General features: G+C 48.6%; 7 protein-coding genes and 1 long non-coding RNA gene across 12 annotated transcripts; 6 read left to right on the top strand and 2 right to left on the bottom strand.

The window, feature by feature from the left end:
- Positions 1–13,230: 13,230 nt before the first annotated feature.
- Positions 13,231–13,934, top strand: LOC116183185 (uncharacterized). The gene is made up of 2 exons (XR_004147725.2): positions 13,231–13,585; positions 13,670–13,934. It is a non-coding gene; the product is annotated as an uncharacterized LOC116183185 (long non-coding RNA).
- A 3,812-nt stretch (positions 13,935–17,746) lies between these two features.
- On the top strand, positions 17,747–31,366 carry ARF1 (ARF GTPase 1). Its single transcript, XM_021540053.3, has 5 exons — positions 17,747–17,879; positions 27,242–27,421; positions 28,061–28,171; positions 28,734–28,858; positions 29,772–31,366. Exons 2-5 carry the CDS (start codon positions 27,274–27,276, stop codon positions 29,931–29,933), a joined length of 546 nt encoding a protein of 181 aa, XP_021395728.1. The 5' UTR covers positions 17,747–17,879; positions 27,242–27,273; the 3' UTR covers positions 29,934–31,366.
- Positions 31,367–33,661: 2,295 nt separating this feature from the next.
- Positions 33,662–37,545, bottom strand: C1H1orf35 (chromosome 1 C1orf35 homolog). Of its 2 annotated transcripts, none has more exons than XM_021540050.3 (9): positions 37,498–37,545; positions 35,920–36,053; positions 35,674–35,827; positions 35,550–35,595; positions 35,381–35,463; positions 35,218–35,290; positions 34,806–34,882; positions 34,382–34,540; positions 33,662–34,231 (listed from the first exon to the last, which is right to left on the bottom strand). In XM_021540050.3, exons 2-9 carry the CDS (start codon positions 36,011–36,013, stop codon positions 33,991–33,993), a joined length of 927 nt encoding a protein of 308 aa, XP_021395725.2. In that variant the 5' UTR covers positions 36,014–36,053; positions 37,498–37,545; the 3' UTR covers positions 33,662–33,990. The 2 variants fall into 2 exon arrangements, with proteins under 2 accessions (XP_021395725.2, XP_077646064.1); XM_077789938.1 differs by lacking the exon at positions 37,498–37,545 and adding an exon at positions 37,230–37,482.
- An 82-nt stretch (positions 37,546–37,627) lies between these two features.
- On the bottom strand, positions 37,628–39,996 carry MRPL55 (mitochondrial ribosomal protein L55). 3 transcript variants are annotated; one of them, XM_077789909.1, is made up of 4 exons: positions 39,957–39,996; positions 39,340–39,418; positions 39,058–39,241; positions 37,628–37,835 (listed from the first exon to the last, which is right to left on the bottom strand). In XM_077789909.1, the coding sequence occupies exons 2-4, from the start codon at positions 39,357–39,359 to the stop codon at positions 37,692–37,694; spliced, it is 348 nt and encodes a 115-aa protein (XP_077646035.1). In that variant the 5' UTR covers positions 39,360–39,418; positions 39,957–39,996; the 3' UTR covers positions 37,628–37,691. The 3 variants fall into 3 exon arrangements, with proteins under 3 accessions (XP_077646035.1, XP_077646042.1, XP_077646048.1); XM_077789916.1 differs by lacking the exon at positions 39,957–39,996 and adding an exon at positions 39,874–39,889; XM_077789922.1 differs by lacking the exons at positions 39,340–39,418; positions 39,957–39,996 and adding an exon at positions 39,874–39,908.
- A 3-nt stretch (positions 39,997–39,999) lies between these two features.
- On the top strand, positions 40,000–50,343 carry GUK1 (guanylate kinase 1). The gene is made up of 8 exons (XM_021540049.3): positions 40,000–40,118; positions 45,137–45,250; positions 45,985–46,026; positions 46,746–46,842; positions 47,709–47,847; positions 49,274–49,358; positions 49,663–49,748; positions 50,166–50,343. Exons 1-8 carry the CDS (start codon positions 40,076–40,078, stop codon positions 50,199–50,201), a joined length of 642 nt encoding a protein of 213 aa, XP_021395724.1. The 5' UTR covers positions 40,000–40,075; the 3' UTR covers positions 50,202–50,343.
- Positions 50,344–57,623: 7,280 nt separating this feature from the next.
- Positions 57,624–96,558, top strand: GJC2 (gap junction protein gamma 2). 2 transcript variants are annotated; one of them, XM_031503760.2, is made up of 2 exons: positions 57,624–57,793; positions 90,015–96,558. In XM_031503760.2, exon 2 carries the CDS (start codon positions 90,035–90,037, stop codon positions 91,280–91,282), a length of 1,248 nt encoding a protein of 415 aa, XP_031359620.1. In that variant the 5' UTR covers positions 57,624–57,793; positions 90,015–90,034; the 3' UTR covers positions 91,283–96,558. The 2 variants fall into 2 exon arrangements, with proteins under 2 accessions (XP_031359620.1, XP_077646020.1); XM_077789894.1 differs by lacking the exon at positions 57,624–57,793 and adding an exon at positions 66,078–66,092.
- A 4,730-nt stretch (positions 96,559–101,288) lies between these two features.
- IBA57 (iron-sulfur cluster assembly factor IBA57) lies at positions 101,289–108,055 on the top strand. Its single transcript, XM_021537955.2, has 3 exons — positions 101,289–101,553; positions 103,634–103,965; positions 106,253–108,055. Exons 1-3 carry the CDS (start codon positions 101,303–101,305, stop codon positions 106,642–106,644), a joined length of 975 nt encoding a protein of 324 aa, XP_021393630.2. The 5' UTR covers positions 101,289–101,302; the 3' UTR covers positions 106,645–108,055.
- A 10,169-nt stretch (positions 108,056–118,224) lies between these two features.
- On the top strand, positions 118,225–136,670 carry LOC144245902 (uncharacterized). Its single transcript, XM_077781353.1, has 8 exons — positions 118,225–118,462; positions 122,781–122,903; positions 123,138–123,304; positions 125,022–125,123; positions 125,660–127,409; positions 130,270–130,392; positions 131,661–131,841; positions 134,560–136,670. Exons 3-8 carry the CDS (start codon positions 123,159–123,161, stop codon positions 134,799–134,801), a joined length of 2,544 nt encoding a protein of 847 aa, XP_077637479.1. The 5' UTR covers positions 118,225–118,462; positions 122,781–122,903; positions 123,138–123,158; the 3' UTR covers positions 134,802–136,670.
- Positions 136,671–138,463: the final 1,793 nt, after the last annotated feature.

Raw genomic sequence — 138,463 nt, 5'->3', positions numbered from 1 at the left:
GAGCTGCGAAGCGCTACCTTAACGCCCTTCCACCAGTCATGGACTTAATTCTGGGGAGAATAACTCCCCGCAGTTATTGCCATAAAGCAAGGCAGCGATTCAGAGAGCCCTTTTCACTCGCCGATGCCGGGGGCGACCACCCAGGCTCCGGCGGGGACAAAGCCACCCCGGCGCCCGCTGCGAGGGGCAGAGCCGGGGAGGGACGGTGCTGCTCTGGTCCCCCCGCTCCGGGATGCAGGGATGCAGGTCGGAGCCCCAGAGCATCCCACACGTGTATAAAGCAAAGAGCATCCCTCTGGCTGCCCTGGCAGCTCTGGGACCCTGGCAGGGGTCAGGAACCCCCCTGGACAGAGCCCCCAGAGACACTGGCTGTGATCTCTGCCCATGGAAAAGAGTTTTCAATCTTACAGGATGAATTACCAGCTCTGAGTGTTTGATATCAGTAATAATTGTGTGGCACAGGTGCAAAAGTCAAATTTTAGGATTCTAGATGAGGGGTCCAAAGGGGACAAGATGGAGGAAATTGGGTGTGCCTTGTCCTTTTTCTCCTTCTTCATGCCCTCCATGTCTCACTGTGGTGTTGGCATTTTTCTGTTGGTTCAGGCTGGGGACACACTGTCCAACGTAGGTGACAGATATTGGCACGTTCTTGTAAATGCAGCCCAGGGAGTTTCTGGTATTGAATGTTTGTCACATCCCACTGAGGGCAGAGCCCCACACGCTGCCCTGCAGGACAGAGCTGGGCAGGGCAGCAGAACATGTGAGAGATAAACAGAATAAACAACCTGGAAACCAGCACAGACCAATTATGGCTTCTGCTTTGGCACTGGGGCAGAAAGAGACTTTCTACAATCTCAGAATCATCAATACCTCAGATTCTGGCACACACGGATGAGGCATGTGCAGAAAGGGATGTTGTGCTCACCAGGGGGGCAGAGTGATTCGTTTTTTAGGGGTGCACAGAGGCAGCCACCCCCTCTTTGCCACCTCTTCCCTGCTGCTGTGCTCGTGCATCAGCTGCAGAGGCGTTTGCCAGCTCAGGCATGCAAATCTACACATATAAATCCATAGAAATATATGTTAAGGGTTGGGGAGGGGGAATCAGTCCTTTTTTTACAGCTATTATCTGATTTCTTCTTGCATCATCACCATCTCCCCTTCTCCCATCCTCTTGTCCCCTGGAGCAGGTCATGCTCAGACATCAGCTCCCTGACCCCACAGACAGCAGCTGTCCAGAAACTGAAATTAATTTTGGCAGAAACGAACCTGGAGAAGGGCTGAGGCACATCCCCTGAGCCACATCCACAAGCAATGTCTGCTGACCTCCATCCCTGAGTGATGTCCTCTGAGCCCCATCCCTGAAAACCATCCCTGAGCCACATCCCTGAGCCACATCCCTGAGCCCATCCCTGAGTGACATCCCTGAGCCCCACTCCTGAGCCCCATCCCTGAGCCCATCCCTGACATCCCTGAGCCCCATCCCCGAGCCCATCCCTGAGCCCCATCCCTGAGACACATCCCTGAGCCACATCCCTGAGCCCATCCCTGACATCCCTGAGACACATCCCTGAGCCCATCCCTGAGCCACATCCGCGGCTGTGTTGTTCCCACTCCCCAAGGAAAACTCAGCAGGAACACAGCAGCATTCCCACCTCTTCATGGAAAGAAAATCTTCATTTTCCCCATACTGGGGACCAGAGGCAGCTCTGCCATTGATGTGTGTGGCCTTGGGCACGTCACTCGTCCCTGTCACCCTCCCATCTTTACAGCAGGCATGGTCTGGTGGGTCCAAGCTGGATGGCTGCTCCCACAGGGACTGTGTTCAGGATTTGGGAAAAGCATTTTCCTTAACTGGGCTGAAATCAGCCCAGAGAACAGGAATCCTATGGAGAGGACACACCAATGACATCAGATCCCTCCTTGATTTCAGAAAGTTAGCTAAAAAAAGAATCAGAAAAAGGGAGAAAAACAGGTTCATTAGGAAGAAGAAATTATTAAAAGACTGGCTGAGATTCCCAGAGGAATCTCCACTGCAGAGAAATAAGGATAAAGTGGTCAGGCTCTGTCAGTGTTCCTGTCCACCCCAGCTCCAAACCAGTGCAATATCGAGCACATGGAGGTTTCTGGGACCACTGGAATGAAAATTTACTGTCTGGGGGGAATATCTGTTCAGCAGCCCCCACATCCAACCCCAGCACCGGGAATTCCAGGAGAGCAGGAGCTGCTCAAGCCCTCTGTGGGACCCTGGAGAACCCCCCCACACCCCAGCAGCTGGGGTTTGCTGTTTGGCTGTGGGGTGCAGAGGTTGTGGGATGATGGGTGGGACACTTCCCTCCCGAAATCCCTGCTGGAATCGTGGGGTTGGATTCAGGAGCTGCCAGGACCTGGCTCCGGTGGCTTCTCCAACCCGCTGCTGCCATCTGCTGCGAGAGACCTCCCTGGGAGCCAGAATTGGGGCTGGGAAACCTTTCCCGAGCCAATCTTGCTGCTGTCACAGCTGGACGGGAGCCAGTGCCTCAGTTTACCTGCAGGGAGGCTCTATCCCGATAAAAGCACAGATCCACACGGCTGATTTCAGCATCAACCCCGTTGGGAATGGGCTATCACAGCCAAAGTACTGCATGTTTATTCTTCTTCATGCACTCAAATATCATCCATTCCCCCTCCAGGAGGAAATACAGAGATTTTCCAATGGGATAAATCCTCCCCTGTGAGGTTGTAACTCATGGAAAGCAAAAACAGCAGAAAAAAGGCCATATTTGATGCTGTTTCTCCCTGGAGAAAAGTGGTCAAAACATTCCAATTTGACTTTTTTTTTCCTTAACTGCCCATTTGTTTTACTTTTCCCCCTTTTTTTCCCCCCAATTTTCCATGGTTTCCTACTTGATCTCAAGACACCTGGGACCAGATTGGGCCCTCTGGCATTGCAAAGAGCTGCCAATCATTATTATTTGGCCCCCAAATTTAAATTTTATCCGGAGAATTTTGCTTTTGCTTTCATTTCAGCTGGAAAGGGAATAAAGAAAGAAAGAAAGAAACCAAAAAAAAAAAAAAAAAAAAAAAAAGGAGAAGAAGAAGAAATGAAACCACAAAAATCTTCTCAGAGAAGAGCAAGTCATGCTCTTGTCCTGCTCTAATGCAAAGAGCAGCTGGGGCTGGACCAAAAAAAAAAATTTATGATCTCATTAAAATGAGGGGAGCAGTCAAAATCATCCCAGCACAGCTTGCAGTACCCTGCAAACAGGATTGCACCTCAAAGCTGGATTTGGGATTTTTTTGGGGGTACCAGCAGAAAATTCAGGGTGATGGTTCCTGTTTTCGGAGATGTTCTGGAAATCTCTTTAATCCAGGAGCTCTTGGAGCAGCTGCTGGAGGGATTTCCAGCCAAGGAAACTCGCTGCTGTAGGTTGTTCCTTGGAAAATGAGGGTTTGAGCCCAGGCTCCTCCAGGGAGGTGTGGAACTGGAGTCAGTGTGAGCTGCAGCAGGAGCCAGAGGGATGGAGGAGCTTCCAGGGTGACTCAAACTCTGGAGCTCACAGCTCAGCAGCTGCTCCTGACATGGCCAGAGGGGACTTCCCCTCACCAAAAGTCTGCACCCAAGGAGAAAAGCCTTGCAAGGGCACCAGAGGTTGGGATTGAGCATTTTACCGCTAAAGAAATTCCAGGTGGCACATCCCAAACCCACGTCTTGCTGGATGAAGCCACCAAAGCAGGAGGGGAACACCCCTGCAGCCCAGGGAGGTCACTCTGCCCTGTGCTGGTGAGGGCACATCTAGAGCTGTGCCCAGCTCCGGCCCCTCAGCCTGGGAAGGACCTTGGGATGCATCCAGAGGGGACAACGAGGCTGGAGAGGGGCTGGGAACACAAACCCTGTGAGGAACCCCTGAGGGAGCTGGGGGTGCTCAGCCTGGAGAAAAGGAGACTCAGGGCTGACCTCAGCACTCCCCACAGCTCCTGAAAGGTGGCTGTGCTCAGCTGGGGCTGGGCTCTTTCTCCAGGAACTGACAGAACCAGAGCACACAGCCTCGAGCTGCACCAAGGGAAATTTAGGTTGGATATCAGGAAGAAGTTTTTCACAGCAAGGTGATAAAGTTCTGGAATGGCTGCCTGGGGAGGTGGTGGAGTCCCCATCCCTGGGTGTGTTTAACAGAGCCTGGATGTGGCACTGGGTGCCAGGGATGAGTTGAGGTGCTGGGGCTGGGTTGGGTTAGGGTTAGCAAATAACCATTTTCTGGGAAATTGTATGTGGCAAGCACATTTCTCTCCCTCTCAGGATTTTTCATAGAGGTGCACACAGAGAAATGAAAGAGAAAACTATTTCTGTTTCTGCTCCTCATTTTTACCACGTGGAATGTGTTTAGAGAATTGTTTCCCTGGGGTGATTGCTTGGTTGGATTATGGTGAGGATTGTTTGAGCCTGGTGACCAATCCAACCCACCTGGGGCTGGACTCTCAGAGAGGGTCACAAGTTGTGTGAGAGATAGAGTCAGCGAAAGTAGTATGTAGTTTCAGTATCCTCCTTTTATATAGCATATTAATGTATTTTAGCATAGTTATAATAAAGAAATCATTCAGCCGTCTGAATTGAGTCAGACATTGTCATTTCTTCCCATTGGGTTTGTCTACATTTATAACAATTGTATTTGGGGGGGAAGCCAAAAGCTCATTCAGCTCCTGCTGACACGTCCCTGGCTTTAAGGTGAGATCTGATTAAACTCCCTGGTGGCGCTGGGGCAGCTGTGACAGGAGGTGTGCCAGGCTGAGCAGGGACACGGGATGGGCAGAGGGGTTTGTGCTCCCTGCCAGCTCCTGCAGCTTTCCTCCCTTTCACGAGCTGCACCAAGGGAAACTCAGGTTGGATATCAGGAAAAAGTTTTTCACAGAAAGGTGATAAAGTTCTGAAAGGCTGCCTGTGGAGGAGGTGGAGTCCCCATCCCTGGGTGTGTTTAACAAAGCCTGGATGTGGCACTGGGTGCCAGGGTTGAATTGAGGTGTTGGGGCTGGGTTGGACTCAATGATCTTGAAGGTCTCTTCCAACCTGGTCATTCTGGGAATTCTGTGAAGAAAACTTGTCCCCACTTGAGCTTCACGTCCAGGCAGAAACCAAGGCGCCCATCCCAAAGCCACGTCGCCACCACGCTCGTGCTATGCCCCAAATCAACCTGGAATTTGTGTTTTCCTTTGTAATTACAGGTTTCACAACTCCAGAAATTCATGGCTTCAGGTCCTGGATGCTGGCTGCCAGTGGATTAGGAGAGGTGCTCTCCAATTCAGGGCCTCAAATCTCCATTTCCCCTCCATTTTCCTGTGCCTGCCTATTGTAAATGCAGGTGAACCGAATGGGAAGAAATGCTGATGTCTGACTCAATTCAGAAGGCTGGATGATTTCTTTATTATAAGTATGCTAAAATAGATTAATATGCTATATAAAAAGAGGATACTAAAACTACATACTACTTTCTCTGACTCTATCTCTAACACAACTTGTGAGCCTCTCTGAGAGCCCAGCCCCAGGTGGGTTGGATTGGCCACCAGGCTCAAACAATCCTCACCAGAATCCAACCCAGCAATCACCCCAGGGAAACAATTCTCCAAACACATTCCACATGGGAAAAACAAGGAGCAAAAATAGAATTTGTTTTATCTTTCATTTCTCTCTGTGCACCTCTATGAAAAATCCTGAGAGGGAGAGAAATGTGCTTGCCACACCTGCCTCTCACACACTGATGGGAAGAAGTGGTTGGTCCCCTCCAGCCTCTCCATCCCAGCACCCAACCCCCGTGCTGAGCTCACATCCACCCCTGCAGAATAAAACGGGGAACCAACCTCTATTTTGACAAGTTTATTGTCACATCCGTTTTAATTAGTGCCCATCACGTGCTCCTCAGAGCCTGGCCAGTGGATCAGGGAAAGGTGGAGCTGTTTTGGCAGCTCTGGAATCAGTGATAGCATTTTCTGTTGTGTGCCCAGCTCCCACCAGGATGAGCTCATGATTAAAAACCTGATTCATTATATTGCTTTTGTAGCTGCATCATGGGCACAGGCAAATGTTAATTGCAATCTCTCGAGGATAAATCCCAGCTGTTTCCCTAGAGATGAGTGTGGCACAAGCCCTGAAAATGTCAAGAAAATGAGTGTTTTTCTAAGGAATGGCAGAAACCCAGGGGACAGATTTGAGGTTTTACCCTGAATCCTTGAGGGGGGAGAGAATGTCACCCCAGGGTCTCAACTATGAGGCTGTCCCTCGGCCAGTCCTTGCTGATGGGTCAAGGCCTTCCCCTCTGCCCTGTGGTTTTGGGCAAGGAGATGTCCTGGCAGGTGATTCCTGAGGCAAGAGACCTCTCAAGGTCCTCATTTGTGATGTTTGTAGGTGTCACATGGAGCTATTGGTAAATGTTATGGCCAGCTGCTGTCCTTGAGGGCTTTTTCCTCCTGGGAATTCTGATGGATCTCTGGGAACTTTCAGCACTGGCAGATTCCACCCTCACCTGCAGAAAACTGGGAGGATGATCAGGCTCTACTGCACCATACAAGCTGTTGAGTCCTGGTTATTTCCATTTGCCTTTGACTTCAGCAGATTTACCTTTGGTCAGAGAAAATCCTCCTGATCCAGCCCATGGGAGCAAAATCTGCTGATCTGAGCTCGAAGCAGGTGCTGGAGGCTTCTGAGTGAGCCAGCCACACCCCTGCCAGCCAGGCAGCTCCTCTGCCCCATGCCCAGGGAAAGAAGGGAAAACCTCCCCAGTCCCCAGGGTTTGTGGGGAGGTGCAGGGATTGTAGAACAGAGAGATTTCTGCTCCTGGGGGCAGCTCTGAGACCCCTCAGATCTCACCTGAGAGAGAGACAGTCAGCCCAGGGCCTCTCTCATGCCTCTGTCATTCTCCTCCTTCTCCTGGCACAGAGATCTGTAAAATGAGGATGGAGCTGGCCCAGCCCTGGAAACACTCAGGGTGGTGTTGGACAGGCTCTGAGCAGCCTGATCTGCTTGAAAGTGTCCCTGCTCACTGCAGGGCTGGACCCAAATGTTCTTTAAAGACCCTTCTGACCCAAACTATTCTATTTTCTACAATTCTTAGGGAAAGAACTGTGGCAAGCACATTTCTCTCCCTCTCAGGATTTTTCATAGAGGAGCACACAGAGGAAAGAAAGAGAAAACAATTTCCATTTCTGCTCCTTGTTTTTCCTATGTGGAATGTGTTTGGAGAATTGTTTACCTGGGGTGAGTGCTTGGTTGGATTCTGGTGAGGATTGTTTGAGCCTGGTGGCCAATCCAATCCAATCCAATCCAATCCAATCCAATCCAATCCAATCCAACCCAATCCAATCCAACCCAACCCAACCCAACCCAATCCAGTCCAACCCAATCCAATCCAACCCAATCCAATCCAACCCAACCCAATCCAACCCAACCCAACCCAATCCAATCCAACCCAATCCAATCCAATCCAATCCAACCCAACCAAATCCAAACCAACCCAATCCAATCCAATCCAATCCAACCCAACCAAATCCAACCCAATCCAATCCAATCCAATCCAATCCAATCCAACCCAGCCTACCCGGGGCTGGGCTCTCAGAGAGGGTCACAAGTTGTGTTAGAGTTGGAGAAAGTAGTATATAGTTTTAGTATCCTCCTTTTATATAGTACATTAATGTATTTTAGCATAGTTATAATAAAGAAACCATTCAGCCTTCTGAATTCAGTCAGACATTGTCATTTCTCCCCATTGGGTTCACCTACATTTACAATAAAGAACTTGTCAGGAGAATTGCTCATGGAGACAAATGTGATTAAATGGCTCTGTGCTGCTGTGAGTTACACATTCACCACTTTTTGACCTCCACACCTTTCTCCTGGCCACAAACCCTTCTCCATCTCAGACCAGCCTGGGCTCAAGACATTCTCAAGTTTTGGGGGTGAAACAGAGAAAATTGGCTCATTTTTCAAAAATAGCCCAAAATGATCATTTGTGACTCAGCTGGGTCAACCATCCCTGCAAAAACCCAGGGAAAGGGAGGAAAGGAGGATCTTATCCAGCATTTTCAGAGAGCTGGAGGGTTTTGATCCTGCTCCTGGGGAAGCAGGAGAAGGTCACACCATGGGGGCACCCAAAGTGCAGAGCTGATGTGGGGAACCAAAAGTGCCTTCCCCAGTCAGCAGAGTGAGATGGGCTCTGCTGGGGCAACTCTGGGCACAGCTCTGGTTTGAAATCCCTGGAGAAAAGTGATACTATTGGAGCATTTCTAAAAACTAAAATAAAAATAAAAATACCCAACCAAATAATTACCTGAAGCAGTCATGGTCTCAAAATAAAATGTTTTTTTTTTTTTTTTCCCTAGCTTGCAAATAACACTGATTGCTTCCAAGTTGTTTTGATGAGATGTCTGTGACGGAGAAGTGAAATTTTTAAATTTCATTTAAGTTTGCATAAGTTGACTCATTAGCAGATAATCAATGATTCATTAATTCTGCAAGGAAAACTTCGTGATTTACACCAAGAGGCATGGATTTCTGCAACTTTTGTCTTCAGAAGAAAGCTGAATACATGAATGGAGTAAAACTGAAGGTACAAGTAGCAACATACACAGATTAATCAGCTCCTCCACGGCCCTTCCTCCACTCCAGCAGCCTCCCCAGTCCAACTCCTCCTGCCTTGCAAACTGAATTCCTCCCTCCTGCATCCTCAGCCTTTCACAAAATCTTTGCTGCCTGCACAAAGCCCTTCAAGGTGACATTTTTCCAGCCTGGAAACAGAAGCTGGACCCCAATCACCACCGTCTGGGTTTTTTTTTCCCCTCTCCATCAGGCAGGTGTCCAGTGAGGGGCTGTGACCTGACATTGATGTTATAATTAGGCTGGTTTCCATCTCACAGAACAATTGCCGGCATTCTTGCCGGCGGTCAGAGTTCACCCAGGGCCAGGGATGCTGTGACATTGATTGGCAGCTCCCAGCCCAGCCACCATCTCCTCCTTGTCAGCTCTGGGCTTATCAATTAGTGGCTGCACAGCTTAATGAGGTTTTGATGATGGAGGGCGGGTGGGATTTCATTCCCACCCAGGCAAACACCGTGGCAATAACTTTGCTCCCTCTGGTGTGATGTTTTCTTCCAGAGCAGTGACTTCATCGGGAAATTGGGAGCCTTTCTCTTTTTTTACAAGGAATCCTGGCTGGAAAAGTGTCCTGAGTGACAGGGTGCAACATTAAGAGTGTCTGAGGGGGCAGCTTTGCTGGAGTTTCAGAGCACTCTGCTGATGGAGGGCAAATATTTCAGCTGAGCTTTAAAAACCCAGATTTTCTGTCCGTGCTCATTAAAAGCAGGAGGGTTCGTGCCACAAGAAATCCTGTACAGCAGCGTGGTGACTGGTGATGGTCAGAGAGCTTTCCCTGATGGAGTTCTGTGAAACTGCACTGAGCTCTCCAAATGGCATTACTGCATGCTGCCCCTCTTTATTTCAGTGCTTCCAATTTGCTTTTAATTCTCCCATCTTTTATGTTAATGCTCCCACTTTTGGTTTTAATGCTCCCATTTTTGCTTTTAATGCTTCCACCTTTGGTTTTAATTCTCCCACTTTTGGTTTTAACACTCCCATTTTTGGTTTTAATGCTCCCACTTTTGGTTTAATGCTCCCACATTTCTTTTTAATGCTCTTCCTTTTGGTTTTAATGCTCCCACCTTTGGTTTAACGCTCCCACCTTTGGTTTTAACGCTCCCACCTTTGGTTTTAACGCTCCCACCTTTGGTTTTAATGCTCCCACCTTTGGTTTTAATGCTCCCACCTTTGGTTTTAATGCTCCCACTTTTGGTTTTAGTGCTCCCATTTTTGGTTTAATGCTCCCACTGTTGGTTTTAATGCTCCCACCTTTGGTCTTGACACTCAGAGAGAATAGATATACTATAAATATAAATATATATATATATATATATATATATATATATATATATATAGACTATTAATGAAAAATAAATTTTATTTATTTTTTAAAATATATTTTATATATTTTATAAACATTATTTTAATATAGTATTTATTAAATATTATACTTATATCATATTTATTAATTATTAGTACTTTTGATATTAATCATTAATATTTGCTATTATGAATGTTTATATATTTATTTTAGATATATTACATTAAAATTAGCTATATATTATTTATATACTTTAGATATAAATTTATATATTTGAATTAAAAAATATTTTTCACTAAATAACAAAAACTTTAAGTTTTTAAGTGTAATAATATATATAAAGCAAAATAAAAATTTTAAAACAATGTCAAGTCCTTCTTCTTCAGCTTCTTCATATGTTTAAATAATGCTTTATAATTAAACAAAAAAATCCACATCGCAAACTTTAAATAATTCATTATTGAGCTAAAAATAAAAATAATTTAAACATCAATGGACAATCTCATGGCTCTGCCATGAAGACCTTGAGGAGTGGTTGGTGTCCTTTGAGGATGCCCAAAAACAGGGGACAGAGGTTGTTGTCCCCACCCCACGTGGACTTGAGCCCCATGGATCAGGACACCTGATGGAGTGTTGGAATCTGGTATTGATGATTCTGGGATTGTAGAAAGTCTCTGTCTGTCAGCCCCGCTGCCAAAGCAGAAGCCATAATTGGTCTGTGCTGGTTTCCAGGTTGTTTATTCTGTTTATCTCTCACATGTTCTGCTGCCCTGCCCAGCTCTGTCCTGCAGGGCAGCGTGTGGGGCTCTGCCCTCAGTGGGATGTGACAAACATTAAATACCAGAAACTCCCTGGGCTGCATTTACAAGAACGTGCCAAGATCTGTCACCTACGTTGGACAGTGTGTCCCCAGCCTGAACCAACAGAAAAATGCCAACACCACAGTGAGACATGGAGGGCATGAAGAAGGAGAAAAAGGACAAGGCACACCCAATTTCCTCCAGCTTGTCCCCTTTGGACCCCTCATCTAGAATCCTAAAATTTGACTTTTGCACCCGTGCCACACTTAATTATTACTGATATCAAACACTCAGAGCTGGTAATTCATCCTGTAAGATTGAAAACTCTTTTCCATGGACAGAGATCACAGCCAGTGTCTCTGGGGGCTCTGTCCAGGGGGGTTCCTGGCCCCTGCCAGGGTCCCAGACCTGCCAGGGCAGCCAGAGGGATGCCCTGGACTCCCACAATGGAGCTGCACTGACACGTTTACCTCTGACATTAAAGCACCAAAAACCCAAACCTGGGTTTTTAGTGAGAATTTGGAGGGAGGCACCAACAGTTCACAGCCCCAACCACCAGCCTGGAGCTGCACAACCCCCCCAGCCAGGCTCAAGCACTGACATTATTCCTCACTCCGAAAACACAAGCTTGGAATGTTCAGGACCTGCCAAAATTTGCCTCAGCATCTCCCCACACGGGTGAATTCAGCTCATCATCCCCTTTGAGGGGAGGGCTGGCTGTCCGAAAAGGAGATGGGTGTGGCAAGCACATTTCTCTCCCTCTCAAGATTTTTCACAGAGGTGCACAGAGAGAAATGAAAGAGAAAATTTCTTTTTCTGCTCCTCATTTTTACCATGTGGAATGTGTTTGGAGAATTGTTTCCCTGGGGTGATTGCTTGGTTGGATTCTGGTGAGGATTGTTTGAGCCTGGTGACCAATCCAACCCACCTGGGGCTGGACTCTCAGAGAGGGTCACGAGTTGTGTTAGAGTTAGAGAAAGTAGTATATAGTTTTAGTATCCTCCTTTTATATAGTATTTTAATGTATTTTAATATAGTTATAATAAAGAAATCATTCAGCCTTCTGAATTGAGTCAGACACTGTCATTTCTTCCCATTGGGCTCTCCTGCATTTACAATAGATGTGTGCTCAGGGCTGTGTTTCTACAGCTGCTGCCTTAGTTTGAACAGACAGGTGTCTGCTAAGGAAGGCAGGAGTCTCCCCTGAAATGGAAAAAGTAAACTCCCTCCCTCTGAATTGTTACAATTTTAAAGTTAAGGGGCTCTCAGGCAAAGATATGGGCCCTGGAAGATATTTCCCAGAGAAGCTGTGGCTGCCCCATCCCTGGGAGGGTCCAAGGCCAGGCTGGACAGGGCTTGGAGCAGCCTGGGATGGTGGGAGGTGTCCCTGACCATGGCACAGGTGGAATGAGGAATATTAAAAGTCCCTTCCAACCCAACCCATTCTCTGATTCTTTGACAGGAAAAAAAAATTAACTTTTCCTGCCCAAGCCACCTCACCTGGGTACCAAAAGGCACCACCCAGGCTGCCCAAACAGGGCATCACCCTGATACCTTGTGAGGATTGACCCAGAACAGAGACTGGACAGACCTAAAGAATAAATTAGGGATTTATTCAAGGATCTCCTCCATGGATCCACCTTGGGCAGCACCAGAGCCCAGCCAGGGCTGCACCCAAATGACCCAAAATGGTCCCAAAATGCACAAGCGCTCCCGGGGCTCTCCCTGGGATCAGTTCTGCTCCATTGGCACCTTGGAGTTCATTGTCCCATTCCAGCTCCAGCCCAGGCAGTCCCATCCTGCTTGTTTTTCCCTCTCCAGCCCACGGTGTTTGTGCTCCTGGGCTGAGGTTTGGATCATTTGTCACAGAATCACAGAATAATGAGGTTGGAAGAGACCTCTAAGATCATAAAGTCTAACCTATGCCCTGACACCACAACCAGACCATAGCACCAAGTGCCAAGTCCAGTCTTTTTTTTAAACATATCCAGAGATGGTGATTCCACCACCTCCCTAGGAAGACAATTCCAGTATTTTATTATTCTTCCAGTGAAAAATATTTTCCTAATATCCAACCTAAACCTTTCCAGACGTAGCTTGAGGCTGTGTCCTCCTGTTCTGTCAGTGCTGCCCCATGGAAGAGACCGACCCCAGCTGTTTGAACCTCCCTTCAGGAAGCTGTAGAGAGCAATGAGGTCCTTGGTCCCTTGGCTGGAGCAGGAATTGTTTTGTCTCCCTGCTCTGCGCAGAGAGCTCAGCATCCCCTGATACGAAGCCCAGAATTACACACTAAAGCAGCACAGAATATGAAAAACATGAAAGCCAAAAGCTGAGGCATCACCCCACTGCTGCTGCAGCTTCCTCCCGAGGTGCCAGCAGTCAGCAGTGCTGAGGTTGAACATCTTCACTGCCAGGTTCCCCTGCACGCCACCGAGTCATGACGTGCAGCTGCTTCCAAGAGAAGGAGGGGAAAAAATGAGGCCAAGAGAGGTGAGGCAATTTCCCAACATCCCTGGGAGTCGGTGTTGGGAGCACGGAGCTGATCTGCTCCCTCTGCTCTCCAGCCCTCCGCGCCACAGCCAAGGGGCTCTCAAAGGTGCTCCAGCTGAGTGGATCCTTCTGCCACCTAAATCAGCTCTGAGAGGAGAAACCACAGCAAAATAACAGCTCTGGATCTGAATACTCTTGATTTTTCTGCCTCTCCATGCAGCTGTGTAGAGTTTTTTTGCTTTTCTCCTCTTTCCACCTTCCTTTTCCGTCCAGGATGGTGAAACACGAGCAGCAACATTAGAACTGTCGTCTTTTCAACAGCCCAAGCCCATCTGGAGGTGACCCCAGGACCAGAAATCCCAGGAATCATGGCTATTTTTGGTAGGCAACATAGCAAATTGCTGGAGGGGCGGAGGGTGTTGTAATTTCTCAGCTCCTGTTCGTAATTGCAATTCTCACCTTCAGGTGAGAGACTCAGAGGTGAGAAATCCTCAACCTGACAGCAGCCAGGAGCTCCAGGGCAGCAGAAAACAGAGCGGTGATGGGTCCCAGTGTCCTTCAGCCCCTTCCACTCTTTTGGGGTGGGTGTCCACCCCAAAATTAATTTTCCATCACCACCAGGAGGGATTTAATGGTTGGACATCGCTGCCGCCTGCTCAAGGGTCTCCACCACCTCATTATACCAAATGTTCTCATCAAGAATCTTCTCAATAAAGACAACTTGCCCACACTTGGGAGAAAAGATTATTTTGGGGGGCCCTGAAGCAAGAGCAAACCCAGCCTGTGGTGTTTTTCCCTCGGGGAAGGTGCAGAAGGAAAAGCAGGGCTTGGGAAGCGCTTTGAGACTCCAGGTGATATTTTTATAACCTCAGAAATCGCCTTGCACAAACACCTTTTTTTTTTTTTTTTTTTTTTTTTTTTTTTTTTTTTAATCCAAAAGGGCAGTGAGAACAGGGTGTATTTCAGCTGCAGATTTGTCATCAGAGGCTCCCAGCAGGGAGGAAAAGTCTCCAGCTCCAAAGGGGCCATCCAGGAAAAGCCAGGGAGTTTTCTGGAACCCCGGGAGCACCCAGAAAATGAGCTGAGCTGCCCTGAGAGATCCCTTCCTGTTTTGTCCTTGTCCCACATGAGTTTTTCTTAGGATGGAAGGAAGCAAAGGGGCATTTCTGCTCCCTCAGCTGAAAAAGAAACGGAGGCTTCTTTCTTCTCTCCACGAATGCTGTGAGTCACAGGGCAAAGGGTTCCAGCTGCATCACAGCAATGAATCAGAGGGACGAGACCTCGAGCTCAGCGTCCCCTCAGGTCTCCAGAGGATGAGAATAACGAAATCAGATCTCCCTGGTGATGTGTCATGGGTGATAATAATGAAATAACCTCCTCTGATTCGCCCTGCAGCTGGATTTTCACCCTGGTGGGGTGGTGGGGTTGAGCATCTTCTCCCCTGAGGCAGCTAAAACGAGGAGCTGCTCTGGGTTAAAAATAAAGCCAAAGAAAAAAAAGGAAAAGAAAAGGAGAGGAGGGTTATTTTTAACTCAGAGCAGCCCTGATCTGGTTCACTGCCCGGGCATGGAGACAGAGCTGTGAAACAAGGGCTGCTTGGCTCAGCTGGGGCCAGGAGGGGATTTGGGGATGGGGAGAAATTCAGGTTTTTTCTGCTGAAAAAGCACCTTCCTGTTGTCACAGACACACAGAAACACCCAGCTCAGCTCCTGCCCCAGGGCTCACCCAAAATATCCAGCAAGGACAGAGGCAGATTCTCCCCAGAAGCCTTGAGCAAGTGCAAAGTCTCTTTATTCTCTTTAAATCTCACTTGGTATTTTTGGTTCAACTCAGACTCTTTCAAACCAGGTCCTGGAGGCTGCTGTGTCCCAAACAGGTCACAAAGGCAGGGGACAGGGACATCTGTGATCCCAGTGGGAGCTGTCCATGCCTGGGCAGCAATCTGTCCCCTGGAGCATCCTCCTCTCCCTGAAACCCCCCATGTCAGCCAGCCCAGCTTCCACAGTGCAGGAAAACAGGATTAATTTGAATTTTCAGCGTGTCCTTGCCATCACTTTCTTAGCCCATCAGTGCTGCTGCTGCTGAGTGACCGTCTGGGGAGATTTAATGCAATTTAGGGGCTTTCTTAAGCAAAATAATAATATGAATTTAAACCTGCTCTGCATGGGGGTGGTGCCTCCCTGGAAGAAGCACAGGGATGATCTTCCCTCCTGCCCAGACTCCCTCCTGGCACTTCTCAGCCCTGTTGCTGCCATTTCTTTTGCGTGTGACCCAATTATTTTAGGAAAAGAAGCTTTTGGGCTCACGCCCATCTGCCTGTCTGCCTTCTCTGTGTAATGCTGGGTGATTCCAACAGAGGATGGAGGACTTTGAGGTACTTATCTCCTATGAGCATCGAGGGGAAATCTAGAAATAAGCAGTTTTGGTGGCTTCCTGCTCTGTTTCAAAACTTCTCGTTAACAAAGGAAGTATTTAGTATTTAGCCTGGGACAGCACACGACCTCGATTTATCTCAAAGTTAACCCAAAACAGAAAGGAGATAAGCCTGAATTTTTTTGTGCACAGTTGTTTCTACACCCACCTCTTGAGCTTTGGGACCATGTGCATTATTCTATTTCCACGTGGAGTTAAGATCCTGCTGTGCTGACCTGTTCCCTCTGTGCTGTGTAATAAACGAATTAATACTAGTTTAAATTAGGAAAATTATTTGCTGAGGTAAAAAAAATTTAAAGGAATTTTCCCTCTGTGGGGGAAACTGAGGTACAGAGAAGCTGGAGCTCAGAGAGGATCGTGGGCTGCTTTGGGAATGGGGAATGGTGCAGGAAAAAGGGAATGGTGCAGGGGAAAGGGAATGGTGCAGGGAAAAGGGAATAGTGCAGGGAAAGGGGAAATGGTGCAGGGAAAAGGGAATGGTGAAGGGAAAGGGGAATGATGCAGGGAAAAGGGAATGGTGCAGGGAAGAGGGAATGGTGAAGGGAAAGGGGAATGGTGCAGGGAAAAGGGGGAATGGTGCAGGGAAAAGGGGGAATGGTGCAGGGAAAAGGGAATGGTGCAGGGAAAGGGGGAATGGTGAAGGGAAAGGGGAAATGGTGCAGGGAAAAGGGGAATGGTGCAGGAAAAAGGGAAATGGTACAGGGAAAAGGGAATGGTGCAGGGAAAAGGGAATGATGTAGGGAAAGGGGGAATGGTGTAGGGAAAGGGGGAATGGTGCAAGAAAATGGGAAATGGTACAGGAAAAAGGGAACGGTGCAGAGAAAGGGGGAATGGTACAGGGAAAAGGGAATGGTGCAGGGAAAGGGGGAATAGTGCAGGGAAAGGGGGAATAGTGCAGGGAAAAGGGGTCCAGGAAAGAGGGGGAATGGTGCAGGGAAAAGGGAATGGTGCAGGGAAAAGGGGGAATGGTGCAGGGAAAAAGGCAATGGTGCAGGAAAAAGGGAATGGTGCAGGGAAAGGGGAATGGTGCAGGGAAAAGGGGAATGGTGCAGGGAAAAGGGGAATGGTGCAGGGAAAAGGGAATGGTGCAGGAAAATGGGGAATGGTGCAGGGAAAGGGGGAATGGTGCAGGGAAATGGAAATGATGTAGGGAAAGGGGGAATGGTGCAGGGAAAAGGGGTCCAGGAAAAAGGGGGAATGGTTCAGGGAAAATGGGGAATGGTGCAGGGAAAGGGGGAATGGTGCAGGAAAAAGGAAATGGTGAAGAGAAAGGGGGAATGATTAGAAGTGCAGGGAACAGGTAAGGAATGGTAAAGGGAAGCGGGAACAGAGCAGGGAAAGGGGGAACTATGAAGGGAAGGGGGAACAGTGCAGGGAAGAGGGAAGGAATGGTGTAGAGAAGGTGAAGGAACGCTGCAGGGAAAGGGGAACGGGGAACGGGAAAAGAACCGTGAAGGGAAGCGGGAACGGCGCGGGAGGAGAACGGCGCACGGAAAGGGGAGGGCACAGTGCAGGGAAAGGGGAGCTGAGCGGGAAGGGCAGGCTCGGTCCCCACGAGCCCCGTCCCACCCTGTTATCATCCCGTTATCCCGTCATCCCGTTATCCCATCACCCCGTTACCTCGTTATCCCGTTATCCCATCACCCCGTTATCCCGTTATCCCATCACCCCGTTATCCCATCACCCCGTTATCCCGTTATCCCATCACCCCGTTATCCCGTTATCCCGTTATCCCATCACCCCGTTATCCCATCACCCCGTTATCCCGGTATCCCGTTATCCCATCACCCCGTTATCCCGTTATCCCGTTATCCCATCACCCCGTTATCCCGTTATCCCATCCCATTCCCGGGGGATCCCGGCCCCGCGCTGCGGAGTGGGCGTGGCCAACCCAGGCCCCGCCCCCTCCTGATACCGTCACTCCCACCATGACCACGCCCACTCCCAGGCCACGCCCCCATCCCCACAGAGCCTCGCTCCCGCCGTGGCCACGCCCATTGCGCCTCTACGCCACGCCCCCTCGCGCCGGCCCTGCGGCGCCCCGCCGTGGCCACGCCCCCCCGGCGCAGGCCACGCCCCCCGCTCGCGCCCGGCCTGCCCGTGGCGCCGCGCGCGGGGCGGGCACTGACGTGGCCGCAGCGCGCCGCCATCTTGTGCTCCAGGGCGGATCGCGGCCAGCGGGCTCCGAGCGGGACCCTCCGAGCGCTGCCAGACCCACGGCCCGCGCCTCCCGACCGCGCCGGTGCGTTTGCCGACACCTTCTTCTTCCCTCCTTTCCAGCCTTTTCGTTTCCTTCCCCCCCCCGCCCCCTCTCCGGCTCGCCGCGCCGCGCCCCCGCCCCGCATCCCGCGGCCTTGGCGCTGAGGCAGCGGGGCCGGGCGGTGCTTTCCTGCTCGTTCCTTCCCATTGCTTTTAATTCCTTCTCTCACGCCACCTTATCCCTACTCATTCCTTTTCTCCCACAGACCCAGAGCTCCCCGGGAGCGGCGCTGCTCCACCCGTCCGCCCTTTCCACGTCTTTGTGGGGGGGTCGGGCCTTTGGCTTCCCCGCTCGTGGGTGGGATGGGGAGGGAGAGGCAGGGCTGGCCGAGGGGAATCGCCGCAGCTCGGCAGCAGCTGCACAAGGCCCCGCTCCGCTCCCTCTAGCGATGGCATTAGACGGGATGGGTTTGTCCTCCCTTCCCCAAACTCGCTCATTCCGGCCTCTGCCCCGCCCGCGGACGGCTCCGAGCAAGGAGAGGCATTTCCTCCTCCTCCTCCTCCTCTCCCCCCCAAAACCCTCGTGGGGTGCGGGAATGAGGTTGGGATGGAGCTCGCAGGGCAGAGGTTGTTTCTCCCTAAGCCCTTGGCTGCTGAGTTGGTGTTTTTTCTTGCTGGGCAGAGCTTTATCGTGGAGCAAACAATTCTTTTTTGCCGCCTATCGCCTTGGGTTTGGTGGTGTGGGAGATCAGCTTTCCTTGGCGGAGCAGCTCCCGGTGGGAGGATATTATATTCTGTCTGAAAATACTCCGTGGTGCGAGGCGAACGTGATACTTCGGGGCTGATAAAGCTCGGTGTGATGAAGTGATAGCCCGGCTCTGCCCCAGCACAGCGAGACCGAGACTCTGCCGGGCCATAAAACTGCCCCAAATGTTGTCGTGTTTGACATTGACCTTGTTTGTGGCTTTGCTGCTCTGCTCCTGCCAAAGCAAATTCCACAGGTTGATTAGAGTCGCGACTAGAGGTCTGGTGTTGAAATTGTAGCTTTGTCAATAACTAAAATTCCAAGTATTTATGTAATACTTTGAGCTTTGTCTTGCGAGGCTCGCAGCACCCCTTTGCAGGGTATTCCATTGACCTTATTTTCCAGGCAGAGAAACCGAGGCAAAGTGGATTTTTCCAAGGTCATTCAGCAGTCTTTATTGCTATTTTTGCTGCTGATTTGGAGCGCTTCTAGGGGGGAAAAAAAAGGGAAGTGTGGCTGAAGTGGAGGATTGCTATTTTGCTTTTATTCATGGGGTTTGTAATGGAATTAAATAGGAGCACAGCCTTATGGATAAAGGAGTTCTCCGAAAGGAAAGTTTTTGGGGGTGGTTTGATGCCACTGATTTTTCTCTGCTACAAACATATCCGCAGTGCTGGAGGCCCTGTTGGGCTGCTCTCCCTGTTGGAATAATTGCATTGGGTGAAAGGGTGAGGAAACTCACCTCGATTGAACCTCTGCAGCTCCAACCCCGCAGCTTTGCCAAGTTTGTTGGTGCTTCCTGTGATGGAGCATCAGGAATTGAAATGGCTCAAGCAGAGCCGCCCTCCCCTCAGAACGGCTTTGTGTTTGTCATGTAAATCCTGTTTAAAGTCGAACCCCTCGGTGTAAATGGTCCGAGGAGCTCGGATGGGTCTCTCGGAGCATTTCCTCGGTTGTGAAATAGCTGGAATGTGGAAGGGCCTGGCAGGAGCTGTGCACCGAGTTCCCTGTGAGTGTTAGTCATGCTGACCAAGTGGGGGGAGGACCAGGCGCAGCTTTTCGAGGCAAACCAAGCGTGTGTGGGAGTCGGGGCTGGATTCTGCTCCTGGGAATTCACCAAACTCTGCTGTGCTCCGGCTGCTTCGAGCAGGAACGTTTCTACAGATAATTATCAGCTAAGCAAGCCTTTGGTGACATGAATTGGTGCAAGGAGGAAAAGCTCAAAACCCAGGATTCCAGCTGAAATGGCAGTGGTGATGTTTAAAGAACCACCTTTACACATCCCAGAGGGTTTTATTTCTAAAACAACCTCTTATTTTTAAAGATGGGCTTTCAAGCAAGAATTCTTAGGGATTTCAACAGCCTTCGCAAACATCCAGCTTGCTTTACAGTGGATAAATTTGGTGAATATGAGCTAACTTTATCTGAAAAGGAATAGTTCTGATTCTGTTTTTAGAAATCTCTTGGAAGTTCTGCTCCTGGAATGCTACAGGGCTTGTGTTAGAGCCGACGCTGTCCTCAGCCATTCCCTTTCTTTAGCTGATGAGTAAAGAAGTTCAGAATCAGCTTCCTACTACAGCAGCTGTTTTTTCTGTGTAATTCAGCATTTTTTTCTTTCTGCTTGCGAGTATCCGATTTTATTCCTTATTTTTAACGCATGCAGACGTCGGAGGGGCTGTGGTGGAGCTTCTGCTGATGTTTCAGTTCTGATAAAACCCTCGTGTCTCACACAGCTCTTATTCGCCCACTGCTCCTCTATCTCACAACTCAGGGGTTCTGCCTTGACATTTCCCCTAAACCAAATGCCAGTTTCATTGCTGGATGGTGTTCTCGTGTGAGTTCTTGCCATTTCTACTAGAAGTGTAAATGTTGACTTAGTGCCCAGTTCCCAGGAATGAATAACAGGATATTTGGCTTAAAATTGAAGATTTTGAGCTCAGGAACAATTCAGCCTCAAAAACAAAAAACACCCCAAATGTACACCGCTTATCTGAAGATAAATTCTTTGTAGCCCTCAGTTCTCACACCACTGTACCCAGTGCTGAACTGGTGAGCAGAAAGCCACAGGCCATTCTTGGGGTTCACAACTGCATTATTTGCACCACAATATTTCCTGAGCAGGGAGGGCATGGATGCAGCTCCCTCTGTGCTTTTCACCTGTCAGCCTGTCCTTTTTTCATACCAGATACTTGTTTTTATTTTTCTTTTATTAATGGGGTTTATAATGGAATAAAATAGGAACACAGTCTTATGGATAAAGGGGTTCTCTGAAAGGAAAGATTTTGGGGGTGGTTTGATGCCACTGATTTTTCTCTGCTACAAACATACCCGCAGTGCTGGAGGACCCTGCTGGGCTGCTTTCCCTGTTGGAATAATTGCATTGGGTGAAAGGTGAGGAAACTCACTCACCTGTTTCTCCTCTGGGTTGGTTTGTGGGCTCTCAAGTGTATAAATATTTTAAAAATATTTGGAGGTTCTGTTGTGAAACAGCAGCAGTTTGCTTTCCCTGCTTGAAGGTTAGAATAAGGGAATAATTCTGGTTTGGGGTTTCAATACCAAATCAGGCAACCCACTCTCTTTGACACTGACTCTTTTTATTCTGGCTGTTATTTTAGGAGTGACTTGTTCTCATGTTTGAGAAATAGACCCCAAAGGAAATTTTCCCTCTTTTGTCCTTGTTTTGATCTTGTAAGTGAAACTGTTTGCTGTTTTCTGCCACTCCAAGCCCAGTGCTCTCAAGAGAATGTCCCAGCGTGTGGGAAATGTCCTGTCTGGGTGAGGTGTGTAAATGGGGGGTGTTCAACCTCCTCGAGGTAAACAGATGTGCTGGACAAGAAGATTTCCTCTCACCTGGAGCCTCACCTGTGCTTGGCTTGTCCTCCATGTGCCCTGGACATGCACAGTGCTTTTGGAGCCTTTTTTAGTTGAGCCCTGCAAGCCTTTGGTGGCCAAATCCAGCAGTGATGTACCTTTGACTTGGTTTCAGTGCTGCTGCCTTTTCCCTCAAATAACCAGGTTCTCATCCTTCAGGACACCTTTTCCATGCCAAGCTTGGCAGAAGCAGCCCCAGTGTGAGCTGGAGGGAGTGTTGATCTCCACAGCTAATACTCCTCTGGGTCTAATGATTAAATTGATCAAGGAGTTAGACTAATATTAATGAAGAGCTCTGGGAGGATGTTGTTGCCATGGCCTTTATTACAGTGCTGTTTGTGCAGGATAATGAATCACCTGGTGAACAAAGGACCCGGCCTGCTTGTTGGCTGCTCTCACATGTTACACGTAATCCATGCCTATTGATACTTGATAGGGTCTAAAGGAACTCAAAATAAAATCATCTGAGCCAAATTTCAGTGTTAAGGCCCCAAAGTTAAAGGATTTGAGTTGATAAATTGGCATCTCTCAGGTTAGCAGATGTGGAAGGGCAGTAAACAGTTTCTAAAAATAGTTGAATGTAACTGTGCTGGAATAGATTTGGGCCACCCTGGCTATATATAAAGAGGTGTTTCCAAAATTTGCTGTAACAGAACACTTTAATCTGTAAAGAAATTATTTCAAGTTCAAAAGCACACATCAGTACTGTTTCCTGCTGAGTGGGGGTGTGAAACACTGGGGCTGTAGCTTAATCCTGAATTTTAGCACTGTTCTATTCTTGTTGGATCTCTTCTCACATTCTTCTTTAAATCACACTTTATATTGTTAATAACAAGCTGTTGGGTTAGATTTGCACTTCAGATTATTTGCCAGTTGTTCTTGCATGTTACACCAGCAACAGCTGTTGGAGTTGCATTGTTTTTTTTTAAAAAATGCACTCTCGCCTCTTATTTGCACATTGGTTTGGTGATCTCATGTGTGAATATTCTGCTTCTCTCGATAATTTAATTTAAAACATTCTAGAATGCTGTAAATGAGAAAGAGTGGTCCAGGCCAATTAGTGATAACTGGCTGAATTTCAAATCAATATTTCTGGTAAATAACAAATTGATCCATTTTTGTTCCCCTGTGACTGATAGAACCAGTATGTTAATACCTGGTTAGGAGTTATGGATTTGCGTGTTTTCTAATTGTTTTAGACATGGAGCTAAAGCTTAGGTCAATACCAAGTAGATTTTCCTTTAGATGGAGATGGAATTTTGGTAGTGAATCCATTGCCTTTGTAAGCAGGCCGGTTTTACTTGCCAAGGTGCCCGAGCAAATGGAACAAGGTGCAGGAAGGAGCTTTTTGGTAAAGCTGCAGCTGTTGGGGGTTTTACCTGTGTTTAATATTTTGTCTGATTGTAGCTGTGTAGCTCAGTGTGTCATTGGTGTTTATCAATGGGCGTTTAAACAGGAGAGGAACAGCAAATATCCCAGAGACAGCAAATGCCCTCTGTACCTCTGTCCCAGCCTGCTGGGCTGGGGAGGGACAGAGGCTTGAACTTTCCTTGACAGATCTTATCAGAACCATAAAATCCTAGAATGGTTTGGGTTGGAAAGGACCTTGAAGCTCTGCTGATACCAATCCATGGCTGCTGGGGTTTTTAGATTGCCAAAACGACGGGCCCAGCAAGCTTGATTTTAACACTTGCAAAATTTGGAGCCTTATTTATTCACTGTGGGAGCCTCATGTGGTAAGTGCTGGTCTACAGAAGTGAAATAAATGAATTTCTATACTGCACTATAGTTTGAGTCAATAATGCATATGGCATCCTTGGCCTCTCATTTTGTCTCTGGTATGTTTAAATGAATGGTGTAAACCAAAATTAAATGCAGTTCCTGTCTCAGGGAAATTTAATCTCTATGTGGCCAAAAAGAACTTTTCCAGAGGTGTGAAATGGAGGTTCTGTGGGAATTTCAAGGTGTGTTTTGCTCTCTTTGATGGCCTGCACACCCTTCTGGTCACACACCCATGGGGTTGTTCACCAAGCTCACCCACGGCCTTTGGAGGTCAAGCAGCAGATTGGACTTCTCACGATAAGCAGTCTGAATGAAATGATGTTCAAATGCATTAATGTAGGTTTAAATATTAAATTCTGCAGCCTGATGAAGTGTTTAGTGCTCTTTGGCCTTGAGATATTCCTCAGAGCTCTTACTCTAACCACCGACAATTAATAAAAGCAGATTGTGCTTCTTCCTCATGGGCCATATCACTTTAACAACCACCGGGCTGCTGCTATTGCAGACACTCATTCATTTTTAACTCCTCACTCCGAGCCTCTCTGCAAAAGGCTGTCTGTTCTCCTAATGGCTTATCTGAATGTATCGCTTACTAGAAAACAGGCGGCTGAAAATTCTTTTGTTTCATGAAACGAAACTGCAACTTCCCCATTGAACGTCAGCGCTGCTGTTGGCTAATGGCACAGTGTGTCTTTGGCGAGCCTGCCTGACGGGTTTTTGGTGCTGCTCAGGTGGAGTGCAGTGTGTCAAAGTGCTGTAGGACTGTAGGACAGGGACGGACAGACAGGCACTTGAGTGTTGGGGTGATCTGGGTCTGCTCAGGAGCGCTGAGCTGCCGTTTCCAGAAGCTGGAGTTGTGCTGAGGGAAAATACACACGGAGCTCTGGGAAAATAGTCTCTGCTGTTTATTCACGTCGTTCCCTTTCATACTCAAATCTTCCCACTTAGCCTGATGGATCCCTCTTTTGAAGATGTGCTCAAGCACTACAAGCAGCTCACAAGCTGTAGTCTTTTATGTTTTCAGGAATTTTATCCAACTTGTGCTCCTAAAAGGTGTAGCAATTACTGACAACTTTTGGGTGGAGGGAAGGAGGAAGTTAAACTTAGTAAGGAATACGGGTCAGATATTGGTGAGTTAGGATATGCATTATAAGGGGTGATAATGCCTGAAAGATATTTTTTTTTTTTTTGGTTTAACTTGGTACACTAGGAGATTGAAGGCTTTTCAAGCTGTGCACCTTCTCACGGTGCAAGTAATGGGCTGGGATGGGAATTAACTCCGAGTCCGGGAGTGCAGAGGGAGCAGTCCCGTGATCCCTCAGCTGAGCTGTATTAACCCAGGCAGTTCCTGTGGCAGTGTACAACCCATGGAGTGCAAGTTCCTTCCTGTGGGAAGAGATGAACAGGAACTTCTGCTCAGGGGATGGTCCCAGCCCTGGGGAACACAGGGACCCTGCCCCAGCCCCATCCAACAAAACCCTGATGGGAACCAAAATAGTTTGTGGGAGTTCTGCAGATGGGTTTCTCCTGTTTTTTTCTTCTTTTAGACAGCAAGGATTCAGCTACTTTTTAGTCAACTTGTAAACACACTCTTCTTGCAGGAGTGGGCTGTAAACTATACTGTGCTGCCTGTAAAAATAAATGTGACTTTTTGTAATGCCACCTACCCTGAAGTATCAAGTAAAGTTACAGACTCGGTTTGGATAGGAGGGATGTAGAAGAGAACAAGAGGGGAAATGGAAACCAAGTGCTTAAATGGATCTTAACTTCTTAATCTTCACAAAAAGTAAAAATAGGGAGGATGGGTGGTATAAAAGCAGCTTCAATGGCAAAGGACAGGCTTGACCTGGAAATAGCTGCCAGGAAAACAAGGATCTAACGGGATTCACTGCTGTTAGTGCCGAGTACAAGTAACTTGTTCAGCACTTCTCTGGTGTGTGGAAAGCTGTCATAGATTAAATGATAGGATTTTGCTCTTTTTACTGATTAATGTAATCAGTCCAAGCATTGATAACCCATTGTGCTTTTAAAGGTGTGCAAACCAAAGAAAGGCACTCTTTGAACAGGCTTCTAAGGTATTCTTGCTGTGAAAGTTCTTGCAGCCAGTTTCTGTGAGCTCTGGTAAAAGGTCACAGTTCAGCCCTGGCTGCTGCTTTCCAGATGAAGCAGGAGATAGAGGTGGCATGAGCAGCCAGACAAAGGGGAGCTTTACAGCCTCCCTGCCCTCCAGGCTGCTGGGAGCTGTGCTGTGGGCTGGGATGGGGGATTTCCTGCTGTGGAGAAATGGGGACTGCAGCAAAACTGTTTTCTCTGCTTCCTAATTAACCTTCCTGTTTATATAGCCTTCATAGGTTCCAGTGGGAGTGGAATATCCATGGTCGTGTTGCAGAAATACAAAAGGAAATGGTGGAAACCTCCCCTTTGGTTTTAACCCCCAGGCTGTCCAGTCTGGTTTGTAAAGGAGTTAAGTTTTAAAGCTTCAGTCATACAAAATAAATAAATCTTTGACTGGAGTTGCTTCAGCAAGTTGGTGTGTGGGGATTGATGTCCTTCAGGAGCTGTGGAGTGGACTCTGAACTTCCCTGTGGAGCTGGGAGTGCTTAGACACGTGAATTGGTTAATATTACAGAGTTTAACTTTGGGTTAAAAATGGTATCCAGCAAAGCTTCCTGAAGAAAACAGAGCTGCTGAGCCCTTCCCCAGTGCAGAGTGGGGAAGCCAGGCTTCACACATGGCCAGGACGTCACTGAACAGAGTGGGAAAAGGCTTTTGTGTTGTGCTTGTCAATTAAAATCTTGCTTTAATGCTCTTAAATAGATATTCTGTAAAGATAGACTAGATATTTGTATAGATACTCTATTTCTCGGGAGAGTTTTGCTTCACGTACAGCTTCATCATGAAATACAGAACATTTCCAGAGATGATTCAAACTTGATGTTGTGCTTTAAATTTGGTTTACAGGAAATTAATGCTTTGAATCTATTGGCTGTTTGTACATCTCATCTGAAAGTTGAATTTTCAGTTGGGCTCTATTTTTTCTTAAACCAACACCTGACAGCTTCTATGGCCAGCGTCAGGGAGAGTGTGAATTGTCCCTGTAACTTGTTCATGAAGCTCCCAGGCTGCTTTTCCATGCCGTGTATGAGCACAGCAGTAGTTCTCCTGAGGATTTCAATCCTGCTGTAAGCTGTGCAGGAGTAAGTTTGGACAGGGGGGGAGTTTGTGATGGGATGGGTCAGGTCCCAAGGGCACAGGGAAGTGTCTGAGGCTGGAGTGCAGAGGCAGCTCTGCAGTTCCTAAACAGGAAGCTCCTGCTGACGTTAATCACTTTAATCACCCAGGCAGGAGGTTGGCTGTGAAGGAAGTGCTCATCTCTGAACGTGCTCTTTTAATGTGGCTGTTAATTCTCCGTAGTAAACTTTGATTAAATGTGGGTTTACATCCTACAGAAGGTCTCTCTCCACTGTTAATGAAAGTAACTGCTCTGTGTTTATGTGCTGTTCACAGACCATTTCCTCGGGGATGGAGAGGAAGGAAGCTGTTCTGAGTAGGAGAAAATCCAAGCTGTATTCAGAGCTTCCTTCCCAAAAGAAGGACCAGCTATTGCTGTGCTAAGCAAAAACTTGTTATCTGCAGTTCAACTGGGAAAAGTTTCTTTAATGATGACACTTTTCTGCAGATAAACTATTCCATAACAATGGGGAGCAAAGTACCTGAAGTGGTCAGCTGCATGAATTTTGCAAGCAAAAGTTTGAGGACAGCAATTAATGCAAAAATGTCTAAAATAATATTTAAAGCATTTCAAGCACTTAAAGCTGAGTCATTTCATGAGAACCAAGTTTTGGCACATCTGTTCATCTTTGTGTTGCTTCAGTGGTGGCTGGGGTGTCTATAAATGATTCACATTATCTCTTATTTTGTTTTTTTTTGTTTGTTTTTTTAATGTCATGGTCAGAACACAGCTGTTGGAAACTCATGAGTGATACTCTGATTTTTTTTTCCTCCAGACTTCACTGGCCAGTGAGAACATATCTCAATCATGGGAAATATTTTTGCTAACCTCTTCAAAGGCCTTTTTGGCAAAAAAGAAATGCGTATTCTAATGGTTGGCCTGGATGCTGCAGGAAAGACAACTATTTTGTACAAACTTAAACTTGGTGAAATAGTAACTACTATTCCTACTATAGGTAAGAGTTTTATGTTTCTCTAACTGATGGCTTTGAGATTCGAGTCTCAGCTGATTTAAATTGCTTGTCAGAATAAAAAACACTTGCTAAAGCCGAGGTGTGAAGGTGGCACAGCCAAATATTCTGCCATGGGAGGAGATTGTGACTCTTTTCTCACTCCCCTCCCTCTCATCAGTCACTTGTGGCATGAGCCTTTCTGGGCCATAGAAAAGCAATTTGTCTCCCAGGCTATTGTGACATCATGTCAGTCAGAATGAGTAGCAGAGGGTTCACCTTTTTTTTTTTTCTCTTTTAATTAGAGGGTATTGAAATTTGCAGTTCTTAAAGCCCAGGGGAGGTTGGGAGTTTTTTTGCTTGTTTGGGGGTTTTTTTTGTTTGTTTGTTGGGTTTTTTTTTATGGCCACATAGTTTATTTTTTGTAGCTGCTCAGGTAGCAATTAGATCTGTTCATTTAGTGATGGTGGGAGCAGGACAAGCTGTGTTTGTCTGCTTCGAGAGCTCCAGCACAGGGTTCCGCTGTTTTAAAGTAATTCCAATTTTAAGTGAACTTTTTAAAATAATAACAGTCTGAGTGTGACTTGCTAAATACAACAGTTGTGTTGTGTTTAAGTGAGATTTGTGGCACAATCTCTGTTTTAGGTTTCAATGTGGAAACAGTAGAATACAAGAACATCAGCTTCACAGTGTGGGATGTGGGCGGTCAGGACAAGATCAGACCACTGTGGCGCCACTACTTCCAGAACACACAAGGTGAGTCCACACTCCTGATTCCCAGCTTTCCCAGAGTCCAAGAGAGCTTTTTGACTCTCTTCATTAAGTTAATTCTGCAAGTTTCTTGGAGGGGAGTGGAAATTTTTATTATTGTAAAAGGGTGTGTTTGTGTGCTGCTCTGGCTTTTCTCTTAAGCCACTGCAGGTTCAAAGAGGGATGGGAAGAATTCCAGAAACCAGTCTTCCTTGTCCTTCTGACTCAGAGCGAGTTCAGGAGTTTGTTTTTTCTTCTGTCAGCATTGCAGCTCTGCCCTCACTTCAAAGCAGAGTCTTTACTTAAAGCTCTGCAGCCCCATGAACTGGGAGTTTGTCACTTCTGTCACTGCTGGGCCTTTTTCATGTGCATGTCTTTGAGTCTTGTCACGGCATTTCGGGAGCTGCTGCTCCCTGGAAAATGTCAAGTGGTTCTGTAGAAAGAGTACCCAAGTTCCAAAAACATGCAAACCATCTCCAGTTTTCACCAACTTTCACCAACAGTCAGAACAGACTTTCTCTCAGACATGAGATTTCAAGTTTGTTTATTCTTGTTTGCTTATTTCTAGGTCTGATTTTTGTGGTTGACAGCAATGACAGAGAACGTGTGAACGAGGCCAGAGAAGAGCTTATGAGAATGTTGGCAGAAGATGAGCTCAGAGATGCTGTTTTATTAGTGTTTGCTAACAAACAGGTATGCCCAAGAAAGGTGTCTGTCTGTCAGAACCCTTGAAAACTTTAAATGTCCTTGTGGGTGCCAGAAAATAACCTTAATTTTCATATATTCAGTGTAATGGTAGATAACTCAGAGTAAATGGTCATTTAGGTATGTTGAAGGGAGAAAAGCATAGGTTAAATTTTCATCTAAAAGGAGCAACCTTCTGTACAGTCTTGGCTAAGAGATTTTCAGTTTTAGTGAAAACCAGTTTGATTTTTAAGGTTGACATAGCTCAATTACAGCACCTGCCCAAAGTTCCTCCAGAGAGGAATGCTGGAATGCCAGAACCTCCCTGAATTCCTCATTTAGGGTGGTGTTGGTGGAAGCACTGGAGTTTTAATGTGCTTGTATTGATCTGTGAGTTGGGCTCTCCCAGGCCCCAGAGTTAGCTGAGAGTTCTGCCTTTTATTGCTCGTAGAAGTCTTGGCAGCTTAACCCCAAATGTCAAGGGCCTGAAACGTGACTAGGAAATGTAAAGAGAGGGAATAACATCCTGCTCCACTGACTGCACAGCCTCAGCTGGAAAGGGTGAAGGTGCCATCAGTCATGTCCAGGAGCAGGAAAGGTGGGCTCTAAAGAAGCTGTGCTCAGCAGAGTAGCATTGGGTGATAAAAGTTGATCTTAAATCATACCTGCAGTGACAGAAAGGATACTCCTGAGTGGAAACAGACTTGGAATTGTGAGCAGTATCAGAATATGAATTCCATGATGTTGATTTAGATTGGGTTGTTAAACCTTGGAGGCTTTTGTCAGTGTTGAGGAAATAGCTGGAATATCAAAGTAATCCACTGGGGTTTTCTGAAAGAGAACTTGTGAGAGCTCTTAACTTTGCTGTAATGCCTTTAAAGCTGGTGATGGAGTGGGGAATGACTGTTGTTGCTTCCCTCAGGACCTGCCGAACGCCATGAATGCAGCAGAAATCACAGACAAACTTGGACTGCATTCTCTTCGTCACAGGAACTGGTACATCCAGGCAACCTGTGCCACTAGTGGAGACGGTCTCTATGAAGGACTGGACTGGTTGTCCAATCAGCTCCGAAACCAGAAATGAAACCATAAACCTTCCTCCTCCCTCTTTTTCCACCCCTCCCTCTTATTTCCTCCTATTCGCCCTTCGCTTTACTCTAATGTGGCAAACTGTGCTACTTTGTGGTATTGAGTGCCGGAAGCTGTTTTCATTTCTTTTTGTCACAGTATATATTGCATCATGCTGTAAATGTGGCAAATACAAGCCTGAAAACAGTTAGGTTTCTTATTTAATGTAAATAGTTTTTGTTTCCAATGAGGCAGTTTCTGGTACTCCTATGCAATATTACTCAGCTTTTTTATTGTAAAGAATCGAGTCACTGTTTAGTACCTGGAAGGGAATTCAGTGGGTTAATAACGTAAGGGTTGCCAGTGGTCCTTGTGCAGTAGAGCTGGATTCGATCTTGGTTGGGTTGTGAGATCTGTGAGATCCATTTTGGTGGTTGGTTTTTAACCTGAATTCTGTATTTTTTTAAATAGACAAGGAAAAGTAAAAACACTTAAAACACACAAACGTTTGACATCGCTTCTGCTGCTCCAGCTCTAACGTGGTGACTCTTGATTCTTTTGAAAGGGTGAAGCAATGACTGACACCCAATTAGCTTCATCTGCTTAACGAACAGATCATAAGTAGTAGATCTCTGGCTCTTTCTGTAGCTCGTAGTCTGTGCTCATCTTCGTTCACAACCGTTCAAAGATTTGCTGGGCCTGGTTTAGATGAGCTTTGCAGACTCATGCTAAACATCTGACTTTTGGTTCAGGTGAGATTTCTCGTTTCCATTGAACTTGAATCATTTCCAGAAGTCGACATTTTTAGCCTGTCATATTTGTCAAAAAGTGTTTTATACTTTTCTTGTGCGTAAACCACTCCAGAAGGCAAAACCTTTCCACAGGAAGCACAGCCTGTCCCAGTCCTAAGCTCTATAGGCAGAAAGTACTGTACTTAACGTAAGAATTGCCATGAAAAACACCAAACATCTATGTATAGTGTCTAGGGAAAAAAACAAAAAGCATGAGAGTTTGGAGAGTCATTCCACTCTACAAGTATTCAATCCCATTTTGGAACAATCCCATATCTGTATATGTGTGAAAACCCTTGGCATCCCTCATACTGCAAGGTTCAGATTTGCCATCAGAAAAATAAAAAAAAGACCTCTTTACTTTTCTTTTGTATTTTGATAAACACTGAAGAAGCTGGAGCTGTTAAACTTTAACTAGAGGAACTATCAGAACTGGTTTATTTAGTGTTGTGGAAACCTTTATTGCTTTCAATACACAACTAGTAATCAACTGTTTTGTATACTTGTTTTCAGTTTTCATTTCGACAAACAAGCACTGTAATTAAAGCTATTAGAATAAAATCTCTTAACTATTTCATGTTTTTTATGCCTTGCTGTTCATTCGATCATCTTGGCAGAATCATAATTAAATACTTGTTGAATAAAAAGTTTCATGAAACTTCCACTGGCATTGTGTTGGTTTGTATCATCTTCGTGCAGGGCATCCAGATCCAGGCAGCTTTTTGCCACATCACGATTTGCACAAAAATTTGATGATGTCTTCTGTATTTTCCAAGAAATTTATCATTCCTGGTTGGAACTCTGCAGCTGAAATGGTGGGTGATGCTTGCTGGGTTCTGCTGGAGTCACTTTGTTGCCTCTGGGGCAACACAGCTTGAGCTTCTTGAGTAGCCCCATCACAGCCCCCAACAGGTTGTTCCTCCTGGTGATCCCAGTTATTGACAGGATCTGTGAATTAGCAGTTTTGTGGGGGGAAAAAGTAGGAATTCTGCCTTCCTAAGTGCTTTGTTTTGCATTTTCCCTTTCTGCAGTTCCCTCTGGATCCAGGACAGAGCTCCTCCTCCGGGTGATCCTCCTGCCTTCCCTGTCAGCTGCAGCTTCTCCTCCCCAGGCTCAGGCTGCCTGCCAGCTCCCGGCTGTTTTCCTGGCTGGAGCTGCAGCAGATCCCCCATTACACAGGCTGGAAAGCTGCAGGATGAAAGGTCTGTCCTGCAGGTTAGAGACTAAATTCCCTCTGGGAAAACCTGGGACTCTGGGTGGGTAACAGGGACTGCGGTTGGGGCTGGAGTACAGGGTAAATAGCATTGGGCAAACTGGGATCACAAACCTCCTGCAAGTCAGAAATCCACCTTGGAATTTCAAGCTGTGAATCAGGATATTTGCATCCCTAATAGAGCAGGACAGCTCTTTATTCCTGTTCTGGGAGGGAATTGAACTTGAAGGGCCAGCTGGGTTAGGATGCTGTTCCTCTGCATACAGGATTTGCTGTGGAAATAGGGAATGTGGTGATGTTATCAGAGCTGTGCTCTGCCCTCTGCTCTGGGCAGCACAGGCTTTGCTCTGTCCCAGGCTCTCAGCCTGGAATTTTGGCCACCAGCAGCTGGACTGCTCAAGCCCAGAGCAAAGGATCCTGCCCCATGCCCCAGGAACTCTGCAGCAGCTGGACAGGGATGGTCTGGGGGGAGCAGCCCTGGCACAGGGATGGGGCTGGGCTCCTTGACCCCCTCCCCCTCAGTTTTGACTTCCCGTGTTTCGCAAACTGATTTCCTCAGATCCTGGTTTTGGGTGTGAAACAGGGACGGGGGAGAGCAGGAGAAAGGCCAGGAGAGCTGAACTGAGCTGGGCCAGCAGTGCCCGGCCCTCTGCCATGGTGCTGGGCACACCAACACCCACTCCCTTTGCTGAGGAGCTGGGGGTGCAGAGCATCCTGGCCCTGCCCCGCCCTGCCACAGCATCCACCCCAAAACCTGGGAGGTGAAGATGGCACATGGGAGCCCATGGAGGGAGCAGGACTCTGGGTTTTTTTCTCTGCTTGCTGTGCTGTTTCCACTCTCCCATGACTCCCTTTTCAACCTGTTGCCCAGTTCCCATTAGGCACAGTCCTGTTCTGGGATGTTCCCAGCAGGCTCCAGCCACAGTTTGGATCCCAAAATGCCGTGGAGCTGACCTGGAGCTCGGCCTGGTGAGCAGCAGCAGGGGCAGAGCTCCTGGCCAGGGAGTGCACGGCTCAGGTCACCCCAGCTGGGATCCCTGGGATGGATCAGGAGCTGCAGCTGCTCTGAGCACGAGAACAGCCCTCGTGCCAAGGGGCTGCCAACCCCAAAAATCACGCTGGGGTGGGGAATCACCCGAGGCTCTGCAGCATCTCCCAGTGCTGGGGCTGAGCACGCTGGGACAGAAGGGCTTTGTGATCTCCTGGGCACGGCCCCACTGGGCTTTTGTCCACCAAGACACACAAACCCTCCCTGTCTTCAGTTGCATCATTAATTACACAAACGAGGCCCTTGTGCTTGGCAGCGATGCTCCGGAGCTGCTCGGGACAGCCCCTTTCCATTTGGATCAATATTTCTATTGATTGGTGTAAAATTTCCCCTTTTTATGCCAAGAACATAAATAATGGTGTGCTGAGGGTTTCAGTCCTGGATGGGAATGGAGTTGGCTGCTCCCTGGGGTGGGTGGACGTGGCCAGGGCAAAAGCCTATGGAAGACACCTGGTCCCATCCAATTTCTCCCCCAGAAGGTGAGGAATTACTTAGTTGTCCAAAGCCAGGTTGGGACAGGGCTTGGACAGAGGAAGGTGTCCCTGCCCATGGCAGGGGGACTGGAAGCAGATGAGCTTTAAGCTCCCATCCATGCAGCTGATGAACTTAGGGAATCTTTAAAGAACGAAACTCTTCAGCCACTGCACTGGCAAGCACTCAAGGGCAGGGAAAGAAGACAAAAACACATAATAATAAATAATAATAATAATTTCTTCCAAAGTCTCTATCCATAAACACGAGGTATCCACAGCATTTTCAGCACCACAGCCAGAACCACTCCAGCACCAGCCCTCACCCACAGCATCCTCCATGCTCAATCCTGCCTGGATGGATTTCGGGGAATGAGGAGAAGGGTGCCCAGGCCCTGCTGCCCCTGGGCGGGCAGGGAAGGGGCTGCTGGCACCTTAATGCCCTTTGCCAGACCGCCCCGGCACCCGCGGGGCTGCGGCGTTTTTCATTTAATCGCCTTAAAAAATACAAATCTATGGAAGATGTCCCTGAAACAGCGCCAGGCTCCCTCTCAGTCCTCCGAGTCGGTGTCGTGGCGCTGCCGGGCCCCGCGGGCCGGCGGGGAGCGGGACCTGCTCCTCTTCCTGCCCTTCCTCCGCGGGGACGGGTGGCGGGCGCGGCCGTCCCGGCTCCGGCTGCGCGGGCGGGCGGGGCTGCGGCCGCCGCTGCCCGCCGAGGATCCCGAGTCGCGCCGCCGCCGGCCGCCGTGCCGCGGCGCCGCCGGGTGCTGCTGCGCTGTCCTGCCGCGGTGCCTGCAGAAACGGGAGAAGCGACTGCCACCACCGTGGGCACGCCAGCGAGGTGGTTCGGGGGGTGAAAAAGGGGTTTTGGAAAGCCAGGAGAGGCCAACGGAGCATCCTGACCACGTGGCTCTCCTGAATCCTTCCTCCCAACCCAGCTACCTCTTATCCCGATCCGGGGAAGAATCGGAGGATGATGGGGCAGCATCCTTCTTGGAATGCTTCTCCTTGTCCTTCTTCTTCTCCTTCTTATGTTTCTTCTTTTTCTTGTTCTTTTTCTCCTTCTTCTTCTCCTTTTTGGATTTTTTGCTGCTGTCAGGTCTGCAGGGAAGAGATCAAGCAATGAGAATCCCTGCACTGTGCATCCCTCTGGCTCCAAAAACTCATCCCCATCCCTTTTTCCAGGCACATCCCACCACATCCCTCCTCTGCCAAAGAGAAGCCCACAGAGGCTTTTCAGGCTGATTCATAGAGATGCAAAACAAGCCCAGTGCCAAACAGAGCCATGGAAACATTTTGTAAAATATTTCCTATAAAAGTCAGGGCATTTCTGGTGGTTTCCCACCAAAGTGGGAAAAATCCTCACCGCTCCTCCTCCACCTTCTCCTCCTTTTCCTGCTTCTTGGAGACAGATGTCTCTGGGCTGCTGGAGACTTTCTGGTGCTAGAATTGGAGAGGGGGAAAAATACAGAGTGAATCCATGAGCCCACAGCTTGTAATTATAAGAGAAAGGGTTTTTCTCCCTTTAAAAATTAAGCTTGGAAAAAAAAATTGAAATTACATTTGGGGAAAAATTAGAATACCCTTAAGAGCTTCTTCCAAATTAAAGCCCCACAGATGATCTCTGTGCCAACAGGACAGAGGAAACTCCTGCAGGTTTCTGTGCTACAATACCCAGGTAATATTTTAAATAAAATATTCCAAGTGAGGGGCACTGCTTTTTGCCTTTTTCCAATCTATTTTTGAACCTTCCAAGGACAATGTGACTGGCACCGTACCGTGAAGACCGAGAGCCCCAGCTTGGCCGCCTCCCTGTCCTCCTTGGAGAGCATCACCCGGCCAGCGCTGCCACTGCAGAGACACCACAGATAAAAGCATAAAAACACTGAAATCCAACAAATGGTTCTGAAATTGGTGTGGGACCCTTCCCTCTCTCCTTACCTGGAGCTGCCCAAACCCACCACCCGATCCACGTCCTTCTCGTCCCGCTCGGCACCGTCCCTCTTGCACACCTCAGCCAGGTCCTGTGGGGAGAGGGGACAGTGTCCTGTGTGTGTCCCCAAAATTAGAGCCCAGGGGACACTGGGGGGATGTGTGGTGCCCCTCTTACCTCTTTGCTGAGGCCCATGGGCTGCCTCTTCAAGCTCTTGTAGCCCCTGTAAAACCAAGAACAGGTGATACGTGTGGGGACAGGCACCTGCTGTTTTTTGGGGTTTTGTGGGGTGTGGACTCACAGTGCTGCCATCATGGCCTCCTGCTCAGCCAGGCGGACGGCAGCCAGCTCTTCCTCCCGGGATAACGGGGGGCCCGTGTCCTTCTTGCCCTTGGCATACCAGGTCAGGTCCTTGCCCTTCTGCCACCGCCCCACCGGCGCCATCAGGGAGTTCCCTGTGGGGAACAATGACCCCCCCCCAGTCAGCATCATCGCACCCCAAAACCGTGGCAGAGGGGACAGGGATTGGGGCAGTATCAGCCCTTACCCAGGTAATTCTCACGCTGTTTGTCTGTCTTGACATCCTCCCAGCTGAACTGGTCCTGGCCCCCCCGGACCCCGCCCCGGGAGGAGCCGAACATGGCGCCGCACCCCGCAGCGGATTCGGGGGATCCCGGTGACCTGCAAAGAGATCAGCCCTGCCTTCATCCACTTCAGATCCCCCATGCAGCTCTGGGGGGGCTCCTGAAGGTGCAGGGAAGCAAATTCAGCCCCCCCAGGGGTCAGTGGAGTAAGCAAAGGGGGTTACACAAAGGTGTGGGGTGTTACAGGCTGGAAAGGGGGTTCATAACCTGGAGGTGGGAGGGGGTGCACGGCTTGGGGAGGGTCCCAGCCTGGGGGAGGTTGCTGGGGCTCAGAGCAGCCCCAAGGGGGTCCGTGGCCTTGGGGGGTTCAGAGTTTGGGTGAGGTTCAGAGCCTCCAGCAGGGTTTAGGGCCGGCAGCGGGGCAGTCACAGCCTGGGGGTTTCAGGGTCTGCTTGCAGAGCTCGGGGGCTCAGCCTGCAGGAGGAGAGTTCAGGACTGTAAGTGGGAAGGCTCTGGGTCTGGGAGGAGGCTGCAGGGCTAGTGGAGAAGTTTAATGCCCTCATGGGGATTCTGGGCGTCAAGGGGGAGGGTTCATGGGCTGGATGGGGGGTTCAGGGTCTAGGAAAGGGTCACAGCCTGGATGGGATCAGAGCTGGGAGAGGGGGGTCACAGCCTGGATGGGATGAGAGGTGGAAGAGGGGGTCACAGCCTGCCTGGGTGGGATGAGAGCTGGGAGAGGGGGTGATACCCTGGATGGGATGAGAGGTGGGAGAGGAGGTGATGGCCTGAATGGGATGAGTCCTGGGAGAAGGGGTCACGGCCTGGATGGGATCAGAGCTGGGAGAGGGGGTGATGCCCTGGGTGGGATGAGAGGTGGGCGAGGAGGTGATGGCCTGGATGGGATGAGTGCTGGGAGAGGGGATCAGAGCCTGGATGGGATCAGAGCTGGGAGAGGGTGTGATGCCCTGGGTGGGATGAGAGTTCGGAGAGGGGGCGACGGCCTGGAGGGGATGAGAGGTGGAAGAGAGGGTGATGCTCTGGGTGGGATGAGAGCTGGGAGAAGGGGTCAGAGCCTGGATGGGATCAGAGCCGGGAGAGGGGGTGATGGCCTGGATGGGATGAGAGCTGGGAGAGGGGGCGATGGCCTGGAGGGGATGAGAGCTGGGAGAGGGATCAGAGCCTGGATGGGTCAGAGCTGGGAGAAGGGGCGATGGCCTGCATGAGAGGTTGCACATCCCGAGAAGAGGCTGCAGGGCCCGGGCTGGGACATTACCTGGGGCAGAGTTTCCGGGGCTGGGAAGGGGTTCAGGGCCGGGGGAAGCTGCAGGACCTGGACGCTGCAGGGCCTGAAGTGGGAACTTGCCCGTCCCCGAGGCGTGCGGAGGCAGCTCGGGGCGGCTCCCTGCAGCCCGCGCCTCTCCGGGCTGGGCAGTGCGAGGACCGGGAGTGCCGGACCCGCAGGCTCACACACGGAGCCCCCAAATCCCAAAACTCCCCCAAATCCCGAATCTCCCGAACCGCACCGCGCTCCCCTCACGCACCTCCGGCCGCCGCGCGCGGCCCGCCCCGCCGCTACCACCGCGGGCACGGCCGCGGGGGGGCCGACGGGCCGTACCACCGCGCGGCCCAGCGCGGGGGGAGCCCCGCAGAGCCGCACCGCCCACACACGGCTGTGTTTTCATTTTATTACTGTGTGGTTTTATTTATAGATTGATACAATTCTGGGTTCAGCGCTTCACTTCTTCCAGAACTTCTTGTAGGTGTCCAGGTCGATGCCCTCGAAGGTTTCCTCCTGCTTGGCCTTAGGCTTGCTGGGGAAGTGGCGGCGCAGACGAGCCTTGCGCTCGGCTTCGGGCAGCGTGTTGCTGTCCAGGGGCATCTGGGGACACGGGGGACATGGGGCGAGACCACGGGGACACAGTGTGTGACACCTCTAGGACGTGGCGTGAGATCCCAGGGACACGGCATGGAGCCCTGGGACCGGGCATGACCCCTTGGGACACGGTGTGAGATTCCCTAGGGACATGGTGTGGAGCCCTGGGAGCAGGCATGACCCCTGGGACATGGTGTGAGATTCCCTAGGGACAGTGTGAGATCCCAGGGACACGGTGTGGAGCCCTGGGAGCAGGCATGACCCCTGGGACACGGTGTGAGATTCCCCAGGGACATGGTGTGGAGCCCTGGGACAGGGTATGACCCCAGGAACACAGTGTGAGATCCCAGGGACGGGACATGACCCCTTGGGACACGGCATGGAGCCCTGGGACTGGGTATGACCCCTGGGACACGGTGTGAGATCCCAGGGACAGGGTGTGACCCCCTGGGACACAATGTGAGACTCCAGGGACACAGCCTGGAGCTCTGGGAGCAGGCATGACCCCTTGGGACACAGTGCGAGATCCCAGGGACACGGTGTGAAGCCCTGGGACCAGGCATGACCCCTGGGGCATGGTGTGAGATTCTCTAGGGACACAGTGTGAGATCCCAGGGACACGGCATGGAGCCCTGGGACCGAGCATGACCCGTGGGACACGGTGTGAGATTCCCCAGGGACACAGTGTGAGATCCCAGGGGCACAGCCTGGAGCTCTGGGAGCAGGCATGACCCCTTGGGACACAGTGTGAGATCCCAGGGATAGGACATGACCCCTTGGGACACAGCACGGAGCCCTGGGACTGGGCATGACCCCTGGGACACGGTGTGAGATCCCAGGGACCCGCCATGGACCCCTGGAACACGGTGTGATATTCCCCAGGGACACAGTGTGAGATCCCAGGGACACAGCATGGAGCTCTGGGAGCAGGCATGACCCGTGGGACATGGTGTGAGATCCCAGGGACAGGGCGTGACCCCTTGGGACACGGCATGGAGCCCTGGGACCGGGCATGACCCCTGGGACACGGTGTGAGATTCCCTAGGGACACAGTGTGAGATCCCAGGGGCACAGTGTGAGATCCCAGGGACACGCTGTGACATCCCAGGGACACGCTGTGAGCTGCCAGCACCCCTCCTCGGCTACCGGGACAGGGCGTGATCCCCCTCGGGACACACCGCGAGCCCCCGGGACCCGCCGGCTCGCAGCCCCGCGGCTGTCCCCGTACCATGAGGATCCTCTTGGGCTCGCCGTAGCGCAGGCGGACGGTGGAGCCGTCGGTGCCGACCAGCAGCACGGGGTAGCGGCGGCCGTAGCGCTGCCGCTGCAGGTGTCCGACGGCGGCGCGGTTGGAGTTGCTGCGGGCGCAGGCGGCGAGCGCCGCCCGGGACGCGGCCGGGAGGCGCAGGGCTCTGGCGGGGGAAGGCGGCACGGCGCCGGTGTCACCGCGCGGCTGCCGGGCTGCCGCCCGCGGGCACACCGCCGCTGCCCCCGGGCACTCCGCGCTCACCTCAGCGCCCCGCTCGCCATCTCAGCCCGGCGGGCAGCGCACGGAGCAGCTGGGGACACACGGAGAGGTCCCGGCGTGGCTGCGGGGGGACACCCCCGTGTCGCCATCGCTGCGGAGCTGCCGCATCCCGTCCGCACCACGGAGCGGCATCGCGGCAGCCCCGGGCATGGCACGGCTCCTCCCGCCCTCGCCATGGTTCAGCCCTCTACGGTTCCCCCCATCCCCGCAATGGTTCAGCCCCACGGCGCCCCCCGCCATGCGTCACCCCTCTACGTTTCCCCCCCATTCCCGCAATGGTTTAACCCAACCACCCCTTGCCCAGCCATGGGTCAGTTCCATGATAGCTCCCCCCCGCTCTCCCCGTCATGGTTCAATCCCATCACGCCTCCCTCCCCCCGCACCCACCTTGGTTCAGCCCTCCCGCCTCTCTCCAACCTCCCGCCACCCCACCGTGCTCCCCTCCGCCCCGCCATGGTTCAGCCCACCTTGCCCCCTCCGTTCTCCCACAACTACCCTCACCCTGCTGCCCCGCACCTCCACCCCGCCACTCTCATGGTTCATCCCCATGCACCCCCGCCCGGCCCGCCGCGTGGTCCGTCCCGCCGCCCCGCACTCACGTCCGGCGCGCTCCGCACGGCCCCGCCCCCGCGGTGACGTCAGGCGCGCGGCGGTGGCGGCGGGCGCGCGCGCGCGCGGGGGCTGCCGGGACCGCGCCCCCCCCACCCCAAATCCCCTCATGATCCTCGGGCGGATGCGCGGGGCGGGCATCGCCCGGGCGGGTGAGCAGCCTGAGGGGCACAGCGGGCCCAGACCCTCGCGGGGGCTGCGGACGCAGCGGGTCCCACCGGCCCGCGGAGCTCCGCCACTCACAGGGGTTCTCGGCTGAGTGGCCTCGGGGCGTTCGGCCCCTCACGGTGGGCTTGGAATGAGGAATCCCGCCCGGCTCTGGGGTTCTCAGCCCCTCACGGTGGGCTTGGAATGAGGAATCCCGCCCGGCTCTGGGGTTCCCAGCCCCTCACAAGGGCCCACAAGGGCTGAGGGGGCCGGCCTGCCCGGGGGTTCCTCTGCCGAGGGGTCCCGGGGTGCTCAGCGCCTTTTGTCGGCCCTGGGTTGAAGCCCAGGCTGGCTTTGGGGGGTCCAGCCGGGCCCAGGATGCTCCAGGCTCCCGCACTGAGGGCCCCCAGCCCCTCTTGCAGCCCTGAGCTGGGGGGTCCCAGGCTGCTGGGTGCCTCATGGGGGTCCTCAGGGCACACTGAGGCACCGACCTGGGGGTGCTGATCCCCCCCAGGAGCCCCTGGGTGATCCCCACACCCAGCCCCGGGGAGGCTGAGCTCCCCCCATCTGTCCTGTATTACCTGTGTGGGATGGCTGGGGGGTGGGACAGGTCACAGCCCCCACGGGGCTGTCCCCAGGCTGGTTGTGTGTCCTTCCAGACATCCATAGCGGGGCCCCGTGGCTGAGCTGCTCCAGGGTGGCTCAAGATGTCCCTGGTTTGATAAGGCAGGCTGGGATGTGCCTGTGGGAGCAGGTGAGGTTTGTGAGCATCACAAGGGTGAGGTAAGAGGGTTTTAGGGATAAGCAGCCCTCAGGTATCCTAAAACAAACCCATAAAACCACACCTGTGTGAGCTTCACCTCTCTAGAGGTTTTCCAGGTGGGTAAACTGGTTTCAGCCTACTGGTGAGTTAAACTGGTCTGGTTTACAGGAGGAGGACATGGTCTGGGGATAACAGGTTTGGACCTCCCTGGTTTCTGCAGTGACCTTGAGCGAGTGCTTTGTGTTCTGTCTGCAGCATCACCGCTCCCTGCATGCCAGGAGTGCAGCCAGTGGAGAGGCTAATTAGTGTTTGTAGGTAATGATTTCCAGGAAAAAGGTGGCTGAGCTCCAGCTCTGTACTGCTGTGGGATGCTCTGCTCCTCACAGAACCACAGGATGGGTAAAGCTGGAAGGTTGGAACCTCCCTGCAGATAATTTCCTCTCTGTCACAGCAGGAGCTCTCTCCCTTTTTGGAACCTGTCCCAAATTTTACAAAGGTGGGGGTGGCACCTTTATAACAAACCTGCTAAAAATAGGGGGTGGGATTATAATCCTAATCCAGGAGACCTTTCTCAAGGCTCCAGGGAAACCGTGCTTTAATCTTCTTTTCTTCTTCATAAGGGGGCTTTGCCTTCCCTGTAAAGCCTCTCTGCTAATCAGTTTTAATTTGTTTAACTCTTGTGATGTCTGTCCTTTGCTTCCCTGGTTATGTTGCCACCTACGAGGTAAAATCCAGGGTGAATTTAGCAGCATAAGCAGACCAGGAGCCATTCCTTGCCTTGGGACAACTCCTGTGCCCTCCTTGTCCTTTTGCAGCCCAGAGGGGTTTATATGGCTGTTTGTCCTCAAGCCCAGGAGTGGAAGATAATTAATGTTGTTAATTAGTTGGGCTGTTCTCTTGCTGATCAACTCTGCAGTGGTTTTGGTGGGTTAGGCTGGAAACCCTCTGTGCTGAATATTTGTAGATTGGCTGCTCTGAAAATGCCAAAACCTGACAAAAGGGGGGATAGAAAATTGAGCTTCTGCCTAAAATGCATTTTTGTGACATTCCTGCTGCAGCCAGCCTGGAAATGTGATGCACCAATGCATCCCTGGAACCAAACAGAAGAGAGAAAGAAGCCCCATATCCACCAGATCTGGGGTTTTGGGGCTTTCTTGTTGCTTTACCTGTGGGTTTTGAGGGCTGTGGTGTTTGGCAGGGGTGGGGGAGCAGGGAATGAGGGCAGGAACATCCTGGGATTGCCCTGGCAGTGCCCAAGGCCAGGCTGCACAGGGCTGGGAGCCCTGGGGCAGTGGGAGGTGTCCCTGCCATGGCAGGGGTAGAACAAGATGAGCTGTAAGGTCACTTCTAACCAAACCGTTCCAGAATTCTAAGAAACTCCCAGTTTGCCATCATTCCTCCTGTGAGGGCCCAGCCCCAGGATGGGATTCCATGGGAGTGGAAATGGCTTTTGTTGCCTCTCAGTTTTCCTCTGCAGATCTGCAGCAGGAGAAGGGATTCACAAGGGAGGCAGGAGGAAACACCTGCAAGTCTTCAGGTTTATTTTTAGCTGTTTTGAAAGCAGTGAGATGTGATCACTACCCAGGTGTCTTTTCTCTTAGTTAGGAGTGTTCTGGGGAAAGAAAAGGGAGCGAAGTGAAGTGGGGGGTCCCACTGTGGGAGTGGTTTGGATCTGTGAGCAGGAGAAGGAGTTTTCCTGTTGCCTTGTGGTGGTGGGCCTGAGGTGAAGCTGTGTGGATCTGGCCCAAAGGAAGAGCAATGTTCCTGCAGAAGGAAAGTGCCTGGAAGTGTTCCAGGTTGGATGGAGCTTGAAGCAGCCTGGCCTAGTGGAAATTGTCCTTGCCCATGGGTGTGGAATTAGACAGTCTGGAAGGTCCCTTCCAACACAAACCATTCCAGGATTCTTCACAGACAAAATCCTTGTGACTTGCAGGGACAGGGACAGCTTTGCTGCTTTCCATAATCCCCAGGAGGGGCTGGCACCCCTCAGCCTTTGGGGGTGTTGGCTGCAGCTTTGCCAGCCAGGAGAGCAGGGAGCGGAGGAGGAACCGCGGGGGAGATTAAAGCTCAGCAGGGTTGCTCTCATTGGCCACCTTCAAACTGCAGCTCGTTAATTAAGGCTTTAGGAGCTCACAAATAGCCCAGCTCTGTCCCCAGGAGCCCGCGCTGCTTTCCTTGGCTGGAAGGGAGCACAAGGGAAAGGTAAGGATGTGTTGGAGCCTGCTCCCAGCCTGTTCCTCTGCCCCCTTCCCAGTTTGTCTGGGATGGAACGATTGAAAGTGATTTAAACTTCTGCTGGTGTTTGCTAAGGGCAGATGAAATTTTGAGGGAGATGAGGGGAAAGCTCTTTTCCTTCTGGCTGGGCTCTGGGGCTGGGATTTGTGCATCCAGTACAGTTCCTGTTGGCACAGCTGGATCCTGGAAGGGAACCTGGAATGCCTGGAAATCCATCTGGCACCCTGATGCCACTTGTGGGGTTTTTGGGGTGCTTGTGGAAGCTGCTGTGTGATGGAGCAGCATGGTTTGGGGACAGATACGTTGTGAAACATTTTGGGATGTCTGAAGGGTGGGGAATTTATGTGGAGTGTTTTCCAAGGAATGCTTGGGGCTCACCGGATGAATTTTGTGGGAGAGAACTGTGAGGGACAAAGAGAGGGAAGTGCTTTGAGTAACTGCTCTGCTCCCTTGCTGCAAGCACTGAGTAGTATTTCCCTGCTGCATTCTTTTGTCTTGAACATTTAGGCAAAACCTGTGATTTTTGGAAATTACAGAAGTTTAAAGACCAAGGGAATGGTAGGAAAGTCCCCAAAGGCCTTCCTAGAGTTTGTTCAGCCTTCTGGTTTTCGGATGATGGAGCCTGCTCCGGCCCTGTGGTGATGAGACTGGTCCTCTTACGATTCCATTTCTTGGTTCTCTGAGGCTGCAGCACTCGGAGGGCACTAAGCTAAAAAAAAAAAGGAAAAAAGGAATTTCCTTACGGGTGATTATCGACCGTGGGTGTTCACCGCCCGCGTCGCCGCTGTTGACACCTCCTTTGTGCATTAATATCCCTGGGATGAGCAGAGGGAAAAGTTGTGTAATTCTCCGGCTGCCGTGCAGCCCGAGCAGGAGGGATTTGGGGCTGAGGATGCTCCGGCTCGGCAGGCGGGGTCAGGGAGAGGGAGCCCGGCGGGATTAGCCCGCGGCCGCTCTGGTGAGACAGCGTTTGGCTTAAGGCTGTCGGAAAAGTGATGTGTAAGGTCAGGGCGACATTGCTATGAGCTCATTTAAAATGGAAAGGCCTTATCTGCCTCTTGGCTCGTGGCTCCCCAGGCCACACCCAGCCCGGGAGGCTGAGGAAATTCTTTCCTTGCTTGCTCAAATAACTTTTTAAATAGAAAGAACTTACTGATTTGTTACACTCTCGCCATCACTTCTGGTTTGGAAGCTGCTGGTGGATGAGGGTCCCCAGTGGTACCCCCTGCGCCTTTATATAGCATTTCTTCTTTTTCACATGTGGATAATTAACCTTTCCTCCTCTCCAGAGATACAGGAACACAAAAACATATCTTTTTCTTTCTTTCTGGATGAAGAAACAACTGCAGGAAGTTCTGTGTGGCCCCAGGCTGCATTTTTTCCACCTGTACTAGGAACTGATCTCTGGGATCTCTTTCCTTCTTGCTGTGAAACACCTGCAGGTGGAGTTGGTGCTTCAGGAAATACAAGAATGAACACCTGGGCATGTTCATAGCAGTGATGGCACCTGAGTTCAGATGCTGTTGCAAGGGTTTGGGGGTTGGTGATACAAAGTTTTATCTGCAAACTCTCCTTGAAGCTCCTTTCTCCCTGTGAGAGGGAAGGGGCTGGGACTGTACCTCTGTCCCATGATTCCAAATGCCACAAGACATCTAAAAATAGGATTTTTTTTCCTTTCAGAGAGAGTTTTCCTTAGGGTTGTGGTCCCAGTGAGACCCGGCTGTGAGGGAAAAGAGCTGGCTTGAATCATCCCAGTTTAGTGGCAGTTAAATTCCAGTTTCCTCCTTCTTTGGGTTACATCCTCCTATGAGTTTAACCTCAGTCTCTTGAGAAATGTTTCTGCATTCCCAGTACTTTTCATCAGCTCTAAGCTTGTGCTTTTGCATAATTTCAGATTTTCCTGCGGAAATTTGTACCCAAGGGTAAAGGATTGGTGCTGTTTTGAGGGGCTGAGCACTCCTGGGAATCCACAGCTGCGTTTCCATGGGTGTTTCTAACCAGACACATTTTTCTGTCTCTCCCCAGTCATGCAGGGACCAAGGCCAGTGGTTCTGAGTGGCCCATCAGGTGCAGGGAAAAGCACTTTGTTAAAGAAATTATTCAAAGATTATGAGAACGTCTTCGGCTTCAGCGTCTCCCGTGAGTATCCAGGGATGGGCTGTGGAGGATCTCAGCAGTGCCAGCTCTATAAATAGAGCCTGCTTCTATTTATACCCCAAAGAATGGTTTTTCCTGGCTTGGCTGTGTCCCAGTCTGCCTGTGGGCTCTTGGGAATGTTTAAATACTTCAGGGCACCTCTATTCCTGGTATTGAGTGGTGGGTCTAAGCTTTGTCTGGAGTAGCACCTTTCCAGGTTTAGTGACTCCCCACATCTTTAAACACAACTCAGAGAGGAAACAAGATTCTTCTGAGTGATTCTTGACTGTGAAAGTAACAAAATTCCCCCACATTTCTGCTTCAAAAGCCATTTGATTTTTCCATGGAGCTTCGTAAGGTGTTTTTAGGTCCATTTCCAAAATGTGTTTTAATGTCCCAGCACTTCGCGTGCTGCAAGTAAAATCCGTGCTTTGAGATCTGGATTCACTCCACCATGAAAGAACAAATATTGGATGCTTAAAGAATCTAATGCTCTGGGAAAAAAAATTATCCATTTTATGTGTTCATCATCCTATGCTCCTTATTCAACTGTATCTCTCCTCGCTCCAAACTAAACCTTATTTTCTCCCAAATTGCCTCTTGGTAGAGATTTTTTTCCTAGAAATCCACGTGCCACTTACACCTTGGCATTTCTTTGATCCTGCAACACCTGTGGGTGATGCAGAGAATTTACAAGGCTGTTTTTTCTTTTTTTTTCCCTCCTTTTTTTCCTGCAGATACCACAAGGCAGCCGAGACCTGGAGAAGTGAATGGCAAAGGTGAGCCTGTTGCAGTCGGGTCTCATTGGACTCTCCAAATAATTCAGGTTTTCAAAGCTGAGTTCTCATTCTAGGTACTGTGCTCTAAACTTGGGTGATTTGATTTTCCAAAGTTCCAGGTAGTTCTGAGGAGATATCTCCAATGGCTACCGCTTTGGGAAGTGCAGCTGCTTAATTAGATGGTTTTAGCTGTATTAATACCTTGTACCCAGCTGTTTTCTCATGTATTTGCATATTTAAGAAACAACCAAATGAGGTTTAATCTTATTTTCCAATGGCAGTTTTCCCTCTGAAATGACAGGAAGAAATTTCAGTAGAAGACAGAGCAATATTCCTTTTTAGTTAGTTTGGTTTTGATGTTCCCTTTTATCTCCCTCTCTTTCATCCCATTCTGGTCTTTAATTAGAAATCCTTTCAAATGAAAGGCCTTACCAGTCCTGCTGTAATGTGTCCTACACCTGTAGGCAAGGGGGGAGATGTTCCCACTGCAACAAGAATGGCAAAGGATATGAAAAATGGGGTAGAGCAGCATTTTTGGCCACACAGAAAACTCCAGAACCTTTGAGCAGGTGTTTGGACAAGTGGTGTGGAAGTAGGAAGTGAATCCTTGTCTAAAACACATTTTTAGTGTCTTCATCCTCAGAAAGCCATGGGTGTCATTTTGATTATGAAATTCACAATATTAATTTCTCTCAATTTTCCCATTTCCCCTTCTCCAGATTATCACTTTGTGACCAGAGAGGAAATGCAGAAAGAAATTGATGCTGGTGAATTTATCGAGCACGCAGAGTTCTCCGGGAATATGTATGGGACAAGGTAGGTCAGGTGTCCCTGCCTCTGCCACAGGGGCTGGAATTAGGTAGTCTTGAAGATCCTTTCCAATCCAAACTATTTTGGGATTCTAGAAAATAAATACAGAATCTCTTCAAGCCCCTGAGGATGTGAGAAAATGGAGAGTCTCCCGTGCTTAGCAGACGAGTTGAAGTTCTCACCAATCCTTTCTGTTCTCTAAGTCTCATCAGTGAATTTTAATAAATGATTAGAAAGCTTGGGGCAATTCCCCATATTGGGGAAGAGAAATTGTCTTCACAGCTCATAAAAGCCACCACTGGAAAAATTAAGTGGAGAATTAAGTGCATCTTGTGACCCAGATACAGCATCCATGTCCATCCAGCATCCATCAGGAGAGAGTGTGGAGTCAGTGGATCTCTGGAGAAAGGGAGTTCTCAGTGGTTTTGCTCTTTGGTGAAGGTTATTTCCATGTTTGTCCCAGAATCCCATGATGGTTTGGGCTGTTAGGGACCTTTAAGATCACCAAGTTCCAACCTCCTGCCGTGGTTGCAGGAATCTTCCCTCCAGGTGGTGAAGCTGTGCCAAGGCAGGAATTTATGGACAGTCCCACCTATCCTGTGGGATAGTCACACATGATCCTACCCATCCCTATGGGATGAGAGAGAGGGAGATAAAAGGGAACATCAAAACCTTCCAGCATGGCTTTGCCAGCCTCTGTAGCAGGAGGCAGCAGCTCCCTGCTCCACCCAGAGCAGTGACACTTGGAGAAACTCTTTATCAAGAGCAGAGCAGGCTCTGTCCTCTCCTGGCACAGGCTGGGCACAGGGGAGACCTGTGAGTTTGCTGCACCCTTGGGCGCTCTGACCCTTCCCTGTGTGCTGTGTCCCCAGTAAAGGAGCCGTGCAGGCTGTGCAGGCCCAGAACCAGATCTGTGTCCTCGACGTCGACATCCAGGGCGTGAAGAACATCAAGAAGACGGAGCTGAAGCCCATCTACATCTCGGTGCAGCCGCCGTCCATTGAGATCCTGGTGAGCGCCCGCCTTGCTTTGCCGTTAGCAGTTAGAGGTAATCAGCGCGCGGCTCTGCAGCCACGGCTCCCCTTCCCCGGCCACCTCGGGCTTCCTCAGGGCCTGTGCTAGCTGGGCAGGACATCGCCGAGCTTATCTCTGGGGCAGGCACATTCTTCTCTCTCTCAGGGTTTTGCCTAGAGCAGCACAGAGGAAAGAAAGAGAAAACAATTTCTCATTTCTGCTCCTCGTTTTTCCCACGTGGAATGTGTTTAAAGAATTCTTTACCTGGGGTGATTACTTGATTAGATTCTGGTGAGGATTTTTTGAGCCTGATGGCCAATCCCACCCACCTGTGTCTGGACTCTGGAGAGAGGGTCACAAGTTGTGCTTTAGATATGGTAGTTAAAAAAGGTTTGTAGTTTGAGTATCTCCGTTAAATAATATATTACTCTATTATAGTATAGTTATAATAAAGAAATAATTCAGCCTTCTGAATTGAGTCGGACATCAGCATTTCTTCCCACTTGGTTCACCTGGATTTACAATGATTTCTCCACCCAGCCCAGTTCCCCAGCATCTGAGATAAGTCTTAAATATTTGTTAAAACTAAAGAAAGCTTGGGAAATGAAGTGCAAAGCTCTCTAGGTCTCAGAACAGAACCTGTACAAGCAACAGTTTCTGGATGCAGTGGATTCCCCCTAGAAAAAGGGATTTATTGCTGCCTTCAAGCAGCAATAAATCAGCCCAACAGCTTCTCTACAGCCACTCCAGAAGGGCTCAGCTCTTCAGGGGTAACTCTTCCTGTGTTTTGTTTTTTGAGTCCTTCCTCAGTATTTTCCACGCCTTGGTTATGGACTCCATTGCAGCATGGCCAGTCTTTAAATGCATTAATTGTGCTTCATGCTATGCTGAGATTTGTCCCCACAGTTAAAATTAAACCAGAGAGGCTGGTTCTGTGCAGCACATTAAGTTCTGTGCCCCTCAGGTCTTGCCCCTATGTAAGTGATTGCAGTGGGACTCTTGCAGCAGTGGAATCACTGTCGTGGTTCAGAGAGGGATGAGGACACTTGAGGACAACTCCTGACTCTCCCCTCTTGCTCTCAGTACATCAGGCAGGCTCTGTTTCTCGTTGAGTTTGTGGAGGAGGAAGCCAGCAGCACCAGATGCCAGAGCCCAGCAGAGAGATCTCATTTCCAGCAGTACCTGGAAAAATAAATAAATGAGAGGGAGGTAAAAGAAACCTGGGGCCCTGAACTGTGGGTAGGAGATCTCAAGCCCAGTTTGGCCACTGGGTTGCACTGGGCTGTAAGCAAGGCCCCTTGCCCTTTGCAGGGTGTTCTCACGTGCCCGTGGTCACAGACAGCACTGGCCTGAGGGTGGGGGTGGTTTGTGCCTGCAGCTTGCAGAACACTCATTTCTCTACTGTCTTTGTCCCTGGGTTTAGGAGAAACGACTACGGGACCGAAAGACTGAGACAGAGGAGAGTTTACAGAAGCGTTTGACTGCTGCCCGCGTGGACCTGGAGCTCAGTAAGTCCTTGGAGTGGTGTGTGCAGGGAGAGGGGTTGCCTGGGTGATCTGGGAGCTGGTTTTTGTGGGAACATCTGAATTGTGTTCTCCAGCAGCGCTGGCAGGGCCGGCCACGAGCTGAGTTGGATCACTGCTGCATTTCCCACTGCAGTTCCTTGGGGGCAGCTGGCAGAGCAGTTCATTAGAGCAGCTGATCTAATAATAATACTGAAAAATCACATTAAAATGCCACGGGACTTTGTGCATGAGAGCTGACACAGGGAAAAAAGCTGTCCTCTAACTCTGTCCTCATCTCCTTCCCCAGGTAAAGAGCCTGGGCTGTTTGACCTGGTCATTATTAATGATGATTTAGAAAAGGCCTATTCCGAATTGAAGGAGGTGCTGCTGGAGGTGAGTCCTCGGGGATTTTTTCCACCTTATTCCTGTGCCACACAGGTGAGGGTCTGTTCTCAGGCAGCCACAGAAATGTCACCTCATCCCACACTTGCTCTGCTTTGAGCTGCTGAGGGACAGATTGAATACAAGTGATGATGGATCAGTGGCCTGAGAGTGGGAAATGAATCCAACACAATCCTGAGTTGGCGTAGAAGAAACATTCATCCCTTTGTAGCAGAGAAGGGGATTCCTGTTTCTGGAGCTTCCAAGTCAAACTTTGCCATGCCTCTAAAGGTGAACTCAGGGCTTGGTCCTGTAATGCTGTGGAACTGGTCTGAGTTGTTGGTCGCTCCTGGTCTCCTAAGCTGTGAAACCACAAGTTGTTTCCCAGAGAGTGGCAGACTCTCAGTCTCTTTCCTGATCTCCTTGCAGGAAATCAAGAAGACCGAAGAATCCAGGAAGTCCTGAGCTGGCCCTGCTTGGGCGTTTCAATTTTGCACATCATTCCCGAAGCACGTCACAGCATTTTATTCCAAAAGACATTCCCTTTAGGCTGCTCCTACCCCCAACTTACCCTAGGATGTTTCTATTAAAAGCAAGGAAAAGGAAACCTGGTCATGCTTGTGCTTCTGTTTGCTGCATGCTCAGCACGTGCTCCCCCAGTTTGTACCTCCAGGTTCTTTGGGAGCTGCCAAAGTGCTGAGCCCTTCCGGAAGGGCTGTAGAGAAGCTGTTGGGCTGATGTGCTCGAAGGCAGCAATAAATCCCTTTTCCTAGGGGGAATCCACTGCATCCAGTAACTGTTGCTTGTACAGGTCTCTGTTCTGTGACCTTTGCACTTCATTTCCCAAGTTTTCTTTACTTTAACATTACTGTTTTCATAGCATTTCCAAGCTCTTCGGTCCCTCCAGCAGGACATAGGGAATGTCCTTGGGTTGGTTTCTCACACTGTGAAAACTGTGGGGACCAGCTGGGAGAGCTGGGGGTGCTCACCTGGAGAAGAGAAGGCTCTAGGGAGAGCTCAGAGCCCCTGGCAGGGCCTAAAGGGGCTCCAGGAGAGCTGGAGAGGGACAGGACACAGGGAATGGCTCCCACTGCCAGAGGAATATTGGGAAGGAATTCTGGGCTGGGAGGGTGGGCAGGCCCTGGCACAGGTGCCCAGAGCAGCTGTGGCTGCTCCTGGATCCCTGGCAGTGCCCAAGGCCAGGTTGGGTGGAGCTTGGAGCACCCTGGGACAGTGGAAGGTGTCCCAGCCATGGCAGGGAGTGGAACAGGATGGGCTTTGAGGTTCCTTCCAACCCAAACCCTTGTGTGATTCCATTCCATGGAATGACCCATCTGTCAGAGCTCCTGTCCCACCGGTGGTGACTTCAGCCTCTGTGCCCCCAAACCACACAGCCCACGAGCAGCTGGGCCCTGCAGTGCCGGGCTGGGATATTTTCTCATCCAAACCACATTTTACCAGAGCAGGTTTCTACCTAAACACTCCACCTTTGGGTTTCATCCTCTTCACATCCCATCCCTCCAGTTTGTCCAGATGCTCTGCAGTGCCTCCAAGCCTCCATCCTCCACCTTATGGAGAGAACAAGCAGAAACCACCCTTGGGCCACCCTTTTAGTACCTTGCATTTACAGCCAAGAATTGATGACTGCTTATTTACCTTCCTTTGACTGGTTTGATATATCTTTCCTAGATTTCCTAGAAAATATTGCTTCCCGTTGTTGTGGGTTTCCCACTGTTGGTTCTGGAATTGGCTAAACGAGCAGGAGACTCCTGTGTGAGCTGCTGTGTCCAGGCTCTCCCTGCGCCATCAAGTGATGGGCTCGGATTATTTTTCCTTGTGAACCGTGGGATTTTGTTAGGATTTGAGGGACGCGTTTGCAATGGGAAAAGGTCCCCTCTAGGTGGCAGGAACGGCAGCAGGAACGCGCTGGAGCAGCAGAGCAGGAGGCGCAGGACACGGACTCGCCCGCCTCGGTCCGGGGCTCTGCGGCCGCCGCGTGGCACCTGCGGGGCTGTCACCACATGGAAGTGCCCAGCAGCTCCCTGCGGATCCCTCCTGCCCGCCCGGCCTCGGCTCATCCCTGCGGGACGCGTGAGTGCACCGGGAACGGGCAGCTCTTGGGAAACGGGAAAAACCATTCCTTTGCATGGTTTGTGTCCCCCTTCCCTGGTGAAGGGGAGGGAGAGGGAAGTCCGAAATGTCCCAGCCTGGTGGGTGCCCTGCTGTAGCTGCCGTGTGTGATGGAGCAGATGGAGAACTGGAATGCCAGAGCTAACGCGAGGTGACAGGATGGCCATCGGGATGGCAGTGGGAAGCACAGGGAGCAGCAGGGCATGGTGGAGCCAGGCTGGTCCCCAGGTGAGTGACACAGCTGTGGAGCATCTCCAGGGAATCATTTTGGGTGCCTCTCTCCAGGTTTGGTGTTTTGGAGGGGCCGTGCATTGAATCCCAAAGCTGGGTGGGTGAAGGCACTTGTTGGAGTGAGTTTAATTCCTGCTCCCTCAAAAATGGGATGTTTGTGTTGGTAATTGAGTTTGCAGCCATAAATGCCTTTCGGGATCCATGGGTTTGGTACTGGCTCATTGGGGTGTTCCATTCCCACACCCCTGGGGCAGGCAAGGACCACGCTGAGCATGGCAGGTGTCAAATGCTGGGTTCTCCACAGCTGCAAACATCCCAGTGCTTCATGTGGGGCTGGGATTGAGGGATCAGACTGGGATAGTGAGGATACAGGAGCCTTCCAGCCCAGGGGTTGTTTGGGATTAAAGATGCTCCTCCTGGAGGACCATTTTCCCACCTAGATCTTCCAGGCAGGAAGGTGCTGTTCCTGTCTTGGGGTACACCTGAGTAAAGGAACAGGCCTGCTCCTGGGTTGCTTCCAGAAATGTCAGAAATAGGGATTTTATATAACTAAATATTCACTGTTCTGTCAGACAGAGATAAATTTGGACAGACTTCAGCTTTTTTCAGCTGAGATGCTTTGGGAAACGTGGCAGCACCTACATCCCTGCTGGGGGAGGACGAGGAGGGCAGGAGATAGTAAAAGCTGGGATAAAACCTGCCCTGGGAGCTCTCTTGTCTGTGGCTGATGATATTTTGGAGCTGATGCCAAAAAAATAACAACACCCTGTAGCACTTTTGCTTCAAAGCTGTTGCTTTGCAGTCATTGCATTATTTTTTGCTGAATCCAGGCTGACACACTGCTTTTGGGGCAGGAGCTGATTTTTTTCCCCCCATTTTTCAATTTTCCTGCCCCCCCAAGCTCTTTGGCAATAGAAATACTCCTTCAAGGAGTGAATGTAGGGTCTGAACTCAGAGGTCACCCCTGCTCTGACCCAGCAGCACCCAGCCCCTGCCTGGGAAGGATGTGCAGGGATGCATGAGGGCAGGCATTCCCAAAGCCCAAATCATTCAAGAAAAGCTGGAGCCACACTCCAGGACACCTTGAAGCAGCCAGCATTAGCCCAAAGCCCATTTTCCCCCATCCTGCTGAGCCCAGAGACTTGTCCTTGCCGTGGTTTTCCTCGGCATCTCAGGGCTGTTGGAGGCAGCTCTGATTTCCAGGCTTCCTTCCATTCCACTGCAGAAAGGCACCACGGGGCAGAGCCAGCCTGGCAAATAATTGGGCAGCCGGCGTAGAAAATGAGCAACGAGGGGAAGAAGGAGCAGGAATAACCCTGATTTTCCTGCCTGTCCATCAGCGCCCGGCTCGCTCCGTGTGCCTTTCCCACGGCAGCGCTGCCATTGATGCCCCAGGAATGGAAGTGTGAGGGGATGTGCTCGTGCTGGGGCACAGGGAGGGTGTGCTGAGTGCTGCCAGAAGTTGTCCTGTGAGGAAAAAAACTCCTGGGATCTTCTGGAGAGGCTGTTCAAAGGGGGAGGCTGTTAATTGCCACCTTTTTTTTGGCAAAGACAGCTTTCCTGCTCTGTCCATGAGGGAAACATCTTCTAGGAAATCCTCCAGCAGCCTGCATGGCTTCAAACAGGAGAGCACGGAATTGGGGGTCTCATCCTCATCCCTCCACAGTGGAGCCACCTGCCCATGTTCCCCAATCCACCAGGGTGCAAAAACCTCTGGCAGCTCCCAGCTGCTCCAAAATGGATTAAGAGCAGTGGAATGGTGGTAGCAGAGGGAGATGGGCTTGGGAAGCATTTCCCCTGCCATGTGGATCCTGGGCTTTTTTCAGGAGGTTACAGGTGGGCTGGATGGCGTGATCCATGCTGGGGTATCCTGATGTCCCTTGTGCTCTCCCACAGGACAGGGAGGTGACACCACACTCCAGCTGCTGCGCCTCACGCTGAGACTCCGACCAGCACCACCAACACTGACCACAGGTAGGTCCCATTATCCCACACCAGCCAAACACCCTCCCTGGGATCCACGTGGGACTCGGATGGATCCGTGCCAGCATCCCTTGGCTGTAGCATTGCTCCTCCAGGGCTTCTCTCTGCTGCAAAGGAAGTTGAGTGGGAGGATGGAATTTTCTGCCGAGCATCCCGTGGCTCTGGATGCTCCAGGCTGCTGGTGTAAGAGTTCTGCCATGCCCATCAGCTCCACGAGGCTGACAGCTCAGGGGCTGGGCAGTGTCTGCCTTGCTGGGTGCTGTATTTGGGTCAGCCACATCGACTGGATGTGCAACTGTGTCATCCCTGGAGAGCGCGGGACGCCGATCCATAACCGCGGCCAGCTCCGGCCGGGATGGCACGCACAGCCCACTGTCCTCCCCCTGCTTCCCAGCCCTGCTTCCCAGCCCTGCTTCCCAGCCCTGCTCCTCTGGGAATCCAGGGCTTCCCTCTGGCTGCCCTGGCAGGTCTGGGACCCTGGCAGGGGTCAGGAACCCCCTGGACAGAGCTCCCAGAGACACTGTCTGTGATATCTGCCCATGGAAAAGAGTTTTCAGTCTTACAGGATGAATTACCAACTCTGAGTGTTTGATATCAGTAATAATTAAGTGTGACACGGATGCAATAGTAAAATTTTAGGATTCTAGATGAGGGGTCCAAAGGGGACAAGATGGAGGAAATTGGGTGTGCCTTGTCCTTTTTCTCCTTCTTCATGCCCTCCATGTCTCACTGTGGTGTTGGCATTTTTCTGTTGGTTCAGGCTGGGGACACACTGTCCAACGTAGGTGACAGATATTGGCACGTTATTGTAAATCCAGCCCAGGGAGTTTCTGGTATTTAATGTTTGTCACATCCCACTGAGGGCAGAGCCCCACACACTGCCCTGCAGGACAGAGCTGGGCAGGGCAGCAGAACATGTCAGAGATAAACAGAATAAACAACCTTGGAACAAGCACAGACCAATTATGGCTTCTGCTTTGGCAGCGGGGCTGACAGACAGAGACTTTCTACAATCCCAGAATCATCAATACCACAGATTCTGACATGCTCCCAGCCTCCAAAACTCAGGAATCCACTACAGGCTCAGCTTTTTCCAGCAGCTGTGACTCCTCTTGTCCCGGACATGACTCCAGCCCTGTAAATAACCAGAAGCCATCTGCAATTCCCATTGTGCCGTGGCAACTGGTACAGCCACTGCAACAACCGGATGCTTGTGGAATCAGGGATGCATCCCCCCTCCTGTCAACTGACTCCTCTCTGTCCAGCCACAAAAAAGAGGGAAAACAGGATGTTTTTCTGGGTTTTACTTTCCCCATCTCTGGAGATGCAAGGAGGGGATAAAAAGAAGGGAGGCAGAAAAGGCAAAATTCCAGTATCCAGGTAGAGCTGGGCAAATATAAATTTATGTTCACTTTTTCCACATAGAGGGGTTTATTTTATTGAAGCCATGTGGGAATAAGACCCCTGGGAGCTGTGTCCAATGGGCACAGGGAAGGTGCCCAAGCATCAGCCCAGTATTAATTTGCAGATATTCCCTGAAGGAACAGGGGTTGCTGCTCCTGTTTGTATCAACTCTTGATGGAAAACAAAGTGTCTGTGTGGTGGGCATTGAACTTTAGGGATGGCCTGGCTCCCTAATGTGGGGTCAGCATGGAGGTGATGGAAAAATCTTAAAAAGCCAAGAGCAATGCTCCAGTCACTACCAATGTGCTGACCTGGATCTGCTGGGTATAGGATGAGAAAATAGAGATTTATTTTTTTTCTTAGCTGGAAGTGCAGGATACCTGAGCTTCATCCCTTGCTTTGAACGTGTTTGAAATCCTGTGATGCCTCCTGGATGTGGGAGCATGGACTGGAGGGACAAAAAGCACCCCAGTTTGGGTGGAGAGGGGAAACTGGGGGCACAGCCCAGAGCAGAGAGATGATCTCTCCCTGGTGGGGTGCGTGCCTGTCAGGCTGTCCCCTGAGCAGGGAGGGTGATCCCACACCTGCCTGCACTCCCTGCCAGCATCCCCAGGAGCTGCAGCCTGGCTCCATTTCATTTCTAGGTTTCATTTGCCTTTTCATATATATATATATTTTAATACATAGTATTTTATTCACCCTGTGTCTTCCCAAGCACAGATGCTGCAGCTCCTTGGGGTCATCCCACTGCAGCTTCACCCCACAGCGTTGCTGTGGTGGGATCTTCACTGGTGTTTTTTTTGTCTAAAACCCTGCCTGATCCCCTTTGTCCTGTAGGGAAGACATTTCACTGGTGTCCTTGCAGCAGCTCCTGGTGTTTCCAAAGGCAGGCAGGACCTTCCCTTGGGAATTCTCACCACTGTGGCTGCCACGGATGTGCTGCCTCTCTGGGCCTTGGATGCCTCTGAGAATATTTTGGCTCTGTTTTCTCACCACTTTCCCATTTAAGAGTTTTATTTCTCAGTGAAGTCTCCCTGCTGAGCCTCCCCTTGTGCCCTGACCATGCTCCCTGCATTTCCCAGAGCAGCTGTGGCTGTCCCTGGATCCCTGGCAGTGCCCAAGGCCAGGTTGGACGGGGCTTGGAGCAGCTGGGACAGTGGGAGGTGTCCCTGCCATGGCAGGGGTGGCACTGGGTGAGCTTTAAGGTCACTTCCAATCCAAACCATCTGGGATTCTAAGATTCCTCCAGCTCCTCGGTGTGCTCTTCCCCTGGAAGCAGCATCCAGATGGAAACTCCTGCAAGAATCCCAACAAAACCCCCAGGGAGCATCCTTCTGTTTGATCTCTGTGAACTCCTCTTCTCACCCCAATCCTCCCAGTTCTGATTTATTTCCCACCAGATCCCATTTCCTTCCTCTCCTGGAGTCACCTCACCCCATTGCTGCTGTCAAGGCAAAACTGGGATTCAAATCAAAGCCTCCTGCCCTTCTCCAGTGGGTGGCACGAAGCCTTTCAGCTCTCTTGAGGGAAATGAATTTGTAGAAATGTTTAAAAGTTTGATAGAAGGTTTATATAGGATATATTGGTATGCAAATTTTGAGATAAGAAATTAGATTTAGATTTAGAAATACCATAGAATAAGTATAGTATTTAGAAATACTATAGAATAAGATAGATATTGTTGACAGAGAATTAGAAACAAGTTTTAAAGGATGGTTTTATAAATACAACTAGGTATTTTAGAGAACTAGAACTATAAAAGATCCATTATAGTAGAACTTGTGAGAAGTAATTTCAGATGATTAAAGTATTTACAGTGTAGTGTGATGAGTTGAGGTACTTGTAATTAGTTTCTGATTATAACAGTGTAAATTATAACATCTATATTATTATCTTAGTCTTCACATAAAATTAAACTTTTTTAAAGCACTTCTCAGTTACTCTAAGAATAAAATAAAACTTTTTTAAACACTTCTTAACTACTCTGAGTCAAAAAAAACCCCAACAAAAACAACAACAAAAATAAAACCTTAATGCAACACTCCGAGGGGCAGGAGCTTCTCCGGGTGCCAGGAGCCGTGGCTGGGAGGGGACAATGGTGGCATTGAGGGGGACAGTGGCACGCTGCCGTATTGTGCCTGGCAGAGAGCTGCCCGGGCTGATCCCCGTGCTTTGTTCTGCAGGGCTGCGCTGCTGCACTGCTGCTGCTGCACTGCTGCTGCTGCACTGCTGCTGCTGCACTGCTGCTCTCCCTGGTTATGTGCTGAGCGTCCGCAGCTCCGCGGGCTCCTTCTTCCTGCCTGGGACAGGTACGGCCGGGGCTTCTCCTGGGAAAGGTTCTGGGGAAGGTTCTCCTGGGGAAGGTTCTCCTGGGAAAGGTACAGCTCTGGGAAAGGTTCTCCTGGGACAGGTACAGCTCTGAGAAAGGTTCTCCTGGGAAAGGTACAGCTTGGGGTTCTCCTGGGAAAGGTTCTCCTGGGAAAGGTACAGCTCTGGGCTTCTCCTGGGAAAGGTTTTCCTGGGAAAGGTACAGCTCTGGGGTTCTCCTGGGACAGGTTCTCCTGGGACAGGTACAGCTCTGGGGTTCTCCTGGGACAGGTTCTCCTGGGACAGGTACAGCTCTGGGCTTCTCCTGGGACAGGTACAGCTCTGGGCTTCTCCTGGGACAGGTTCTCCTGGGACAGGTACAGCTCTGGGCTTCTCCTGGGAAAGGTTCTCCTGGGAAAGGTACAGCTCTGGGAAAGGTTCTCCTGGGACAGGTACAGCTCTGGGGTTCTCCTGGGACAGGTACAGCTCTGGGGTTCTCCTGGGAAAGGTACAGCTCTGGGAAAGGTTCTCCTGGGACAGGTACAGCTCTGGGGTTCTCCTGGGACAGGTACAGCTCTGGGGTTCTCCTGGGAAAGGTTCTCCTGGGAAAGGTACAGCTCTGGGAAAGGTTCTCCTGGGACAGGTACAGCTCTGGGCTTCTCCTGGGACAGGTTCTCCTGGGAAAGGTTCTCCTGGGACAGGTACAGCTCTGGGCTTCTCCTGGGAAAGGTACGGCTCTGGGGTTCTCCTGGGAAAGGTTCTCCTGGGACAGGTACAGCTCTGGGGTTCTCCTGGGAAAGGTTCTCCTGGGACAGGTACAGTTTGGGGTTCTCCTGGGAAAGGTACGGCTTGGGGTTCTGCACCGGAATTTGGGATTGTGGCAGAGTGTAATTTGTTATTCTGATATAGCAGAATAATTTGTTATTATAGCATAGTGTAATTGGTTATTCTGATATAGCATAATAATTTGTTATTATTATATAACAACATAATTATTATAGCATAACATAACAATTTAATATTCTAGCATAACAGAATTTGTTATTATGATATAGCATAATAATTTGTTGTTATAGCATTATAACATAACTTAATAATTTGTTATTATAGCATTATAACATAACATAACTTGTTATTATAGCATAACATAATTTTTATTTTTATATATCATAATAATTTTTATTATAGCATAACATAACATTTTTATTATTATATAATTTTAGTATAGCATAATTTTATTATGAAATATCATTATTGTGCTATAATCAAAATTATATATTTTTTACGTATTTTGTTATTATGATATAGCAAAATAATTTGTTATTATGATATAACAATTTATTATTATAGCATAACAATTTTTTATAGCATAACATAATTTGTTATTATAACATAATTTGTTATTATAACATAATTTGTTGTTATGGCATTATAACATAACAATTTGTTATTATATCATTATAATATAACATGTTATTGTAGCATTATAATATTACTTGTTCTTATAGCACAACATAATAACTTGTTATTATAGCATAATAACATATAGCATAATAATTTGCTATTATAGCATAACATAATAATTTATTATTATAGCACAACATAATAATTTGTTATTATGATATAGCATAATATAATAATTTGTTATTATAACATAACATAATTTGTTATTATGATATAACAACATAATAATTAGTTATTTTGACATAACAGTAATTTATTAGGTCATTAGTTGTAATGAAACTAGTACTGATTTTTTTTTAGCTAATACTCTAATTAGTTTAATTGTTTTAATGTTATGTTTGAGGTAAGTGGAGCTGGAAATAAATGTAAGTGGGTTTTTATGGTTTTAAGATTTGAAGTTATTATAGTTTTGTTTTAATGATGGGTAAATTCTTTTAGTGTTTTATTTTTTAAAATGTTTTTATAGTTTTTTGAATGTTTTTATGGTTTTTCATCGTCACCTCCTAGCCAGGAAGGGGCTCTCTGACGGGGAGGGATTGTGGATTTGGGAGCAAAAAGATCCCAAAAGTTCCTCACACCAGGAGGCCGTGTCACTGTTCATTGATCCTTGTAATATATCATGTATTTATTACATTTTATACATTACATATATAAAGGCAGCTTTGAGAGCCATGAAAATTTTAATTTCTTCCTAAGCCTGCAAAATGTTTTGCGTTAAATATTTGCATAAAGACACAGAGAACCAACTCCACTTGGGCTCTGGAGAATCCCTTAAAATTTGAATCCAGGATTTTGCTTGGACCTCTTTCATACAAGGCTTTGCTCAGAGTCTGATATAGAGATTTTTTTTTTTTAGGAGCATATTTGTAGGTTGTTTTTGAGTTGTGTGATCACAAAAAGGATTTCCCTACGCGTTTTCTTGCCCAGAATTCCTTGAAATCCTCAGATTTGGGCTGAACTTGGGGCTCGTGACTGTGTCAAGGGCAGCAGCAGCTGCAGGAACAAGAGCTGTGGTGCTGCCTCTCCTTCTCCCTCCTCCTCCTCCATCCCTGAGGCATCCCAGGAGCTAATTTCCTCTGGAAAATTCCTTCTGGGATCACAGAACCCCTGCACACTCAGCCAGGCTGTTCCCAGCTTGTTCCTCCCCTAAAGCAGCTGGAGAGCAGAATCACACTTGAGAAATTAAATTAGATGATCCAGACTTGGCTGCCCCATCCCAGCTGTTCAGAGGAGCAAGGACATCTCTTAAAATTTCCTTCAAACCAGGAAAAACAAGTTATTTTGAGGAGTTGCACATGGTGGGAGCTGCTCAAGACATGCTGAGGGTTGTGTATGTTTAAGACATGAAGAGCCACCAGATTTTAAAGGTTTAGGGTCTTCTTCATGCCAAATTTGCTCAGTTTTGGGGTTTTCTTTAATTACAGTGAGTAAAACCTCACTGATTTGGACTCCTGGAAGCCAAATCTCTCCTCACAACATGGGGCCTTTAAGGAAAACATCAATTTTTGTGAGGTCAGCCATAAAATCACGCGAGTTGGCAATGGGAGGGAGCGGATGGCGACGTGCCAAAGGTTGTGGCCTCTGCGTGGGGCAATTATTTAATCCCTGTTTGTGGGTTTGTTTTGGGGCAACGTCCCCCCCTCTGCAGCAGAGATGTGCACAGGGAGGGGAAAATCTCTCTGGCTGAGAGCAAGAGGAGGAGAATGTCCTTCTGTCCCCTTCCAGCTGTTTTCTCTTCCAGCTGTTCTCCACAGAGCAGGGAGATGCTTCCAGCTGTTCGCCCTGCCCTGCGAAGCGGGGTTGGGAAAACAGGGATGAAGAAAGGCTGGGATAGGAGCCTCTGGTCAACAAAAAACATTAAAATATTAAATTTCAGCAACAGGCACTGCTTTAGGCATGCAAATTGGTGGGGGGGATGAAGTTTTTTGGTGGTGCTGCAGCTGTAAGGACAGGGAGAGTTTGTAGCCAACTTTCCACCAGGTTTGGAGCAGAAAGGAAAAGAAATCCCAAACAGGGAGGAAACATTCTTATCCCGCTGCAGCACCTCCGCTTCCCGCCTCCCTCTCCTGCTCCAAGGAGCTCTTTTTGCTATTTTTAGCCCTAAACTCTTTGACTATTTGAATGATCTGATTTTTTTTTTTTTTCCATGAGCACCGCTCTTGGCTCTGTTAAGACTGAGCGCGAGTTATTCATCTCGCTCTCTTTTTTATGGCGTTGTTCACGCCAGCTGAGAAGGCAAATCCAAACTAAAGGGAAGCTGAAGGAATCCTTGCTGTCCCAGGGAGCGCTGGGGTTGCAGATCCACAGGAGTTTTCCCTTCTCCACGTCAGAGCTGTGGCGGGGTGGGAAGGGAGGAGGAGAGCGGCGCTGGGAGCGGCACCGGACAGGGATCCACGGACCCACAGCTGGCCAGGATGGGACAATTTTGGGAAGGACAGAGCCCAGAGCTTCTCCGTATGTTACTTTTGTGTTTGTTTTGTTGTGTTCTCCCTCCTCCTCCTCCTCCTCGTGTTGATGTTTTGCCGGTGGGTTTTATTTAGCTTGGCACGTCGCAGATCCCCTCCCTGTGCTGTACCACCCCCCCTGCTCCCACCCTGCTCTTCATTTTCTGCCCTTTCCCGATTATTAGGGTGGGAAATGCGTTTGCTGAGCCTGAATGTTCATCTGGTGCCTTTCCTGCCGGGGTGAGAGCCACAACATCCCTATTTGGCAGCAATTTGTGCACACTTTGCTGGCATGAATCATCCCCCGGCACCAAGGGCAGTGCAAGTCCACCTCCAGGGAGGTTGGGATTAAACCAGCAGTGGTTTAGCTTTTTCTCATGGAAAAAGGATGAAATTCTTCCCTGTGAGGGTGCTGGGGCCCTGGCACAGAGTGCCCAAGCAGCTGTGGCTGTCTCTGGATCCCTGGAAGTGCCCAAGGCCAGGCTGGACAGGGCTTGGAGCAGCCTGGGACGGTGGAAGCTGTCCTTGCCCATGGCAGGGGTGGAATGAGGTGATCCTTAAGGTCTCTTCCACCCCAAACCATTCTGGGATTCTGTGAAACTCCTCTGTGCTCTGTGACCTCCTGGCCAGTCCCTTTCCAAACCTCCTCTTATCTCAGATCACCCGAGCTGGGGGGAGGAACCCCAGATTCTGATTTTCCTGCTGATCCCGTGTTACATTCCTGAGGTTTCTGCAAATTTTGGGATCTGTGTCCTCCTGGCTTTGGGATCATCAGCGCAGATCCCCCAGCTCCTGCATCCTGAGCTGGGCTTTGAGGCCAGGCACAGCTGGAGAGCAGCAGCCATGGGGGCTCATCCCAGCAGCAGATGTGAATTTGCAGCTGGGGTCTCTAATCCATGTTAAATTTATGTTCTCTGTAAGGTGATTTTGGCTTGTTTTTAAAATAAAATCCAAGGCTGTGAGCACCCTTTTCATCTTCACATCCCAAACACCTTGCAAAGGCTGTGTTCCCCCCTGTGCAGCTGGGGAAACTGAGGCAGGGGAGCTCGTGGCTCACAGCATCACCACCTGTGGGAGCTGAACCTGCTCCTTGGTGGCCTCATCTTCTTGGCCAACCTTCCTTGAGAGAAAATTCTTTGGCTACCAAACACCCAGGATGCTCCTCTGGGGTGGGGTCTCCAACTTGGATCCCTCCTCCCCACCTCAAGCTCCTGACATGAACCTCATGTGGAGATGCTGTTGGAGTTCCACAGCTTTTAATTGTCCCATCTTTCAAAATCCTAAAGAGCTTCCCCGTGGCTGATGGACGACCCTGAGTTATGTCCCTTCTACCTCCAGATCTGTGCAGATTTAGTTGCCACCAGTGTTTGTCCAAAGGATTTCCTGGAGAGGGGGGCTGCAAGGAGCTCCTGACCCTCCTTGTTCATGAGGTGACCTCCCTCCATCTCCTCCCTCCATCTCCTCCCTCCATCTCCTCCATCCCAAAAAGCCCTTCCCATCTATCCCAAGCACAGGAGCTCAGCTGAATGAATTTATTTGAGCTCTGCTTGTTGGCAGAGCTGTGTCCTCTCCTGGTGGGAGGTGAGCGAACATTCCATTACCCCCAAAGGGAAGCAGAGTCCCTGAAATCCTGGGAGGCCACAGGCACCTTCACCTTTCCCCCAGATTTCCTTGGAATGCCACAGGAGGGCAACCTGCCCTGGGCCTGAGCTTCCTTAGAAAGTCAGAGGGAGGAAATCCCAACCTAACCCAGTTCCAGAACGGAAAAAGGAAAAAGGGCCGTGAGGCAGATGGGGAATCTGCACTTCGTGCTCCTCCTGCAAGCTGGGAGAGCCATTTCCCAGACAATCCTTGGGGCTTGTCCAAGACCAAAATACCAGGAAGGTTTTTTGTGTGTGTGTGTGTCACAAGGAAACCCTTCCTTCCCCAGCAATACGGTGTGCACCATATTCCTGAATGATCCCAGTGCTGGGGAGGTCTCTCTTCTCCTGTAATTTATGGTCTGGTTGGAGTTCTTCCACCCAGTGTCCATCCCAAGGGTCAGTTTAAGGCTGCACAGCTCCCTTTGACCCGCTCTGTCCCTTGGAGATTGTGGTGACCAACCATGAAAATCCACGTGGTTTCTGCTCCTCTTTGCCAGGAGAAGGGAAAATAAAGGAGTTTTTGTCGGATTTCTGCACATTGCAACCTGGGGCTGTAGCAGGAGAAAACAGGGACGATGGATAGAAAAGGAGGAGCCCTAAGCTATAAATTAATTAAGGCACATGAGCAAAGTTTAGTTCCCTGCCTCTCCCATTTTTTGGTGCTGTGGCTTGTGCTGTGTTTCCCTGGCTGCATCCCCAGAAGGTGAGGAGCCCTTGTCCCACTCTGAGCTGTCCCTGAGGAATGAAGTGACTTTGTGAGGACAAGCCAAGCCCTGGAGCAGGTCAGAATTGCTCCTCTAGGAGCTGCACGCTCTCTTTCTTGTGCAGTTTGACTTTTTGCTTCTTCTCCATCCCCTGGGGAGGATGCCAGCTTTTCCTGGCTCCCGGTGGGTGTGGAGGTGTGGGAGATGCTGAGCAAGGGGGGGATCTGAGGGTGACTTGTGCAATCACACATCAGCAGAGGCTGAAGATCCCTTGGGAGGTGCAGATGCCACCAGCTCCCCATGCCAGGCTGTTTATCAGGGAGGTTTTCTTTCCTATCCACCTGAAATTCTTCTGGCTACATCTTGTCCTTCCGTGGCGTGTTTTTGGGATGTCTGTGAGCAGCACAGCTTCCCCCCAGCCCCTCCCCACACTCGCTCCCATCACCCTGACCATGAATGACACTCCACATCCTCATCTCTGGCAGGTGCCACCAGCGGCTGGGTCCCGTCAGTGGCACAGGGGGTGACAGGGTGGCACCGGCTGCTCCACACACAGCAGCCAGGACAGTGGTGAGGTGACAGGACCCTGTTTTCTGAGCACCCAGAGTCCCCATTTCCCCAGAGATCAGGTCTGTTTCTGCACAGCAAGGATCGAGGGAGCTCAGCTCAGGCTGTGTTCCTGCTTTGTGCTGTTATCTCGACCCTTTTTCACACCCTTTTAAACCGGCGCGGAGCTGTGCAAGTGGGATTGGTGTGAAACACAGGGCAGGGGGCAGCGAGCCCCCGATGGGCTGAAAATGGGCCAAATCACGGGGAAACAGCCCCGAAATGGGGCTCGGCATCACTTCCAGCCCAGTCCTGAGCACCTTTGGGTGCTTCCATCCCTTCTCTGCGCCACCCTCCGGGTCGAGGCAGGGCTGATCCCTACCACGACCCCAAATCCTGTTCCCTACCGCAGGGAACACCCGCCGCGCATCCGGAAGCCTCTGCTTGGGAAACCTGAATCCGCTTGAAACATGAACCCGAGCCAAATTCTTCCAGGCGCGTTTTTATCTTTTTTTTTTTTTTCTTTTTTTCCTGCCGGTGACAATGGCTTTGCTCAGGGCTCTGCCCAGCCCTTTCCTCCGCTGTGCCAGACAGAAATAACCGGCTTGGCTAAGGAATGAATGCCCCCGTTTCCTTCCCGGCCGTGTCTCCGCTCGCAGCCCCGCGGAGGAGCCGCTCTCCGGAGCCGTGTGCGGGCACGGCCGATGTCTCTGTGAGCCGCTGCTCTGTGCAGCTCTGCCCGGTGCCCCGGGGCTCTCCGCAGCCCCGGCAGCGGCGCTTTGCTCGCTTTGCTCCTTCCCCGCCTGCCCCGGCAGCGCCCCGGGGAGATGCGAGCCAGCGCCGGCTCTGCGCCTCCCACCCAAATCACAGCAAGCCGATAATAAAAAGCCGCGCTGGAGAAGGGAGAGGGGGGAAAGATGATGCCCCGGGCATCGCAAAGCAATCCCTCGTGTAGACACAGCCTCGCTTGATAGCGCGGCCGCTCCTGGGAGATCCCCCAGGAAAGGGGAGACCACCAGGTCCAGCAGCCTGTGCTGAGCTCGGAGCCCTCGGGCTGTGTCAGGGACCCCCGGGCTGCTTTGGGTGGGTGTTTAGGCTCATCCCAGATGCCACAAGCCCTTAGTTCTGCCGTGCCCCGGGCAGGGCTGGCGGCCCCCGGGATGCTCCGGCTGCCGGAGGATGCGGCGCTCGGGAGGAGCCGCTCGCCGCTCCCGCAGCCGCTTCTCCCGGGGCATCCAGAGCAAGGCCGCCTCTCTCGGGGCTTTGCTGCATGCTTGGTTTGGCTTGATGGGAGGTGGTGCAGAATCCCCGGACAAAGCGTTTTCCGTGCTGCGGGGCCGCAGGGACGCGGGTGAGATCAGCCGGAGCTTCAGCGCCCGCTTGGATGGAGCCGGGGGTTTGCAGAGGATGCAGGCGGCGTGTGCGGGGGAGAGCGGGGCTGCTGGAGCCTGAGACATCCCTGCCCTGGCCATGGAGACCTGCCCGGCATCCCGGTGTGAGGTGAGGAGCTCCAGCCGGGGAGCAAAGCCCTGCCGGGAATCCCCATGGACCGCGTGCCGCCGGGATTTTGGGAGAAGGGAGGACTGCTGTCCCCTCTCCTTCGGCCCAGCCTGGGAGATGAGCCGGGGCTGGTGTTTCTGTGGGTGGGAACCACGGCAGAAGGAGCAGAGCTGGGGTCAAACCCTGCCTGCGGGCCCTGCTCGGCTCTTGGGGCTGCTGGAGGGTTTGGCCGAGGCTGCTTCTGCCTGGAGGTCGGGGAAAACTCCGGTGGCAAATGCAGGGTTTGATCTCCTGTGCCCATCCTCAAGGTCAGCGTGAGTGTGGGGGCTCCTGAAGCTGCTGTGTGGGATAACCCAGCTCCTGGTGGTTACAGCACAGAGGAATACCCTGGAGAACAGGAAGGGCCAGCTCAGAGGTTCAGCTTTCTGCAAGAAATTCCGTGTCTAAGGGTAAACACACGCGAGGTTTTGTGCGCTGGCCAGGACGCGTGTGGGTGTGGAGCTCCTTTATTTATTCCTCTGTGTGGAGCTGTAGAGAATGTTGGGCTCCAGGACAGCTTTGATGAATGGAGACGAGAGATCTCTGAAGGCTGCTCTTGGAATATCAGGTTTATTAGGGATGTGGAAGGTCTTGCTTGGAGCTGCCAGATGCAGCACATGGCAAGGCCTGAGGGGATGGGGAGGGGAGAGACAAGGGGTAGAGAGGATGCTCCAGGAGAGGGTGGAAGATCCAAGAGAGCGGGGATCCCAAGAGAGGGGAGTTCCAAGAGAAGGGAAGATCCAAGAGAGGGGAAGATCTAAGAGAGGAGAAGATCCAAGAGAGGGGAAGATCCAAGAGGGCATCTGGCCTCTTGGAGACCCCTTATCAGGGGGCTTCAAGGTGGGCTGGAACAAGACTTGGGCCAATGGGGTCACAGACACCTGATGCTTCAGGGGAGGGTTACAGGTGTGGGATGAACTGTACATTTTGGGGGTTGAGATGGAACAGTCCATTTGACTTTTGGACCTCTCTGTAGGTAAGGGTGTTGTCCAGCCAGTAAGGGGGATTGTTTTCATCCTGGCTGTACTATCGTGAATCTTTTGCCAGGCAGTCATATTTATCCATCCTTTCCAACACAGAGCTCTCCCGGAGATCCCAAGGTGGGAGGATGAGGATGAGGATGAGGATGAGGATGAAGCTCAGCTGCTTTCTCTCAATCCTTCTCCCTGCTCATCTCCCTCCCTCCTGGATCTCGTGGCTGCAGAGCCTCCTGGCACTTTTTTTAGCCATTCCAGAGGATCTGGATAGCTCCAGCGAGGGCGAGCTCTGATTTATAGGGAGTGTTTTTATGGTGTTTGTGTTGGCAGGCTGCAGTTTATGTACGGTTTGAAACGTTCTCTGAAGCCCTTTTATCGTTGAAAAACAACAGAGCGCTGATGAAAAGTCCTGTGCTAATTGCAGAGGGTTTGATTCAGGGCTGCAAAATGCCTGGCTCCTGCTTGGCTCCCAGGGGCTGCTGCTGCCTGCAGCTCCCCTGGGGAAGGAGAGAGGATTTCAGCCGTCAGCAGGGTGGGATCCATCCAGGTTGGGCCGTTTGGCCAGCGAAGGTCACATCTGGCACGGAGAGGGACAGATCGTGGTGCCTCGGGCTCCTGTCCCTGCTCACAGCCTGGCAGAACGAGGTGATCAGCAGATGCAAGAGGCTTCAGTTTGGGAAAAAAAGCAGTTGTGGTATTTTTTTATGACTCAGATGTGGGGCAACACCTTGTGCTGGTGTGGAAACGCAGCTCAGTTCCATCCCAGCACTCCTCTCCCCATGTCTTTGTAGGATCTCAGTGTCCCAGCTGAGGTTTTAGTGAAATCAGTGTCTTGGTGAGATCCCAGCATCACCTGTGGGATTTGGAGTGATTGAACCTCACCAGCCCCTCACAAGAAGCAACCTCCTGCTCTTAATTTTCCACTGGACTATCCCTCTCCCATTAGTCCTGCAGAATAATTCTGAGAGCAGGGAACTTTTTCAGGTGCCAGCAATTGGTGATCTTGGAGCATAGGGAAGGAATTTACCCACCTGCCATATGAAACCTACTTTAAAATCAGCTCCTGATCCCTCCAGTCATGTCCCCCTTCCCTTCTCCAGCATCACAGGTGCTAAGGAGACGTGGGGGACCCATGGGGTGTGAGCAGCACCTTGGTGTGGGATGGGGAACTCTTAAGGGCAGTTTAAAATGTAAAACAGCAGGAAAGAGTTGCAGGGGGATGCCACATCTTGGGCTCTCTTGGTTTCCTGAGAGCAGGTGGTGAAATCTAGAGGAGTGGAGAGAAGAGCTGGAAACGAATTTGAGTCCCAGACCAGCCCCTGGATGTCAGGCAGGTCACAGAATCCCAGAATGGGTTGGAAGGTCCATGGGCAGGGACACCTTCCCCTGTCCCAGGCTGCTCCAAGCCCCATCCAACCTGGCCCTGGACACTTCCAGGGATCCAGGGGCAGCCACAGCTCCTCTGGGCACCCTCTGCTCAGCTCCAAGGAGGGCTGACCACCCAAGTTTAGAAATAAAACCCCACCCAAGTGCCTTAAAACCGGTCTTGGAGGATGCCACAGAGATTTTATCCTTTTGAGGAGACCATGGCACATGGTCCTGCCTCCGCATCAGCCCACAGTTGCTCCATACCCCTGCAACCCTTATCCCAGAAACATCTACTGGGACTCCCTGCCAGGCAAAAGGGCACTTTACTGCAGGCCAGCTGTTTAGGAAAAGTCCTGACTGGCATTAGGCACGCCAGCAGATGTGTCCTGCTGGGTGGATCCTAATAAGAAGGGAGGGAAGGACAGGCACGGCATTACAAGCACATCTACGTGCCTCTAGTCTAGTCACACATACAAGAAAAATTTAAGGAATTTGGTTCAAAGTGTTTGAGTGAGGCAAAGAACCGTCTATTTTAAGAGATTTCTGATATCTCTCACCCTGCACTGAACCACACAGAGTCTAAAAGAGGAGGGAAAAAAAAAAAAAACAAAACTACAAAACCAACAAAACCCCTCACTTCTGCTACTGGCAGTAAAATTTTGGCTGACACATGTGAGCCTCTATTAACCCGTGGCCCTGTGAACGTGCTGCTCAGGGACAAACCTTACAGTAGGAGAGACCATCCTGCTGTTATTCCTTGTAAATGGGAAGCTTCCAAAAAACCAGCCAAAACAAATATTTGGAGGAAAGGCAGGGGCTGCCTGGAGGGAGCACTCGGGCAGGAATGCTCCTGCCACTGGGCAGGAGGTGACATCATCCAGATTCCTTCGCTGAGGAATGCAGGATTTGGTCTTCCCTGCCAGTAATTGCTTTTCAAAAACAGATCTGCCCAGGGAAGCAGATTTCACCCAGCCCCTTCCATTGCACGGCAGAGAGGCTGAATGTTCCCAAATCCCCTTCTTGTCCCCAGTTTAACGGGGACATTGTGTGGACAGGCAGGGTAAAACTGGTCATCTCCTAAACCACAAGTGAAAGCACCCAAAATTCCAAAGGTGGGAGCTGGACAGAAATCTGGGCAGGGAGAGCTGGTGGGACAGCAATGACTTCTTGGGGCTGGCCAGGATGGGGCAGGGGATGGGCTGGGGGTGTGTGTGGACTTCTGTTCTGGGCAGACTTTGCTGAGAGCTGCAGGAGGAGCCCATGGTCACCTCCGTGGTGACCCCATTTCTCAGTCCTGTGAAGCCCAGTGACCACATCAGCTGTTTTTGAATGTAGAACTTCAGTGGTGATTGGAGAGTGTTGGTCTTTGTAGATCCCTTCCAATTTGGGTGTTCTGTGCTGGAATAGGCTCATGTGGCTTGATCCAGGGCAGGGATTGTCCCCCTGTGCTGGCACTGCTGGGACACCTTGAATTGTGTGTCCATGTTTGGGTTCCTCACGACAGGAAGGACATTGAGGGGATGGAGCACCAGGAGAGGCTGAGGGAGCTCAGCCTGGAGAAAAGGAGGCTCAAGGGGGACCTTGGGGCTCTGCACAGCTCCTGACAGGAGGGGACAGCCGGGGGGTCGGACTCTGCTCCAGGGAACAGGGACAGGAGGAGAGGGAACAGCCTCAAGTGGCACCAGGTGAGGTGTAGGTTGAAAATTTCTTCCCTGAAAAGCTGGTCAGGCATTGGAAGGGGCTGCCAAGGGCAGTGGTGGAGTCACCATCCCTGGAAGTGTTCACACACACGTTGATGTGGCACCTGGGGCTGTGGTTTCAGGTGAACACAGCAGTGCTGGGTTGATGGTTAGACTTGATGATCTTAGAGCTCATTTCCAACCTTAATATCCCTTAATGATTTAGTCTGGTAGGGCTAATCCAGCCAGGCCATCCCTCCATGAATCTTTAGGCTTCTCCTTTGGCTTGAACACCCCACATCCCACCTCCAGTCCCTTGAGCTTGCAGCCCTCCACCCCAGGCTCCACAAACACCTCTGGAAATGGATGTCATCAGCCCTTCAGCAGCAGCAGAGGGGTCAGTTCCTGTGGGATGGAGGCTGCTGCCGTCATTTCAATAGGTGGAACTAGGTGTAGTTCAGCTGCCCCCGTTACCAGTCCAGCGGGGTGATTTAGTGCCTGGAAAGGCCTGAAATATTTTGCTCCCAGTGGCTGACAGAGGATGGCTGGCAGGAAACGAGTGCGCCGCGCTCCAAGGCAGGGCAGGTCTTGCTGGTTCTCTAATTTTCCACCAGGTTTTGGAAATTCTTGGCAATGAAATGGAGAGCAGAAGAGAAGGGCCTCGGCCAAAGGAGAAATCCCACTTGGTCAGCGGGATTTTTGGGAAGGGTGGAGTGAGGAGATCTGAATGGGCAGCAGCAGGACAAGGGCTGGATCTGCTCTGCTGAGGTTGCTGGGATGTGGGGTCGGGTGTGCCAGGAGAAGGCCTGCTCACTTTTGGGGCCAGCAGCCCCCCAAAAAAAGTGGGGCTGGACACAAAGAGGGGTCTGGGGTCATGGCAGGGCGATGATAATGGGATTTTGTCATGGCAGAAGAGGCACATCCATGCAGGAGGTAATGATGCAGCTGGTTGGGATCAGGTCCCACATGGGACAGGGTGACAATGCCATGGGACAAACCTTCTGTGGGACATCCTGGGCTTGGTTTGGGTGTTGTCCCCCACCAGGCAAATCCCTTCCCTCGTCATATCTCAGCCACCCTCCACCCCAGGGCTGTGTTTGGTTTGCAGGACTCTCACAGCTCAAGAGAAGACAAAAACAATATTTCCCTTGTTCTCTTTGGGAGAGGAGAAAATCACAGAATCCGATGGCATGGGCTGGAAGGGACATTAAAGATCCTCTGGTTCCCAGAAGGAGAACGCAGGCACCCGCCCGTTTGCCTCACACATGCTGAGCAAGCTCTCCACCACTGGGGCTAACCCCCTGTGGGATTCCATAGGGGTGGAATAGGGAATAAAAGGTGTGAAATAGGGATCTCCTGCTCATTTCTGCCTGGAGTCACCCTAGAGGCAGCACAGAGCCGGCCAAGCAGCACTGCCACGAGCTCCAGAGGAGTCAAGGCAGGCTCCAAGGCTTTGAGGTCAGTAAGGACCAAAAAGCAGCCAGGAAAAAAGACAGTGGATGCAGATCTGCTTTTAAATGACACAAGGAAGCTCAGAGGCTCCATGTTCATCACAGGTGCCTCCAGTCAGGTGTGGGACTGCTCCTCTGGCTCCAGGCCCCCCAGCCGGACACAATTTGGGGGTTTGGTTCATGTTAAGTTGCTTCCTCAAGGTTCCCAGAAACACAGAGGGTGATGTGGTTTCTCAATTATTTCTGTCTGGAGGCTGAAGGAAGGATGACTTGTAGAGGAAGGGAGGGAAAGAACCAGAGATGGAAAGACTGAATTTTCAAGAAAAGCCTCCCACCACTTCATCTTCTTTCCTCAGCTTCTGGTAATGGCCAGGGTGAGTGATTGCAGCTTTTCACTCCAGAAAATTCTCAGGGGGTTTCCTGGGATATTGAAATGTGGTGGGCTGGGTGCCCAGCCAGTGACCACCACAGCAAAGAGGATGGACCCCAGCTGAGCAGCAACGAACTGAGACATGTCCCAGAAGCTGCCTGGAGGTCAGAGACTCTGGCTTGGCATTTTTAAGGTCTGTTTATCACTGAGTGAAGGAGGATCTAGTTGTTTTGCTTTTTTTTTTTTTTTTTTTCATAAATACCCTCTTTCCACAGCATTTTCCGTGCTCATTTGCCTCTTTAAACTTAGCAGAGGAGGCTGAACCAGCCCTGGGCTGGCAGAAAGTGTGGAAGAAATGTGAGCACCAGCCTGGGAGCCTGGGAAGGGGCGTGCTGCATGTCTTGGAGGGATTTTAGTATTATTGTGAATTAAACCATGACTGCAACACCCTCTGTGTCCCATCCCCAGCCTCATCCTGGAACTTCAGGCATGCCTGCCTGGGAGCCAGACAAATTAACCAGGAGTACCTGCCCTGGCAGCGGGAGCTCCCCTCTTCCCAGGTTTGCTGTCAGCAGGGCAGGGCTCACCTGAATTGTTTTTTCTTTAGCAAAACCTGCACCCACAGGCCTGGTGCTCCCTTGGGAAGGTCTCTGCATTCAGGACCAACCTGAAAACAAAGACAGATCCCTCATCTCATCGTGGATCAGCCCTGAGCACTGCGGCGTTGCTGGCTCAGGCCCACAGCCACGAGCTGCAGTGTCCCCTGTGTAACAGGCATGGAAGGGCTGTCCTCCTCCTCTTCCTCCTCCATATTCCTGCCTTCCCCTTCCTCCCCAGCATGCTCATTCATGAAAAATCCCAGTTGGACGGACGTGCGGAGAGGAATTGATGTTGGCGCGTTTTTTCCCGCGCGTCGGCCAAGGGAGGTCATAGGCCTGGAGGGATTTAATCTTTGTTTTCGCAGCTGGATTCTCTATTATCCTTTCTTCTCTCCAGCTTTTTATTGCTGCTCAGTCCCTGGAGCAACCTGTTGGGAAGCAGTGTGCTCGTGTGGAGCACAGGCTGCTGTGGCTGCCCAAGGGGCAGCCAGGGATGCTGTCCCCCCCAGGACTGGTGACCTGGACAGGACAAGGAGCAATGGCCATAAACAAAAACACAACGAGTTCCAGCTCAACACGAGGAAAAACTTCTTCCCATGGGGGATGGCAGAGCTCTGGAACAGCTTCCTAGGGAGGGTGTGGAGTCTTCCTGCCTGGGGACACCCCAACCCCACCTGGATGAGTTCCTATGTCACCTGCTCCAGGTGTCCCTGCCTTGTCAGAGGGGTTGGACTGGGTGATCTCCAGAGGTCCCTTCCCACCGCACCACTTGTAGGGCTCTGTGATTCCACGAGCTCCACAGCCCCACGTGCTCACCGAGGATTGAGGCAGGAAGGGATTACGTGCTCCTGCAGGGGGACCACGCAATGGATCTGTCTGGGGACGGAGGGAGGTGCCATCCTGTCGGTGCTGTGATCCCCAACGCGGGAAGAATGGTGATGTGCAGGACTTGGTGGTATCAGAAGGTTAATTAATGACTTTATTAAACGATATTATACTATATTACACTAACTAACAAGAACAATCACTAACTAGAAAACCTGTGACTCTCTGCCGAGAGTCCCGACACAGCTGAGACCTAATTGGTCAATCAATCCAAAACACCATCACCAGTGCCCAGCTGAGAAATCACCTTGGGTAACCAATCTCCATAACACATTCCACATGTGCACAGCAAGGAGCAGCAGCAGCAGCGAGGTAAGAATTGGTTTGATTCTCTTTTCTCTGCTTCTCTCAGGAGCAATCCTGAGAAAGCCAAGTCTCTCTCTGTTCAGAGGACATGTGAATACTATCACCATCCCATAATAGTCCCCTGAGGACACTTGGCTGCAGCCCAGATCTCCTGGCTCCTTTTATCCTGGCACACAGGCCACACCAAGCTGGTCCCACCATCTTGGTCCATCCCTTGGTAGGACAGGGCAGGGAGCAAGGCTGGGAACATCTGCCTTGCCTGGAGCATCATGGTATCACATCAAACCCTTGGGATCATGGTCCCAGACTGGGGACACCATGACTTTGGGGAATGCTCCAGGGTTTGGTGAAGGTGGGCAATGGATTGGTGGTGTGGTGTAGGGTTTGGGAGTGTTGGGTTGTTTTTCATGGTGCTGGTGTAGGTTTGGTGGTGTAGGGTTTGGTGGTGCTGGTGTAGGTTTGGTGGTGTGGTGTGGGTTTAGAGGTAGTAGGGTAGAATTTGTGGTGCTGGTACAGGGTTGGTGGTGCTGGTATAGGTTTAGTGGGGCCAGCATCATTCTGGCTGCTGCTGGGGGTCACCTCTCCAAGCCACCTCTCCCCCAGGCACCATCTGTGTTTCAGAGCAGTGATCTGTACATATTTATTTAAATGCCCAATTGAAATACATAAGCGCTGTCACCAATGATAATGAGACCTGGTGTAACATCTCCTGCTACGTCAGGGGTGAGGAGTGACCATAATTACCCACTCTGAGCACAAACCTACAAAGCTCTGTGCTGGATTGTGCTGACAGCTCATTTCCATCCTCTTTTGGATGTTCATTTGTTCAGTTTTTAAAATAAATGCAATGAAAGAATGCATCTTTGTGCAAATGATAAACCTGGTTTTAAAACTGTGTTGAGACAGATGTGACAAAATTGGAACAAATTAAAACCACCATCTTATTTCCTTACTGATTCTTGTTGGAGTTGGGCTTTTGAGATGATGGAATTTCCCATCTGAAAACCAAAAATGTTTGAGCACCACAAGCGAGAGCAAGATGTGAAGCAGCAATTTTAGTTCTTATGTTTTTCCTCTTGGATTAACTTCACAGAACTTTTTTCTGTGGTGGGATGCAGGACTCATCCTCACCTTTGGTGGCTGTGGGTGGTGCCCACTTTGAAAGGGATTTGTGATGGAAAGTGTGGCAAAGGCGCTGCTAAAAAGGAATACTGGGATTTGGAAAACATTCTTTCCCCTTTTGCGTAGACTAAAAATCCACGGAACTGTAATTTGGTGGCAGTTATGAACAAAAAGGGATCTGGGGGCTCGGTCAGTGAGTGACAGAGTCCTGAGGGGACAGAGGGACCCTGATCCCCTCCAGCCCTGCAGGCTTTGGGGATGACCAGACGCGGTGTCCCTTCTTGGCACGGGCACCCGGGGCTGTCCAGATGTCAGGCAGGACCTCTGACCTCTGCGGCGTCAGCGGGTGGGGACCACCTATGTAAACATGTCCAGGAAGGTTCCTGTCCCTGTTTCTGTCCCTCTTCCACCCCGTGCTCACCTTCGGGTCCGACCCTGCTCGGATCGGCGCCGGCAGCGCTCGCCGATGCTCCAGCCCGGAGCTCTGGGAGGTACCGTGCTGCTCGCCCAGCCCTGGGCTCTCCTCTGGGCACTGCTCTCTCATCCTCCTCTTTGCATGCAAATCTGGCTGTGTAATTGAGTCTGTGCCTAATTACCTAAGGGCTTACTAAATATTTGCTGGTGGTGTCGGTGTAATGAATTATCTCGCTGAGCAGAGTAGGGACCTGCCCCGGTGGTGCTGGGAACCCGGCCAGGAGGGTAGGAAAGCACTTGTGGAAATAATATTTCCTATTTTTCCTTATTTTCTGTTGTGTCTGTTATCTAAGAACAGCTTGGCAAGATCGCATCCAACCCATTTGCTGCCTTATTTTTCGTGCTGAAGTCTCTGTCTCCCCTTTTAACTCTGTTTAGGTCTAATTAGGAATGAGGAAATGGGCCACAAAGTCACATCTAATTGTCTTGGACTATTGCTTTGGCATTTTCCTTCTTGTCTTCATAGAATCCCAGAATTGTTTGGGTGGGAAGAGACCTTAAAGATCACCTCATTCCAACCCCCTGCCAGGGACACCTTCCACTCCCCCAGGCTGCTCCAAGCCCCATCCAGCTTTTTCTGGAACAGCTCCAGGGATGGATGGGGTGGGCACAGCCTCTCTGGGCATCTTCTTGTTGTCTTCAATGTAATTTTAAAGTTGAGGTTGAATTTCTTTACCATAAAGATTTCATTACCATAAAGAAAATCTGGTGTTCAGGGCTGAGTTTTGGTGATTTGGGGTGGCAAGTGTGCAGCAGATTTATGTGGGGAGGGCACAGGGATGGGTTTATATGGTGGAGAGAAGGGTTTGACAGCTGTTCCCAGCCCTTGTCCCTGTTTGCACAACACTTGGATCAAGGAGCAGCCTCACTGTTATGCTCTGTCTGACCTGACAAGTCAGAGGCTTCTCCAAAGCCAAAAGATTGGGAAATAGATGAAATAGATATCCCAGCAATGAGTGCTGGAATCTGCAGCAAGGTTTGGTTTTTCAGATATGATGGTTTGGGTTAAATTTTGTCTTATGTCACAAATTCCTGCTGCCTGAGCTTCACCTCAGCTGCTGCAAGCAGAACCCTTGAGGTGGGTGATGGGTTTGGGAGAGCAGAGGAGGGTCACCAGGGTGACCAGAGGGATGGAGAACCTCTCCTGTGGGGAAAGGCTGGCAGAACTGGGATTGTTCAGCCTGGAGAAGAGAAGGCTTCAAGGTGACCTTTCCTGTGGCTAAAGGGGCCACAAGAGAGCTGGAGGGGAATTTTAGGCAAGGATGGAGGGACAGGACAAGGGGGAATGGCTTTAAATTGATAGAAGGTAGCTTTAGATGAGATATGAGGAATAAATTCTTCCTAGTGAGGGTGGGCAGGCCCTGGCACAGGGTGCCCAGAGCAGCTGTGGCAGCCCCTGGATCCCTGGAAGTGTCCAAGGCCAGGTTGGATGGAGCTTGGAGCAGCCTGGGATGGTGGAAGGTGTCCCTGACATGGCAGGGAGTTGGAACAAGATGGGCTTTAGGACCCCTTCCATCCCAAACCATTCTGGGATTCTGGGATTCCATTCCTGGCAGAGCAGGCTGCAGCACCCTGAGGAGATGACACCCCAAAAGAGGACATTGAAGCTGCTCCCAAGCACAGCAGCTGTTCCAAATGACCCCCAGGAGGTCTTTAACCACCTCAGAGTCATTAAAGTTGTTTAGAGCAGCAAGAGATGAGCTCTGCCCCATGGATGGGCAGCACAGGACAGTCCTCAGTGGTCCCAGGGTCTGGCCAGGGCAGCATGAGGGAACAGCCTGAGAACCAGGCAGAGCATGGACCTGATGCAAACACCCGAGCTGGCTCCTGGGGGTCCTGTTCCTGGACAAATTTATGGCCCTGTTGGAATCGAGAGGTTTCTTTTGGTTGGCAAATTACAGATATTTTTGCATTGTAAAAAATTAGAATAATAGAATTGTTTCAGATCCTCACCAGTCAACCCAGCATCATCATAACCACTCCTAAGCCACATCCCCAGGTGCCACATCCACACAGTTTGGAACACTTCCAGTGATAGTGATCTTACCACTGCCCTGGGCAGAATGTTCTAGTATTTTACAACTCTTTCTGTGAAGAATTTTTCCCTAATACCCAATCTAAACCTCGCCTGGTGCAACTTGAGGCCATTTATTCTTGTCCTGTCACTTGTTATCTGAGAAAAGATAAAAACATTAAATAATTTTGGACCATTTCTCATGGCTGCCCTGGCTGGGTGTGACCAGGTCGTGCCGTCTGCTGCAGTGGCTGTCCCTGTGTCTGACATGGATGAGGTGTGTGGTGACAGAAGTGACACCATCGTTTTTTCCACTGGAACATCTGGGAAAAAAAAAAAAAAAGAGTAAAATTCTCAGTGTCAGCAGCCTGACTGGGACATTGCAAAGCATTTTCCACACACAAAGCCACCCCAAACCTGTGAGTATTGCAGGTGTTTGCAAGAGGAGATTGGTGAGGAAAGCTGGAGGAGGTGTTGAGCGTGTTCTGCTTTCAGAGAACCACAGAATCGTGGAAGGGTTTGGGTTGGAGGGGACCTCAAAGCCCATCCTGCTCCAAATCCTGCCGTGGCTGGGACACCTTCCACTGTCCCAGGCTGCTCCCAGCCCTGTCCAACCTGGCCTTGGGCACTGCCAGGGATCCAGGGACAGCCACAGCTGCTCTGGGCACCCTGTGCCAGGGCCTGCCCACCCTCCCAGCCAGGAATTCCTTCCCAAAATCCCACCTATCTATCCCCTCTGGCAGTGGGAGCCATTCCCTGTGTCCTGTCCCTCCATCCCTTGTCCCCAGTCCCTCTGCAGCTCTCTTGGAGCCCCTTTAGGTCCTGGAAGGGCTCTGAGCTCTCCCTGGAGCTTCTCCAGGTGGACATTCCCAGCTCTCCCAGCCTGGCTCCAGCCCTGGAGCAGCTCTGTCACCTCCATGCCTTTCTTTGGGTGGCTCCCAAGGACAGAACTGTTCCACCTCCACTTTGGGGGTTGCTGTCTTTATGCTCAAGCTGTCCTGAAGGTCTTGCTGCTCCCATCCCCTTCCCTCTTCCCACACTGACATTGGGAATGTGGTTTTTGTGCTTCTGAAAAATAGGGGAAAATGTTCCTTTCACCCACCTGGCAGCAGTCAAGGACCCCGCCCAGCAGCTCAGAAGCCGTGGCTGAGCTTCCAACCTCTCCTGACCCCTTTTCCTGGGGTTCTTCCAAGCTCCCTCCTAACAATCCCTCTCTGCCCATCCACAGGTGTCAGGAACAACACCGCCAAACCCACACCTTGCTGGAGCAGCCAAAAATGTGTCCCTTTCCCTTTTTTTTTTTCCAGCCTTCCCTAACCTTTCCCATACACCCTGACCTTTTTCCTCTGCCCCCACCTGCATTAAAGCACTGCTGTGGATGGAGGAATATCCACATGGACATCAGAGGGAGGAGGAGATGAGCTGTGAACTTTTACACAGCCCGGGGATGGATTTCCTCTGATTTTAATTGAATTGTTTAAATTTTTTTTTTTTTTTTCACTCTTTTGTAGAAGTCAGGAAGGTCTAGAGCAAGACAAGCCTGGCTTGGCTTCACAGGGCTGGCAACGCCGAGTGGAAATTTTATTGCTTCCTGTTATGAGAGCTCAGGGAGGCAGGATGGGATTTCAGGAGAAACACTGGCAGCTCCAACTCCAGGGATGACCCTGATGGGTGGGGCTGGAGATGGCCTTTCATCCCCTCCAGCCACTTCAGGAAAGGGAAGCAAATAGAGGAGGGAATAATGGCTCGATTTGAGCTCTGGCTATCGAGGCAGGTGTTTTCTTTGGAGCGGGAATAAAACGCTATAAAGGGCTTTGCTGAGCCATGTCCCAGGGCTCCACCTGAGTCCCTTCTTGTCACCTCTCAGCACATCCCTGTGTCACCTCACCACCTCAGACACCTCAGCAGAAAGGTTCCCCTCAGAAAAATTAATGTTTTTTTTTTTCTCAACACTCAAATTTATCTCAAGAACGTGTCCATCACAGTGAAATTTTCAGCTGGGAAGGGCTGGAATAAATCGCTTCTGCTCTCCAGCCTGGGTTTAAACATTTCCTCTGGGCTTTTGTACTTTAGAATTTAAATCTTATTGTTATTTAAGCATATCAGATAAGTTTTTAGGCCATTTTCAAAGTGAAGTGCTTTTACCTTTCTGCAGTCATCAGCCAGCAATATCTGAAGGAAACTTTCCCTGTTTTTCAGCAGAAATGTTATTTATTCTGCTAACAGCTTTGGCTTCTAGCTCCAGGCACAAACCAATGCAAACTTCACAGAAATTCCATTTCTGACCTATCTTTGTGCTAACTGAGGCATAACTGTGGTCCAAATGTCAAGGCAGCTCAGAGCCAGAGTTTACATTTTCAGAGTGCATGAAGGAAAACATCCCTCACCTCGCTTTCAAACAGTCTTACATTATTCAGCCCAAATCCCCACAGGCCTTGGAAAAATGTGTAAGACCAGATTTTCCCTGTTTCATCCTTGCAAAGGGCCAGAGACCAACCACATAATTCTTTTTCAGATCAAAACCTTTCTGGGTTCCTCCAACAAGCAGAGCTGGGTGCAGGATAAAAATCAACCTGATGATGAATAAGTAGAGATTTTATCTTTCTGCCTTTCAAATGACACAATATGCAGTGGGGTTGGCATCACCACTGCCCTGAAAAGTCTGAGCAGAGTTTTGTGATGAAGCAGATTTTAGCAACAGACCCTGGCACAGCTTTTTCTGCTGCTTGTAAATTGTTTTTTTTCAGAGAGTTAAGGTTCTGGCTGAGTTCTTAGGATGTGAGCCCTGATTAGCCCCACATCTTGGAGAGCACCCAAAGCTCTGAGTGAAGGAGGGAAGAAGTTTGCACAGCTGGGATGGTTTTGGTGTTCAGTCAGGGAGTTTGGTGGGACTGAAAGGAAGCCTGGATGCCCTGGGATGGCATGGTTAAATCGAGCAGGACCAGAGCCATTCCCACCTGGTCACCCCTACCTCTGCTCCCCAGATCCTGAGCATCTCCCTGGGACAGCCACGCTTGTCCCTGATCCCCTCACCATGGGATTGTTGGCTGGGTTTCTGGTTCATGAGGAAATGGGCTCTTTCTGTCCCCAGGCCTGGCCCCTCCACCCATTCACCCACGTTCTGTCCCAGTGTGGTGCTTCCATCCGTGCTGGGAGCTGCTGGCCTGTCCCAAAGCACTCAAGAGATGTGGCCCAGCCCCAGCCCAGCCATGTCACTGAGGCAATGGCACGGCTTGAGTCCTTGGGGACACAGTTTGGGTCCTGGAGACTCAGCTTGGATCTTTGGGGACACAACTTGTGTTCCTGGGGACACAACTTGGGTCCTTGGGGACATGGTTTGGGTCCTTGGGGACAGTTCTTGGGGACATAGCTTGTATTCCTGGGGACATGGTTTGTGTCCTTGAGGACACAGCTTGGGTCCTTGGGGACACAACTTGGGTTCCTGGGGACACAACTTGGATCTCTGGGGACACATCTTGGATCTCTGGGGACACAGCTTGGGTTCTTGGGGACATAACTTGTGTTCCTGGGGACACAGTTTGGGCTCTTGGGGACCCAGTTTGGGCCCTTGGGGACACAGTTTGCATCCTTGGGCTCTTGGGGGCACAACTTGGGTCCTTGAGGACACAGCTTGAGTACTTGGGGTTCCTGGGGACACAGTTTGGGTCCTGGGGACACAATTTGGGTCCTTGGGGACTCAACTTGGGTTCCTGGGAACACAGTTTGGGTCCTGGGGTTGCTGAAGGCTCTGGAGACTCCAGTCATGAAGAAGAGGCTCCAATGGGAGCTGGTGGCCTCTTTCCCACCAGGAACGCAAATGGAGATGTCCCAGCGGGACACACACTTGGACCTCTGGTCCAAGGAACCTGGTGGAGTGGAAGGTGTCCCCACCCATGGCAAGGGGGTGGAACTGGGGGATCTTTAGGGTCCCTTCCAAGCCAAACCATTCTGGGATTCTCCACAGTGCTCTGCTCACCTCATCCTATCAGCCAGGCACGTGCCACTAGAAATGTCAAATTCGCAGCACTGGTTGAACCAAACCGGCTGAAAATGAGCCCAAATCCTCTTCAACCCCACGGGTCCCCCCACACCTGTGTGCTCCTGGGACAGCAGCTCTGAAAGCAGAAGAGGGGATGGAGGAAAGGAGGACACATTGAGGAAGGGGTGTCAACCCCTAAAACCCATCTTGAAGGGGATAAAACCTCAGCGTGCCTCCCTTGTGACTCTGTCACTCACTGACCGAGCCCCCAGACCCCTTTTTGTTCATAACTGCCACCAAATTACTGCCAAATAAGAATTATAACACAGTTCCGTGGATTTTTAGTCTACGCAAAAGGGGAAAGAATGTTTTCCAAATCCCAGTATTCCTTTTTAGCAGCGCCTTTGCCACGCTTTCCATCACAAATCCCTTTCAAAGTGGGCACCACCCACAGCCACCAAAGGTGAGGATGAGTCCTGCATCCCACCTCCAAAAGTCAGGGGAAAAATGCTTAGTGAAGTTAATCCAAGAGGAAAAACATAAGAACTAAAATTGCTGCTTCACATCTTGCTCTCGCTTGTGGTGCTCAAACATTTTTGGTTTTCAGATGGGAAATTCCATCAACTCAAAAACCCAGCTTCAACAAGAATCAGTAAGGAAAAAAGATGGTGGTTTTTTAATTTGTTCCAATTTTGTCACATCTGTCTCAACACAGTGGGCCCTGTTTTAAAACCAGGTTTATCATTTGCACAAAGATGCATTCTTTCATTGCATTTAGTTTAAAAACTGAACAAGTGAACATCCAAAAGAGGATGGAAATGAGCTGTCAGCACAATCCAGCACAGAGCTTTGTAGGTTTGTGCTCAGAGTGGGTAATTATGGTCACTCCTCACCCCTGACGTAGCAGGAGATGTTACACCAGGTCTCATTATCATTGGTGACAGCGCTTATGTATTTCAATTGGGCATTTAAATAAATATGTACAGATCACTGCTCTGAAACACAGATGGTGCCTGGGGGAGAGGTGGCTTGGAGAGGTGACCCCCAGCAGCAGCCAGAATTAAACAAAGCTGCATCACAACCTTCCCCCTCTGTTTCTGTAGCACCTTCCATGCAGCCACTGGGTGTCAGATCGCTGGCTAGCAATTCCCCGGTGTGGCTAGTGAGGGCTGCAGAGTGGCCACCTGGGTCTCTGCTGAGATTCAGAGGTGCTGCTGTGTGCAGCGGCGTGGGCAGCGCTCGCTCTGAGGTGCTACGAGGATCCGAGGTAAAGGGATAAAGGACAGGACACTTGTGTGAAGTCCAAGGAGGTTTTACTCCAGGAACCAGTCAAGGACAAGTGTCAAAAAATGGGGTTTTGCTACAACTTATAAAGGGTGTGGGTGTGAAGGTGTGTCAACACGGGACAACCAATGGAGACAGATTACAGTATGATCACCTCATGGGTCACAACCAGATTTATTGAAAAAAATATGGAGATTGATCTAGTACCGATATCCAACTGTGACAGACAAAAACTCTCTAACAGTTTAAAGTTAGAAAGAGTGTGTTTATTGTGTGTGGGATCGCTCCCAAATACACACCGCGCCTTCCAGTTGATTATAGAGTCTTTTTATCCATATAAGTATTGAATAACAAAAATACAAATACATATTCATCATTTTGGTACATCCCATTCCCCGCTTCATATGCTAATCACTCCAAAAGCTATTAAGAATGCGTAGTTTGTCCCTTGAAATGGGTCGGTGTCCCCTTCGTGGGGAGGGATCCCAAAATGAGGAAGTCAGTGAAGTCTTCCTCGTCCTGACCTTTCTACCTTTTGATGCAAATATGACAAATGAACTCTTGGTAGAACTCCCATTTTTTGTCTTCAGTTGGTTTCAGAACAGAGGAGGCCCATTATTGTCTTATGTTCCTAAAAGCTCTTTGTCAGTTTGTGTATTCTTCATTATAAACCCAGCTAACTAAACATTGTGCTGACAAGCAATCAATTATTAGTTAACTACTAACTCCTTACTTCATCAAGGCCTACTCTTTTATTATTATTATTTTAATTAACTCTAGCAAGGCTTATTTCTAACTAAAATCTTAGCTCCTCTAAAATCTCTATAAATTCCTTAAAGTTTACATTTCAAACCTATGGGGAGAAGACAGGGGAGGGGAGAAGCCTCGGGGAATAACCAACTCTAAGAACATGGGTGACTGACAGGGAACCTTCCAGAACCAATTGGGGGTGGCTGCAATGACAGCCAGGGAGGTGGGCAGCACAACCTGCATTGACACAGCTATTTAAGGGTAAGAGGGGAGGAACAGGGAGATTGGCACTTTGAGGGACAGCTGAGTGGTGGGAAAATTTAGGAGTGAACAACCTGGGAAAAAGCATTGTGAGGGGAAGGAATGGGGGGTACAAGGAACATACCAGCTGAGACTTCCTAACAATAAACTCCTAACTCATATAATAACACATTGTAAAATCCTATAGAAACGCACAGAACCACATTTCTCCTCTCTTTTATTCCCATCTCTCCTAGCCAGGCATTGACCTGAGGACACGGGATGCTGCAGGGGTGGGTTTTTCCCTGTACACCCATTTATGGCTCTGCCTCCTGCCCTGGTGATGGTTTGGTGATGGGGATCCCTCAGTCCCTGCCAGTGTGGTGGCTGGAGCTGCTGCCTGTCAGGCTGCAGCAGGAGCAGATGTTGCCTGCCCTGCCTGAAGCACAGATGCCCCAAAAATCTTTCCCCAGACGTGAGAGCTGTGTGTATAAATAACCCTCACGGTTAGAAAGCAAAGAGCCTGGAAAATCTGCCTGACCCACGGGGCTGGGACCACGCTGAGCTGCCTTTTATCTCTGAGCTGAGCCTGGGAGTTGTTCTCAGCTGGTTATTTTTAAATAACCAACAGCACTTCCCTGCAGCTCTGTCCTGCAGCAGCAGCAGCAGGTGGGACTTCCACCACAGGTTTTGGGTGGGAAGGAGCTCTTGGTGGCCATCCCTCATCTCTGGTGGATGTCCCAGCATGTGGCTTTCAGGAGCAGGTGTGACATGAGCTGCAGAGACCCTGCTTTTGGGGGGATGCACCCAAAGCACATTCAGTGCCCCATGGAGTGACCACGAGGTGAGCCACTGCTGTCTCCAGAGCTGAAGGACCTTGAGGGGAAGGGGGTCACTGCCCCAGCGTGCTGGAGGCCAATCCCTACCCCAGGAACAAGCAGGGATAATGTGGCCTCAGCCTCCTGCGTGTTCTCACTCTCTCAGAGGGAGATCTCCAGCCCTGGGGGGTTTGGAGATCTCCAACTCTGGTGCTCATCTCTGGGACCTCCCTGTGTCCTTTGGGAGAGTTAAGCTGTCGGTGTGCCACGTGCTGAAGTTGAAACATGAAGCCAGGGTTGTGGTAATTCAACTTTTTTAGAGGTTTGTTCCCCAAAAATGCCTCCCAGACCCTGGATTTCCTGGTGTGGCATATTCCCACCGAGGTGTGTTCATCCCTACACCTCACTCAGCTGATCGGGCTTTTCCTGCCTATCTTAGGTGACTAATTCCAAACAGGGAATAAACTTATCAGTAATGATAAGTGAGTAATTAGTTTATAACGTAAAACCTCGAGGAATGGAACTGCAATAAAATGCTTTTGCTCCCTGCAAGAGCATCCAGACAACGAGTTCCAATGAGCAGGAATTGCCCTTCCAGGTCCATTCAGGCTTTTTGAGAAGCCAGAGCTCTGAGTATCCTGCTTTGTCAGTACCAGGGATAAAAGTTCCTGATAAACCATTGCTGATAAACCCCCTTTAATCCCTTGTTTTCTGCCCTGAGATCTGATCCTTGGCTGGACTTTCTGCCCTGACTTTCCATTTCCACCAGCAGACCCCCCGAGCCCTGGTGCTGCTGCAATGGCAAAGCTCCTCAGGGATGGAGCAGGTGATCCTGGCACCATCAGGCTGGAGGTTTTTTCCCTTGAAAGCCACTTGCCTCAAGCTTCTTGTGCGTCCCCATCCCAGCTATTCCTTCCTGCAGCTGCAATGAAGCCAGAAAATCTCTCTGTTGGTGCTCAAAACCCCTTTCCCATCCTTCAGCTGCTCTCTGCTACCTCCACCAGCTTGGAGAGAGGGGAACCACCTCCTTCAGGGACAGCTTTTCCTGGGAGTGCAGCAAAGCAGGAGTTTCAGGGCAGTTTTTCCCACTAGCAAGCTTTCCCTATTTTTTTTTTTTTTTTTTTTTTTTGCAATTATTTTTTCACCCCCAACAGCCAAGGAGCTTTTGCCAGAATGTGTTTTCCACATGTTCCCTGTTAGTCATGCTCTCAGCCTTTACAAATCTCTTCCCAGCGCCACAAGCTGATGCTATTAATTTACTCCCGACCGACACAAAGGGCTCGGCAGCAAAAAAAAAAAAAAAAAAAATTCCAGGCAGCGTTCCTAAAACCAGACCCGGCGGCTTGTTTGCATTTAAAAACCAATGCTTTCCTTCGCGTGGCGTGTGTGTGGAGCACCTTCCCAGCTTCTCCCGAGGGGCTGGAGGGTCGGGGACCGGCCCCGGGGGTCGGGCAGGGGCTGCGGGCAAAGGCGGGGTCTGAGCGCTTGAAGTGCCGCGCCGGAGCTGCGCATCCCGAGCGCCGGAGCGCGGCTGCCCCGGGCTGCTGCGCCTTTATCCAGGGCAAAACGGAGGGATCGGAGGCACTGGAATGTCGGTGGAGCAGGGAAAGCCACGGCGAGAAGCATCATGTCTCTGTAAGTCGATTTTTTGCCCCCCTCCTCTCGTTTTTCCTTCAGGCAGCGGAGCGAGAAGCGTGCAGAAAGGAAGGGCATCCCAGCTAGCGCTGATTTATATTTTTCATACTTTGGCGTGTTTTAGACTCGGTTTTTAAAGTTTTTCCAGTTCCTACAGCTGTGCCTGCGACTGTGTGGAGGGGGTCAGTGTATTTTGGGAAGTCACTGTGGCGAGAATGTGGAGCCAACAATCTCATTCTGATTACTTTAGGGGTTGTTCTGATTACTTTAGGAGTTGGTGGTGCTTTGAGCAATCCAATCCCTCCTTTGTAGCTGTTTTGAAGTGTAGCTTGTAGCCTGTATGTGTTTTATACTCTGTGTGTCACCTCTGGAGGTGGCATGGGATGAGGGATGACTGAGTGGATGATTTCAAAGCCCCAGGGATGGGGAGTCCTTTCTCAGGGAGGTGATTGAGCTGCATGAATCTGCACCTCACCTCATCCCTCTACCTGCTGCAGATCCACACAGATGTGTTTTGTTTTTTTTGTTTGTTTGTTTGTTTTGTTTTTGTTTTTGTTTTTTGTTTTTTTTTTTTACTCAGACTGTATAACTTTCACACTGCACCAAGGAATTGGGTCTGTAGCAGGTGGAAAGATGCAAAAATCTGTGTTCTGTGCTTTGATGGTTGGGATTATGAGGAGAGGAGACACAGCCTTTTCCTAGACAGAGTCTTGCGTTGTGAACAAGTCTTTCCTTGGAATCTTGTTTTACTTATAACTGATTCCAAAACATCATGGTGCACAAAACCCCCACCCAAGCAATTAAAAGCATTGAAATCCCACAGTTTGGTCTTTGTAGAAGTTTAACCAAACTGGTTTGCAGGGAGGGGTTTTTACCTCATTTCCTTCAGTTCCTGTTCTCGGATACAATGCCAGGAGGGCAGGTGGACACAGGGGTGCAGCACCAAGGTGTGACCCCACTCATCGGGGGCCCAGGGGTGCAGGAACAGCTCGGGGTTCCTGCAGATGTTCTTGCAGATCCAGATGTGCACAGAGCAGGGGCAGGGGCAGGACCCACGGCTCAGGGTGGTGGCTGGCAGCCAGGGGTGGTCTTCTCAAAGCAACAACCTGTCACTTTTCTTTTCTGTTATTTTACAATTTCCTTCATTTTTCTTGACACGGGAGATCTGGGAGCACTTCATTGGGTTCTCCTCCTAGAGGAGACAGGGGGTGCTTTGCTAACATCCCTGACAAATACCATTCAAAACTTGAATATTTACTCCAAAAGCTGTCAAAACCTTGGTCAGACCCTCCCTGCCCTAGCACACAGTTCCTGGGAGGTGCATTGGAGCTTTGGGAATTGTGTCCATGAGTAACACTTGCAAAATGGTGAATGATCCTCGGTGTAGGCTTCAGAAACCCTTTAGGGGAGCACTGAAATTTGAATGAACTGCTCCACAGGACATTCAAAGTGCATTTTTAAGAACAATTCGGGACTTGCAGCTCATTCGGGGTGCAGGTGGGAGCTGGTGGGGGGGTTGGACACCTGCATGGGGCCAGCCAAGGTGGGGCTGCATCCAAGCCTGCCTCATGCAGACCCGGATGCTCCACAGACAGATGCACCATGCCCCACACCCAGCAGGGTCTTCCCTTCCCAGCCCCCCATCAGTGGAGCTTGGCCGAGTGCCTGGATTAATTCTGCAAATCATTTAACACCTCAATTTGCCCATATCTGAATGTGAACACGACAGAGGGAGGGTTAAACACCCCTTAGGGTGTACCCACTGTCAGGAAGCAAAAAAAGGCACTCAAAGAGGGAACCTCCCCATCTCACCCCTGAGTAAACCAAATTTCCTCAATAAATAAAGAATATCTCAGTGGGCATCACTTCCCATCTCCTGCAGTGGCTGAATTGTCCCACCTGCACAGTTGTACTGACCAAGTTATCACTTTTGGGCCAGGAGAGGAGGATTTTGGTCCCAGCAGCTTTCGGGGTTGAGGGCAGAGAGGAGAATTTCCCCACTTCTCCTTCTGGTTTATGACCCAGCTGTTTCTCCCCTCCCTGCCTCAGTTTCCCCCGCCCCAGGACAAGAATAGCACCATCTGCAGCGCGCTCCCACAGGCTCGGCCCGGCGTGTGAAGACTTGGGGGTTTGTGTTCACAGGGGATTTGTTTGATCTGGAAATAGCAGGGTTAGAAAATTCCATCTGCCTGCTCTCGAGAGCCCTGGACGGGGCCAGCGCGATGGTGAGCGCTGAGCAAAGCAGGGCTGAGCAAAGCAGCTCTGAGAAAACCAGCACTGAGCAAACCAGCTCTGAGCAAACCAGCACTGAGCAAACCAGCACTGAGCAAACCAGCTCTGCTCTTGGCTCCTGGCCTGGGAAGCAGCAGGAGCAGAATCACATTCCAGAAGGGCTGGATGTGGAGAACAGAGCGGGGCACGTTTCTCTTCCTGCTCCCCTGTGGGGCCGTGCTCGTGGCCGCTCCCACCATGGAAACCCCACAGCAAAATTTTGTGTCTCCAGTGGTGCAATGCCAGGTTAGGGCCAGGCTTTTGTCTCATGGCATCACCAAGCCACGTTGGATGGACCCTGGAGCAACCTGGTCTAGTGGAAGGTGTCCCTGCCCATGGAACAAGATGATCTTTAAGGTCCCTTCCAATCCCCCAAAATTATAGGATTTTGAGATTTTATGATCATTTTCCCCCCTGGATCTTCACCTCCACTCAGCCATGCTCACCCAGCATGGAGAGTTGTGGTTGATGCCCACACTTCTTGCACGTAGAAAAACAGCCTCTCCTCTCCTCTCCTCTCCTCTCCTCTCCTCTCCTCTCCTCTCCTCTCCTCTCCTCTCCTCTCCTCTCCTCTCCTCTCCTCTCCTCTCCTCTCCTCTCCTCTCCTCTCCTCTCCTCTCCTCTCCTCTCCTCTCCTCTCCTCTCCTCTCCTCTCCTCTCCTCTCCTCTCCTCTCCTCTCCTCTCCTCTCCTCTCCTCTCCTCTCCTCTCCTCTCCTCTCCTCTCCTCTCCTCTCCTCTCCTCTCCTCTCCTCTCCTCTCCTCTCCTCTCTCTCCCCCTTTTTTTTGGTTTGTTTTTTGGGTGCAGGTGCTTTCCCTGCTGCTCTCATCTCTCAGTATCCGTGCCAGTCAAACAGTGAAATTGCCTCCTTGTCTTTAGTGCTGCCTCAGGTCACCCGAGGAACTCGGGCTGAGGCCCCACTGCAAGTTAAGCTAAACACAAAATGCTTATTACAAATTCTTCCTCCCCAGCTGTCCAGGTCTCCTAAGAAATCCATGGTTTTCTCTTGAAAGATTCTCAAGGTTTATTTTTGAAACAGTCTGTATTTGATTAAAGTTTTGTTTTGTTTTGCTTTGTTTCAAGAGGAACTTAAAAGGGCCATCAGCCTGTAAACATAAATATTCCCATTCTTTCACTGATTCTTTGCATTTTTCTGTGTTTGCTAATGAAAGATGTTTCAGCAGGGCAAGTCTCTGTGATGTGGGAGCATCCTTCACTGCTCCAACCCTGACCACTCTTTAAGAGGAGAAATTTTCCCTAATATCCAATCTAAACCTCCCCTGGTGCTAACTGAGGCCATTCCCTCTGCTCCTGTCCCTGTTCCCTGGAGCAGAGCCCGACCCCCCGGCTGTCCCCTCCTGTCAGGAGCTGTGCAGAGCCACAAGGTCCCCCCTGATCCCCCTTTTCTCCAGGCTCAGCCCCTTCCCAGCTCCCTCAGCCTCTCCTGGTGCTCCAGCCCCTTCCTCAGCTCCGCTCCCATCTCTGGACCTGCTCCAGCCTCTCGATGTCTTTCTTGCCATGAGGAGCCCAGAACTGACACGAGGATTTAGATGTGGCCTCACCATGCCCAGCACACGGGACAGTCACTGCTCTGGTCCTCCTGCTGGCACAAGATGTGACCTCACTCACAGCCCTGTTTTTTATTTCCCCCTCTCCCTGCAGGTTATAACTGAGTAGCCCTTATGACCAACATGAGCTGGAGCTTCCTCACCCGCCTGCTAGAAGAGATTCACAATCACTCCACCTTCGTGGGGAAGGTCTGGCTCACCGTGCTCATCGTCTTCCGCATCGTCCTGACGGCGGTGGGGGGCGAGTCCATCTACTCCGATGAGCAGAGCAAGTTCACCTGCAACACCAAGCAGCCGGGCTGCGACAACGTCTGCTACGATGCCTTCGCGCCGCTGTCGCACGTCCGGTTCTGGGTCTTCCAGATCATCGTCATCTCCACGCCCTCCGTCATGTACCTGGGCTACGCCATCCACAGGATCGCCCGCTCGGCCGAGGAGGAGAAGAAGTTCAAGGGGTTCAAGAAGAAGAAGCAGTTTGCCCTGAACTGGCAGGCCGTGCGCAACATGGAGGACGCCATGGAGGCCGACGAGGAGGAGCCCATGATCTCCGACGACGCGGCCGAGCACGAGAAGGCCAAGGCCAAGCCCAAGTGCAAGGAGCAGCAGAAGCACGACGGGAGGAGGCGCATCCAGCAGGAGGGACTGATGAAAATCTACGTCTTCCAGCTCCTCACCCGGGCTTCCTTTGAGGTTTGCTTTTTGATAGGGCAGTATTTGCTCTACGGTTTCGAGGTGGAAGCTTATTACGTCTGCAACAGGGTCCCTTGTCCCCACACCGTGGACTGCTTTGTGTCCCGGCCCACGGAGAAGACCATCTTCCTCCTGGTGATGTACGTGGTGAGCTGCCTGTGCCTGCTGCTGAACATGTGCGAGATGTTCCACCTGGGATTCGGCACCATCCGCGACGCCATCCGCAACCGGAAAATCAACAGCTTCCGGCAGCCCCCCTACAACTACGCCTACCCCAAGAACATCTCCTGCCCTCCCGAGTACAACCTGGTCGTCAAATCCGAGAAGTCCACCAAGATTCCCAACAGCCTGATGGCCCACGAGCAGAACTTGGCCAACGTGGCTCAGGAGCAGCAGTGCACCAGCCCCGACGAGAACCTGCCGGCGGATCTGTCCACGCTGCACAAGCACCTGCGGGTGGCCCAGGAGCAGCTGGACATCGCCTTCCAGAGCTACAGCAGCACCCAGGCCAACACGCAGCCCTCCCGGACCAGCAGCCCCGCCTCGGGGGGCACCGTGGTGGAGCAGAACAGGGCCAACACCGCCCAGGAGAAACAAGGTGCTAAACCCAAAGCCTCCCTGGAGAAAGGCAGCTCCAGCAGCAAAGATGGGAAGACGTCTGTGTGGATATAACTCTGTCAGGAAGGCGAGAGGGTGGCGTGAGCGGGGTTTTTATTTCGGTTTGTTTCTGGTTTTCGGTGTTATCTCGCGTTTGTTTCGCAGGGCACGGGTTTTGTGTGGAAGTCAAGAGAGCAACAGGAGTTTCGGAACAATTTAGTGCTGTCTTCCACTGTGCTAACAAGAGACATTTTTTCCGTTTCTGACGTGTTCTCCAGCTGGGAAGCTCCCAGTGAGTAACAGCAAACCCCCCAGACCTCCCAGCCCCTGGGTCAGTGCCGGAGCTCCCAGCAGAGACTGGACAATGAGCTGTGCTGGGAAGAGGAGCTGCTGGTGGCTCAGGAGGGAAGTGAGGCTGACAGGGATCAGCACCCTCCTGCTTGGCAAGGCTTGAGTGCTGCAGGCCAGGCAGTGTTTAATTACTAAACACCCTTAATCAAGTTAATTTCTGATCCTTTGGTGAGAAAACTGCTGACATATTGCAGGGACCTTGGAGGCAGGCTCACAGCTGATGGCAGATGCCAATGAAGGCCTCGTTGGATGCTGTGAGCCAGAGCTGGCACCCAAATCAGGTCTGGGGCAGGAACACAGCGACTGCCTCACACAGGGAGACCTAAAACTGGTTTCATCTTTTCTTCCTCTGCATCAAAGCAAAAAGCAAATCTGCTCCAAACCCTCTGGAGCAGGAGCGAGCAGTGACATTGCATCCTACTGGTGCCTGTGTAGCACTTGCTACAGATGTGATGGGATTTATTGCAGTTGCAGAGTTTTAAACAAACTGCTGCTTCACATCATCAGAAAGTGCCTTTATGCAACCAGGAAAACAAAAGTGTAAAGGGTTGAGGCTCCTTTACTTGCTGAATTTTAGAAGATTGGTGTCGGCAAATTGTTTTTCTGTTTAATTGAGGAAAAGCGCTGTTGGCAAATTTGTTTTTCTGATTAATCAAACCCTTATAAATAGTGGCAGGTGGCAGATCTATGCATAGTGTGTCTCTGGTGTGTGTGTGTCCATGTGTGTGTGAACATAGACATAGAGAGCTAGGTGTAAATGTAATATCAACCCTCTGCTCCTTCTACAGCCTTCCACCTCCCCTGAGAAGACCCAGCTGCTCCAGGGCTGGGGCTGATCTCATCCTGGGGCTTTTAACCTCCAGCCCCACCTGGGGAACTGGGAGGGTTTCCACAATTGCTGGGGGGGCTTTGCAGGAGGTCTGGCTTCAGTGGGGACAGGACCAGGATAACAGCAGGAAGTTTTTCCTGAGTTTATGAGGAAATTTTTTTCAGCTGGGCTTGACTTTAGGGTGGTTTTCATGCACTTACAGTATTTTGGATACATGTTAAAACCAAGCTGCTGAGTTCCAAAGCTCATACTATTCTTTGTCAGAGGGTGGTTTTCATCAAGATAGGCAGATAGGTTTTTCATCCAGATAGGCAGAGTCTTCAAGATCAAACCAATTGCAAAAGAAGTAAATTCTTCCTGAGCACTGCACTGTCCCTATGCCAAGCTGTTCCCTCAGGCTATGCCAGGATTTCTTATCCATGGGATAAGACTTCTCGCTGGACATCACTCCCATGTCCTTGAGATCAGTCCCTAACAGCCCTGAGGATGCCTGTTCCCCAAGTGTCCAGCCCTTTGGCCATTTTTGGAAACAGGCAGAGAATTTGGATATGCCCTTCATCTCCTGGGAACTTTGGCCAAGCTGTGTGATGCATTAGAGAGCAGTCCTGGAAGCAAAAAAAAAAAAAAAAAGCAGAATTAAAGGGAAAGCAGAGAAACATCCTATGAGGTATCCAGCAGCAAATATTCAGCTTTGTGCCTTTGTGTAGCTGTCTGGGGAGTGCTTCCAGGCCTGCTCCTGGTCCTGCTGAAGGCATTGGTAAAATGCCTGGAATGCTGTTTGCTCTTGCAGCTTGAGACCTTTCCCCCACAAAGGGGTAACTGGATCCAGGAGGATCAGCACAGCAGCAGTCAGCAGTGCCATCCATCCATCATCCATCCATCCATCCATCCATCCATCCATCCATCCATCCATCCATCATCCATCCATCCATCTATCCCTCATCCATCCATCCATCCATCCATCATCCATCCATCCATCATCCATCCATCCATCCATCCATCCATCCATCCATCCATCATCCATCCATCCATCCATCATCCATCATCCATCCATCCATCCATCATCCATCCATCCATCCATCATCCATCCATCCATCCATCATCCATCCATCCATCATCCATCCATCCATCATCCATCCATCCATCCATCCATCCATCCATCCATCATCCATCCATCCATCCATCCATCCATCCATCCATCCATCATCCATCCATCCATCCATCCATCCATCATCCATCCATCCATCCATCATCCATCCATCATCCATCATCCATCATCCACCCATCATCCATCCATCCATCCATCATCCATCATCCATCCATCCATCTATCCCTCAGCCATCCATCCATCCATCCATCCATCCATCCATCCATCCATCCATCATCCATCCATCCATCCATCCATCCATCAATCCATCATTCATCCATCCATCATCCATCCATCCATCATCAATCCATCATCCATCCATCCATCCCCTTCTTCTGGGAGTTTTGTAGGAAAGGCTCAGAAGGGTCACACCACGGTGGTGGGGAGACAAACATATCCAACTGCTCTGTTTGTCCTTGTCCCTTGTGTGGGAATGTGCTCTCTGCTGGCTGGGGATGTGCTGGGCACAGCAGGAGAGGCTGGATGCTGAAACCTGGGAAAAAAAAACCTGGTTTCAGGGCTGCTGAAACCTGGAAAAAATGCCTGCAGGGCCACAGCCCAGGCTGCTGGGGAGGAGAGAGAGGTGATCCTGGGTACAAATTTCTTCCCTGGTTGCTGCAGCTGTGCAGAGCGCATCCTCTACATCAGTGGGACTTCTTTATTCCCAGCCCTGTGTCCCATGGGAAACTGTGTGTATTTAAAGTCATGATCCCAAGGGAGGGATGGAAATTCTGAGGATAACTATGGCTGGATGCTGCCTGGGTTCTTCTGATTCCTTTTCCATGAGCAACAATACCCAAGCCCCAGATAAACTTGTGCTTCCCACAGGATGCTGGAAGGCACCGCCCCGTGCGGCAGTTGGGATTTTGGGTTCCTCCTGCCCCTACCAGCGACACCTCCCTCAGCACCACTCATGGCCTGAGCCCTTCCTGGTGACTCAGATCTGCCCCTCAGCTCCTGCTGACCTGCAGATCCCCACTGTGAGTCACCACACCAGGGACAGGAATGTGACTCCCTTGCTCTTGCTCCAGGAAAAAAACTTGGCTAACGCCTCGCTGTGGGAACAGCAGATTTTAAGCTAAAACCCCCCAAACCTGGTCACGGAGAGCTGATGAATTCCTTAAACACAGTCCATACAGCAGGGCTGTGCCAGCAATGCCCCAGCAGTGCCCACAGGAGAAGATTCCAGCTTCAGAGCAGCAGGGTGGGAAAAGACCATGGATCTTCTTGCCAATTTGCCACCATTAAATGACTCCCTAAAGGGTGACATGAACCCCCTCTCTGCAACCCCACGGAGACATGGAGAAGTCTCATGCCTTTAACCTCTGCATATTTTGGCTCTTTGGAGACTGTTTTCCCCCTCAAATCTGCTTTAAGCCGAACACCTCCAATCCCACCAACCTTTCTGCAAGGGCTGCTTTTCTAGTGTGGTTTTCCCGGGTGTCTTTGGACCCACAGAGGCCACCTCACATCTTCCCAGCAGTGTGGCAGTGCTGCTCCTCATGTCACCTTCACTCCCTTCTCCTCTTCCTGTACTCTGCTCCCCCCCAAAACCCCACTGCTCCCCTCTCCAGATGTGTGGTTGTACAGTCAGAATCTTCCTGCCGTCCTTCAAAACCCCTTTTTATTGTCACACAGTGAGCCAGGGGGGCTCTGAGTGACCCTTGGGTCCTGCAGAGGGTTTGGAGCCTGTCCCCAGCTGGTGTCACCCTCACATCTCATACGCCCACGCTGTTTTCCGCAGGGTGAGTCAATAACTGCAATATTGATGGGTACCAGAGCCAGGGCAGACTCTTGGAGGATCAATAACCCCTCGTCAGGCAGGGACACGGGGTGACCACTCCCAGCCCTGCTCACCCCTCAGGCCTGGTGTACTTCCCTGCATAGCATCCCTTCCCAGTGGGAGCTGATCCTGCTTTCCCACGTTTTCCAAGAGTTTTGTCAGGGAATCAAGAACAGGGGTGTATTCCCAGCTGGTGTCAGGGGTGCCTGGGAGGGATGCAAAGTTGCCTGTGAGGTCCCAGCCAACCTGGAGTACACTGCTGATCCTCTGAGCCTGGAGAGGAGGGATCCCAGTTCTCCCAGATCCCATCTGGGCTACACACAGCCCTAGGAACAGAAAAGATTATTACTATTATTATGATTATTGCTATATATACTGATTTGCTCGCTTCCCCCCTTCCTCCTCCACTCTGTGACCTCTTTAGGATGTTGGGTTTCTCCACTGAGTCACTGACACAAAGGTGACCAAATGCAATGATGACTCTGCAGGAATGACTCCTTTCCGGGCAGGAGCAACAGTCCCTTCTTTTATCCTGTCAGTGGGGACAGGAAAAGGATACAGCAGCAAAATATTCACAGCCACAAGCAAAATCCCCACCACAATTGTTCCTAGCTCAACCAGCAGCTCGAGGAAATTCATTTAGAGGGCGAAGCATCAGCCACGGAAGAAATGCCAATGGTATAATTAATGCTTTGCTTTTATTTTTGTCTTTTCTCCAGATAGCAGTTTTGTCCACACACAAGACAGGTTTAGCTTTGTGGCTGAACTAATCATAAACGTTGACTCTCTCTCTTTAAACTTGGTCAGATAAAGTGCCCACACTTATATTTCTCTTCTTACCATTCAGGGCCTGGAATATCCCACAAAAGACAGATTACCTTCATGCTTGCATTGCATTCCACTGGGAAATACTTGAACTAAACTCAAGGCCATAACCAGTTTGTGCTGTTACAAAGTGGCTGGGATTGGTGGGGTGTTTTTTGGGGGTTTTTTGGGGTTTTGGTTTTTTTCTTTTGGCTGTTTTTTTTTTTTAATGTACTAACTGTATTTGTACTAGAAATTTTTTGGAGTATGAGGTCGAATCTGTAAGTATTTTCCAGTGTAAATGTTACATCTGGGCTGTAGTTAGAATATGAAACACTGGTCAAAAGTGAAAGGGACATCAGTCCAACTCAATGTGGCTATTCCACACCATTACTAATAATACAGAATAAAACTTACATTTTGTTACAGTACATAAAGCGTGTGGTGCTTGCTTGAGAAGGGCTCTGAGTGATGGGAAGAAGTCCTTCTCCATCTGTGATTTGCTTGGTTTAGCCACGTAGGAGCTCTGTTTTCCCTGATATGGCTACAAATCATCACAAAATAGTTTAGCCTTAAGGAGCGTTTGACCTTGGCGTTGTTTGGGTTGCGTTGTCTCCCTGATGAATCACTGCAGATCCCTCAGGCATGGAGCTCAAACTGCTGAGGGAAGCCTGGGCTTTCAGAAGCAAGAAAACTTTGGGGAAATCTGGGAGAAATTGATGATTCAGGCTGAGGAAATGAGGGGAAAGCACTTTGTGAGAGAGCCTGGCTTTCCAAGCACCTCAGTGCGTGCTGCTCCCATTAAATCACAGACACTGTTTACTCACAGCCCCTCTCCAAATGTCCTCAGGGAAAAAAATCTGGACTCAAACATGCATTTTTTTTCTGTTTCTCTGGAAGTTGAGCTAAGTTGACAACTTTGGCAGGACACAGGCCGTGGTCCCACCAAGAGACAGGGAAGAGCCAAGGCTGGGTTGGATGTGGCTGGAGGCAGCCTGGGCTGGCGGGAGATGTTCCTGTTCTGGGGGTTGATCCTGACTCATAGAAGGAAGAAAGGCAAAAGCAGCCCCCATCCAGCAGTATTTTGGGAACAGGCAGAATAATTACAACCCCTCCCATTCTTTGGAAAGCCAGGCTGAAATTGCCGGTGACTCCAGTTCTCTCTGGGATCACAACACCCATGGCTGCAGAAAATTCCAGCCACAGCATCCCACTGGCTCCCAATCCCTCCTCCCAGGCTGCTGGAATGCAAGCCCCTCAGGGCACAGGCCCAGAGGGAAATCCAGGCACAGGGATTGAACTGAAACCCCTGGAGAAACTGAGATTTATGAAGCCACAAAGTGAAATAGAAATATAGATTTAGAATATAGATTTTAGCTTTTAGTAGAAACTTATACTAAGTGCCTTGATCTAAAAAGCTGCAGCAGAGAGCAGAGGCCTTTTTGCTCGTAGGCACAATTCTGGTATTTCCATAAAGTTACCTTGGCCCAAACAAAATGTAAGCTTAGCTCTTACTTACTCAAAATCCCACTCAATTATTACTATTTCACTACTACTACTATACCAAAAATAACAATATATCCTCTTCAAAAGATCTTGAAAGAATATAAAATAAAGGCTTTAGTACAACCCAAACACAACCTATTCCTTTTTCCTCTCACCTAGAGTAAAACACCCATCACAAAGCCACACCAGGGAAATGCAGGAACAGCTGTCCCTCCCTCTCAGTCCCTCCAGCAGGAATCACAGAGCCCTTAAGGTTGGAAAAGCCCTCTGAGTGCATGAGTCCAGCACCACAACCAGCAAACCCTGTCCCCAGCTGCCACATCCACACAGTTTTTAGACATTTCCAGGCATGGTGATCCCACCACTTCCCTGGGCAGCCTGTTCAATGCCTGGCCACTCTTGCAGTGAGGAAATTTTCCCTAATATCCAATGTAAACCTCATCAGTGCAACTGATATCCAATTTTCCCTAATACCCAATGTAAACCTCAGTGCAACTTCAGGCTGTTTCCCCTGTATTTAGGAGAAATATAGGAGAAAATCCTGCTGCCCACCCTCCTTTCAGAACAGCCTTTTGGATGCACAAACTCACTCCCTCCAAGCTCAGCTTCCACTTTGCTCTATTCCTGCATCCTGCCTGTTGTACTTGCAATTCTCCCTGTCATCACTGACTTTGCATTGTCCAGGCCTGCCACAATCCCTGTTTTCCTCTCCAAGGCTGTGGGATATTGTCCCAGAAGTGCTGCTATGGTTTACCACAGCCTCGTGTCCCAGCTGCCTGTGGCTGACCTCTCAGAATATTTAATGCACAGGGAGGAATAATTGCAGCTCACGTGGGTTTGTGGATGAGGAGTTGTGCTTAAAACCCCGAGAAAAAGAGTTTATTATGGCAGCATTACCCTGCAGGCTGGCTGCAGAGGTTATCCCTGGTGAGGATGAGTTATTGACAATTAAATGTCAAGGATGAGCCCTCACAAGTGAGAGCCTCAGGCTGTCCAGGGTTCTGTGCAGTGGGAGAGCAGAGAGTGGAAAGTTGATGGAGCAGGAGGCTGCTGGCAGCTTGTGCAACCACCCAGGGGATGCTGAGGGACAGGGAGGGAATCTTTGTCCTTTGTCACCACCTTCTGAGCTGTGGGAAGGGAGCCTGAGACACCCTGACACATCCCACTGGGTGAGAGGTGCACACCGAGGAGGGAATTCGTGTCCTGTCACCCTGTGCCACCAGCTCTCCTTCCAAAAACACCCCTAGGTGGGGTTTGATCCATCAGGGGCAATATCAGAATCTCAGAATGGTTTGGGTTGAAAAAGAACTTAAAGCACATCTTGTTCCAACCCTCTGCCGCAAGCAGAGACACCTCACTGGAATTCCCCATGTTCCACTAGAAATTAAAGTATGGAAGCTCTGGAAAGTGTGTTGTCCCCTCCACCAGGCTTCAGGACCCCCATTTTTAGTGAACAGACACACACTGAGGGCTGGCACAAACCAGTGACACCATGGATTGTCTCAAACCACTCCCTGAGCTGATTTAATGCACTAAAGTGGCAGAGTTGGAGTTTCTGACACTGAAATATTTCTATATGACTTCACTGGCTGCATAACTCCATGAGAAAAGCAAAGCCAGAGGGGAGGGAATAAAAGCAGTAGGAAGTGGTAAAACAAATAAAGATTTGAACTGGCTGATTGTTTTCCATTTTCACTTTATTCCCTGTGCTGCCCTTTCAATTAGCTCTGTGGGGTTTGATACAAGACACCTGTGGTGGTTGGGAATGCAGGGAGATGGCAAAGGGCTGCTTGTGGGATGGCCACTGACAATTTCCACAGCTTGGTGGGTGATGCAGGGCTGTGGAACAGGTAAAAAACCCACAAAGCTGGATCCAGATGTGCCTGCAGGGTGCCTGCTGGACTCTGGAGTTCCAGCCCAGCTGCGCTTCCAGATTTGTGACTTTCCCCCCTTCTCCTTCAAAAAGCAAACCCAGCTCCTGCTCTGGGCGCATCCCCACTTCCAGGGAGAGAAAAGAACCACCCTGGGCATCATCTCTCTGCTCCTCCAGCTGCCCCAGAGCCGGGTGGGTTTCCCCAGCCCCGTTTTGGACACGCAGCTGGTGCCAGCGGGTGGTCAGAGCACATCCGTGTGCCAAGGTCACCTCCAGTCACCTCTGCCCACATCTTTATTTCTGCAGCTGCAGGGCCAGCCCCCAATTCCAGTGGGGTGAACACCCCCCGTGTCTCAGCGCTGCCGGGAGGGGTTTGTGTGATAAGGTTATCACTGCGGGGCACAAGGGGAGAGCTGCATTAACTCCCAGCCCTGCCCAGGGCCAGCTGCATCAACTCCAGCTCCTTGGAGATGAGCCTCCCTCCCAAAAACCCCTCGGGGTTTTGGGATCGGTGGGTTTGGGCTGGTGCTGGAGGTTTTAGCGGGGTGATTCGGGGCCAGGCGAGTGCTCCTGCCCGGGGAGCTGCTGGTGCTGGAGAAGGGGGATCGCGGGCTGACTGTGGGGTGAATTCCAGCCGCAGCCACACCCGGGGCTGTCCGGGCACTCCAGGAACCACTTCCCCCAGCGCCAGGGAACATTCCAGGGGGAGGGAAACAGCGCTTAACCCTTTAACACAGGGATCCTCCATCCCTGAAAATATTCCAGGTCAGTTTGGGCTCCGGCTCTGAGCAGCCTGATGGATTGAACACGCCCCTGCTCCTTGAAGGGTGTTGGATTTAATGACCTTTAAAACCAAATCCATGATTCCATGGCTTTATTTTAGCAGGAATTCCCACTGCCAAACGTTACCATTTACTGGTACCACTGACCGCTTCTCCAAGGCTGTTAAAAGAGGATGGAGGGCAGCTGTGGAAACAAAACAGTGGAAAACGAGGAACCTTTGGAGTCTCTTTTCCACCCTGACAGCCAAAATGCACCTGGAGGGGGAGGATGGCTCTGTGCCCTCGCTGTTTGCAGCCCCCAGTGGGCTTTAGGGGCAGGAATGGAGGTGCTGCAGTGCCATGCTCTAATTGCTGTGGCCGGACTCGATGGCCCCGCTCCTTTCCAGCCTGGCGGATTCTCCAATTAAATGGGGCGAGCTGGGTTGGGCAGCCCCCACAAGCAAACCGCGGGGAGACGTGGGAGCGCTGCGGGCTGTCCCCTCGCTCGCTCCATGGCCGGGTTCCCAAACTCCCCAAATCCCCAAACACCAAATCCATTTGGGAATTTGGGGGTTCCCGAATTCCCGCTCCGGGATCGCGGGGAGCGCCCAGCGCCCCTCAGCGCCGGGGGCGTGGCCGCGAGGGCGGGGGCGTGGCCAGGGCAGCACCACAGACCAATGGGAGGCGTGGTCTAGCCAAAAGGGGCGTGGCAACGACAGCCCCACAGGCCAATGAAGGGGCGTGGTCTAGCCAAAGGGGGCGTGGTCACGACAGCACCACAGACCAATGGGAGGCGTGGTCTAGCCAAAGGGGGCGTGGCCACGACAGCAACACAGGCCAATGGAGGGGCGTGGTCTAGCCAAAGGGGGCGTGGTCACGACAGCAACACATGCTAATGGAGAAGCGTGGTCTAGCTAAAAGGGGGCGTGGCCTGCCTAAGGGGGCGGTCCCGCCTTGTCGCCCTCCCGGCGGACACACACAAGATGGCGGCGGCAGCGGCGGGCGGCGGCGGCGCCGGGTGGATTCTTTGAGGGCGCCGCCATGTTGGTGAGGGCGATAACGGCGCCCGGGCTGCGGCGGTGGTGCCGGGGCCGGCGGAGTGCGGCCGCCGCCTGTTTCCCGCTGGGCCGGGCGCTGCTGGGCGTGCGGGGCGCCGAGGCCGGCGCGTTCCTGCAGGGGCTGCTCACCAATGACGTCACGCGGCTGCTGGCGGAGGGCGACGCCCCCCGCGCGCTCTACGCGCACGCGCTGAACGCGCAGGGCCGCTGCCTGTATGACGTCATCCTGTACAGGTGAGACCAAGCGGCGCCGCCGGAGGGGGGGATGGAGGGAGCTGGGACAGACCATTGCGGGTGGCCGGGGGGGGTGGCTCCTGTCACCGCCGTGTGACATTTCCGGCTTAAATTTCTTAATTATATGTGCAAAAATAAAATAAAAAGCGATTCCTCCGTGTGTGTGTGTGTGCTGCAATCTGGGGATTGTTAGGAATGGGATGCTTGACTCAGCCAATGTATCAAGCAGCAATTCCATTTATGAATTAATATGGTATTTATTATTAATTATTAATTAATAACGTATGAGCACAGACAGCGCTGGGTAAAGTGGTGGGGGTTTTCTTCTCTGACTGCACGCTGGTTGTTGGGCTTGCTGGTATTTGTTGATCATATTAATGCATATTCATAATCTTTTTCTAGTTTCTAGGTGAGCTTTTGACAGTTTCTATTCCTACCTTTAACATCACAATTCTATACTTTAGGACCGTAAATCCATGATGGTGATGTCTGGTTCCTTACCAATTTCTATATTGTGTACATCCCAGGATGTGTGTGCAGGTGCTGGGTCCAGCCTCTATTTTCTGGGATTTTTAATCTATGGTAGTGGTGTCCAGCTTTGCTTTTCAAAATTATTTATCAACAATCTTGATATCCATTTTCCTTATTTTCTTAGGACCATTAATCTATGGTAGTGATGTCCAGCTTCCCCTTTCAAAGTCACTAATCAGCAATCTTCATGTCCACCTTCCTTCTCCAGGAGCTTGAGATAGGGTCACTTCCCTTTCTGTTTAAATCCTTTATAAAATCTAAAGCTACAGTTTAAAATCCTTAGTGCTAAGCAACATTCTAATTCAAATACTCTTATTACAAAACAGATTAAGACTTATAATTGTTATTTGCAAACAAAAGATTGGTTCAAAAGCCTTCTTCCATGCTTGGTTGTTTATTAGAACTCATCTTTATAGCTGTCCCATGGGGGTGTTCTACACATTTCATAACCACAGCTGCATAGGTTGCCTTTATTTATTTACCTGCCACGAAGCACAGCTTTGGATTTCACAAAATCAGCAGCAGAGAAGCATGGTGGCCTCAATGTCTCCACATGTGGATGTTGGCTCTGCCAGGCTGGCAGAGCTGGGGGTGTCTACCTGGACAGGAGGAGGCTGCAGGGGGAGCTCAGAGCCCCTGCCAGCAGCATGGATGGGGCACTGGGAAGGAATTTTTCCCTGGGAGGTGCTGGCACAGGTTCCCAGAGCAGCTGTGGCTGCCCCTGGCAGTGCCCAAGGCCAGGCTGGACAGGGCTTGGAGTAGCCTGGGATGGTGGAAGGTGTCCTTGCCATAGCAGGGGTGGCACTGGATGGGCTTTAAGGTCCCTCCCAACCCAAATCCCTCCTGGGGACAGCTGAACAAAGCTTCTCCCCAGCTGAAATCCCCTTCACTGTTGGTCAGGATAGAGAATTCCACATGGAATTCCAGCTGTTTCTGCCCCCGGGAGAAGTGAGGGTGGTTTTTGCTAGGGAAGCCACAGCAGGTGGCTGAAGCACTTCAGGTGTTTCACTGTGGGGATGTGGGTGCTGACACTGCTGAGGCAGGATGGGAATGAAGAGACTCTGTTCAGAAGGCTGCTGAGAGTAAAACTCGGATTTTATTCAAAATCCATCGCTCTTTATACAGAGCTTTGTGCAGACAAACTCCATTGGTCCTGGAGTGAAAACAACCACACCATTAGTGCAGAGTGCTTGATGCACAGTGATAGAACCTAACTATAAACAATGTGAACGACACGGAGATAAACCTCTTATTTACATTATTTTCCAATAGGTTCCCAGGCTTCTGCCTGGTTAGAAACTCTCTGTTTCTCTCTGTGACTGAATCTGAGACTGACAGCTGCTGCTCCCTCTGTGCCATCCAGAAATCTGCACAGAAATTTCTGGATTTCTGTGCAAATCCAGAAATCCCTGTGTGGATTTCTAGATTTGCACCAGCATCCAAATAAAAATCCACCTTTGGCTCCTGCTGCTGTGGGTGTTTGTTTTCCTGACCTTGAGGGTGTGATTTTTGTGATTTTTTTTTTGTTGTTGTTTGTTTGGTTTTTCAGGCTCCACAGGAGCACAGCAGAGGAGCCTCACATCCTGCTGGAGTGTGACAGCAGCGTTCTGGACTCCATCCAGAAACACCTGAAACTCTACAAGATCCGCAGGAAAGTCACCATCACCCCCTGCCCCGACCTCTCCCTGTGGGCTGTCCTACCTGGGGATGCCAGCTCCCTCCCAAAATGTGCAGACCAGGCTCTGCTCCTCACCCCTGACCCCAGGACAGAAGTCATGGGCTGGAGACTGATTGCAAAGAAAGGAGCAAATCTGTCAGAGATTATCCCTGGGAGCCAAGTTGGAGACATCCAGGATTACCACAGGCACAGGTATAAACAAGGTAAAGCCAAGCCCTGTTGTGCACTATGGGTTTTGGGAGTCCACATATTGATTTAAGGCAGTAATAAGTTATAATTATCATTATCAAGTCTTAATGCATTCAATTTGTTAAGTAATACATGTATTAATTGCTATTTTGAGTGTTAAAGTGTGCTGGTGGTTATAATTCTGTCTGGTAGCAATGTTTGGGTATCATTTTCTGTTACTCAGATTATGGGGATTGGTCAGGAATTCTAAAAGAAAGCCAAGATTATTCATTTTCTTAGAGAGGAGCATCTATGGTTTGAGTAATTTGGATTGTTTTGGGATGACACACAGCCCAGGGGTTTGGTTGTTGCTGAAGAAGGAAAAGGAAACACCCAGACTTGGCTTTCTAAAAATTTTGTGGCTGGATTTGCTGAGTTAACTCTGAGGCCAAGGAGTCTGGACAGGGATCTCAGTCCTGGGACCCCCAGTGCCTTTGATTTTAGTGTCTCCACGGTGATAAAAGATTAAATTAATTAGGAAGGATGGGAAGGAGGGAAGGATGATGGTCATGTGCTGAAACTGAGATCCCTTTGGGTTGGAAAATCAATCTGAGAATAAGCCAAACAATTCAGAGCACAGATCTAATGAGGAGCAGCGTTTACCTTGATGCCTCAGGTTTCAGCTTTTATATTTTCAGATTCTGTGCTGCTTTGGTGTGTGGGTCTGGGCTTCATATATCAGGGCATGGTGAGCTCTCTGCACAGAGCAGGGAGACAAAACAATTCCTGCTCCAGCTGGGCACCAAGGACAAATGATCCAAACCTCAGCCCAGGAGCACAAACAGCGTGGGCTGGAGAGAGAAAAACAAGCAGGATGGGACTGCCTGGGCTGGAGCTGGAATGGGACAATGAACTCCAGGGTGCCAATGGAGCAGAACTGATAAAAATGAGAGACCCCGGGAGCGCTCGTGCATTTTGTTGTGGCAGCAGCTCCCTGGCCACAGAGAGCAGGCACAGACTTTCCCAGGAATGTTCCTGGGGAAGGCTGTGAGAAGATTAGAGGGAAGAATGAGAAACAATTCTTATCTCCACTTCAACCTGCTGTTGTGCACACGTGGAGTGTGCCATGGAGATTTGTGATTCCTTAATTGGACACTGGATGGTGTTTGGGTCGATTGGTCAAAGCTGTATCGGGCTGCCTGCAAGGGTTGCTGAGTTTCTTAATGAAACTCGGCATAATATAGTATAATATATAGTGTAGTAGTATGAAACTCAGCATAATATAGCATAATATATAGTGTAGTAGTATGAAACTCAGCATAATATAGTATAATATATAGTGTAGTAGTATGAAACTCAGCATAATATAGTATAATATATAGTGTAGTAGTATGAAACTCAGCATAATATAGCATAATATATAGTATAGTAGTATGAAACTCAGCGTAATACAGTATAATATATAGTAGAGTAGTATAATATAGTATAGGATGATATGATAAAGCAGTTGATCAGCCTTCTGCAATCACAGAGTCAATGCTAATTATTACCCAGCTGGGGCCTGCAGCAACATTTTGGGACCATTTTGGTCCATCTTGGGTGCAGCCCTGGCTGGGCTTTGGTGCTGCCCAAGGTGGATCCATGGAAGCCAAGCAGAACGACACCGCAGTTTGAGAGCCACAGTTTTACCTTTTCCCAAGGCACCGTTCGTCTTATTAAGTAAAGAAGAGGGAGGTGTTGCTACCGTGCTGGTGCAGTGGTGTGGAGGAAGGGTTTTAGAAAGGCCTTGGGAATGGGAAACTGAGGAAAAGATACATTTCTGTATGCCCCATTGTTTCGGGAAAGTCCTGCTTCAGCATTTTTCTGTAACCCCCTTCTCCCCACCCCTGAGCAGTTCCCACTGGAGTTGACCCCTGGGGTGGTTCTGATGTGCCCGGGCTGGACACTGTCTCTATTGTTTAGACCTTATATCTTAATTTTGCTGTATAAAACTGCATCTGGGCAGTAACCCAGGGTCTTTTGTCCCTGCAACCATTCAGGCAATACAATCTCTCTGGACTCTCTTTGTCTCTTTATCCCGAATCTTTGCGGTGTCCGAGGCAATGCCGGTGCTCAGACCGTGCCAACAGCGGAACCACAGCAAATCCCGGTCCCCGGAGGGGACAGCTAGCCAGAGGGGTCCTGGGGGGCCGGGGAGGGATGGGGGACAGCCGTAAGTGACCCCCAAAAGCCACACCCTGCTTTATTCTTTAGCTCAGTCCAGCCTCTGCTCTAGGCCAACCTTCCCAAGGCGCCAACCTGCTGGCTTTGTTCTCCCCCTAGGAATTCCCGAAGGGGTGAAGGATCTCCCCCCTGGCGTCGCCCTCCCTCTGGAATCCAACCTGGCCTTCATGAACGGCATCAGCTTCACCAAGGGCTGCTACATCGGGCAGGAGCTGACGGCCAGGACGCACCACATGGGCGTGATCCGCAAGCGCCTGCTGCCCGTCAGCTTCCCGGAGCCGCTCCCCGCCGCCGGCCTTCCCGAGGGCGCCGAGATCCTCACCGCGGCGGGGAAACGCGCCGGCACCTTCCGCGCCGGAGGAGGAGAGCTGGGCATCGCCCTGCTGAGGCTGGCCCACCTGGGAGAGCCGCTCTGCATCCCCCTGGGAGCGCACAGGGTGAGGCTCCGCGCCGCCACGCCGCAGTGGTGGCCCCAGGCTGCTGCCAAGTAGAGGAGGGAGCGCCTCAGGGAGAGGTTGGGAATGCTGTTCATGGCAGGATGAACAGCGGGAGCCCAAAGCTGTGGTAGATCGCTGGGTTGGATCTGCCGTGGAGAGAGAAATCCAGGGAATCGCAGCTTTTCCACTTTCTTAGGGGTGCTGTGAGCTGTTGGGTTGGACCCTGTTTAGGGGGTGCCCTGTGTTGTTGGATGGATGCTGGATGGATCTCCAGGCTGACACTCACTCTCTCACACTGTGCTCTCCCAAGCGATGGCATCAGGAATTTTCTTGTTCCGTGCACTGATTTTTTCAGTTCAGAATAACCATTCTGTGGTATAACAATTCTGTTGTTCTTTTTTTTTTTTTTTTTTGTTGTTTTGTTTTTGTTTTTTTTTTTGAGTGGAGGTCATGCTGCTCTTATCGGAATGTATTCTCAGGCTGAAGTTTTTTGCTGCAAATTGCTCCTTGCATTGAGCTTCTTAAACTTGCTGATGGGGCTGGCGTTTCTTGCCACCACTGGAATTGTGTTCAGGAAGAGGAACACCTTGTACTTCATGTCAGACTTTGATTTTAGCTCAGATTGTCAGATTTTAACTCATCCCAACTGGGAAAGAAAGGTCTCAAACCTCCTGTCCTGTCTCCTGCTTTGGTGCCAGTGGAGGGAGCAGAGTTCCTCTGACTCCCTTCCCTCAAACCATTTTTTTGGGAGAGGAAAAGGACATTTTCAATGCCACACGTGCTGGCTTGGCCTGGCCTTGCTGAGGGAGGATTTTCACCATGTCCTGGCTCTGCACCTCCACGTTTCCTGTGTTCCTCACACCCTGTCCCTGCTGCCACCTGCAGTTTTGGATGGAGGTTTTCTCCATGGAAAACCTGGGGTTTTCTCCATCCACCACCCCCAGCGTTTTCAGAGCAGCCCAATGCCTTGGCATTTCTTTGCTTCATTTTTTTTGTTTTTCTGGCTGCCAACACTCCTCTGCTTCCCCAATTTTTCTTCTTGCTGCAACACATTCCTCTCTTATTCCAAAGCCAGCCAGCTCCGTGCCTCCTGACCCTGTCAACCTGCAGTGATTTATAGGAACCTTTTTTATTTTTGTATTGTAATCAATCAATTTTACAATGAGAGAGCTGCCCAGGTGAGATCCCATTTTGTCCAAAACAAAAAAAAAAAAGCACCTTTGCATGAATATTTGTAACAAAACCCGTCCAAAATCACATTCTGCCTCCGTTTCAGTGTTACAGTGAAAAGGAATTTGTCTGTAAAAAAAAAAAAATGCTTATATTGATTAAAACTCTATGGTTGCTGTAAAATGATTCTGTGGAATACCTCATTAATTATTACCTCTGATTTAAATGTGACTTACCTGAATGAGAAGATGCCTTTTTTTTTGCTTGGTGTGAAGAATAAAGAAAAATAAATGCATTTTCGGGTTGCTTGCTGACAAGAACCACGCCTTATACTGTTGGTCAGGTGTGGGATTGGTATCAGAGGCTTTCTGCTGGGAAAATAAATTAAATTGGAGACTTCAGAGGCCACAAAGACGAGGCTGTGCTGCCCAGCTCGGCCTGAAGCAGCTTTTCCTCTGCCACCCATTGTGCAGAGGCTGCTCAGAATGGTTTTATTGTCCTGGGGCCTGAACAAACACTGAATAAACTCCTGTTTGGGGAAGCCCTGCATCTTTTCTGCCTTGGACACACATTTCTTTTGTCTTCTACAGTGTTTGAAAGGCTTTTGTTGCTGCCAGCAGCTGCAGGTGACACAGGGTTAGACACGAGAAGGTGCTGGGGTGAAGAGTTGTTTGATGGATTCTGGAAAATAAAGAAAAAATGAGGTAGAAATGGAGGGAAGCAGCCCCAATCCATGTTATCCCTAATTTTTTTTATTCTCCCTCACAGCCTTCTCCACCATTAATGATTTGAGCCAGGTGAATTTGGGGCTGGAGGGTGCAAAATGCAAAATCAAGAGTTGCAAAAAAGCAACTCTTGATTTTGGCTCTCTGAAAGCCGTGGAATTATTAAGGCTGGAAAAGACCTCTTGGATCATCAACTCCAACCATTAACAGCACCTCCAAATCCAGGAGGGAATTTTGAGGAGCACCAACACGGTGCCCAAAGCTCAGATCCCAGCCTCAACCCAAACAGCTGGAAAATGTGGGGCCCTTCCTGCTCCCCCTTTTGTGTTTCCCTCAGGTTCCCCTTCCTCTGCCTCAGTGATGCTTTTGGAGGGAAAAGTGTGGAATGAACACTTGGAATAATCTGAAATCCCAGTGGGGTAAGAGGAGTCACTGGCAGAGATTGCAGAGGGGAATAGATTGCTTTCAGGAAAAAGAAGTTTTCCTCTTTTTTTTCTGCCTTTAATTTAATGTTAAAAAATTTCTAGGAACAGTTCTTGTCTTTCTTTCTCTTTTTTCCAGTCTCAAGATTAGTAATTCCTGACTGATGATGGACTCCACTTCCCAGCAACCCGACTAAATTGCATTTTAACTGTTTTTGTGTCATTTTCTTCAGAAAGATGAAGATGGATCCGTTTGCCATTTCCATTCTCTCTGGACACATTTATTTGTTGAAATTACATTTTTTTTTCTTTTGGTAGGGCTAAAAATAGAGTGATGCGGGGGGATGATCAGGATTTATAATCAGAGGCAAAGAATTGTGGGAAAACCACAACTTTATTATGGAAAAAAAAAAGTTTAGAAAGTGATAAAATGCATTTCTCACCGAGAAATTTGAAAAAGAGAAAAAGGCAAATCAGCTTAGCATGGAAGGAAGCCTTTACTTAAAATAAACTTCATTTTTAATTCTTTTCAGTGCTACTTTCAGTGCAACAGAAGTGCCACGAGCACCAAAACCACATTAATTCCAGTGAATTATTTGAGATGCCAAACCCCCAGAGACTCAAGAGGTGTACAAGCCTTTTACTGTGACAAACCAAGTAATTGTGTATTTATATGCATTAAAGCAATTAAAATTTCCTTACTCGGTTGTGCTTCCTGATCACAGCTTAAATGGTTTTGAAATATTAAAATATAGAGTTTATTACTCTATAAGTATAGTATATATACACACTGTATATATACTAATATAGATATATGATTTTACTATATGTGTATATATTGATATTAATATATTTGAAAGTATATAAATATAGTATATATGCACGAGTATATACTAATATAAATAGCAATGAATATATACTTATATTAAAAAGATATAAATATAGTATATATAAATAATATAGTAGTATAATATATATAGTAACATATAGTATATATAAATGAATATATAAACTTACATATGTATTTTATATCTACTTTTATAATTATTATTTTTTATATATATACACTCACACATATATAGTTTAAATATATATACATATATATATATACTTTTATAATTATATAACCTTTTATATATGTACTTTTACACATATATATTTTGAATATATATACACACATACTTTAATATATACTTTTATAGTTTTATATTTTATAGATATGTATTTTTACACACATACATACACATACTTTTATATATACATTTGTAGTTATATAACTTCATATAAACACTTTTTATAGTAATTTTATATATCTACTTTGTGTACTTTTACACATATATATACTTTAAATTTACATAAATATATATACATGTACTTTTATATATATTTATACTTATATACTTTTATATATGTGCTTTCACATACACACATATATACATATATTTATATATATACTTTTTAATATACATACAGATATAGTTTAAATATAGATACATATATACACACACTTTGATAATACACGTTTATAATTATATAATTTTATATAGATGCACTTTTGCACATATATATACTTTATACATACATACTTATATATATTTATACTTAGATACATTTATACATGTACTTTCACATACACATATATATTTACATCTATATTTACATATACTTTTATTGATATAGATGTTAATAGATATGTACTTATACAGTTTAAATATATATACATGTATACACACATATTTTGATATATACTTAGATACCTTTATAGATATACTTTCACACACATAGACATATATATTTCTCTCTATATATTTATATTTATATATTTTTATACTTTTACACATACATATAAAATACTTCTCTCTATATATTCATATTTATATACTTTTATAGATATACTTTCACACACATACACATATATACTTCTCTATATTTATAGTTATATATTTTTATATATACTTTTACACATACATATAAAATACTTCTCTCTATATATTCATATTTATATACTTTTATAGATATACTTTCACACATGCATATACATACTTCTCTCTATATATTTATATACTTTATTATATATAAAGTGTATCTATACTTTATATAAGTTTATTTTTATATATTTATTTATATACAAACATATTTTTATATATAATATATAAATATATATTTGTATATATTTATGTATAATATTTATGTGTTATATATTTTATATATTTATATATATAATGTATATATATTATATACATACTTATATTATTAATACTTATATTATTAATACTATATACATTTTAATATATTTATGTATTTATATATACTTTATACATACACTATATATAAATATATGTAATTAATGATTATTATAATATCATAATATTTTTACTTATAATATATATAGTTACTTTATTATTATATACTGTAATATACTTATACATAGATATGCTTTTGCTTTTTAACAGCTATATATTGATGTATTTCTCTGGATCACCTGAGCACAGTTAACTGCTGGGGAGGAGAAGGCGCTGTCGCAGCTGGGCAGCGTTTCCTGCCGGAGCGGCGGGGCTGAGCCATCAAACCCCGGCGGGCGGGGAGCTCCCGAGCCCCGGGCACGGGAACTGCAATTCCCAGAGTCCTCCCGCATCCCGGCCCGCCGTGACATCGGCGCTGCACGGCCGGGCCCGCCGGGGCTGCGAGCTCGGCTCCGGCCCTTCCCGCATCCCGCATCCCGCATCCCGCATCCCGCGCCCCGGCACCGCCGGGGGCCGCAGGTGACTCCGGGGACCTCCCCGAGCCCGCCGCTTTCCCGAGGCTTCCCCGCGGCTTTTCCCTTTGTCCGCGGCTCCGGGGGTGGCGGGGACGCTCGGCCACAGCCTGGCAACGGAGCGCGTGTGGCAACCGCGCTGCCAGCGGCTGCAGACTCTCCTTCCCCTCGGCCCGGCTGCTGCGGACACTCCTTCCCTTCCGAGCCTCGGTTCGCTGCTCCCGCCGCTCCTTCCCTTCCGAGCCTCGGTCCGGCTGCTCCGTTCACTCCTTCCCTTCCGAGCCTCGGTTCGCTGCTCCCGCCGCTCCTTCCCTTCCGAGCCTCGGTCCGGCTGCTCCGTTCACTCCTTCCCTTCCGAGCCTCGGTTCGCTGCTCCCGCCGCTCCTTCCCCTCTGCCCGGCTCCGTCCGGCTGCTCCCGCCGCTCCTTCCCCTCTGCCCGGCTCGGTCCGGCTGCTCCCGCCGCTCCTTCCCTTCTCCCGGGCTCGGTCCGGCTGATCCAGCCTCTCCTTCCCTTCTGCCCGGCTCGGTCCGGCTGCTCCCGCCGCTTCTTCCCTTCTGCCCGGCTCGGTCCGGCTCCTCCAGCCTCTCCTTCCCTTCTGCCCGGCTCGGTCCGGCTGCTCCATTCGCTTCTTCCCTTCTGAGCCTCGGTCCGGCTGCTCCCGCCGCTCCTTCCCCTCTGGCTGCTGCCCGGCTCGGTCCGGCTGCTCCAGTCTCTCCTTCCCTTCTGCCCGGCTCGGTCCGGCTGCTCCAGTCTCTCCTTCCCTTCTGCCCTGCTGGGTCCGGCTGCTCCCGCCGCTTCTTCCCTTCTGCCCTGCTGGGTCCGGCTGCTCCATTCGCTCCTTCCCTTCTGCCCTGCTGGGTCCGGCTGCTCCATTCGCTCCTTGCCCGCTGCAGGGAGAGCAGCCGGGGAAGGGCAGGTGGGAAGCGACCGCCGCGCGGGCTGCTCTCGGAGCGAGTTGGCTCCGGATGCGGGATGGGATTTCTGCGCCTCCGGGAGGGATGCTCGGGGTTGTCCGGACGGGACAAGAAGCTTGGGGTGCCCTGAGGAGTAATTTGGGGTGTCGAGAGGGATGCTCAGGCTGCCCAGGGGGATGACTAACTCAGGAAGGGATAGCTTGGAGTGCCTGGAAGGATGCTCGGGCTGCCCGAAGGATAACTGGGGTGTCTGCAGGGGGATAACAAACTCGGGGTGTCCAGAGGGTGATTCAGGGTGTGCGGGGGGGATAACAAACTCGGGGTGACCAGGGAGATGCTTGAGCTGCCCTGAGGATAACTCGGGGTGTCCAGGGGGAATAACAAACTGTGGGTGTCCAGGGGGGATAACAAACTCGGGGTGTTCAGGGGGAACAACAAACTCGGGGTGTCCAGAGGATAATTCAGAGTGTCTGGGTGGGATAATAAACTCAGGCTGCCAAGAGGATAACTTGGGGTGTCCAGGGGGAATAACAAACTCAGGGTGTCCAGAGGGTGGTTTGGGGTGTCCAGGGGGGATTACAAACTCGGGGTGTCCAGAGGACAATTCAGGGTGTCCAGGTGGGATAAGAAACTCGGGGTGTCCAGAGGATAATTCAGGGTGTCTGCAGGGGGATAACAAACTCGGGGTGTCCAGGGAGATGCTCAAGCTGCCCTGGGGATAACTTGGGGTGTCCAGAGGGTGATTCAGGGTGACCAGGGGGGATAACAAACTCGGGGTGTCCAGGGGGAATAACAGACTCAGGGTGTCCAGGTGGGATAAGAAACTCGGGGTGTCCAGAGGATACTTCAGGGTGTCTGAGTGGGATTACAAACTCGGGGTGTCTGGGGGGATGCTCGAGCTGCCCTGAGGATAACTCGGGGTGTCTGGGGGGATGCTGGTGGTTTGAACATCTGTAAAACCAGCCAGGACAGTGATTTCTGTGCTGGAACGTTGGCTGAGGTTGTTGCAGTTTAAAGCAAAGTGTGGTGAGTTCCTTTCCTGATAGTGTCCACTGATTTTTCATTGCTTTCAGGTGGTTCTTTGATACCCGTGCCTGGCAGAACCCAGATTTCTCCAAGTATCTCGTGGTGCTGAGCAGCAGAGTTTCCTAGAAGGAGACTTTAAAAGTCTTTCTCAAAGTGAATAGGAAACTTGGGAATGCTTGCTGTCATCTCTCCCCTGAGAAGTGTAGCAACTTCACAACCAGGTAAATAAAACATTAAAACCTCATCTATTTCTCTTTAGAAACAGTTTAGGTGTTTGAAGGGACATGTTGAATGTGCTTTGTTCCAATCTGTAATCCTGAGGACACCTAATTATTATTTTAATTTCACAAAGTGCAGAGGAAATCAAATGAGAAAAGTGGATTTATATCAAATTTGAATAGTCTGATGAAATTAAGACACAAACTTTTATATAATATTATTGTGTCCTGATCCTTGTGCAGCTGACTAAAAAAGTTCTATTTGTCTGTCCACATGTTACATCAGTTTGTAACTTCAATAAGAGCTGAATAAGTCCTCATTCAGCCATGGATGTTTTCAGTATTTTTGTGTGTTTTAAGATTAATTTGGAAAGAGTTTGATTTAGGGGAGTTTATTCTTTATTGGATAGGTCAGACTGAATTGAGAGAAATATTTTGCAACTCCAGATGAAATTTTATATTCCTGAACAAAAAGGTTTTTACTAGTGCTAACAATCCTGTTTTACAGCACAGGGCATTATCTACAAACCAGGCACTTTTAGTGCCTTTGGATTAATTGACTTTAAAGTGAGTGGAAGTCCAGTAAAATCTTGTTAACTGTTTGTTTAATATTCCCTTGTGTTTCCTGCGACTGCCAGGAGATAATGGAGTGTGACACGTGATAGGAATTGTAAGTGAAGGTGAATTAATCTCTTATATTTTCATGGAGCCTGCATAAAAAATAAAACATGAAACTTCAGAGTAAGGGTTTCAGTCATTTTTGCACATAAAATACTGAGAAATAGTGGGGCTGGAGTGTTTACAGTACTTGTGGCTCTGGACAACAATTATGAATGTGTAGAGCTATAAAATCTGTCATTAAAAACAATATTAGTAACTTATTGAAATAGTTTAAATGAATGGCTGAGCAGGGCTTTGTTTCTAAACTATCTGCTGGCAAATTATATATTTTTTTTGAAATAAAGCAAGAATTTCAGTCAGTGGAGAGGTTATGAATGAGAAGCTTCAATATAAATATTGCAGAAATGTTCTGTGTGTTTGGGTGGGGGTTTTGGTCAGGAAGACGTACCTGACAAAGGTTTCACTGCCTTGTTTCAAGGATAGAATTGAGGAGCTTGTTGGAACATCTTGTCCCAAAAGCTTTCAGAGTACTTGTGGCTTTGGAAAACTGGAGTGTGTAGGGCTTTAAAATCTGTCATTAAAAACAATATTAGTAACTTTTTGAGGAGCTTGTTGGAACCTCTCATCCCCAAAAACTTTCTGCCATGTGGCTTTCTAAAGCAGATAGGCCTAAATATAAATTAAAAAAATAAAAATGGGTGTGCTAAAGAGAAATGTGGTTCTTCAAACTTGACACCTGATTCTGGAACTTGTAATGTGGGAGGAAGTTTTCAGGCCTTCCCCATTACCCCCTGAAATCTGAAATACCCGGGTCATGTTTGAAACCCCCTTTTTATTCACCACTAGTGCATGAAGCAGCTGTTGGTGGCAGCCACAGAGGGTGAGCACAGAAAATCCATTTTTCTGAAGGAAGCTGGAGCACAGGAGCAGCACTCAGAGCTGGTTTTTAGCACCCGTGTAAATTTTAAGCTTCACTTGGGCTCTTGTGTGAGCTGTGAATTCCAAATGCAGCACCTGCAACAGTTTGGGGGGGTTTCCCAGGTTTTCAGGTGGTTCCTGTTTAGAGAGATCAAGGATTTGTGGTTTGGGCTTCAGGATGTGCAATCCACTTGTAAAGCTGCAAATAGAAGGGTTTGATTAGAAAGGTAATGATTAGCCAGATAAATAATGTGTATAGTGAGGGGTGCCTTAACAGAAAAACAGCTGATAAAGAGGTTGAAGTGGTGAGATCACATTTCTGGTAGCAAAATCCAGGTTGGACAACAGATCAGCCAAATCAGATCAGCATGGGGAGCATCAAGCACAGTGGGATGTGGAGTCTTTGCTTCTGTTTCGGTTAGGATTAAATGTGTGAGATGGAATTTCTTATTGGGACTCAGGTGTTTATCAGTTCTCATCTCTGAGTTCTGCAGCCCTTCACTCCAACAAACTAAAAATGGAGCCCCATCTCTCTCTGCAAGGCCTTTTAAGGATCAACTGTCCAATTAAGAAATGACACCTGAATTATTTTTACTTTTAAACCAATAACCAACCACCTGTGCCTGCAATGGGGAATTTTTTATCCAATTACATAAAACCCAAACCCATGGAGAAGAAGGGGAAGAAGGAGCAGCCTCTACCCTGAAACTCCATCTTGCTTTATATATATTACTATATTCTAAAGCCTCAAACTCTGAGTTTCCCAGCCTGTGATATCACACACTTCTATTCAAACTCCACACCCACAATCCCAGTTCTCTCATTCCATTTTGGAAGCTTCTCCACAGCCTCAGGGCAGTGCAGTGTTCTCCTGGGGGTCAGTGCCTGGCAGCACAGAAAGTCCAAAATTCTCAGTATTCAGGGTTCCAACAGTCTGACACCGTCCTCCTTCCTTTGGGACAGGAGCAGCTGCTTTGTCAGGTTTGGAGAATTTATCATAATGTGACTGCTGCACAATTTATCCTGATTTATCTTAATCACGAAAGCTGCACTGAGCTTCCCTCAGTCAAAGCTTTGTGGCAGTGAAAACAAAGCCTTAGGTTTGTGCAGGGCATTGATTCTCTCACCTGGGACATTGGTGTGTCCTGGCACGTGTCACACGTGTGGCCACAGCTGGGCACTCCCTTGTGCTGTCACGGGTCAAAGTGGGTGTGCAGAGAGCACAGGGAAGGGTTTTGGAATCAGAACATTCCACCTGGAGTGCTCGTGGGTACATGGAATTGTTGGAAAAGTCCTCTCAGATCGTCGAGTGCAGCCCTGTCCCCACGTGCCACGTTCAGACTCCTTCTGAGCACTGGTGATTCCACCAGTGATGATGATGATGGTGGATTCCTCCCGTTCCCTGCCATCCTGCTCCAGTGCCTGACTCTGCAGTTTACTCTGCAGTAATGCTTTTTTGGAAAATCAAAATTCTCCCTTGTGGAGAATTTTGGAAGGAATTTGAGACAGGACCTCTGAATTGTTTTTGATATGCAATTTATTTTCTTCCACACAGACAGGAAGAGTGAGCTCAGCTCACATCGTTACAGCATGGCTCAGAAGGTCACAAGACCCTTAGTTACAAGACCTTTTAAGGAGTTATTGACCAATAAAACACTGCCAATAGGATACTTATGTTTTTGATTTAATCTTTAAATATTTCATCTTATGACCCATGCTACAGTATGAATTTTCTTAGCCAATCCTGTTATAATACACAAACTTTCAGTATTGTGTTATAAACTCCTTGTGTAACTACTTTCATTTTTTTCTATATCTTAAACTTTAAAACTCTAGACTTTACTTAGCTTAATGTCTCTCTGCTTTAAACTCTAAATCCACATTCTCACTTCTAGCTCTTAGGTTTGGAAGCCTTTTCCAAAGTCTCAGATCAAATCCTGGGTTTAATTCTAAGCTTTGGCTTACAGCCCCAAAGTTCTGAGAGTTCCTTGCATTTCATGCATTCACACATTTAAATTAAAAACATAAATATCCTTGTTAGCAGTGTTTCATTAGTCAATGACTCCTTTAAAAGTTTGGTAACTAAGAGTCTTGTAACCTTCTAAACAATTCAGTAAACAACCAAACTCACCCTTTCTATCTGTGTAAAAGATAAGAAAAATCAAACCACAACATCAAAAAAAATTCAAATGTCCTGTCTCAAATTCTGTGGGAATTGGAAAAACAGAAACTTCTACAGACACTGAAGGATTTGATTTGTAGCTTTGGAAGAAGCTTGATGTAAAAATACAATACTAAAATATTAAGCAGAAAAATAATACAAAAACAATACAAAATATTAAGCAGAAAAATAATAAATTTATGTTTCTGTAGTTGTAAAAATATGCCTCAAGTGAGAAACTATTAATAACATAATAGAAGTGTTTATAATGTAGTAATGTGGTTGTACAGACTAAATTAAGAGTTTAGGAGTTATAACAGAAGTGTATTTGTGCGTGTGAGACAGAAACCCATGGGATGAAAATATCCACAGTGCAGCAGAATAAGTAAAGGTGATAGGTTAGAAAAGCAAAATAAACCCTGTGGCAACTGTCCATTGGTTTATAAAGTTCTGTATTGTCTTGTAACAAAGAACTGGTGGCTACTTTGAGCTGTGCCTGACTGCTTGCTCCTCTAAAATCTCACAGCCTGAGACTGATGTTTAACTGAGCAATAAATTGTTCTTAGCCCAAAAATAGTCCCATCCCTTCATTAAAAGCAACAACAATGGTACAATTCCTTCCAAAATTCCCTACAAGTGAATTATCACACTTTCCCATCTCCTTACCCTTCCCTGGCAGGATGGACTTCCCCATCTGGCCTTGGGATAGGAGTGGCTGGACTAGGGGAGCTAGAAATGAGTTTTGTGTATAAAGACAGCTTTGACAGGCCTGGTAACTGCTTTTTTTTGGGTTTTTCTAATTGCTTCTGAGCAGGAGAAGTTGGTCCTTGGGAGCTGTGATTCCTGCCTGCACGCAATGCTGCAGGCTCCAGAGGAGAGACCCTGGGTGCTGATGACAAGGACGTGGTCCAAGTGCCACCCCGGGCATTGCCAGCCACAGGTGAGTCCAAAACCGAGTTATTGCAGGGCAGCAGAAATAAAAACTTGGGTGAGGCGTTTGTTTTGTGGTGAACAACCACGTTGCATAAAAACCTCAGCACCTGGAGGGAATGTTCCATCCCAGGTGGAGCAGCTGTCCCTGGTTGTGTCAGAGTCATCCTCTGGTCCTGGAAATCCAGCAGATCTTTTTGTCTTTGTGAGACTCATCACAAAGTCCTGGAGAACAACTGTTGAAAGTTACCGTGGACCCAAAAAAAAACCAAACCACCACCCAAAAATCTTAGTTGGTATGAAATGAGTATTGAGGTGCTTGTGTTAAAACAAAATAAACAAATGGCCTGTGAGCCTGTCAATATTCTTAATTGTAATTGGGCAACAAAACCCATATATTGAGCAAAAACCTCATAGATTTATTCATTTTTAGTAGTTTTTTTTTAGCTAGTAGGTTTCTTTAGCTAGCAGGTTTTATAGCTAGCAGGTTTTTTAGCTAGCAGGGCTTTTATTTATTAGTATTTTTTCAAATAATTTTAAAAGTATTTTTTGTTCTATTTATTTATTCCCACACCCCCCTTTAAATTGATTTTATTTACCTTTATTCCCCCCCACACACTTTATTCCCCCAGGTGCTTTTTTTAAGGTAATTTTGACCCAGCTAAGAGGGGTCTGGCAGACTTAGGTCCTTTTCCTCAGAGAAAAAAAAAAAGCTTCTTGATTCTTTGGCTGCTGAAAAGGAACGTTTCCTTTTGTTGCTGAGGCAAATCTTTTTGATTATGTGAGTTCAGGATTTAGGGGGAAGTCTTCAGTAATCTGCCATTTTTATGGTTTTCTCCCTGTTATTAAGAGGTCTGAATAACTGACCTATTTATTCACCTGAATTTATTTTTTTTCATATCTTTGTTGCCTGTTTACTTCTGCTGGTTCATTTCCTGGGAAACTGAAAAAAGAAATTTAGAGATTTCTATTTTGTTTGTTTTTTTGTTTTTACTTCATTTTTTTGCCCAGTGGTTTCAGAGAATCCCTGGCAGTGCACCCTGAATGAGTCAGGCAGCCCCAGTGTGCTACAGATTAAGATATCCATAGGTGGGAATTACTAAAAATCTTTAAAAAGCCCCAAAACAGTGCTTTTTGGTGCTTGCTTTATCCTGCCAAGAAACAAAACAAGAAATGGGAGCAGAATACCCTCAGTGTGGCTGTGATAATGCTGCAGTGCTGCTGTTTGTTGCTGTTATCAGGAATGTTCTTGCAGTGCCCTGGAGCAGGGAGATCCTGCAGCTCTAGGATAACTGGCTCTAAAAAGACTTTGGGCTAATTTTAATGCTTTTTTGGAAAATCAACAGCTCTGCCAGGTGAGACTTGCTGTCAGTGAAAGCATTTTCTTCTGATGGTACAATGAAGCAATGTTTAGCTGTCATTATGTTATTTTTCAGCTTATAAAATATCTTCTCTGAGGATTCTTAAGCTGATATGAGCCAGAAGCTCTTGTCACCTCTAAAGAGGAAGAAATCCTTCCTAAAGGGTGGTGAGACCCTGGCACAGCTTCCCAGAGCAGCTGTGGCTGCCCCTGGATCCCTGGAAGTGCCCAAGGCCAGACTGGATGGGGCTTGGAGCAGCCTGGTCTGGTGGAAGGTGCAGTTCCATTCCCAACCCAAATCATTCTGTCTCAGTCCCCCAGATGTTCATAACCCTGGCATAATTTAGGATTCTCCATGAAAATTCTTAAAACTCCTTCCAGGCTGCCCAAGGGGCTTCCCATGCTCTGCCAGCAGCTCCTGGCATCACGGAATGGCAGCCTCCAGTCTTGAACTGCTTCCAGGGCTTTGCTGGACAACTCTGGGACCAAAACCCTTCCAGTGATGAGGAGCAACACAGGAGTGTCTGTTGATTCTTTTGCTTCTTTTTTGCTAGGGCTGGGATTAAATGTGTGAGATGGAATTTCTTGTTGGGACTCAGATGTTTATCAGTTCTTATCCATGTCACAGTCCCACAAACCCTGAGTTCTGCAGCCCCTCACTCTGACAAACTAAACATGGAGCCCATCTCTCTCTGCAAGGCCTTTTATGGATCAACTGATTAATTAAGAAATGACACCTGAATTATTTTTACTTTTAACCCAATAACCAACCACCCATGCCTGCAATGGGGACTTTTTTATCCAATTACACAAAACCACCCAAACCCATGGAGAAGGAGGAGAAGAAGAAGAAGGAGAAGAAGGAGCAGCCTCCACCCCAAAACTTCCATCTTGCTTTATATCTATTCCTGCATTCTAAACCCTCAAACTCTGAGTTTCCCAGCCTGTGATATCACACACTTCTATTCAAACTCCACACCCACAATCCCAGTTCTGTCATTCCATTTTGGAAGCTTCTCCACAGCCTCAGGTCAGTGCAGTGTTCTCCTGGGGTCAGGGCCTGGCAGCACAGAAAGCCCAAAATTCTCAGTATTCAGGGTTCCAGCAGTTAATGTCTTTCCCTGCATAATGAAGGATTAATCTCAGCCTTCCATGCTGTCCTGACTGGTGATTTGCCTTTTAATGTTCATTATTTCAAGCCTTCCTTACCATCTTTCCATCAAAAGACATTTATTCCACCAAAGGGAATTTTAAAAGCATTTTGTGTTTTGCTAACTGTACTTTAAGTGGGAGCAGGGAGCAAAGACTTTTTAGGGCTCTTTGTTTAATTTAATTTAATTTAATTACTTTCTAAAGGATTCTTCCAAGGGCTAGAGAAAAGTGAATCACACAATCCCAGAATGGTTTGGGTTGGAAGGGACCTTAAAGCTCATCTCATTCCACCCCCTGCCATGGCAGGGACACCTCCCACTGTCCCAGGCTGCTCCAGCCTGGCCTTGGACACTTCCAGGGATGTGCAGCCACAGCTTCTCTTGGGGTCTGTGCCTGCCACCCTGACAGGGAACAACTTCCTCTCAATGTCTGATCTAAATCTCTCCTTTCTTCCTGTCACAGATACCACAACAATATCACTGTCTAATTGCTTTGATGCTGTTTCATTCCATATATATTTATACCTGAAATATTAACATTTTCCTGATGAAGTTGTGCTCATGTATTTCCCCTCAAAATAAACTTTGGAAGAGAATTTAAGTACAAAGAACTGCTTGAGACTTTTGGGAATAGTGAATGGTTTTGGTAAATAGTTTTTTTTTGTCTGTTCCTTCACTGTTGGAATGAAAACAAATATTAATCCAGAAGGCCTGTCTGGACTTTAGATGTAATTTTTTATTGTTGTTTTTGAAGGTAATTTATTAAGACCAGTGGCTTTCACAGGGTTTGCAGGGGAATAAAATAAAGCCCTTACTGAAGACTGTGGCAGTTATAATTTGATTTTTTTAAAGGCAGCATTTAATTAATTGATTTTTAACTTTGATATTCCGAGTGATTCCATCCTTTTTTTTTTTTTTTTTCCTGCAACTTGTTAGTGGTTCCTCTGTAAACCCCAGAGAGAATTTGTGTGTTTCTGGGTGGAAGGACAGGCTCCAGTGTTCTGGAAGCACCGAGCCTTATCTAGGGTACATTAAGTCCCTCTTCTCCTGGGCTTTAGACACATTGTCCTGCACAACTCACATCAGCAGTGATGAATGGCTCTGAAAATAAAACATCAATCCATTTGCTGCAGACCCTATTTTTAATCTGTGCACAAGTATTTTATCCTCTGGCCAAGGAGCAGGAATTTCTCTTTGCCTGCTGCTTCCTGGTGGCCCAGGCAGGACAGGAGCTGGGCATTGCTGTGGGCTTGATGCTAAATTCTTGATATGTGTGATATGGAATTCTTGACAGTGCTGATGTGGAATTTTACAGGATATTTGCGTGGCCTCCACGGGGTCTTGGTGCCTCTGATTCTGTTATTTCATAGGGATTGGTTTAGATGTGCAAAATCAGTTTATAGCAGGTGATAAACTCTCAGTTTATTTATTTAAAAACATTTACTGCAGGGTTCTGCCATGCTCTTGGTAGGAACACACACGACTAGAGAATATTTCTACAACCTTTTCAGAAAATACCCAGGAATGGAGATCTAAGCCTGTGACAGCTTTCAGTAGGCCAAGGATTAATAGTAAATTAAGATCAGAGAATTCCAGGTTGGAAGAGGCCTCAAATATCATCTGCTCCAGTCTTTCTTGGCATAAATAACCTTGGAACAAATATAAATTATTTGTAATATTCCTTTCTGCAGCAGTATTGGGTTACTTTTCTTTACGCACCTTTTGCTCTGTGGAGTTTCCAGGTGCCCTTCCCTCCTTCCCTGGAATATTTTGGTGGATTTTGGGGTGTAACAGGGATGGTGGCTCTTGTTTTCCAGAGGGGATGTGTTTGCCTGGGACAGGTGCATTCCCAGTCTCGCAGAGCAGGAGGTTCTGAGCTGTGACCGTGCCACTCCAGCACCTAAAATGTGAAACCTGTGGAGAATTCCTATTACTGTGCAGTAAGTCAACTCTGATATTTGCATATTTATTTTTAGAAGACAGATTTGGGTTGATTTAAGGCAATGGAGGGAGCATGATTTAGACTTGATCCTTTTGTCGTGGCTACGTTACACGCTGCTGAAAAATTCATTTAGCTCAGGAAACAAAAGCAAAGCTTTGCTTTGCTGCCTTTTCTGCTCACTAGATGAACATCTAATATTAAAAACCTTTTTTTTTTTCTCTGTTCCATGCAGGTGAATAGCAGGAAGCAAACCATGGACACTCAGTTGTTCTCCCCATTCCTGGGAGCAGTCCCCAGTCCCCCCACGCTCCTGGAGCCGTCCCAGCTGTGCAGGGACTGGCCAGGATGTGCTGAGGATTTTGGATCCCAAACTGCCTTCCAGGAGTGCCCAAAACAAAGGTATCAGCACCCCTGCTGTGGCCTTGGGGCTTCTGGCTCACTGGGTTTTTTGTATTACAGAAAAAATTCTGGATTTTTTTTTTTTTTGGGAGAGTTTCAGGCTTTTCAGGTTTTCTTTGCTCACTGTGGTTGTGAAGAAAATGTGTGTGGGGTTTTTCTTTTTTCCATCCTAAAGCCAAGTGATGATGACAGAATATTGCCTTTTTTTTTGGAGGGAATTGGGTGATAGAGACTGACACAGCAGCTTTTGAGGAGAAAATGCTCTTTTACTGAATTTTTTGTATAATTTGATTAATATGACAAAATCTGAGGTGGGGTGAAAAGTGGAGTCCACTGGCTCTCAAAGTGCTAAAAAGGTAGCAGTTAAATAAGATCATGGATTGTAAAAAAGACTTAATGTTTTTGCTGGTTTCAGTGGGAAGTGTCAGAGTGATGTTTGGTTTTGAATAAAAGATCACACAGCTTTGGTGTCAGCTGTAAGAGTTAATTTTAAGCAAGAGGTGGCAATTTACTAATTAAAATATACATTATTTTCTTAAAGCAGCCTTTGGATTCTTGCAAGTGGCTTTAAAAAGCCAAAAAGTTATGGAATTAGGGTTAATCCATGTCTACACCCATTCTGAGCCTGTGGATATTCAAAATTCCTCCCTAAAAAAAAAAAAAAAAAAAAAACCAAGAAAAAAAAACCTGCTATTTGACCAAGACACAGACAATATCTGATTATCAAATATCAGTTCTGCATTCACAAAACATTTTCAAGAGTCTTTGCACTTCTGTGCATCCCAAATTAAATCCATGTCCCTTTGAGAGGAAACTGAGCAGTCACAGGGTAAATCAGGGACTGAGTTAGAAATGAAACTGGGGTGAGGTCTGAAAAGCCAGCAGGGTGTGATTTTCATTGATTTCACAGTGGCAAGAGATTAAAAAGGTGAATTTGATAAGAGTTTGTCCCACATTTTATGGTCTCTGTTAATCAGCAAAGTCATTGAGCGATTTTGTGGCAGCCAAGGTGGTTTGGGTGAGGTGGGACCAGAAATCTCAGAGATGCTGAAAGGAATCGAGGTGGGGAGGGAATTTTACTGGAGCAAAACCTGAGGATAGAGGGAAGGAGAACTGTATAATTAACTTGTGAGGAAGAGCAGCAGTCATTACAAACAACTCCATAAAAATCTAATTGTGCACCTGAAGTAAAAAGTTGGGTTTGTTTACAAATTGTTGAAAACCTTGGGTGTTCACCAGAAATATTGATTAAAATTTTGACCTGTCCAAAAGGGGATTAAAAAGCAGTTCAATTTAAGTATATATAACTTCCATATATGTTATTTTTTTTTGAGATTAACATAACAAGTTTTGAATTATTTGGCAGTAGGGAAATTAGAGTGCTCCATCCTGTGAGAATATTGATCCTAGTTACGCTCTAACAAGACAGTCAAGTGTTGCCCATTAAATAGTTTTGTTTCTTGGAAAGAGAGGAAAATTTTTGCTGCTTAAAAAATCTCTGGTGAAACAAGAAGGAAGATAATTCTGCTTCATTTGGGCTCTAGAATTCACAAATGCAGGAAGGGATTTCTGTAGAGGGATGCTGAGGATACATTAAATTCAGAACAACTAAAAAATGCGGCTAAAATAAAGGTTTGATCTTCTTTTTGTCTCTTTTCTTTAGGAAAAAGACTTATTTAAAACTTTTACTCTGTTTTGGTTTTTTTATTTTCTTCAGGGCACCAATAAATCTTTCTTACACTGGCAATGGCCCTGATGTGTTTGGGTTGGTGTCGAGCATTTTAGAGGAGCCAACCAAGCCAGAAGCAGCTACAGATTGGTAAGTTTGTTCTGAGGGTTCTTCTAATTTCTGTGCTGGCTTTTATGCCCATTGTCACACAGATATGATACACATTTTTAATTATTTCGAAGTTGAGTAATGGCAGCCTTTTAAATCCCCTTAAAATGTGGAAGTGTCTTTACTTCATTTGTTACTAAAAAAAAAAAAACAATACTGAATTGTTAAAAATGGAAATTTTAAAAAATTTTCCATCAGCTTTACAGCATTTGAGGAGGGAAAAAAAAAAGATAATAATTTTAACCAGTAGGGAGTTGACTGAATACAGTGGAATCTGAGATATTTAACAAATCCAAATAAACTCTGCATTTCTGAAGGTGCAGAATAAAGAGTGTGGGCGATGAGATTTCACAGAGCTCTTGCTCAGTGGCAGTGGGAATATTCCTCCTGTTTTTGAGGAGAGCTGTGCATGGTTGGTCAATAATGTAACTCTGGGGAATTACCATGATGCTTGTGAATTATTTTAAAGTAAGAAAGGTTTTAGATGCTGACAGGAGGTTGGTTTCGCTCTGTTACAGGAATTCTCCAGCAAGATTCTTTCCCCCTGTGTGGGCACCTGATCTGGGCAGCACCGGGGAGTTCCCAGGGCTGCCATCTCAGCACTGTGTCCAAAACAAGGATTTTCCCAACCTGCTGGGCTCCAGCTGCCATCAGGAACCCCTGCAGGAGCCTCCCGAGCTGGAGATGCTGCACAGAGGCTTGGGAGACCTGCAGCTCCTCGAGTCGTGGCTCTCTCCCTGTGCTCACCCCAGCAATGCCCCAAGGAACTCTGAAAATTCCCCTTTGCAAGCCACAGCTCCCCAGGAAGGCTTTTCCTTCCCAAATGGGGGCTGGAACCAGCATTTGTGCACTTACGACCATGGGAGGTTAAATGGAGGCCACGAAAAATGTGGGTCCAATTTTCAGCCTTTTTCTCCTCAGAGCAGGATGAAAGAGAGCCCCAGCGTTGAGAAGGAGTTTTGGAGAAGAGGAAAAGCTGTGAAAAATTATGCTCGAGGACAAACTCAGTATTTCCCTGATCTTTCCAATCAGCCTGGTGATAACTCTTGGGATAAGGTACCCCAGGACAGCCACGTGTTCTCTAAGAGATATGAGAACTTCCCAGCTGCCCACAAACTGCAGTCACCTGTCCAGCCATCCCTTCATTTTTCCAATCCACCCCCTAAGGAAAATACTTTTTCTGGAGGAGCAGGCAGAAAACCCCAGGAAAGCCATGTGCAGAATGGCCATTGTGGCTTTACTTTAGGGGATGCTTTTAATAATAATAATAATGATGAGTGTAAAGTGAATATGGCACCTAAGGGAAGCTCTCCTCAAGCAGCTGAATGTGATTTATCTGTGCAAAATGGAAATTACTCTTCGTACCAGGGGTGTGCATGGCTGGATGGGAGCAATCTGGCAGCTGCATCTGAAATTCCATGTGGAAAACAAATGGCAACGAGCCCCCAGTCCTCATCAGGGGTTTCCAGCATGTCTGGGGGCTCTCCCACCCACCAGCCTTTCACACAGCCCCCCTACTACTCCCAGCTCCTCCCTGCCCTCCCTGCCAGGAAAGATGGGAGGCTCCAAACATCAAATGAAGTTTCCAGTCACTTGGGGGTTCCTCATTTCATCTCGGAGAGCCAGAAGCAGATGAGAAGATCCCAGGAGGATGCTGGGGTGACAAAGGAGGGGCAGCGCCACAAATTCCCTGCTCGTTTTTCACCCGACTGGCTCGTGCAGCAGAAAGCTGCAGGAGAAGACCCCGCTGAGAAATGCCAGAGGTTCCCAAAAAGGCAGAGCCAGGAGAGTGGCAGTAAAGAAAACAGAAGAGGCAGAAGGAATTGGAGCCCTCGTTTGGGATCCAGGGCCCCGAGCCGCCAGCCCTTCGACGTGTTCCCGACACAGCGCGAGCAGAACAGTGGCAGCTCCTCAGATCTCATCACTCCTCTTCCTTCTTTCCCCTTCATGCCTGATTTTAAGCAAAATCCCAGCTTCCCTCCATTCAATCACCATCTGTTTTCATCAGCAAATCCTTTCCATTTCCCTCCGCCGCCGTTTCCACGCCCGGACCTTGCTGATCGTTTTCACTGTGACGACTTCAAGCCCTTGGGTCCTTTCATGAGTGATCTCCTCCCTGGAGAAATCCCTGCGCCCTGCTTTGCCTTTCCAGCCCCATTTAACAAGTGCAGACCCCCCAGGAGCCGCAGTGGCCCCTCCAGCGAGCTCAGCATCCGGCTGGAGGAGTGCTACGAGCAGTGGGGAGCCTTGGAGAACGAGAGGGAGAAGGTAAAGCACAGCTGGTGATGATTCCTGATAAAGACTTGGCTGGTTTTAAGAGAGAAAGTTTTTATGGTGTTTCTTCTTTGGTTTGTTGGGGTATTTTTAGTATTTCTTTTTGTTGCTTTGGGATGTTTTTTTGGGTTGGGTTGGGTTTTTCTAGTCACAGCTTTCTCCTCTTCTGTTTTTTTTTTTCTTGTAATAAATCTCTGGCTGTAGTAAAAAAGAAAATGAAGTAACTAATCCTGGGCACCCTCTGTGTGTTTGTAGAGAAGACCTACAATATTTTTCATGCTCCCAAAGAAAATTTCAGTTTTTGCTCTTCTCACTGCAGTTACTTTCCTGCTTCAGACTCGCTCCCAGAATTGTTGGCATTATCACACTGATAATGAGGGTATTGCACTTGGGAATGAAAGCTCTGTGCTCTAAAGAAGCAGGAAGAGCTTTCCCAAGAGGAGTCAAATCCCTGAATAGGTCTCAGAAAATAAATTGCCCATAATTCCTGGTTCTAATTATGCACTGGGTACTTGGTGACTTCCACATGGGAGAAGCCTCCTGGTCTCTGGATAAAGGTGTGTGAGCAAAGTAGACCTGGAAAACACCTTTTTCTTCCCATCATCAGCTGTGGGGCCTTGCTAATGGACCTTTGGAATTGTGAATGGAGGTGCCTGTGTTGTTCTCTCATGGATGCCTTTAAACAAGATTTCTCTCTGCCTGCCTGGCCTTCCAGGAATGCTCTGGAAGTGAGAAAGGGATGATTCTTGCTCCAGTGTTTGTTTCCTCTTCTCAGGCAGGATTAGGGACACTTAACTCATTTGCAAAGACCTAGTCATAGTTTTTGTCTCCTACTTTTTATTTCATCATGAAAGGAGGGTTGTTTGTCCTCATTAACTAACGGGTCTTAATTGTCCCCTTGCTCTGGTCCATTCCAAGTGTTCCAGTTTTATCCCAGTGAGCTGCTCTGCGTTTCTCAGGGTGTTTTATGGTTACAGAATAGAAACTGCTCTCAGTCCTCCAAGCCATAGCCTGGCTCCCATTCCTGCAGCCAAACCACATTCCTCAGGAGGGGATGGCTGCAAGGAGAGAGGAACTCCCCCTGGGATTTGATTTAATTCTCTTTACCTTGTCTAATCACTCAGCCCTCTCAGCTCTCTGAAGCCTGCTTTGGGGTCACAGCTTACCTGTCTCCTTTCATAAACCCCACTTTTCCAGGGATCTCACGTTTAAAGCATTTCCACAAATTAGGATTTGTCTGCAGTATTAAATGTGCACATAGTTTAGTTAATTGCTTATTAACTGCAATTAATTACCTAGTGTCTTTATATGAATCCATGACATTTTCTCCATCCATTTTTATTTTCTGGATGACTTTCAGGCTCCTCGGATGATGAGCAGAGGTGGAGTCAGCTCTTGTAATCCATGTTAGGCCAGGGCAGGGACTTAATAATGTGGAAGTAAAGCAAAAAGAGAAGGACTTCACCGCATGCTTTCAATACAAATGTGCGCAGTGTGAATGTGGACTTAGCCTTGCCTTGAACTGCAGTGCAGCTCCTGACCCCTCTCTCCTACATCCATGGTACCCTGGAGGAGGAATGAGAGAAAGAATCTACTGCTAGCTGTGTCTTTTCTACTCAAGTGTAAGAATTTCCTACCCAGAAATAGGTTTGTGGTGTTGAGTCACTGTCTGTGTTAGACCCTGGCTAAGCCACTCTTTCTCAGTGGAAGTTTGGCTGTTGTGTTAAAGATGAACTTGAGATGTGATTTATGCTGCTGCTATCACCTGGTTCTTTTTTTAAATAATCATAATGTGTGACACTGGAGAGAAGCAGTGAGAGGTCTTGAACTCTGAGAGAGAGCTGAATTAGAGAAATATTCCTGCAAGGAAGCTGAGAGCTGAATTAGAGAAATATTCCTGCAAGGAAGCTGGAGAGGGACATTTGACAAGGGCATGTGGTGGTAGGTCAAGGGGAATGACTTCAAACCAAAAGAGGGCAGGGTTAGGTTAGATTTGGGAAGAAATTTTTACTGTGAGGGTGGTGGGACCCTGGCACGGGATGCCCTGAGAAGCTGTGGCTGCCCCTGGATCCCTGGAAGTGTCCAGGGCCAGGTTGGATGGGGCTTGGAGCACCCTGGAAGTTGCAGGTCCTTTCCCAACCAAAATCATAGTGTTGCAAATCCATGTCCAGGCAGTTTGAGCAGAGGTTTAGCTTTTTCCTCACAGAAAAAGGAAGCATTTGTTCCCTGTGAGGGTGGGCAGGCCCTGGCACAGGGTGCCCAGAGCAGCTGGGGCTGCCCCTGGATCCCTGGCAGTGTCCAAAGCCAGGCTGGACACTGGGGCTTGGAGCAACCTGGGTTGGTGGAAGGTGTTCATGGCAGGGGATGGAATAAAATGAGCTTTGAGGTCCCTTCCTGTCGCTGTCGAGGCAGGACGGGAATGAAGAGACTCTGACTCAGAAGGTTGTGAGAGTAAAACTCCAATTTTATTCAAAATACACCGCTCTTGTATACAGAGCTTCATGAGGACTAAATCCATTGGTCCTGAAGTGAAAACAACTCACAGCATTGGTGTACAGTGATAGAATTTAACTATAAACAATGTGAACAACAAGAGAGATAAAGAATTATTTACATTCTTCTCCAGCTCTTTCCCAGGGTTCTGCCTGGCTAGAAACTCTCCGTTTCTCTCTTTGACTGAATCTGAGACCCACACCTTCCAACCCAAACCATTCTGGGATCCGGCGGTACTGGGGAATGTTTTTCTGCCAACGCTCACTCCCGACCCACCTGAAAATTCCCAACAGCGCCAGAACCGGCTTGCTGGGGCCGCACTGATTTCAGCCACCTCCCTGACGAGCTGTTTTCCCCACAGGCTGAGGCTGACCTCGCCGGGCGCTTCCCGGGGCAGCGCGTCTCCAGCCCCGCGCCGCGGCTCCCCGCGAGCCCGGCCTGCGTGGATCGCCTGATCGCCGACCAGCGCCGGCAGCGCGCCCGGGTACGCCGCGGGGCTGCAGCTCTGCACTCCTCCGGGGTTTGTCTGGCTGTTCCTCGCTCCTCAGCGGGGTTTGCTGCTTTCTCGTGGTTCTCGTGGGTAGCTGGAACTCGAGAGGTGAACTTTGGGGTGGGTTTTTGTCGCCACAGGACACGTGAAAGCGCGACGCGCTTTGCTATTGCAAAGGTGAAAAAGAGGAAGTTTATTTTCTGACTCCAGCATTTATACTTTTCCAAAGGTGACAGTGGATTGGAGAGTGGATGTGCCACCTCTCCAATGACATTGGACAAACTACCAGTCCATCAAATTTCTCCCTCTCTATGGAGGAATGCAAAACAATAGGTTGTCTCCACCTCTATGGAGGAATGCAAAAGAATATGTTGTTTACAGAAAGTTGTGTGAGAAAGTTCTCTAACAGAACGTAAACTCAAAAGGCTTTAGAAAATCCTAAGAATCAGAGCAACAGATTTTTTTTTTTTTGGATGGAGTGGTATGGTATCATTTTAAATTGATGATAATGAGAGGTTAGCTTCTTGGAATTATTGGTAGAGAGGGAAGTCTAGGTTGGAGGGGTGTCATGTTTTTGATTGCTTTATTGATTTTCCTTAGGTTATGAAGTAATCTTTAGGAGGTAGAAGTCTTTTTGTGGATGATGAATACAAGGCTATTTGTGGATGCGATGTGATTTTTTTTATAATTGTTCTTTTACTACATGTTCAAGGGTACTTAGGTTTTTCTTTGATAAAGGTTATTGATTATTTTAAATAGGGTTATTAATTTTTTGTGGTAGCTTTAGAATGGTGACTTTGGACATGGTCTCTATTAAAGATCTGCTTCATCATCTGAATCACCATCTCTGGACATGTTTAAAAAAAGACTGGACTTGGCACTCGGTGCTGTGGTCTAGTTGTGTTAGGGCATGGGTTGGACTTGATGATCTTAGAGGTCTCTTCCAACCTCACTATTCTGTGATTCTAGTTTTTCTCCCCACTGGAACAGTACATCTTTTCTTTTATATGTTGAGAAGTTTCTGTATAATGAAGGGATGTGCTGTTGCTATTTGATCTTTGTGAGGGCATTTACTAAATTTGGGGGAGAGGGAGGATTGTGGGAAGTAGCAAAGGTAAGAAGACTTTCAGAAAGCTGTGAGGCCCCAGAAACAGAAAGAGCAGAGAACTCAGAGCTCCCTGCAGCTGCAAAGTGTACGAGTAGAAACGTTGCAGTGGTACAGCAAGCAAGGACATGAAGCAATAACTTGAATTTTCTGCCAGGTGCTCGCACTGATACGAAGCATGGAGAGGCTCTGTGGTGCTCCCCTGCACAGGAACATCTCCAGGGCCTTGGAGCTCCACCTGGAAGCCATCCAGGTGGCCCAGGCACGGCGGAACGATGCGATTGGGAATGCTGCCAACCCCCAGAGCCACGGGGGGCCACGCTACAGCAACGAGAAAGGTAATGCTGCCCCTTCCTGCAGCCCTCAGAGCTTTTTTGGGAGTTTAATTGTGAGTGTGTTCCTCTTAAAAATGTAAATTTGCAATACGCAGCAATTGCTGTCGCTTCAGCGAAAGGAAGTTTGAAAATAGACTCTTGTTGCTTTTTAAGACTTTAAATTGGGTTTGTTTGGTTTATGTATTTTGTTTTGCTGTTATTATTTTAAAAAATTGCTGTTTTTTCCTCTTGACTAGGAGGCAACTGTAAGAGCTCCTCAGTGACATTATATAACCATAAGTGGTTGTCCTAAAAGCAAAAATACACTCATTTTTAAAATGCACTCATTATTTCCTGATATGGCTAAACTTTTTTTTCTCTTCAGCTTATAAAATAATAAAAAAATTGCCAGTGTTGTGCAAAACAATTGTTTGCCTTACCTAACTCACAAACCCACCAGGAATGACATTCCACGTTCCCCAGATTCTGTTGAAGTAAAGCCAGAATAACCTGGAGCAGCAGTAAATGTGGCAATTTATGGTTTGGGGTTAAAGATCATATTTTTTTTTCTTCAGAAACTATCTGTGTCTCAGAACAAAAGAGGAATTCACTCCTTAGTGCTGAAGTGGACAGTGAAGTTCCTTTGGCTGTGGAATAGCTCTTCTTGTGAGGGAAAGATAAGCAAAATATTTTGCTTTTGCAATTCAGGTGTCAAAAATTAAAATATAAAATTAATCTAAAATGTCATGCCCTTAAAACAATAGATCTATCTGCAAATTGGCTTTTAAAATAACTTGCAAATCTTTGATGTGACTTTAACTCCAAGTGTGAGTCAGGAGCAGTTGGCTAGGCAGGAGAAGTAGGACACAGATTTTAAGTGGATGATTATGGTTAGATTTAATGCCAATACACCATCCAAATATTGCCAATACAGCATCTAAATATTGCCAATACTGTAAATAACAGCTCTGTCATCTGTTACAATGAGTTATGGCTTCAGCAGGTCCTGGTCCCTCCTGCTGAGTCTCAGGTTTTGGTGAGACCCCCTCCCCTCCTGAATTCCCAGAGGAGTGTAGGAGCAGCTTGGTCCACTTAGTCCCAGATTTCATCAACATTTCTGTCTGCAAAGTTGCAGTTTTGGTTGGAAATGGGCAGGTTTGCAATCCCTGGCCTTGCAGGATTTGTAGTTGCAAACGAATCCCCTGTGGAGCTGCTTTAAGATTTCATTTGTGTATTTGACCAGATCTTTGTGCCTTTACTCACCCATCCAAAAATAAATGTTCCCTTCTTCCTGCAAAATCAAAAAACTGCCTGCAGCCTCAGCAGACCAGTTTGCCCAGTATCCACCAGCATTTTGAGCCTTTTGCAGCATTTTGGATCCTTTTTCCACTGACAATTCATGTGAGAGGTTGCAGCTGTCGTTACTGGTGCAGCTCAGCTGCTCCTTGAGCACAGCTTGCTCGGAGCTGTGAGTTGAACAAATTTATCCAATTAAATTTTTTTTTTAATAATGTATTGGAGTTCTGGCTGCTGAGAATTTCAGATTTTCTGTGCTGCCAGGCACTGACCCCCAGGAGAACACTGCATTGACCTGAGGCCGTGGAGAAGCTTCCAAAATGGAATGGCAGAACTGGGATTGTGGGTGTGGAGTTTGAATAGAAGTGTGTGATATCACAGGCTGGGAAACTCAGACTTTGAGGGTTTAGAATACAGAATGGATATAAAGCAAGATAGAGGTTTAGGGTGGAGGCTGCTCCTTCTTCTTCACCTTCTTCTCCTTGGGTTTGGGTGATGTTTTGTAATTGGATATAAAAGTCTGCATTGCGGACTTTGAGAGATCACTTATTGGGTTAAAAGTGAAAATAATTGAGGTGTCATTTCTTAATTAGACAGTTTAGCCTTTAAAAGACCTTGTAACCAGAGCTAGTTAGCCATTTTGTGCCTTGTTAATGAAGGACTGCAGAACTCACTGCTGTGAGACTGTAACATTGATAAGAAATAATGAACATCTAATTCTAAATGCAAACTATGGTCCTGAGTGCCTTCAATCCCAACCCTGACAGAGGCAGAAAGAGAAATCAAAACCTGTCAGTAACGTTTCCAGGCTTGTGCAGTTATGTATAATAGATAAATTTTGCGCCATTTCTAATATGATACATGTGATATTGAATATTTGTTAGAGTAGACACGTTTGTATTAGGAGTCCCCCCCACCCTCGCAGGCAAAACCTGGTGCATATTAAAAACTGATTTACAGGTAAAAGGATGTGGCTGGCCAGGGATGGGACATGGGGGACCCCAGGCACTGATCATCGCGTGAACGACCCGAGATGGATCTCATGGAAATCCTCGGGCAGATCCATGTGAATGCAGGTTCCCATAAATTTCATCGAGGGATTCAACAACTCCGGACACTGAATTGTTCTCCCTCATCACAAACAAAGAAAATCTTATTAACATATAGACTCTGAATAGAAGAATTGCTGAAATCTTGGCCTCAGATGGATTTTTCCCTATAAAAACTGCTTGTGCCAGGATGGAGGTGTGTGGGCACAGAGGAAAACTTCTGCTGAGGCTGACTGTGTTGCACACCCAGCGCCGACCCCGGGCTCGGCTCTGTTCTTTCCTTGTGGCTGGCTAGATAGAATTTAATTGCAAATAAATATTTTATCTTTTCATCTTAAATTTGGCCGGAGAAGTATTCATTTGTCACGCAGTGATGTGTTTTTTGCTGTTGTTGCAGGTGTGCTGGCCCTGGCAGCTGCCCTGCGAGCCCTGGCTGGTGCCACGCGCCGGGCGCGCACCGCGCTCTGGTGCGCGCTGCAGCTGGCTCTGCCAAAATCCCCGCCTGCCGCACCCCAAAATCAGCACCTCCTCCTGCAACGGCTTTGCTCCTCAAGCACAAGCAGCCAGGGGAAAAGCAGCGTGGAGCAGGAAAGCAGAGGAAGTGACAAAGCTGAGGAAGCGAGGAAGATTTTGGAATAATCGCCGATAATAAAACGGAAAGCCGAGGATGGGGAGGGAAGGGCTCAGGTCCTGCCCAGCACTGCGAGAGGTGGATTTCATGGGATGGCAGGAAGAGGTTAATTAAAAAAAAAGGGTTAATTAAGGTGCCTGGTCAGCGCTGCAGTTGTGGCACTGTGATTCTGGTGTGGTGGGACTCGGCTTGTGGTGATGTTGCTGCAGTTTCAGCGTTGCTGCTGAGAATTTTAATGTCCAGAGGAGCTGAACAAGGGCTGAGCTTCCCTCCTGTGCTTACCCAAAGCTCTGAGTCCACCAGGACCTGAGCAACCAGAGTCTGCTAGAACTTAATTCTCTTTTTTTTTCGGTTAATGAGACCATTTAGGATATTTGAAGGTACTCGACAGTCCTTCAGGGTTTGTTTTATTTTTATTTTTTGCACCATGTGTAGTTCTCTTCAGAGCCAAAGTGATCACTGAGTGGTTTGCACCCCATCACTGTGTGGGAGCAATCCACGCTGCTGTGGTGGTGTTTTTTTGGGACAGGTTGTCTCTGTCTGACAGGAATAATCAGTGTTCAGTGCTGATTTTGAGAGAGTTTTGTGCTGCCAGTTCAGTTTCCAGCAAAGCCAGTGTGAGCTGAGCTTTTCCACAGAATTGTCCACTTTGTATTTTCCACTAAAAAAAGTGGATTTTTGTAGCTTTGCAGTGTGAGCTGCGTGGAAGTGCACGTTAACAGGTGTCAGAAAACTTTCTCAGGATTAGAAATTAGATGTATTGATTCTTCAGTGGGTTTAAAACCAGTAACAATATACCATAGTATGCACTTAATTAAAAAAAACTATTATTTGTTATTAATATATGTTCACGGTACTATAATTTTTTTTTCAGACACATTGCATATTTATTTTAATGTCTTCATTGAATGTTTATTGAAAAATCTATTTTAGTAATATGAAGTTAAATATTTTGCCAAATCTTCCAAATATTCATATTTAATGATTTACTCAGGAACTCTGTATATTATTATACAAATATACATGTGGTATATAGGAATTCTTTGGGAAAGGGATGTTTGCAAAATATTTACACAAAGCTAATTATTTACTAGGTTACCAAAGCTCTTTCACGGATTATTTTTTTGGTGTGGAAGGTTTAATATATTTAATTGCTTTTAATTAGTCTCCATTGTGTGGCTTAGACAATCAGTGTGGTTGTTCAGGGTGAAAACTAGTAAAGAATAATTAATTCAAGGTGTGACCTTAGGGCATTTAGGAATATTTTAATGCTTTAACAACTGTATTGCTGTTCCACAATCTCCTAACATGTACTAATAATTAAGGTTCTTGAGTATCAGAATATTAATGAACAGCTTTGGAGAGCAGTTCTTGGGTTAGAAGTGAATTTAGTTGGGGATTTAAGCAAAACTGGAAGGACAAAAATGAAGATTTTTGTATCGTGTGGTCTTTAGTGTCAAACTTGACATTTTTGTGGGTAATTATAGAGCTGTTCACATATATATTTGTACTTGCAAAATTGTTCCAAATGCAGTTGTGTAGTTGTGGATCCGTGGATGTTTCTAGAGCAGATTTTGTCTCAGTTGTGCCATCCTTAACTCCACTGAGGCGTGAGAATTTGTAGCTGAAATTTACCCAGGCCTCATTGTAATCCACTGAGTAAAATTTAAAAGCAAAAGTAGATAGAAATCAGATAATTACTATAGCAAAATTATGGTTTTTCCCCCTAAAGAAAGTGAATTCCACTTAAAAATTATTAATTCCACATAAAATTCCAAAATTATTAATTACACATGAAATTCCACGTAAAAGATTATTTCAAACCTTAGCCTAAAAAACAAGCACCAGAGTTATTTTAGTGTGTTTTCTCTCTGTGTACATGGAATTTATTTGCACAAACTAATTCCAGAAGGTTCAATCTGCATTTGTGAAACTGATTGTGCTCTACAGCTTAAAAGTGGAGTTTGCAGGATTTCAGTTCGTGGGTGATTTGGGGGTTTAATTAGCCAAATTAAAATTAATTTATCATTGCTGTGCTGGCAGAAAATCAGGATTTGAGAGTCTGGATCTTGAGTTTTTTTCTGTTTACACAGCCAGGGTTGTTTTGTAGTGGTGAATGTTTAGGGTATGATTGGTTAATATTGTACTGCTCACGTGTTAATTAATGCTCTTAATTAGTTCATCATTAACGTGCCTTTAACAATCTCATTTTTCCAGAGTGTTAAGAAGCCGTGTGGTCACTTCTGGTTCCAATTCCAGTTTAGAAATGCGTTTTAAAGGGTTACACGTGATTGCAATCGGCACACAGTTGTTAATTACACTAATTGCACTCAGAGCTGATGAGGTTTGGGTTCCTTGAGGAGCTCTGTGCCTCTGGGATGTCCCCCTGGATCATGTGCCAGGGTCAGGTCCTGCAAATGCTCCTGTTCCACTTGGCCTCGCTCAGTTTGCTTCACAAAAACTCCAGGTCTTCAAGCAAAAACAAGTTTTTCTTGACAAAAATAAGTTTTAATCTTTTTTTTTTTTTAGTGCCCTTTTCTTTAAACGAGTTTGTGATTATGGAACTGCATCACACCTAGAATGAGTTGTCTTCAATTCCTAATTTCAGAATGCCCCACTTCTGTTGTTTTATTACAAAACCTTTTGCGTTTTAAAGGGAAAAACCCCACTTTATTTTATAAAACAACACCTGGAGTTGCAGCAGCTCTGTCAGAACATAATTTTCACTGCCTCGTGTTCAATTTGGCAGCAAGGTACAAATTCTGCAAGTCTTGCACTGAATTTTTGGTGTGAATAAGCACAAGTGTAATGCTTGTATTCACATTTTACTGACTTCAGGGAAAGCAGAATTGAGGTTTTGGGTCACACTTAAGCCAAAGAGGTGGTTTTGGTTTGGAGTTAGGTTTGATGTTATGGAGAGAAAACAAAATTCCCCCTTCCCTCCCTGTTTTGAGAAGCTATCAGGTAAAAAATTCAGTTTATTCCCTTTTCTTCCACCTCCACCCCTCCAGTCAGCTTTCTTGAGATTTTATTGTTTGGGTTTTTTCCCCTGTTTTGATTTATGCTTTTTGAATTTTTGGGGTGGGCTGAAGAAGGTGGCAGAGTTGTGAGCAGTCCTGGTGGCAGGGACACTGGATTGCTCCACTTTAAATAAATTGAATACTCAGTTGTCCCTTTCTGAGTCAGGATTATTATCAGGGTACTTTTTGATAGTTGGTAGTGAAACTTTAATGCTTTAAAATCCCAAATTTATAGTCCAGTACAATGTAGACTTAAGAATTACAATTATTTCTGTATTCTGTGTAAATAACTGAAGGTTTTTGATTATTCAACCTTATTAATTCCCAGAAGGGAGGACAGCAGCAGGGAAGACCTTTTTTTTTTTTTTTTTTTACTTTATTTTTAACTCTTTATTATTTGTATTTCTGGTTATAGATTTTGTATCTCTGTTTTTCTTTATCCACAGGGCCCCTCTGGCAGTTAAGCTGCTCTGATGCTATTTATATAAAACTAAAACTCAGAAATTGGTATTAATTTGTTATTTCCATTAGAGCAGCAGGCAGGGAGGTTATTTAAATTTTTAAGTTCATGCTGCTTGTCTTGCTGTGGCCTTTTCAGGAGTGGGTGACATTTAGTTCCCAAACTGCTGCTATTGCACTTTTATCCTTTC

The sequence above is a fragment of the Lonchura striata genome, chromosome 1 (assembly GCF_046129695.1).
Source record: "Lonchura striata isolate bLonStr1 chromosome 1, bLonStr1.mat, whole genome shotgun sequence".
NCBI classification, from domain to species: domain Eukaryota; kingdom Metazoa; phylum Chordata; class Aves; order Passeriformes; family Estrildidae; genus Lonchura; species Lonchura striata.
The sequence above is the reverse complement of the archived record's forward strand: the minus strand, read 5'-3'. Positions and strand labels throughout refer to the sequence as shown.

What these genes read in the sequence shown, in the direction of transcription:
- ARF1 (XM_021540053.3), top strand. Translation starts at nt 27,274, where the DNA reads ATGGGAAATATTTTTGCTAACCTCTTCAAAGGCCTTTTTGGCAAAAAA. An exon ending in CTACTTCCAGAACACACAAG is followed by an intron (nt 28,172 to 28,733) that starts GTGAGTCCACAC and finishes GCTTATTTCTAG; the next exon opens with GTCTGATTTTTGTGGTTGAC. An exon ending in TAGTGTTTGCTAACAAACAG is followed by an intron (nt 28,859 to 29,771) that starts GTATGCCCAAGA and finishes TGCTTCCCTCAG; the next exon opens with GACCTGCCGAACGCCATGAA.
- C1H1orf35 (XM_021540050.3), bottom strand. Translation starts at nt 36,013, where the DNA reads ATGTTCGGCTCCTCCCGGGGCGGGGTCCGGGGGGGCCAGGACCAGTTC. An exon ending in GTGGGTTTGGGCAGCTCCAG is followed by an intron (nt 35,291 to 35,380) that starts GTAAGGAGAGAG and finishes GTGTCTCTGCAG; the next exon opens with TGGCAGCGCTGGCCGGGTGA. An exon ending in TCCCCGGATCGGGATAAGAG is followed by an intron (nt 34,232 to 34,381) that starts GTAGCTGGGTTG and finishes CCGTTTCTGCAG; the next exon opens with GCACCGCGGCAGGACAGCGC.
- MRPL55 (XM_077789909.1), bottom strand. Translation starts at nt 39,359, where the DNA reads ATGGCGAGCGGGGCGCTGAG. An exon ending in ATGGCGAGCGGGGCGCTGAG is followed by an intron (nt 39,242 to 39,339) that starts GTGAGCGCGGAG and finishes TTCCCCCGCCAG; the next exon opens with AGCCCTGCGCCTCCCGGCCG. An exon ending in AGCCCAAGAGGATCCTCATG is followed by an intron (nt 37,836 to 39,057) that starts GTACGGGGACAG and finishes CCGTGTCCCCAG; the next exon opens with ATGCCCCTGGACAGCAACAC.
- GUK1 (XM_021540049.3), top strand. Translation starts at nt 40,076, where the DNA reads ATGATCCTCGGGCGGATGCGCGGGGCGGGCATCGCCCGGGCGG. An exon ending in CTTCGGCTTCAGCGTCTCCC is followed by an intron (nt 45,251 to 45,984) that starts GTGAGTATCCAG and finishes TTTTTCCTGCAG; the next exon opens with ATACCACAAGGCAGCCGAGA. An exon ending in CCGCGTGGACCTGGAGCTCA is followed by an intron (nt 49,359 to 49,662) that starts GTAAGTCCTTGG and finishes CTCCTTCCCCAG; the next exon opens with GTAAAGAGCCTGGGCTGTTT.
- GJC2 (XM_031503760.2), top strand. Translation starts at nt 90,035, where the DNA reads ATGACCAACATGAGCTGGAGCTTCCTCACCCGCCTGCTAGAAGAGATT.
- IBA57 (XM_021537955.2), top strand. Translation starts at nt 101,303, where the DNA reads ATGTTGGTGAGGGCGATAACGGCGCCCGGGCTGCGGCGGTGGTGCCGG. An exon ending in TATGACGTCATCCTGTACAG is followed by an intron (nt 101,554 to 103,633) that starts GTGAGACCAAGC and finishes TTGGTTTTTCAG; the next exon opens with GCTCCACAGGAGCACAGCAG. An exon ending in CAGGCACAGGTATAAACAAG is followed by an intron (nt 103,966 to 106,252) that starts GTAAAGCCAAGC and finishes TTCTCCCCCTAG; the next exon opens with GAATTCCCGAAGGGGTGAAG.
- LOC144245902 (XM_077781353.1), top strand. Translation starts at nt 123,159, where the DNA reads ATGGACACTCAGTTGTTCTCCCCATTCCTGGGAGCAGTCCCCAGTCCC. An exon ending in CAGGAGTGCCCAAAACAAAG is followed by an intron (nt 123,305 to 125,021) that starts GTATCAGCACCC and finishes TATTTTCTTCAG; the next exon opens with GGCACCAATAAATCTTTCTT. An exon ending in ACGCTACAGCAACGAGAAAG is followed by an intron (nt 131,842 to 134,559) that starts GTAATGCTGCCC and finishes CTGTTGTTGCAG; the next exon opens with GTGTGCTGGCCCTGGCAGCT.